Here is a 144,179-nt window from a genome sequence, read left to right on the forward strand (position 1 = left end):
GTTCCCCTCCCCAAGTGTAGGGTAGCCAACTGGGCATCGCCTGGTTAACCTCCCTGCCTTTCCGTCCTTTTCTCTCTCTCTCTCTCTCTCATTCGCCTGAAATATTGCGCGAATCAAAGAGAAGCCAATTTCTGCGACGAAGCTTTGTTCACACAGGTGTATCACACGAAATGGCCGCGGTCAAATGCATCGTGTCTTCCGTTTTAAAAGCTGCTTGCTGTATGTGTCTTTAACTTTAGCACATGTAAGAAGTGAAAGCGGGCTAGTTGGTGGTTGACAATGGAGTGCATATAGCAACCGCGCAAAACGTCCCTCGTCGTTTTGCGCGGTTGCAATATGCACTCCATTATTTAACTTTAGCGTCTGCACTCTCTCCAACGCCCATTGTGATGCCATAATTCGCAACTTTCACGGATTACTGAGGCAACACTGGGAATCCAGTAAAGCTGCCCTAGAGATGAAGTTTGCGGGGATACGGTGGCCACAGCTGGCAAAGGACAGGGTTAATTGGAGAGACAACGGAGAGGCCTTTGCCCTGAAGTAAGCGTAGTCAGGCTGGTGGCGGTGGTGATGATGATGATGATGATGATGATGATGATGATGAGACATGATCCGTCACCCCCGTGTGATTCCAGGGTACCAAGTCGAAGGGGATTGACCTCGACGTCAGGAGAATCGGTTGGCGCCATTCACTGGAGGGCTTCCTTTTAGGTGCATCTGCCATTTTTTTTCTTGAACAGTACCCAACTATAAATCTGCTATTTTTGTGTAACTTCGTCCTAAGTGCGATTAACCGCGCTCTTACAAATTTTCATTAATAGTAACTTACTAGTTCCCACAAAGCTTTCAATCAACTTGAGAATCAACTCCTCCTTAGAGTCTATAGAGAGAACGCATGCAGGTGTATCTCGCCCGTGACCGCACAGGCGAAGCACTGCGGTAGACAGAAAATGCGATGTTTTAGCGGAAGAAGAAATTCAGTTCTAGAAAACCGCCGGAGAGATTTGATACGATCCTATAACATGAATTGTCAGGCAGTTGTGACACTAAAAAAGACGGGAAGCCCCCAAAATTCTTCAACCCAACGGTATGCCATCAGTTTATGCCAAAACGATACGTTTAATACATGCCTCCAGACACTCAGCTCATAATAACCCAAAACGGTCGTTTCTTCACGCAAAAAATGACGCAATATCAGCGTGAAGACGTCGTTTACGACATTAAGCACAGGCGCAGTTTTCCTGAGTGGAACAGCAGACGCAGCCGTCGTAACTTCGGCATTGAAAGTTGACCTCGCTTCAGCGGGACGCATTTACCTCCCCGAAGCGTTTATGTTGCTGCATTTCTGTGTTTCTTTGAGCACACGGCCCCGATAAACAATCAACTGGGCCGTCATCCGTTGAGGCGGTGAGGGCTACTCCAGATTTCATCAGTTTCACCTTGCCAGGCGAAAAGTTACCGCGGTTACTGGGTCTTCATATCCGAAGCAATGTAGGCCGTTCACTGCGAGGCGTACAACCAGTTCTTGGTTTTGGAAACGAAAGCAGGCGTCCCTGTTACACGACCGGGTGCCCGCGGTCGCGTCTGATTTCCGAAGGAAAAGAGGCAAGTGTGCGGTAATCACGTTTCGCTATGCAAGGTCTTGCGTAATAAGACGGAAGTCCGGAGAAAACCTTCACGCCAGCGATACGATCACTCTGCGTTGGCAAAGACTAACTTGCTTTTGCTGCGAACAACGTTAAAGCCTCACGCGTTTTGACCATCTTCACTACTGACCCGGTCCGACAGAGGACGTCTCGTTCAATTTGCGTTGCCAAGAATGCATTCTATGATTAAGATGTAATCATAATAGAAATTCTCTCTAAATCGGTGCTGAATGCAGGTTAAAAGAGCCTTAACTGAAGCTATTTAGTTTGGCAAAGACGCTATGTAGTGTTGAGGGCAAAAAGTTTCCAGGATGCATTAGTGGCGACCAAGGATGATATCTCTGTTCTTACCAGGCGGCTAGAGACTACAGCCGCGGATTCGAAAGTCATATTCACGTACTATTGTGTCTGTTATTAAAGTCAGGTGATTGTTGAAAAATATGAAAAAATGTCCGACATGGAATATATCTTTTCGCGCCTCCTCGAAGCCTTTGTCCAAATTATGCGTGCGCGTCATGCGCAGACTAAATAAATATGGACAGATCAGAAAACGTAACCCCAGCCAGTGGTCCACTAGGATATCATGAGAAGGAAGTCGTAATGGAGTGATAAGATTAATAATTCAGGATATTTGGTCGGCTAACGTAGTTGTAAGGTTAAAACAAAATGGGTCAATTGAAGATAATTGGAAGAGGCTTTTTACCTATAGTGGAGATAATTAGCCTGATGTAAATGATACCGTGTATAGACAGAAAGGCTGCAGTGGTAGTGAATGTCGAGGGCGAAGGTTTTTTCCGGGTAAGGGCCCTGTTCACGAGACACTCGTGATAACGCCAGTTCACTGCACCAAAGTGTCACTGTTATGAGACAGGAGCTGCTGTTTCACGAGTCACGAATACAGGAGCTGGAAATTGCCTGCGAACGGTATTTCGGCCTGCATGAGATGCTCCTGTTTGATTAAGGAGATTTACAAACTGCTTCTAACTAATCGTTTTCCTCATTACATCTATTTATTTGTTCTTACAGAGGTATTGCAGAGTTGCAAGGAACGAGACACAAAATCGGTACTAAACACTTTGTACGAATTTAAATTAAGTTTTCCGACCAAAACACATGCCAGAATGTTCTGTGGTATTTATGTCGCGCGACAAAACTTTCTGCCGTGATACAAGAGTTCTCGTCGTGTGTTATGTAGTGCGACAGAGCCTCGCGAATTCACTCGTGTGGTTGAGGATTCGGGGCAGTTATGTCGTGTGGTGGCAAGATTTCTGCCCTGAATTCCTCATTTGTATAAGCTGCAGCCCTCAGAAGCCTGCGGCTAAAATAGAAAGATGCAAGAAGAAACATCCTATTATAAGAAAAATTAAAGTGAAATATGAAAAAGAGCACAACGTAGTTCACTGTGCGGAAAATAAACGAAAGAAACATTAAAAAACCCAATCCAATATTGATACATTGACGCGTGCTCCTGCAAAATGGATTTAGAGCTATAGTAGTATACAAGCCAAGAATGCAGCGGCAAATGCCCCTCAAAGAAGGTCCTCCAGCCAACCATAGAGCTCGCAGGACAAAAAAGGCAGCGGAGGCATTCACCTTAGAGATGGACAAAAGTTCTGTTCTTTATCCCCTTCCTGCGTATCGGGTAGCCAACCGTGCATAGCCTGGTTAACCTGCCTGCCTTTATTTTCTTGTGTCTGGAGCCGGTATCGTTGCTTGTCCTAACCATACTGTCTATTTTCATTTGCTGAGCATTGAGAAGGTTATCCAGGTAGCCGTTGACCCTAACGGCTACGCGTCCTGCGTTGAAGTGGCTGCTCTCTCGAGAAAGAGCTAGAAGTATTCACGTGACTCAGTGAGCTTGGGCGAGGGAGTTAGCTATATAACGTTTCGGGGAACGATGCCAGATCTGACAGCAATTTTATTTTTTTACTTTTATTTGCCCAAGGAGCATGCGTAATCAAAACACACGCAGGTACACATTAAAGGACTGAGGCATATACAAGTATCCTCCAGACAATGGATTCGGAAAAAATTAAAGACAGTTAAACTTCACTGTTTCCTCGTAGAAGGCTATGTATAGTGCAGTGGGCTCCAAAGCGACACCTACTCTGCAAGCATACGCGGCTTAAGGCTTTCCTTCTGCGCCAAATAAAGATAAACAGCTAGGATCATAAATCCACAAGGAGATGGAAAAATATAGGAATAATGTTAAGAGATAGGAAGAGAGAAGAGTTGGTTAAGGAACAAACGTTAGTTGTTGGTACTCTAGCTGAAGTTGAGAAGAGGAAATAGACCCCGGCAGGACAAGCAGTGCGAAGGGAAGATAAGCGGTGGTTTATTAGGGTAACGGAGTAGATTCCAAGCGAAGTCAAGCGTAGCAGGGGATATCAGAGAGTCATATCGGCGAATGAGATTAGGAAGGTTGCAAAGATATGGTGGCCGAATCAGACACAGAACAGGGTTTAATTGGAAAAATATGGGAGGGGCCGTTCTATCGCAAGAGGCGTAGTTTAACTGGTTTCTTTGCGATTAAGATGATAACTTGTGGTGGACGTCGACGAGTGATGCATGCTGAAACTGAGATTTAGGGGGTGGTCATTGTAGGGTATTAAATATTCGTCCCAAGCCGTGTTGGTCAGAGAGGAAGAAGCCACTGTAGCAAACCCTTTATTAAAGAGCACGAAACTTTGCGGGCACGTGTACGACAGCTGGAACTCAATGGAATGTTGACGTTGGTGAGTGATTAATATGTACTGCAATTGTATTCTGCTTTTAAATAAAACACAAGCAAAGTAAAGAAAAATACACTTAGAGTAGGACATCAGAAAAATGATAAACCGGAAATATCTGACCTAGTATTTGTGCAGGAGGCAAAGAAGAACAGCAAATGGATGCAAACCTAACCCGCAGAAAAACTTCGCAGTTGTTACCATTTATAGATACGAACTGAGAGCCTAATATGCTTCGTGGGTTCCAGTTAAGTCTTAACACGTTCCTCCTCCTTAACTTCGTGTCGAGTAGGAAGTTCTTATCCCGTACCCTGGGAGCATTGCCGTTAGGGGTGCCCCACTTTCAACTGCTGAACTACAGTACCAGCAAAAGGAAAATGTCGACCTGACGCAGACCATCAAAATAGCAAACAAGTTCACTACTTTAATCAGCTTTTTTTTTTCAGTCGGTTCACTGATTTCCTCAGTTAATCGCCATCCTTCTAAGAAATAAAAAGAAACAATTGCTGGGCAATTCAGTACAACGTATTGCAATAGTAAACCGTAGTTTTCGCCGCTGGGGACTACAACCAACACGACAAAGGCAGCAGATGCTTTCACTACTTCGTTCAGTCTAATCTTTTTTTTTATTATTTCTAACTAGCCTGCGCCCCAAAGACTCGCGCCACGAGGCAAGGAAGGAAGCGGAGAGGCTCGTGAACAGGCGTTCGAAGGAAGCAGCTTAACGATTTTGTTTCGGCGCTTCCTCCAAAACAAGAAGACGGAAAGCCTGTGGGTTGGAGCGCTATACTCGAAGCCGGGGAATGGAATAGCGGCCGCGGTTGGGCCGACAGTGGAAAGGCGTCGGCCACTGCTCTCGTTCCCTCTCGCTCACTGGTTCGGCGTCCGTCAGCGCGTGCTCCGGTCACCCGGTTGACCGAGCGCAGTCGGCCGCGAACCACCGACAGACTCGGCAAGGTCGCTGACCTGACGATGTGGAGCGTACGACTCGTCTGGATGGGGTTCTTTCAGGCCGTCGCCATTTTGGAGCGTCTATGCAGCGCCAGGGTGGCGGGATTGGTTCTTCCTACTTTTTTGTTTTAATTGTACCGTCGGTGCAGGTTTGTTTTTGATGTCTTAAAGCTATTTGTGACGCTTCTGCGAGATGCCGGTCAGACGACGTGCCCGATAAGAGGTTTGCCGCACTCAAACAGCTGTACTCGAACCTTCCTTCCTAATCCTGAAAAAAATGTCTTCACTTTACTTGTTTATGGAAACAATCGGATATTTACTCTTTTAAGTCTTTTTAACTGTTTTTTACGAACGTTGTCTCCATAACTGTCATTTATATAAATTTCTCAGCTATCATGAGACGCACATATGGTTTGCTCATACAGAACAGCACGTGTGTCTCGTGCAAACTGATTGAATTTGTAACGCCTTTACCTGCCGGTTGAATGTATTGCTGATGTTAGGTAATACTTACGCACTCAGAGGTAATACTTACGCACTTCGTAAATATGGAGGATTTTAGTGCGAAAGCGCTACTCCGTGATAGCCTTAGTCGCTTTGGGACGTTAAACCCCGTGAGCCAAACCAAACTACTTCATGAGGTCGAACAGGCTGCCCCAGTTTATCTGAAGCTTGACCTTGAAGTTGACCTTGGCGAAACCAAGCACAGCAAAAGCTCATGTAGAAATAGAATAAATATTGCTGCGACTGGGTTTCGAACCCGTGGCGGTGCGAACAGATCAGCTTGGCTGGCCAATGCCCGAGAGCACTCTGCTATCGCCGCAGTCGATCCCGCCTCGTGTAAAACTGCAACACACTCTCGCGCTGTGAAGTGCACTTCGCCGTCTTCATCAACTTCCACCTGCGGCGCGAACAGGTCAGATCCGCTTAACCTCGATCAGAGCTTGACCTGAGTCTAATATCGTCGCCAGAAGTGCCGACGACCCATCGAAGCAAAACAACGAGATAATAAGGCTATATAAACACATGCTTTAGCATGTCTAGTTCGTTTAGATATTTAAAACCCTAGCATTTTTTTTTTCACACCGAAGAGCTACGCGTACTCCTGACGTCTCATAAAGCTTTCTCATTTGTGCAATAAGATGGAAAGTTGGAAAGTGTCCCGTCTCTTCTTTTTATTTCTGCCTCGTCTGTCTCTCTCTGTCTGCTGTGGTTTTTGGGAAACATCTCGAAGCCGCACATTGACTAACGTAGACGCCATAGTGGAGGGCTCCGGATGAATTCCCATCACAACTCGTACTATCATATCCAGCAATTCTGGACAAAAGCATTTATCAGCGGTAAACCCTTTATGAAGGGAATTTCTTACTACAACGTGAGATATCACTACAACAATCAATGTATACGCAGATCACCCGACAGCAGGCTTGCATTTTATTTTCCTATTAACGTTCTTGCTATCATCAAAAGCGTTCCCCATTGGTTTTCTATGGCAGTCTTAACTGCTCGATGCGATCGATGGAAACACTTTAAAAGAAAGATTTGGCTACATGTCACAAGAATCGACAATTACCTTCAATGTTTCCATGAAAGTATCTGACAATTTTTCAATTTTCAAGATTTTTTCCCCAGAACGTTGGACATGTTAGAGTGCGCTGATATTGCACAGCAAAGGTATACGTGTTCGCACTTGGCCTTCATCCTAACTGCTAAAGAGAAGTGATCCTCTACATGTTCGTTGTGATCCTATTGGACACGCGCGTGACTGACGCACAGGCGTGAGCAAAAGTGGAGATACCAGGGGAAGGACTTTGCACGTGGGTTCTCGATGTTCTGAGCGAACAATCCGACTCGTCGCATTTGGTGAACAGTCAGTGTGACGACCAATTTCACGCGGTGTAATGTTTTTCAAGCTGAGCTCAACGATTCGTTGTCTTTTTTGTGACGAATTTTCCAGGAGACACTGATATAGGCATAGGAAGCTGGACAGTATAGACTGTTTCACATTTGTCTTTTTGAACGCAGCCATATTACAACTGGACTGTGCCAGCAATGTCCTGAATGGCGGATTTCATACAGACATGCACTGTGCATGGCCAGCACAGTCCAACCCGCACGCATGCTCAATCAAGCTGTGAACAGTGATGTCTATACCTTTCACCCTGTAGCTTGGTCGCGTGGGGATTACCACCGTCCAGTGAAAGTCGTGCGTTGCTTTAGGTAGCACGCAGAACGTGCCCGCTAAATTGTGCCGCGATAAGGCTGCGGTCAAGAATGGCCGATGAAACGTTAGCGCACCCTAACTCGCTCATTCAGACAGCCTGGCACAGCGGATGCGTCGATCAAGTCCTTGCGGCTTTCCTGTTGAAAAAGCCATGTCCGGTGAAAATATGCGTGCAAACCGGCCAACACATGAGAAAATGCCCACTGCGCCTATCTCGACAGCAGGTGCATGGGCTCCGCCAGATAGCGCTGACAAGCAGCTCTGACCCCCGTTCACTTGGTTTCTCCACTTAAGCTCTTGCCTGGTCATATTATGTAAACAACTTCAATGGACACCGTGTACCAACCGGAACTGAAGTTTTGAACTAGAATTGAACCATTGCATGAGCACCCTCAATTTCATCACATGTCTGCGCATATGTTTGTGTATTTGCGATCCTTGTAGATATCTGCAGATAGTATAATTCCTCTCCGGTATTGTTTGTTATAACTACTCCAGTACTTATTTCGCTCTGTTTGTAGCCCTCGCTATCCATTTTAATTCCTACTCTTGTAGATGAGGTGCCCATGAAGCAAGGTGCAATTTCCGTGACCGGTAAGGATGTTTTCTGTTTCCTCATTTTGGTTATTATGTATACTTACTAAACAACTATGGACCGGAGTGGTGGCCAGCTGGGTTGAGCATCCGCCTCGTATGTGGGAGCTGTGGGGTTCGACACCCAGTGCCACCGGGTACCCACCGGGTTTCCAATGGGTAAATACTTTCTCCTGGCCTGGTGGTGATCTAATCAGGGTGTACGTTTGGAAAACGTATCTTTGACACCACCTTGAGTATACAAAACACCCTGTTTCATGACCCTCTTCGGTCGGAGTTACTCTTGCGGCATACAAATTTATCGTCGTCAATGAACCCCTATGACGACCACCGACACTGAACGCCATGACTGCTAAGCTGGCCAGCGGTCAGTAGTTTTGGTTTGTACGTCTACCTGCGCGCACGCGCCGTTTACCTGTTCCTCATCTCACTTCCTCTCCGTACTGACACGTGTCGTCGTCTACCATGCACACGAGCTTCGTTTCGCCTGGAATGGTGCCACAGGCTATTTTCTGCCCGGCCATATTTTGCCTCGCCGTTCACCCGCTGTGTACCTCTTGCGGCATGTGTGCCATTTTCTTTCCCATCGTCTGCCACTTTCGTCTGAGCTCGTTTCGGCAGTCTGTTGTCCCTCCTGTTCCCGCGGTTATCGCTGTGTCGATGTCCCGTGCAATCTTAGGTTGTCTCTTCTTGTTGTTGACCTCAAGTTGGGCTGCTTGCTGTAATCACATGCACATGCCCTCGTGTGCGGTTCGTACGGGAACGTTGCGTCAGCCCGGTGCGCCAAGGAAGCCGTGCTCCAAACAACTCTGCTTTCCTCCGTTCCCAAGGGGTGAATGCCTCCCCTGTGAGCGTTCCGGCGCAGACTTCCGTGACCGGAGTAATCAAGTGAAGGGAAAGTCTGGGTTAGTGGGTGGTTACCTTCCAAACGATCAGCAGTAATAACATATACATAAAAAGAATCTGGAACGCATGATATGCGCAATGCATAATGAGTTTGTATTCGTTTCTCCGCTTCCTTGCGTGCCGTTCCTCTCTTCGTTGCAGTTGATCTTTCCGGTGCAAGCGCTTTTTGCGTGTTATGGAACTGAAGCCTGTAGAGGATGTGGTTCGTGCCTACGGATTTTTCCTTCTGGACACTTATAAAAACGTATGGTCTGACGCAGTAGTCCATAGAGGGGCTGGTAACTCAAAAACAGGACATCGCTCTAAGTGGGAACCTGTCGTCCGTGTTCCTCGCCCCCTGGGCGCTTGCGATGTAGAATCATGAATAAGAATTAACTGGCCCACCTTTTACGTAAACTGTGCGCTCATAAACTGAACGACTGCTGTTGCTGTGAGCGGGTGTGCACTAACGGGTCACAGCTGACTTCTTCAGCTGAATTTCTGAAGCCTCCAGATACATCGCGATGCAGGCCGTTTTCGTAGAAAATATATGGGTCATACGACTTCAATCGTGGGTGTAGTTTCTCGTCGGATCGCCGTTGTGAGTGACTAAAAGGGACACCACAAAACGAAATGGGTGAAGCAACATTGATCTCTGTACCAAACAATACTCACGTGTAGAGTCTCTGCACAACAAGAGGCACAGTACGGCATACTGCCCTCCTCAGTGTGCAAGCATATCACTTTCCAACAAGGGTGTCTACGGGTATTGCTCAAACAGCAAAACTCGCCGCTTTCTCACTACTTCATCTTCAGATATAAGCAGACTGTCTGAGAAGGACTGTGTACTAAGCGAGTTTTAAGGGGATATCTCATACAGGTGTCAGCGCGTGATTCTCGGTTGTCATACATTAGAAGCGGGTTTAAGAACCACACTGAAACCTTTTCCGAAGAATAACATTGGAAAGGACGCACTCCGCATGTGGGTAGAAGCCTTTGTCTGAAATTCAGGCCTTCGTTCTATTAATGCGTTCTGTTTCTCTAAATATTCTAGAATATGTTTGTCTATTATCAGCTCTATTTCTGCAGCAGAAATACACAAAGTAAAGACGGTTGTAGTTACTGGAATTATATTTAGCAGAACATTTATGAATAATTCTTACTCGATAAATTTTTGTTCATTAGGAAAAAAAATCATAGTGAAACCAAAATACAAAAACCTAGTGCCTTAAGTGCTAAGAAAGAAAGTTAGGTGGGCGGATGAGATTAAGAAGTTTGCGGTGATAGGGTGGCCGCAACTGGAAAAGGACAGAGTTAATTGGAGAGACATGGGAGAGGCCTTCACTCGCAGTGGGCGTAGTCAAGTTTAACCATAAACTTGGAATTAATTCTTCGCCGTATCTTAATCTATAGAACACCAGACAAACCCGACACTCCCATCCCGTTTCTCTGACCCCGTACTTTGCAAAGACTAACTTATTTCAGCACTCTTTCTTTCCGCAAACCATCAGTGACTGGAACAGCTTACCAGCTTCGTGTGTACGGTCTCTTGACCTGATAAGTGACCATTGTTAGTTTGTTCTTAGTTTGTTTTGTTAGTTTCTTTTTCTTTTCCATGTTATTCCGCGCTGCTCGTTTTCTGTTTGCACTTTGCTATTATTGCTCAATTTGTGTTCTGTTCTGTATCCACTCCTGCTTGGGCCTCACGGCCTGCAGTATGCCATAAATAAATAAAATAAAATAAATAAATAAAAATCTTAATGTTGATGATGAACCACGAGACGTGGCTTCACACAATATATTGCGTCCCATTTTTGTCGTTCTCTGGCCGCCGTATGCAACGGGCGCCAACAGGTGCACGTCCTGAAGGGTAACGAATAAGACACAAACAGGGTCACACCTGTCTCAAAGCTTGGCGTGCAAATAGAGCAGCTCCGAGACCGCGCTCAACTCTTCCTCCGCACCGCCAGCGTCGCGCTCATTCGCCCTCCCCAGTGTAACCTGTATGCGGAAGCGTTTGTTTTGGAGGCCCTTCTATCGGAGTGGCGAGCTATCCAGGTCAACCTCACAAAGCCTGGTCGTCTCGTGCGAGTCCCTCCAGCCGCCAGTTACCCTTTCTTCCACCTTTCTTTTAGGCTTCGCTCTCTCTCTCTCTTGTCTTCCTTTTGGTTTCAGTACCGGCATCTGGGCTCTGACGACAAAAACGCCAACGCAGGCAGCGTCGCCATGAAGCAAGACGCGTGCGTTCAAGCGTGCACGTATTTATACCTCCGCAATCAGCGAAGCTTGACGACACTACCGGGAGTAGTCGTCTGCGTTGGCTTTGGGTGGAGAGTGGCGTGCTTGTCGCACCCAGTGTGTCTGCTTTAAAATCTAGAGCTAACCTACCCAGCCTTGAAACGCGACGAAAAATTTCTCGATTGTGCCTTTTTCATACGTTTTATCATTCATCTTTAGGAGAATCGGTCATTTCACCTGCTTATCGCCTCTCAAGCCGTATTAACCACCATAAGGCCGTTTACGCCCCTACCGCAAGAACTACCGCTCATTCCCGATCTTTTTTCGTCACGTCATCCCGGGACTGGAATGATCTACCACAGGACGCCGTGCCTCACATCAACGCCATTCATTTCAAGAACGCTATCAAGACCATAGTTGTTTAACTGTCATGCCCATCCCTCATGTAATGCCCATACCAGGGGCCATTGAGGTATCAAATAAAAAAAAAAGATAATGAAGCGTTGTAGTGTTGCAAAGATGTGTTATAGTGTTGAAGACTTAATAAAGGATTGTTTATTGGTTTATTAGGGTTTTACGTCCCAAAGCAACCCAGGCTATGAGGGACGCCGTATTGAAGGGCTCCGGAAATTTCGACCACCTAGTGCTCTTCAACGTGCACTGACATCGCACAGTACACGGGCCTCTAGAATTTCGCCTCCATCGAAATTCGGCCGCGGCGGCCAGGACCGAGCCCGCGTCTTTCGGGCCAGCAGCCGAGCGTCGTAACCACTGAGCCACCGCGGTGAGGCCTTAATAAAAGAAGTACTAAAGTGTTACAAAGATGTTTGCATGTGCCGGCGTCCATTGTTAATGAAGAAGAGCGCACTAAAACACACGGGTATGAAAGGCTTCTTCATCAGCAAACTGGATAACTTGTTCTCCACATGGCTTGATACTTTAGCTTTCAGACATTACAGACGTGAAACAGGTAAGAAACTCGTATATACTTCTTACCCCTCTGATGGGCTGTGAACCGGTAATAACAACCTGCTCTCCACAAAGCTTCATACTTTAGTTTTTAGACATTACAGACATGAAACAGGCAAGAAACTTTCATACTTGCTACCCTTCTGAGGGGCTAGAGCCGATAGTAATAAACTGCTATCCGCATGGCTCAAACTTTAGGTCTGAGACGTTAGAGACGTGAAGCAGGCAAGAAACTCTCATATTTGTTACCCTTTTGAAGGGTGGAGAGCCGACAATGATATATCTGTGCCACGCTGCTTTCAATAACGCTCATTCTAACACATAAGTGGGTCGTGCCTGCTACGGCCCCGTTAACACAGTGCGCGCTTTCTCGATAACGCCCGTTCCACATCCTAACTAGATAACGCGTTCCACGTCCTAACTAAATAACACTCAAACTAGACAGCAGGTGGACACGATAGTTCCCGGTTACGCCGTATACGACGGTGGGGACAATCTTTACCTCGTAGAACGTCCCCGATACAGTGGTCGCTGTGATAACGAGAGAGAGAGAGAGAGAGAGAGAGAGAGAGAGAGAGAGAGAGAGGAGGTATGGCCTAAAGTGGTAAGAAAAGATAACATAAAAATCAATCGTTCACAATGCGGTGTCTACGTTTCGTACTCACTCTACAGCTGTCCCACTGAAGTCTCTTCAGAGGAGTCGTTCTATGCCGAGCTTGCCTCGACGTTCTCGGCACGGCGCTTCAACTGGAGGAGGTCGTAGGCTGGAAACGAAGGGGGGAAAATGGGCCAGGCCGTAATTCACAGTCGTCGTATTTCCGCAGCTGGCAGGGCTGCGAGTGACTGGGCTTTGTTCCACATTTATAGCGTGGGCATATGTGCGATGTAATATAATAGCTCGAGGTGAATGTACAGGTTGGCTTTGCGGAGCTGCGGTCTGTCGAGTTTTCAGGTGCGCTACGACTGTTCCAGCTTCTCAAAAATTGTAGGTTTTTGCGTCGCCTGCTCTCTAGGCGCAGTTATTTTGGTCCAATCAATGCGGAAGCGGAAATTCCTAGGGCCAGATGCTGTTTTACTGATGTTGTTTTCGTGTCTGTGAGGGTTTTCTTGTTTTTCTTTTTCCTTACCCTTTGCTATAATTCCCAAACAAGCTGTGCAGGAAGTTGTGTTAAGTACAAAAATAAAAGAAAATAACTATACGAAGAACGTGGAAGTAAACAGGGATCGGGGTATTCAAATGCTGTCCAGTGAAGACCTCGGAGGAAAGCTCAGGAAGAAGTGTTAAGCGGAGATTAGAAGCATCAAAACAGGTACAGTGAAATACCACTTCAAAGATCTTAAGGATACCTTGAGGAAGTTGAGTTAAATGAGAATTTCACTTGAGCTAAATGAAAGTTCTCTGAGTTCAATTTAGCCTGTTACCCATTCGATTTGATGAAGTACATTTCAAGCATTCCAATGGTTCGTAAAGAAGTTTATTTTACAACGCTGGAAACCCCATGCATGTATTGCGCATTTGGCAGTTTCACTAAACACAGTAATCTTCTGCTAAAATTTCTTATTAACCTTACTCAACAAAAGAGCCCAAATCCTTCAACCATGATAGCCAGCACGTCACTGTACTGCTTAAGCCAGAAACTACCTGTCGAGTCATGCGAAACTAATATAGACATCGAATTCCGAAATTTATTTAGCAAGCTGTGCAGCTTTGGAAGTGTAGTGTACGATGTTGTCCCGACGAAAATATTTGCATGTCTGCCGAAATGATACATTGCGACCGAAAAGAAATACTGCAGGCAGCAAAAATTAAATGAACTACGGCAGTGACTTTAAGATTTTATTGCGCTATAGCTTTAACACTGCAGTTAGAAAATAGCAACCGCAACAAGCGCGGTCTACCGTGCCTGGATCTACCAACAGAGTAAACCTTTACTCCTAAGCCAAATTCACATAAACAACATTTTTATTTCACTTCCGTGATCTGTTTTTCAATTCCTTCAACTACAGTCTGATACAACTCAAGAACGCAGCGGCTGTTCCCCATCAAAGGACCCCTTGCAGCCAATGGAGTCAAGCGATTCTCATCACTCTGCTAGCGTGACAATGCAGGGAGTGGCATCACAATGGAGAGGGGTCTTCCCCTACCATAGAAGGAAGGGATTATCCCCTTTCAACTACCACTCTCCGCTTTATCATCCTAGCAGGGTCGTAAGAATAGCCCGATGCCATTAGCTGGAAGGGGGTCCTTTGACCGGGAACAGCCGCTGTGTCCTTATGTTGTATCCGACTATAGTACGTTTATGTTTCCGAAAATATTCATTCAACCGAACGCTGAAGTGCATATATAGGGCTTCGGTGGATGACTTCGCAAAAGTGTCTCTTCATGAAAAGTTCGGTAAAGCGTTACTTCGCTGTAATCGCCTGCGGAGAACTGAGGTGTTGGTGACATGAATATTTGATGTTGATGGCGATGAATTTTTATGTCGCAAGGGCATCTGCGGCCAAAGAGCGCCAAGGCACAACGTATTTTCGTTTGCTCAAGGTGATGTCAAAGACCCATTTCCCGAGGATTTCACCCTGAATAAGCCGAGCACCAGGCCAGGGGCAGCTTGTACCCATTGTATCACCAGTGGATACCGGGCGGCACTGGGGATCGAACCCCACACCTTCCTCATGCGAGGCGGATGCTCAACAACTAGGCCACCGCTGCAGTGACATAAAAATTTGGTAGTCACAAAGACAGATGGCATTAGGAAAAAAAGAAAAGAACACGGCGATCAATTAAGAGCTTAAGACAAGGTTCGCATCACCTATCGCTTCTACCTGCCTGCCGCGGGCCGAGTTCGAAAAAGGCAGCGTTTTGCTCCGTGCTCGCGATACTAATCGTACACCTCCCCTGGAGGCTGCAGACATTGAACCATGGAGCGGACCCCCAAAAGCGAGTAGCTGTAACGAGGAAAACTGCGTTTCCTAAAGGCCGCGTGTTCCTTCAGTGACCAAGAAACCATTTCTGGCTTTCCGCTCGTATTGTTCCGCCGTCTTTTGCGGCGCACTGATCCTCGAGCAGACGGCCGCGCGGTTTAATTTTCCGCATAGTCTCCGCTTTTGCTGATCCGCTTCGCGATTGGGCGCCCGCGCAGCCACAATTATGTGTGATCACCGACATTGCTGCTGCTGCCGCTGCTATGGTATTGTTCTTTGAGCAGGACAGAACAATGACCCCCGGAAATTAGCGAGTTAACCAACAGCAGAAGCAAAAGTATTCTCACTGCAGGACAAAGGACTCAGCCATTAATCCCCAGTTATCCCCGTCTTGCACCACTCCCGCTGCAGAGCAGCTCTCTAATCTCATCCGCCAAACTGACACGCTACCGTCCCCTGCTGCGCTGCCTACTAACAGAACCAACTCCATTACCCTAAAGGGCCATCCGCTACCCGTTGTCAGGAGCAGAGAATTTTACGTAGGACAATCAAGCGGAATCCGAAGAAAGTCCAAGAAATACATGGTTCAAATGAACTCCTCCCTCCGCTCTGCGTTTTTTTTACCGCACTTTTAAAGAGCGATCCACAAATCGGCCCTTGTCTCTTCGAAAGATTGCATGCAACAGTATAAATACGTTTCCTCACCTTTATCCAGGGCATTAACCTAACTCGAGTTTCCGCGAATTACGGTGTATACGGTGTAAAACATCCTTGTCAGGTCTCTTTTGTATACAACAGCTGTATCTTACCGGTACTCACCTATGGGGCAGAAACGTGGAGGCTAACAAATAACGGTTCAGCTTAAGTTAAGGACAACGCAGCGAGCTATGGAAAGAAAAATGATAGGTATAATGTTAAGAGATAAGAAGCGCGAACAAACGCGGATTAATGATATCCTAGTCGAAATCAAGAGGAAGAAATGGACTTTGGGCAGGGCATGTAATGCGAAGGCAAGATAACCGTTGGAAGGGTGACGGAGTGGATTCCAAGAGAAGGCAAGCGTAGCAGGGGGTGGCAGAAAGCTGGGTGGGCGGATGAGATTAGGAGGTTTGCGGGGATACGGTGGCCGAAGCTGGCGAAGGACAGGGTTAATTGCAGAGAAATGGGAGAGGCCTTTGCCCTGCAGTGGGCGTAGTCAGGCTGATGATGATGACGAAGCAAATAGCCTCTAAGAAAATGATTTCAAACGGCCGGAAGATTTCCACTCCTCCCCTCGTTCTTTCCTTGGATGCAGCATTATTTCGAACATTAAATCAATGGAACAAGTTTGGAACGGTGATCGCTACAACTCAGTTATTTTCAGTAGCAAGCAAGAAATAATACTTGGTCGTCTCACGAAAGCGTAGCAGTAACGTCATTCTAGGAGCTGCTCGTATACCATTCAAGTGGCTGCATACTTTCTCACTAGTTCCCGGGAATGTATACGAAACCTTGTGATCGTCTCACGTAAGCATGCTAGCATTGTGGCATGCGATGCATGATGTGTACAGTCATGGACAAAAATAAGCCCCCCCCCCCCCCCCCCCCCCTCTTTCGTGTTCTGAAACTTGCCGCTCTGCATGCGGGTGCCACCTGACGAAACCCTCATACTGTCGCGACTCGCTGTCGGTAACAACTGCAGTTTTCTCTCTCCTTTGAAGCCCTCGTTCAACCCTTTCTTCAAGAATTTGTGCAGGTGTGTAACCTGAGCGGAACAGTTCCTGCGCCTTCCTTTCTTAAAAGCATTGTTCAGGTGCGGCACATAAGTGAGACCGTTCCTACGCATTCTCTTTCTTCATAACTATCCACGCACACAACAATAGCATTGGTCCGCCGACATATCTGTGGTATAACAGGTGAAACAAATTATGAAGCATCAAGTGGTCTCAGTTCCGGCTACGCTATCGCTGTTAACACGCGAAGAGAGTAGTAACGTAGGCTTGAGCATCCACTCAACTGGTTATAGGAATATTTTCCGCATTTACAGAGATTTCTGGTGGGAGAGGAATTTCACTTTAGGCTGTGGAACTCAAGTCTCCTGGAGGAAGTAGATGTTTCATCTTCGACATCGTCACCTGCTCGACAGAAGCATTGATATCATATCACAAAAACTCACCTTTTACGCGATGTTGCTGGATGTTGACAGATTCGATGAACGTAGCGTAGCTATCCCTAAGAAAAGCCAGACACTCCTTCAGAATAACAAATTCCTCCTCGCACTAAATCCTGGTGTTGACGTGCAATCCGAATTAAGCATTTTGAAGAGGAGAAATCCGGTTGTTGACGTGCAATCCGAATTAAGCATTTTGAAGAGGAGAAATCCGGTTGTTGACGTGCAATCCGAATTAAGCATTTTGAAGAGGAGAAATCCGGTTGTTGACGTGCAATCCGAATTAAGCATTTTGAAGAGGAGAAATCCGGTTGTTGACGTGCAATCCGAATTAAGCATTTTGAAGAGGAGAAATCCGGTTGTTGACGTGCAATCCGAATTAAGCATTTTGAAGAGGAGAAATCCGGTTGTTGACGTGCAATCCGAATTAAGTATTCTGAAGAGGAGATTTACATTCACCACTCACTAAATTCAATCAGTTCTCTAGAAATGAAACGAATTTTTGCCTTGGTTTGCAGAGAAGGTTAGGCCGCAAATTCTACATCGGTTATGAGAGGGAAGCTGTCTTTCGAAACCCTGAGGGAACCACGCCACGTGTCTCAGTATTTCATGTCTATACAAAGAACAGAGGTTTGAGCTGAGTCGCATAAATGGCCTTGGGACACAAAAATTGACACAAAGGCCTTGATTGCGCAATTCATGCAATGGAATTATTTTGTTCATAGTCGGCGTTGTGAAGGAAAGGCGATACTGTTTGGATAAAGAAAAGAAAGTTTTTTTGAGAAGCACAAAATAAGCCCTATTGAACGCCTTGTGGAAACGTCCATTAGTTTCTGTCAAGCTCGCTGTGTTTTCCGTTCAATTGAGCGTGATGCAGGAAGTGTAGCACACGCGGGAAGTATCTCCCTCTCGAACATTTAGAGAACACCGAGAGAAAGGGTCGCATCTCGTCGCGAATAGCTAACACAACAAAGCTATAAGCCCATAAAGAAGAAAAAAGCTATAGGAAAGTGGTTTAAATTTAACTCATTTTATTTCGGACATACGAGTACGCGATACAGGTTACACCCACGACATGTGACAAAAGGAGACGAGGCCAATACCTTGGACTTACAAGTGAGACAGGAAGGACAAGAACGCTTAATAAATGTACAGTCAAACTATCCAATAAAACGCAATCTAGTACACTGCAATGAAAATGATCCACTATAATGCGCGATCTCTTGTGTGCGCGCGAGTTCCTCACAGTACTTAGAGGTCACGAACAGACCCCATGAAGAGAACCAGATCTGGATCATGACACCTAATCAAAAACATAAAGGGATGATCCACCACAAACTCATGAGTCTCCAAAGGCATTATGTAGCAATCTGTCGTCATTATGGCCGTCGCTGCCGCTGCCTCTGTGCCTTCCTCGGTGACTTCGACGAAAGCTTTGTGTAACACAGCGGTCACAGTCAGCTTTCCAGTCTCGCAGACTCCCGAAAGATCGCTGTTCGCGGAAAACATATCCTTGATTCCAAGACACTGCAAGGTGTCGTTCAGAGTTATCGATTGCTCTAGCTTGAACTTCGGCAGGTAAAGCTTTACATTAATCGGATGACCCAAGTCACGAATCAAAGCGGACAAACTGTCCGCCGTCAGGTTCTCTTCTAAGAAAGACAGCCCGTCAACGTCGTCCGGTAGCAGTACGACCATGGATGTCTTCTGACCTTTGTAAGGGATCTCGAGGGCCGTTACTTTGAGTTCTTCGCTTTTAGCCAAGCAATAGTCGTTCTCCTGGAACATCATCTGAACAGTCTTCTTGTTCTTCGAGTCCACGTAGAAGTCGTGCGAGCGGGTTGAAAAGGTATTGAATGGGTCCTTCCATAGGCCCTTGAAGTAGATGGCATTGACGAGCACCAGGAGAGTCTCGGAACTCAAGATTCCAGATGGAAGTAAATCTTTGATCTTGGATGCCGTCACCTGCTCGACCCAAGCGTTGATCTCGAGGCGCACCTTCTCCGCGTCGTTCCTGAAGTCCACGGATTCGATGGACGTGGCGTAGCTCTTCTCAAGTAAATCCAGGAACTCCTTCAGGACCGTAAACTCCCTCTCGCAGTACATCCGGTTGGCGACGTGCAATGTGACGTCAGGAGCGTAAGCTGGAAGCTGTTCTGTGAGGAACTTAGACAATTGTCGACGGTGGGACTGCTCTTCCTTCACGTGGAGGGCGTCGCCCAGTTGCTTGGCTGTTTGACGGCGGGCTCCGGCGAGTACCATTGAGAGCGCCGCCGCGATGCTGAACGGGGAAAAGAAGACATTCTCGCCGCTCTCGACTGCACTGATTCGCAGCTGCTTGCAAAGGTCCACGGAGAATTTGATGAGCGAGGTGCCAAAATCCTCCCCCATGGTAGGGTACGTCTGAAAAGAAGAAGCAGAGAAAAGATTTTTGAAACTGCGTGCAACACTGCATATCACTTGCTCTGTGCCCTGTGAAAAGAGGAGTATTCTCTCTCCACTTTGTATTTATATTAGAGAGATTTAGCATAGCGCGATCCGCTTTCACGCGCCGGCAGTGCCCACACGCCGATTGGTCTAGACGCGGCAGACAGGGACGCAGCAGGGGGGCACCTGGCGCCATCTGGTACCCTCAGGGTGATTTGCGCATGCGCAGTGGCTCCTCGAGGGAACTGCCGCATATCGCGATGTGCTAAATCTCTCTATTCAGTAGCGCAAACGACTGAGAAACAGCGCTGCCGAGCACACCGCAGAACGCGGCGAAGGTCTGGAATACCTCGTCTTACTTGCTCACGATTGGGAGCCATGATATTGATCTGATCGATCTGTGCTTGCTAGCAGATGGCGGTGTCTTATGCAGTCCTGAAACAAAGCAGGAAAGGGTGGATAAAATGGAGAATATTGAGAAGCTTGAAATGAAGAAACCTGATAATGTTGTTAGTGTGAAGTCTGCACTGACGCTCCGCTCATATTCAAGACCACCGAACAGAATTCCTCCGTGACAAAAAGAAGACCACTGTTGGAGATTTTCATTCCATCTAAACAAGAAGAAAATCACATACGAAGCTATAAACTCTAGCATTTTGATGTAGTATAACATTAAAAGCTGATTTTGTATACTGCTGTGATTGGTAAGTGGAATACAGGATGTCGCGGACCGTAACCAGTGTTATCAAGTGCTATTTTTTAGAGCGCAGCTCTTTGGCGTCCGTTCCTGGGTTGCGCGTCGTCGTCGGCCTCGTAACCAGCTCCGCCCCCAATGTCACGCTTTTCAATTGGTCGAAATGCTCGTGACGTCACAGTGCGCGAATTTCAAATGGGGCCAAATGTACTTTGGCTATAGTAACCATGCAACCAATCAAAGGGATCGTATAGTGATGCTGCAACTAAGTTGGACTGAGTTTAGTTAATCGCTTAATTAATCAATTAGCCTAATTAATATAGAGGAGAATGAAGAGGTCAGAAGAAAAGAAAGACGCGCGCCGCAGCGACAACAGCGTCCGCGGAAGAAAACGCTGCTGAAAAAAAAACAGATAAGTACGAAGCCGCGTTCCCTCCACCACCAAGCACTTCCCCACTCAGTAAGACGTTGCTCGTTTCATATACGTTGTGTCGAACATCCTAGACAGTTCCAACAATTGACAGGTTAATGACAGAACACGATAGAAAGAAATTCAAGAATATAAATATGAAATAGCCTAATTAACCTTTCTAGTTAGACCGCATAAATCAATAAAACCGAGAACGAAATTGGTCGAGTTGGGGAATCGAACCAGGGTCTCCGGAGTGCGATACGAGCACGCTAGCCACTCCGTAATGCCAGCTGAATGGTTTGGAATGAACAAAGGCGCGTCTAGCTAATACGGCGTCTTCGTTCACTCCCATCTTCCCCCTTTCCCTTACGGCGAGGTGCAGGTGTCCACCCAGATATGCGAGAGAGATACATTTCCTTTCCTCAAAAAATAAATTTACCGTCCAGCAAGGCGTACAGCCGAATTGGCGATGGCGTTCTGTGGACTCCCTGGCAGCGTTGCAAGACGCTGTCGCGTTCCACTCTTACAGGCGAAGCTTAACATGTTAACCACACATCAGTAACACACGCAGACAGCCAATGGACGCGTCATTCGCTGGCAGCACTTGATTCATCATTCACAACCACATTCTTAACGTACGCTCCCTTGCCGCACATGCCAAGGACGTACACCACGATCACATTCTGCGCCATTCCTCTGTACTTTGCTTTGCTGAAACCTGGATGGATCCCGAAGAGCCTCTCGAAATCATAGATTTCCTATACTGCTGTGGTGCTCGCAGAGACCACAACAGAGCGGCGGGAGTCGCTATCTACTTGCGCACAGGTCTCTCTGCAATACCAGTCGAAATGTTTGGCACGTCACATGAAGTTGGCGAACTGTGCGCCGCAAAGTTGCCCAACGGCTTGCTGGTAGTAGCTGCCTACTTCGCCCCTACCGCACTCACGAAAGACGTCGTGCACTTCCTGCAACTCGCATTAACCGTCCATCGATCCACACCGATGTTAGTAGTGGGGGACTTTAATGTTGACATAAAAACAAACAGCAATTTCCTAACACTTATGCGGGAGAACATCCCGTTCCTCTCGCTCGTAACGCGTCCCACGGCTGTGACAACCTCGCGAGGCACTTGTATAGATCTCGTCTTTGAGAATCAAGCATTGGTGTACCAAGTCGAACATATATCAGTCTATTTCTCCGACCACAAAGCTTCCCTCATGACTGTCAAGAACTGTTAGTGGAGTCTTTGTTAAAAGAATACGTGTGAAAAATAAAAAAAAAATTCTGTGATAGCGCATACATGTGTTGCTCGATTTATTTGCCTCAATCTATCGAAAAGGTGAAACAGCTTATTTGCTGCGCTCAAATTTCGCATTAGGAAGTAACGTAATCGTCGGGGATTTTTTTTTTTAAGTGGCTTTCTACTATATTTTATATATTACAGCTTGCAGTAGATAGGGTTGTGGACATACCAGGTGTGAAAATAAACAGTGACTGCGAAGCCTCGTAGGAGGTACGCATGGTTGTTGAAACCATTCAAACGACGCCATCAGCCAAACCGCCCAGCAAACCACCTCCCAGTGTGGTCTTGACCAGTGTGGTGACGTTGTACCTACACCAGTCTTGGGCTATGCATAGATGTTATTCAGCGACTTCCAAGGAAAGTGAGACCTCCCATATCTGCTCATCTTTTTATGAATCATATTTTGAGGACACAGATCTTAGGGTATGATCGACTTTTTAACTAAATGGGTTCGACCCCGCTGATTTATGCCCAGATTTTTTTCCTGAGCTTGCTTAGTGTTCCAGACAAACCAGCTTTTGGGAGTAGCAATTCAGACAAAGAAATTAATAATTGTAGTTGACTGCTGGTCACAGCTCAGATATGTTCAGTTGGGCCAAGAATAGGCCCACTTTGCACCACTGTAAGGTACGTATGCACACACTTAAAGGAAGGTTCAAACAGCCTGCACAACAGCGCCATTGTTATAGTTAAATGAAAACTGGAACCCCGAACTGCGAAAACAGAGTACAGAGCAGGTGGTTGTTGAGTTGTATTTGAAATTTGCTTTATTAAACAACATGCCAAGGTTTTCCGAACATCACCAACTAGCGCCATTTGTTGGCCACTAGTAGCGAACACCGCGTGACTCAATGGGGATATTTTAAACTTGTAATTTCGAGAAAAATAGAGAGAAATCCTGCGCTAGCATTGTGATTATCGTGGTCGACTCTTCCCATGGCTTATAAATTGGCTTATAAATATGGCTTATAAATTGCTTCTTGCGCTCACGCAACTATTTACCGCGGCCATACAAAACCAGTGGGATGTGCCGGACACTCCAAACTCCCGACGTGATTCTGAGCGTTCAGGCGTTCAGAGCTACGAGATATGTGGTCAGAGCAGCGCAAACCGTTTACGTTTTACTTGCTTTTGTTTATGTGCACCGATTTTGTTTTTTTTTAGCATTTGAATCCGTGGTTAGTTCATATTTCATCTCAGACACTAGCAGGACCGCTTCTAAAGGGGTTGCAGGTGCCATGTAAAGAGGGTCGGCACCTAGTCAAGCTTGCCTCAGAGCAGCCTTTTGCCCCCGCTCACTATATTTTTATCACAGCAAAAGTGCAAATTAAACACTGGATTCAACTGAATTGAACTCATTCAGTGCTGTTCTAGCGGCTGGTACATTATCTTACCAACAGCGCGTCAGGCCGCCGTGATTGAATAATATAAAGATCCTGGCGGTGACGTAAGTTACCGTTGTGCGTCTAGAGCTAATAATGCTTTTTGTACTTTTCAACGGAGTGTTGCTTTATTAGCGCAGACAGTTCGAGGCTAACTGTCACTTTCTGTAGGTAATATTGCAGAAAAGTCTACCTTCCTTCACGCACAAAGCCCACTCTTGCATCTGTGGCGTATACTCTCCCGGGATTCTGTTTTATGGCGAGTAGTTTGCAATCGATCTCTCTTTTCGCAGCCAAAAGTTGGCGCGCTGTGTTTCGAAACGAATACAGGCGACGGAAAAGTGGCGCCACCTGTCGACGACTTCCGCTACTAAGTTTCCACAATGTCGTCGGCAAGTGAGTAGACGAAGTAAGGATGCAAGGACGTCGCCTAGCTGCCCACGTTCTCAACCATGACGTGTGTCGCGCATCGCTGGCTTGACGCAGCCTCGCGTCGACAGTCTAACAATTAAGGTGCTGTGCTCCTAGCCTGAAAAGACAGGTCCATATTCATGCCACGTGGTATTTTTTTGGCATGCCGGCAAGACCATTCTTGTGGTAGCAGTTAGTAACGCTTACTGTCAGCGCCAAATGAGGTCGGGCTTGCACCTACGTCAGACAGCCGCCATGTTGGCGAGAACATGTGCTTCTCGTTAACCTGCTTATAGCCATCTGCAACGGCTTGTGACGTGAAAGACACGCGCGGTTCAGCTTTAGCTAAGGCGCCCGTAACGTGGCCTAGAAGTCATTGTGTAGGGTTGCCATCGTAAAGCTTAACTCGACAGGGTCATGGATTTAGCGAGGCGTATCCAGGTAATACCGAACTTAAAAAAATGTTATAAAATTGTTTTGGAAATTGCTGTAACGTTCCATGCTACATTGAAGCGTTGCATTAGCGTTAAAAATAACCAAATAACGTAATATGAAATAACGTAATAGAGAAATCACATGTCATCATGTATGCAGACGACACCGCTATGGTAGTTACTGCCAAATCTATAGAGGATGGTATAACCATGCGTAATAAAGAGCTTCAATGCATTAAAACCTGGTTCCAATCTAACCGTCTATCCCTGAACACTGAAAAAACGAAATATATTACTTTCAAATCACCGCATAAGTCTGCGTGCATGTCACCCTGCAGCTTGCATATTGGAGCTGATGAGTTGCAGCAAGTTGACGCAATCACATACTTGGGAGTGATTGTGGATAAAGATTTCAACTGGCACCAGCACATTGATGCCCTGTGTAAAAAGCTGTCTGTCGTACTCTTGTTATACATTAGCGAAAGCATCTAAATATTTTCAGACTAATAAGCTAAAAACATTATATTTCAGTTTGTTTCAGTCGCAGCTAACATACTGTATTGAGGCCTGGGGCCTTACGTATCCATCGTATATTGAACCCGTGGTAAGGCTGCAAAAAAGGGCTCTTAGAATGATCAATTTTGTTGCACCTAGAACTCCATCACTGCCTTTATTTAAACAAAATAACATTATGCCACTAACTAACCTAAGAAACTATCGTTTAGCAATTTTTGTAAAAAATGTTATCTGCAACCCTAGCACCTTTCCTTTAGTTTCATACAAGGCTCCACCGTCCAGTTCTCGCTCAGCCGCTCATGGAAAGTTCTTGCTTCAATATCTAACAATAATTATGGTCATCGATGTCTCCGTTTTTCTGGTGTCAAAATTTGGAATGCTATCCCATGCTCAGTCATATCTTCACCTAATACATTTAGAGCACTGAAGAATTTTTTCCTTCAAACAGAAGCGTCTCAGTGAAGCGACACTATATGCGTCTGTGGCGTGGCATAATACCACTAATCTATTGAACGTGGCAATCTGAATGTAGAATGACATTTATTTTTTATTTGGTTATATGAATTTCATACGATAGTGTTTCAGTCTGTATTTTGTATTGTATTTTGCATTGCAATTGTTTCATTCTACACCGACAAATGTGTATGTTTTTTTTTCCTCCTGAATCGTCAGTCTTATTTGTATTCATTTTGGGATCCACGACTAGCCTCTGGCTAAGGATCCTTGAGTGTCTTCATGTAATTACATGTGTACTTTGAAATAAGAAGAAAGAAAGAAAGAAAGAAAGGAAGGAAGAAAGAAAGGAAGAAAGAAAGAAAGAAAGAAAGAAAGAAAGAAAGAAAGAAAGAAAGAAAGAAAGAAAGAAAGGAAGAAAGAAAGAAAGAAAGAAAGAAAGAAAGAAAGAAAGAAAGAAAGAAAGAAAGAAAGAGTCATGATCAGTTGAATGGCACGACAGGACCTACGGTCAAATATTGCGTCCAACACACGGTTAAATGAGGAATGGTTCGTCGTGCATGTTTTTGAATTTCGCCATTCTATGCGGCACACAGGCGTCAAACATTGTTAGAAGTGATTAGTACGGTGATGCCAATCAGGGGACCAAAGTGTGACTCAGACGTACTCTACCTGCCTTGGACACGAGACAAAAGACCTGTGAGGTCGTTTACCGCGACAACAACGCAATCTCGCCCTTTGCGCATACGCTTTCAACGATCCACTTAGATAAGCTGATTACGGACGCAGCCGAAGGGGGCTGTCGCGGGCTGGGAAAGCGGATCGAGGGAATGAAATGCCTGTTGCAACTGTCGAGGTTCAGTTCCCGACCCATTTACACTTCAGAGCCCCGGAAACAGCCCTGCTTTGCTGTCACGTAGACCATGCCAACCTTCTTGGCTGTTAACGCGATAATGTTGACGTTGTGAGCGAAAAATTGGTGGGGGTTTAACGTAGTTAAAACGGCAACGCGTGCGAAAGCAGGTGTTCGTTCGTCAACTGGAGGGGGTAATTAAGCTCCGCCTTAAGAGCACGACGCGATACCAGTAGAAGGTGAATGCACATGTACACAGAATTTTTCACTCTCTATTTAACATTCATAGATGGCGCCGAGTCCTCATATACCACTACCAGCGCAGTGGTGACGCGGTTAAGAGATGTTCCACTGCACTGGCAGGTGGCTGTTTCTATCACAGTCACCCGTAGGCTTTGTGCGACCCATGTTGCTCTTCCCGAGAAACCTCTCGCGCGGCTGGCACGACGCTCTTCCGAACTTACCCGAGCAAACCCGAAGCGGTTGCTAGGCAACGGTGACTCAAGGTCGTTTGGTAGCCGCACCGCCGCGAGCATACGCGGCGAGCCGAGGTGGGCTCCAGTAGTGTTGCTTTCGCAACAAAATCACGAGCATGACTCTGGCAGATGGGGCCCAGAGAGCAACCTATAGGAGGCAGGTGGGTTACCTTGGTCACGTGATCTGGCTGTGTCGTCACAACCTCCCCACCGGATAGTGAGCAAACTGCCCATCGTGGATAGTGGCAGTTAAATTAATGATTGGTCGCTCAGGGCAAATTTTGGAGGTGAGGGGCCAGATTAGGTGGCCACTATCGCTTTGGGCCCGCTGAAATATGGGGGCCTTTTTTTTCCTTTCCTGATTGTTTTCTGCTTATTTTTTCTATGCTTCCTTGGTCACATACAAGATACAATTTTGCTAGGTGTCTTAACCTCCGGTAGCGTGCTTTCAATCTAAAATGGCAAAGAATTTTTGCCTAAATTTATTAAACGAGCGAAAGCAGGATTGCATGGATGATAATTCGACGACGAGGAATTCTCTCTGTGTATTCGCGCCCTATATGGAAGTTGATAGAGACGACGATGCACACTAAAATCCACAGAGCGAGAGTGTTGCAGCTTAACACGAGGCATGATCGGCTGCGGCGATAGCCTAGTGCTTTCGTGAACTGGCCAGCGAAGCTGACCTGTTCGCGCCGGCGCGGGTTCGAATCCCATTCGCGGCAATATTTGTTCGATTTATTTCACTCGGTACAAACCACAAACATCGCTGGGTACTTGGCCCAAAGCCACAAACTTGTCAAGGTCTTGTACTGGGTTTACTCATCGGAACAGTGTTTTCGCACTAAATGTTCCATACCATCACAATGATTCCTTTCTGGCGTGGTCCAATCACGGTGCGGCAGAAAGTTAAGGGGCGGCAGAAAGTGAGGTGGGCGGATGAGATTAAGAAGTCTGCGGGGATATGTGGCTGAAGCCGGTACAGGAAAGGGTTAATTAGAGAGATAATGAAGATGCCTTTGCCCTGCAGTGAGCGTAGTCAGGATCATGATGATGATGATGAATGAAAGCGCTGCGCAGGTGGGTCGGCACAAACGTCGCCTTTACCGCGCAAGCCTTTGTATAATGTCTCAAGGCGCTGGGGCGGTAGGTGAAAATTTCCAAATCCGCCGAATATTAACGCGAAGCAAAGCGTTTGGTAAAATATTTATGGCGCAAGATGACGCCTTTATTCATTTTTGCACCGGCAGGCTTCAAAACAACTAACGCCTGCGGTTTTCTGTTTGTTATATTTTTATCCAACTAAAGCTTCTGCTCCCAGCAAAGCAACTCACCCTGCAGTGTTCAGTGAAGGAGCGCCTACTAAAAATTTTAAACCATGTGCGAAAGCGATAGCAGTGGCTATCACTGCGCAGTTCAAGCTGTGAAATGATGAGGAAATGCGACACAATTTCGTTTTTTATTGAAACCATTGGTATACTTTTAATACAACTCAACTTAATCTTTAGTGTCTTCGGTAGTGCCCGCCACCCATAGCCAGCGCCGTCGCCGGCTATATTTTCCCATAGAGACCCGTGGAAGTTACACTGAACCAGACAGGACTCTAACATTGTGGTGCCATTATGTAGGAATATGCATACATTGTCACTATGCTGGCGTTATAAAAACGAAACACAAGGAAGCATTACTTTACACAGAGTCGTGTGCACTATAAACAAACAATTATAGCTCCTATACAACACCAAAAAGGCTGGCATATGAAACACTTAAAGCACCTATACAAGAGCAAAAAGGTTAGCATATAAGAAAGCCACATGTCACATTCTTTTATTTGGGGAATCTGCACGCTCACCTGTATATAAGTACATTCATGCACCTTGTCACTAAACTGCACCTAATTTTGTGTGGGCCAATACTGGAAGCCATCATGCAGCATCCCGTTACTGACCATGCCACTCAGGTGCTCACAGATGACGAACAGACCCCATGAAAAGAACGACGTCCGGATCAAGACTGCGAATGAGGAACATGAAAGGCCGATCGACCACAAATCGAGTGTCCGGAAAGCGTGCGCACATTAACATCATTGCAATGCCAGTTGCGGCGGCAGCTTCAGTGCCTTCTTCGTTGACTTCCACGAAGGCCTTATGGATCACTTCCGAAGCCACCAGATTCCCCTTATCGCTGATTCCCGTAAGGTCAGCAGCCGGCGTGAAGAAGTCCTTGATGCCCATGGCTTTCAGTGTCTCCTTCAGGTCAATCGCCTGCTCTAGCTTGAACTTTGGAAGGTAAAGCTTCACGTCAGAGCTATCCCGAAGGCTTTTCAGCAACTCGGAAACGTTCGAAGCGGTCAAAGAGTCCTCAAGCTTGGACAGCCCCTCGATGCCGTCTGGAAGAAGAACGACCATAGATGTTTTGCCACCCCGGTACGGTATCTCCAAAGCAGTGACCGCGAGCTCATCACTGCGACTCATCTTGTAGTCGTTGTTTTGGTACATCATGTCGACTTCCTTCTTGGTCTTCGAGTCCAGGTGAAAATCAGAACGGTGCGTTGAATTGGGGTTGAACTGGGAACTCCAGAGGCCTTTGAAGTAGATGGCATTGACGAGGATCAGTGTAGTCAAGGAATCCACGCTTCCCGGAGGGAGAAGGTTCTTGATCTTTGACTGGGTGGCCTCCTCTACCCAGGCGTTGACCTCGTGTCGGACTTTCTCGTAGTTATTCTGGAAGTCAACAGACTCAATCGTGGCGCCGTAGGAGTCTCTGAGAAGGGAGAGGTAGGTGTCCAGAACTGGGAATGTCTGCTCAGCATACATTCGATTGGCCACGTGAAGCTTCACGTCAGGGTCAAACCCTGACAGCTTTGAAAGAAATCCCGAGAAGTGTTTGTGGATGTCGTTACTCTTCACGTGCAGGACGTCGGTGAGCTGCTTGGCAGTGGTGTTTCGTGAACCTGCTAGAGCCATTGAAAGTGCTGCAGAAATGCTGAACGGGGAATAGAAGACATTTCCACTGCGGCCGCTTTTTGAGATGAGCTGCTTGTACAGGTCGATGGAGAAGTTGAGGAGGGAATCCCCGAGAGGGTTGGCTGCCATGGCTTCCGACATCTGCATTAAGATTGAAATGACCGTGTGAGAGCGGCAATATATGTAAGATTAAGAGCCATCGACGCCTCTAGACAGGCGCCAGCGAACGGCTTGCTAAAGCAAGTTTTCTTTCGAACTGTGTAGCTGCGTTGGCGAACTGCAGAAGCAAAGGCTATTAGAACGCAACCGAACACGAACCTTGATTATTATCGACGAACAACGTTCGTATCAGAAGGGTTCAGGACACGTTCTTTTCGATTTAAACCCACCGCTTTCATCACCTAGATGCAGATGAAAGTTCTTGCATGTTTCTTGCCGTTTTTGCTAACTCTGAGCGGCCAACGGCAAATGTTCTTTTTACGCCCCAAACTCTTGCATGGCTACACTCTGTGAGGTGATCTACTTAGTCTCATATATATTCGCGTGCAGCATACGTAACTGTTGGCTGAAATTGTCGATGATTAACGAGTGCTCTGCTGAAAGGTTGTAGCTTTACTTACTCCGAGCGCTTAAACTTATTTCAGAATTACTTGTCCCTGTTCTCTGATGAATATAAAATGGTATTTCAGATGCCGTTTACATGCGTATACGTTATCATTTGTTTGTTTTTTTTTGTCGGATAAAGCTAAGGCCCGCTCGTTTGCGTAGTGATTGTTACACTGTGTTGCATCGTAATCGTTCCGAGTTTTTTCTGTGTCTGTTTTCTTCATTTGCTGGATTCGTTAACACCAGGCGTTCATTGCCTTCGTGGAAAATGGATATTTTTTTGCGCTCATTGCTTTTTTAAAGATGCGAGTGGCAGCGTCGCCAACTAATCTGTATCACATATAGGAAGAAATCATCATACTCGCGGATTATTTTCCATGGCCCTGCAGCATAGGCCAGGCAGGAAAGGAAAGGAGACAGACCTTTGTCCTCATGCCGTAGGGAGTGGATTCTGCCTTGTTGCGACTAGAGGTGCGAAGGAGGGAAGTTGGAAGGACAGAGTGAAGTCGCGAATGTTGAGGTTTTCCACTCCCCACGGCACGAGGTCAAAGGCCTGTCTCCATCCCTTTCCTGTCTAGCCTCTGGTGCAGTGCCAAAGAAGGTTGACGGCCGGTATAGTACTGACAACGTAAAGCTCAACAAAACACAACTGCAATACATGCAATAGACAATAAACAACGTAGACATGACAGTTTACACGTCAGAAATGATAAAATTAATGACAGAGAGTATTCTACCAATTTTAAGAAATAACAAAATAAACTAGCGTGGCACAATAAGCAGGGACACAAGATCGTAATATAAGCAAGCACGCAAGAGCGCATGCGCTTAGCAAGAACGTAAGAGCTCAAATATAAACAATGACATACGGACATATTTGCAGATAAAGTGAAACTAAAACAGGTTTGTCAGGCAACCATAACACTCATGAACTGCTAATATCAACAAGAAAGCGAGCACTGAACACAGTGGGTATAGTCACGAGACACCGATGAAAAGAGTTACTTTAGCATCTGGTAAATCATTTCAAGGAGTAGGTAGTAATATTCAAGGATGCCGCTGTTTTCAAGGAATGATTGCAGCTCACACTTTGGCCAGGAGCCTAATAGCTACTGAAGACTAAAAACCTTTTTATCAAGCCCCTCCTCAATCGAGTCCATTAATTGTCATGCTCTGGAGACTCCAATACAAGGTAAGCTATATTCTCATCGTCATGGTCACATAAACATTACTGGCGAATTCTATGTATGAAGTGTTTCATCCAGGCAGTTCCTAATCGCAAGTTATCAATGAGTTTGCAAGCCACTAAACAGTTGCGTTGTTTTTGTACGTGGTGTGCTAGTACTCAGACCTTAGAGTTGCTTCTGGGCACGATAAATAACGGGGAAGGTGAGAAACTACGCAAAAGGACGAAGACTGGAGGTAAAGAAACGAACACGCTACCACAGACGCAGACCCGAACTTCAATACCTTCTCTATTCTTTCGGTGCGGCCTCAGGATGGTACCAGATGACCGGAGAGAGCTTGAATTTGTGGAGGGACTATCCTGCGTTTCAGGTAGTGCGCAAGAACAGGGGACTGACAGGTGCTTACAGCGGTAAGGTTCACACATGAAACTGCTGCATCTTGCTTGAGTTGCGTATACAAAATAGACCCAAGTTTTGGTTTGGCTCATGCGGGTTTAACGTCCGAAAGCAACTAAGGCTATGATGGACGCCGTAGTGAAGGGCTCCGGAAACTTCAACCCCCTGAGTCTCCTAACTTGGACTGACATCGCACAGTACACGGACCTCTAGAATTTTGCCTAAATCGAAATTCGACCGCTGCGGTCGGGTTGGAACTCGCGTCTTTCGGTTCAGTAGCCGGGCGCCATAACCATTTATCCAACGCGGGGGCCAAAATCAAGCGAAGTTTAGAAGAAATATGCTTAGTAGGACTTTCCTGCGGGCTAGTTGATTCATTATCGAGGAAGTTTGGAAACTGCGCAAAAGGACGAATGAGGAGGTAAAGAAACAAACACGCCACCATAGGCGCAGGCTCACACTTCAATCCAAGACTTCAATCCAAAGAAAAAATTGGAGGGAACGTGTAAGGTCCTCCTTAGGGGTGTGGCGTGGGCCCATTGTAAGGCGCAGCTTTTCAATTTCTCAAGTTGGCGCAGTGCCACTGAGCTCACGTTAAAGCGAACTTGTTTAAACTGCATCGAACTCTCCAAACTCCGTTGAACCTGTAAAGTCTGAACTAAATCACGAACCACCTTTGCAGGCTGATGGTGTTCGACACTGGTTTTGCCCCCGAAAGGACACAACGGGGTTTGCGGAGCCTCTTCCAAGCGCACACCCCTGAAGAAGCCGGGCGCCGGGCCAGGGGTGGCTTGTACCCATTTTTACCGGTGGGTGTCCGGCGGTGGGTTTCGAACCAACCACCTCCCGCAGCCGAGGCGGACGACCAAGCCTCTAGGCCACGTGGTATTGGGTTAATTTCCATATATGCATGAGGTCCTTCTCTTGATTACATTCACAGATTCCTGGGAGCCCTCATACCCCTTTTGGCGCAGTGTTGCAGCGTTAAGCCATGCGCCACTGCCCTGCGATGGCAGGTGCTCCCAGAAGTGACCCGTGTGCTACCCAGGTTTCTCTTCCCGATCAACCAAACATTAATTTAGGTGCCACCTGCCACGGTGCGCAGATTGCTTACTATCCGGTGGGCAGGTTGTGATGACGCCACAAGGTCACGTGACCCAGACGGCCCACCTGCCTCCTACAGGTTGCTCTCTATGCACCACCTGCCAGAGTCATGCTCCTGATTTTTCGCTCATAACGCCGACGCCGGATTTTGTGGACAAAGGGGCATTTAACGCTCTGTGATTAAAAGAAGAGTACGGTAATGACTGTCACCACGGTTAACAAGAATGTGGAGAGAGTGTACGTGAGAGTGCGGCCGCCTGTTTCGCTTCACAGTATGTTTAACTCTGTGGAGCTTGTACAGTGACCATGAGGCCACATTTCAGCTGAGATCGATAACCTGCGACATGAAGGCCTAGAATGTGTGGGCGATTCCTCTGCGCGGGGAAGCACAGGCAGTGACTCGAGGCAGGTCTTTGTATGAAAAGGTTTAATCTCACATCAGGGGGGCCGGTCGTCGTCGTGGCAGCTGGGTCAGGTGGTCCTTTGGCAGGGCTGGTCCAAGAGCGAGAGCGCGCGGGCCTTCCCGGTCGTGCCTTATGAAGGCTTTCTCCTAGCCTCGCTCCCCCCGCCCCACCACTCGGGAAGAAGGGGTCCGAGGCTACCCGCGGTGAGCGGCGCGAGATTTGACCTGCCCGCGAGCAGACCCTACAATGTAAGTTTCGCATTTGCCTCGGGTACTGGTTTTAGCAGAAAATGTGGATTCTGTTTTTTTTTTACGTGGAAACTGAATGTCGATGGTTTCGTAACAGCAAAATCCATCGGATATCAAAAAATTTATTTTCGTGAAATATGTCAAAATTGTAAAAGTAGCACTATTTCAGCCTCCGCACAGAGCAAGCAATGGTTCTCGTGCTGATATCATATTAAGAAATCTTGGGAGTGAACACCTTTTGTGTGTTTCTGATTGCAGGAATTGGATGTTTTGCTTTTCAATCAGTTTTGTTTCACATATATTAGAGCCTTTATCACAGAGCAACTATTAATCAGGAGCCGAATTATCGCTTTCGGCCAGACACTAGCCAATCCAGATCCGTGCGTGACATTACCAGGCATTCCCATGATGGCTGAAGTGCTCCTTTCACACGTATGAAATCCTGAACATCCAACGCCTTATTCGTGGCCGTCGCCATTGCGTGCGCTAAATAAAGCAGCCGCTTTCTAACGGCGAGCTCTTTCTGTTACGGCTACGTAGTGTTTCGCGCTCGTTGTGCCGTCAATGACAAAAATGGCGTGCCTTAACCTTTCCAAAAATTCTGGCGTTGGTCTTGCTATTGAGGTTTCTGAGTGAAGGAGACAATATGTGTTTTATTGTTACATTCGTTATGGCCATGAGATCTTCTCATTGCTTATTAAGTTTGCGCGCTCTACATGCTGTTTGCTTCTCGGATGCTCACTTAAGAAACAGCTGCAGAAGAGTGAAGAATTGTAACTTCTTGCGGGAAAATTTTAATACACACAAATTTTGTTACCTCTCCTCTTGCAGTTCAGAACTTCATAGCATTCAAAAAACAGACATTCAAAAACACCCACGCGCCATTAAGGTTACCGCAGCATACTTTTTAGGTCACGTCAACAGATCATTCTACCATTTCAGAGGATAAAACTTAAAGCGTCCATACAAGAGCAAAAAGGTGAGCATATAAGAATGCCACATGTCATATTCTTTTATTTGGGGAATCTGCACGCTCACCTGTATATAAGTACATTCATGCACCTTGTCACTAAACTGCACCTAATTTCATGGGTCAATGCTGGAAGAAATCATGTAGCATCCCGTTACTGACCATGCCACTCAGGTGCTCACAGATGACGAACAGACCCCATGAAAAGAAAGACGTCTGGATCAAGGCTGCGAATGAGGAACATGAAAGGCCGATCGACAACAAATCGAGTGTCTGGAAAGCGTGCGCACTTTAACATCATTGCAATGCCAGTTGCGGCGGCAGCTTCAGTGCCTTCTTCGTTGACTTCCACGAAGGCCTTGTGGATCACTTCCGAAGCCACCAGATTCCCCTTATCGCTGATTCCCGTAAGGTCAGCAACCGGCGTGAAGAAGTCCGTGATGCCCATGGCTTTCAGCGTCTCCTTGAGGTCAATCGCTTGCTCCAGCTTGAACTTTGGAAGGTAAAGCTGCACGTCAGAGCTATCCGAAAGGTTTTTCAGGAGCTCAGAAACGTTCAAAGCGGTCAAAGAGTCCTCAAGCTTGGACAGCCCCTCGATGCCGTCTGGAAGAAGAACGACCATAGATGTTTTGCCACCCCGGTACGGTATCTCCAAAGCAGTGACCGCGAGCTCATCACTGCGACTCATCTTGTAGTCGTTGTTTTGGTACATCATGTCGACTTCCTTCTTGGTGTTCGAGTCGAGGTGAAAATCAGAACGGTGCGTTGAATTGGGGTTGAACTGGGAACTCCAGAGGCCTTTGAAGTAGATGGCATTGACGAGGATCAGTGTAGTCAAGGAATCGACGCTTCCCGGAGGGAGAAGGTTCTTGATCTTTGACTGGGTGGCCTGCTCCACCCAGGCGTTGACCTCACGTCGGACTTACTCGTAGTTATTCTGGAAGTCAACAGACTCAATCGTGGCGTCGTAGGAGTCCCTGAGAAGGGAGAGGTAGGTGTCCAGAACTGAGAATGTCTGCTCAGCATACATTCGATTGGCCACGTGAAGCTTCACGTCAGGGTCAAACCCGGATAGCTTGGATAGAAATCCCGAGAAGTGTTTGTGGATGTTATCGCTGTTGACGTGCAGGACATCGGTGAGCTGCTTGGCAGTGGTGTTTCGTGCACCTGCTAGAGCCATTGAAAGTGCTGCAGCAATGCTGAACGGGGAATAGAAGACATTCCCACTGCGGCCGCTTTTTGAGATGAGCTGCTTGTACAGGTCGATGGAGAAGCTGAGGAGGGAATCCCCGAGAGGGTTGGCTGCCATGGCTTCCGACATCTGCAATAAGATTGAAATGACCGTGTGAGAGCGGCAATATATGTAAGATTAAGAGCCATCGACGCCTCTAGACAGGCTATTTGGACGCAACAGAAAACGAACTTTGATTATTATCGACGAACAATGATCGTATCAGAAGGGTTGGGGACGCGTTCTTTTCGATTTACAACCACCGCTTCCATCACCTAGATGCAGATGAAAGTTCTTGCATGTTGCTTGCCGTTTTTACCAGCTCTGCGAAGCCAACAGCAGATATTCTTCTTGCTTCACAAACTCTTCCATGGCTACATTCTGCGACTTGATCTACTTAGTCATATTAATATTCGCGTGCAGTATACGTAACTGTTGCTAAAATTGTCGACTCTTAACAAATGCTCCACTGAAAGGTTGTAGCTTTCATATACTACTTGCTCCGACCGCTTAAACATATTTCAGAATTACTTGTTCTTGTTGCTTGATAAATATAAAATAGTGGTATTTCATCTGCCGTTTACATGTGTGCACACTTTCATTCATTTTTCGTTCATTTCGGCTAAAGCTAACGTCCGCTCATTTGTCTGGTGACTGTTACAATGTGTTGCATCGTAATAGTTCCGGGTTTGTTCTGAGTCTGTTTTCTTCATTTACTGGAATCGTTGACACGAGGCGTTCTTTACCTTCGTGAAAACTGGATGTTTTGTCACGCTCATTGCTTTTTTAGAGATGCGCTAGGCAGCGGCGCCAACTACTCCTTTTCACATATAGGAAGAAATCATCATACTCGCGGATTACTTTCTATGCCACTGCAGAAGAGGCTAGGCAGGAAAGGAAAGGAGACAGACCTTTGTCCTCATGCCGTAGGGAGTGGATTCTGCCTTGTTGCGACTAGAGGTGCGAAGGAGGGAAGTTGGAAGGGCAGAGTGAAGTCGCGAATGTTGAGGTTTCCCACTCCCCACGGCACGAGGTCAAAGGCCTGTCTCCATCCCTTTCCTGTCTAGCCTCTGGTGCAGTGCCAAAGAAGGTTGACGGCCGGTATAGTACTGACAACGTAAAGCTCAACAAAACACAACTGCAATACATGCAATAGACAATAAACAACGTAGACATGAGAGTTTACACGTCAGAAACGATAAAATTAATGACAGAGATTATTCTACCAAATTTTAAGAAATAAACAAAATAAATTAGCGTTGCACAATAAGCAGGGACACAAGAGCGTAATATAAGCAAGCACAAAAGAGCGCATGCGCTTAGTAAGAACTTAAGAGGTCAAAAATAAACAATGACATACAGACATATTTGCAGACATATAAAGTGAATCTAAAACTGGTTGTCAGGCAACCATAACACTCACGAACTGCTAATATCAACAAGAAAGCGAACACTGAACACAGTGTTTATAGTCACGAGACACCGATTGAAAGAGTTACTTTAGCATCTGGTAAATCACTTCAAGGAGCAGGTAGTAATATTCAAGGATGCCGCTGTTTTCAAGGAATGATTGCAGCGCACACTTTGGCCAAGAGCCTAATAGCTATTGAGGACTAAAAAGCCGTTTATCAAGCCCCTCCTCAATCGAGTCCAGTAATTGTCATGCTCTGAAGACTCCAATACAAGGTAAGCTACATTCTGATCGTCACGGTCACATACACATTGCTGGCCAATTCTATGTATGAAGTGTTTTGTGCAGGCAGTTCCTAATCCCAAGTGATCAATGAGTTTGCAAGCCGCTAAACAGATGCGTTATTTTTGTACGAGGTGTGCCAGTACGCTGACCTCGGAGTTGCTTCTGGGCACGATACATAACGGGGAAGGTTAGAAACTACGCAAAAGGACGAAGACTGGAGGTAAAGGAACGAACACGCCACCACAGACGCAGACTCGAACTTCAATACCTTCTCTATTCTTCTGACGCGGCCCCAGGATGGTACCAGATGACCGGAGAGAGCTTGAATTTGTGGAGGGACTATCCTGCGTTTCAGGCAGTACGCAAGAACAGGGGACTGACAGGTGCTTACAGCGGTAAGGTTCACACATGAAACTGCTGCATCTTGCTTGAGTTGCGTATACAAAATAGACCCAAGTTTTGGTTTGGCTCATGCGGGTTTAACGTCCGAAAGCAACTAAGGCTATGATGGACGCCGTAGTGAAGGGCTCCGGAAACTTCAACCACCTGAGTCTCGTAACGTGGACTGACATCGCACAGTACACGGACCTCTAGAATTTTGCCTCCATCGAAATTCGACCCGCGTCTTTCGGTTCAGTAGCCGGGCGCCATAACCATTTATCCAACGCGGGGGCCAAAATAAAGCGAAGTTTAGAAGAAATATGCTTAGTAGGACTTTCCTGCGGGCTAGTTGATTCATTATCGAGGAAGTTTGGAAACTGCGCAAAAGGACGAATGCAGGAGGTAAAGAAACAAACACGCCACCATAGGCGCAGGCTCACACTTCAATCCAAGACTTCAATCCAAAGAAAAAATTGGAGGGAACGTGTAAGGTCCTCCTTAAGGGTGTGGCGTGGGCCCATTGTAAGGCGCAGCTTTTCAATTTCTCAAGTTGGCGCAGTGCCACTGAGCTCACGTTAAAGCGAACTCGTTTAAACTGCATCGAACTCTTCAAACTCCTTTGAACCTGTAAAGTCTGAACTAAATCACGAACCACCTTTGCAGGCTGATGGTGTTCGAAACTGGTTTTGGCCCCGAAAGGACACAGCGGGGTTTGCGGAGCCTCTTCCAAGCGCACACCCCTGAAGAAGCCGGGCGCCGGGTCGGGGGTGGCTTGTGCCCATTTTTACCGGTGGGTGTCCGGCGGTGGGTTTCGAACCAACCACCTCCCGCAGCCGAGGCGGACGACCAAGCCTGTAGGCCACGTGGTATTGGGTTAACTTCCGTATATGCATGAGGTCCTTCTCTAGATTACATTCACAGATTCCTGGGAGCCCTCATACCCCTTTTGGCGCAGTGTTGCAGCGTTAAGCGATGCGCCACTGCCCTGCGATGGCAGGTGCTCCCAGAAGTGACCCGTGTGCTACCCAGGTTTCTCTTCCCGATCAACCAATCATTAATTTAGGTGCCACCTGCCACTGTGCGCAGATTGCTTACTATCCGGTGGGCAGGTTGTGATGACGCCACAAGGTCACGTGACCCAGACGACCCACCTGCCTCCTACAGGTTGCTCTCTATGCACCACCTGCCAGAGTCATGCTCCTGATTTTTCGCTCATAACGCCGACGCCGGATTTTCTGGACAAAGGGGCATTTAACGCTCTGTGATTAAAAGAAGAGTACGGTAATGACTGTCACCACGGTTAATAAGAATGTGGAGAGAGTGTACGTGAGCGTGCGGCCGCCTGTTTCGCTTCACAGTATGTTTAACTCTGTGGAGCTTGTACAGTGACCATGAGGCTACCTTTCAGCTGAGATCGATAACCTGCGACATGAAGGCCTAGAATGTGTGGGCGATTCCGCTGCGCGGGGACGCACAGGCAGTGACTCGAGGCAGGTCTTTGTATGAAAAGGTTTAATCTCACATAAGGGGGGCCGGTCGTCGTCGTGGCAGCTGGGTCAGGTGGTCCTTTGGCAGGGCTGGTCCAAGAGCGAGAGCGCGCGGGCCTTCCCGGTCGTGCCTTATGAAGGCTTTCTCCTAGCCTCGCTTCCCCCGCCCCACCACTCGGGAAGAAGGGGTCCGAGGCTACCCGCGGTGAGCGGCGCGAGATTTGACCTGCCCGCGAGCAGACCCTACAATGTAAGTTTCGCATTTGCCTCGGGTACTGGTTTTAGCAGAGAATGTGGATTCTGTTTTTTTTTTTACGTGGAAACTGAATGTCGATGGTTTCGTAACAGCAAAATCCATCGGATATCAAAAAATTTATTTTCGTGAAATATGTCAAAATTGTAAAAGTAGCACTATTTCAGCCTCCGCACAGAGCAAGCAATGCTTCTCGTGCTGCTATCATATTAAGAAATCTTGGGAGTGAACACCTTTTGTGTGTTTCTGATTGCAGGAATTGGATGTTTTGCTTTTCAATCAGTTTTGTTTCACATATATTAGAACCTTTATCACAGAGCAACTATTAATCAGGAGCCGAATTATCGCTTTCGGCCAGACACTAGCCAATCCAGATCCGTGCGTGACATTACCAGGCATTCCCATGATGGCTGAAGTGCTCCTTTCACACGTATGAAATCCTGAACATCCAACGCCTCATTCGTGGCCGTCGCCATTGCGTGCGCTGGATAAAGCAGCCGCTTTCTAACGGCGAGCTCTTTCTGTTACGGCGGCGTAGTGTTTCGCGCTCGTTGTGCCGTCAATGACAAAAATGGCGTGCCTTAACCTTTCCAAAAATTCTGGCGTTGGTCTTGCTATTGAGGTTTCTGAGTGAAGGAGACAATATGTGTTTTATTGTTACATTCGTTATGGCCATGAGATCTTCTCATTGCTTATTAAGTTTGCGCGCTCTACATGCTGTTTGCTTCTCGGATGCTCACTTAAGAAACAGCTGCAGAAGAGTGAAGAATTGTAACTTCTTGCGGGAAAATTTTAATACACACAAATTTTGTTACCTCTCCTCTTGCAGTTCAGAACTTCGTAGCATTCAAAAAACAGACATTCAAAAACACCCACGCGCCATTAAGATTACCGCAGCATACTTTTTAGGTCACGTCAACAGATCATTCTACCATTTCAGAGGATAAAACTTAAAGCGTCCATACAAGAGCAAAAAGGTGAGCATATAAGAATGCCATATGTCATATTCATTTATTTGGGGAATCTGCACGCTCACCTGTATATAAGTACATTCATGCACCTTGTCACTAAACTGCACCTAATTTCATGGGTCAATGCTGGAAGCAATCATGTAGCATCCCGTTACTGACCATGCCACTCAGGTGCTCACAGATGACGAACAGACCCCATGAAAAGAAAGACGTCTGGATCAAGGCTGCGAATGAGGAACATGAAAGGCCGATCGACAACAAATCGAGTGTCTGGAAAGCGTGCACACTTTAACATCATTGCAATGCCAGTTGCGGCGGCAGCTTCAGTGCCTTCTTCGTTGACTTCCACGAAGGCCTTGTGGATCACTTCCGAAGCCACCAGATTCCCCTTATCGCTGATTCCCGTAAGGTCAGCAGCCGGCGTGAAGAAGTCCGTGATGCCCATGGCTTTCAGCGTCTCCTTGAGGTCAATCGCTTGCTCCAGCTTGAACTTTGGAAGGTAAAGCTGCACGTCAGAGCTATCCGAAAGGTTTTTCAGGAGCTCAGAAACGTTCAAAGCGGTCAAAGAGTCCTCAAGCTTGGACAGCCCCTCGATGCCGTCTGGAAGAAGAACGACCATAGATGTTTTGCCACCCCGGTACGGTATCTCCAAAGCAGTGACCGCGAGCTCATCACTGCGACTCATCTTGTAGTCGTTGTTTTGGTACATCATGTCGACTTCCTTCTTGGTGTTCGAGTCGAGGTGAAAATCAGAACGGTGCGTTGAATTGGGGTTGAACTGGGAACTCCAGAGGCCTTTGAAGTAGATGGCATTGACGAGGATCAGTGTAGTCAAGGAATCGACGCTTCCCGGAGGAAGAAGGTTCTTGATCTTTGACTGGGTGGCCTCCTCTACCCAGGCGTTGACCTCCCCTCGGACTTTCTCGTAGTTATTCTGGAAGTCAACAGACTCAATCGTGGCGCCGTAGGAGTCCCTGAGAAGGGAGAGGTAGGTGTCCAGAACTGAGAATGTCTGCTCAGCATACATTCGATTGGCCACGTGAAGCTTCACGTCAGGGTCAAACCCGGACAGCTTTGAAAGAAATCCCGAGAAGTGTTTGTGGATGTCATTACTGTTCACGTGCAGGACATCGGTGAGCTGCTTGGCAGTGGTGTTTCGTGCACCTGCTAGAGCCATCGAAAGTGCTGCAGAAATGCTGAACGGGGAATAGAAGACATTCCCACTGCGGCCGCTTTTTGAGACGAGCTGCTTATACAGGTCGATGGAGAAGTTGAGGAGGGAATCCCCGAGAGGGTTGACTGCCATGGCTTCCGACATCTGCAATAAGATTGAAATGACCGTGTGAGAGCGGCAATATATGTAAGATTAAGAGCCATCGACGCCTCTAGACAGGCGCCAGCGAACGGCTTGCTAAAGCAAGCTTCCTTTCGAACTGTGTAGCTGCGTTGGCAAACTGCAGAAGCAAAGGCTATTTGGACGCAACCGAACACGAACCTTGATTATTATCGACGAACAACGATCGTATCAGAAGGGTTCAGGACACGTTCTTTTCGATTTACAACCACCGCTTCCATCACCTAGATGCAGATGAAAGTTCTTGCATGTTGCTTGCGTTTTTACCAACTCTGCTCAGCCAGCGGCAGGTGTTCTTTTTGCTTCACAAACTCTTCCATGGCTACATTCTGCGACTTGATCTACTTAGTCATATTAATATTCGCGTGCAGTATACGTAACTGTTGCTAAAATTGTCGACTCTTAACAAATGCTCCGCTGAAAGGTTGTAGCTTTCATATACTACTTGCTCCGACCGCTTAAACATATTTCAGAATTACTTGTTCTTGTTGCTTGATAAATATAAAATAGTGGTATTTCATCTGCCGTTTACATGTGTGCACACTTTCATTCATTTTTCGTTCATTTCGGCTAAAGCTAACGTCCGCTCATTTGTCTGGTGACTGTTACACTGTGTTGCATCGTAATAGTTCCGGGTTTGTTCTGAGTCTCTTTTCTTCATTTACTGGAATCGTTGACACGAGGCGTTCTTTACCTTCGTGAAAACTGGATGTTTTGTCACGCTCATTGCTTTTTTAGAGCTGCGAGTGCCAGCGGCGCCAACTACTCCTTTTCACATATAGGAAGAAATCTTCATACTCGCGGATTACTTTCTATGCCACTGCTGAAGAGGCTAGGCAGGAAGGGAAAGGAGACAGGCCTTTGTCCTCATGCCGTAGGGAGTGGATTCTGCCTTGTTGCGACTAGAGGTGCGTAGGAGGGAAGTTGGAAGGGCAGAGTGAAGTCGCGAATGTTGAGGTTTCCCACTCCCCACGGCACGAGGTCAAAGGCCTGTCTCCATCCCTTTCCTGTCTAGCCTCTGGTGCAGTGCCAAAGAAGGTTGACGGCCGGTATAGTACTGACAACGTAGAGCTCAACAAAACACAACTGCAATACATGCAATAGACAATAAACAACGTAGACATGACAGTTTACACGTCAGAAATGATAAAATTAATGACAGAGAGTATTCTACCAATTTTAAGAAATAACAAAATAAACTAGCGTGGCACAATAAGCAGGGACACAAGATCGTAATATAAGCAAGCACGCAAGAGCGCATGCGCTTAGCAAGAACGTAGGAGCTCAAATATAAACAATGACATACGGACATATTTGCAGATAAAGTGAAACTAAAACAGGTTGTCAGGCAACCATAACACTCATGAACTGCTAATATCAACAAGAAAGCGAGCACTGAACACAGTGGGTATAGTCACGAGACACTGATGAAAAGAGTTACTTTAGCATCTGGTAAATCATTTCAAGGAGCAGGTAGTAATATTCAAGGATGCCGCTGTTTTCAAGGAATGATTGCAGCGCACACTTTGGCCAAGAGCCTAAAAGCTATTGAAGACTAAAAAAGCCTTTTATCAAGCCCCTCCTCAATCGAGTCTAGTAATTGTCATGCGGCGGAGACTCCAATACAAGGTAAGCTATACCCTCATCGTCATGATCACATACACATTGCTGGCCAATTCTATGTATGAAGTGTTTCGTGCAGGCAGTTCTTAATCGCAAGTGGTGGATAAGTTTGTAAGCCATTAAACAGCTGCGTTGTTTTTCTACGTGGTGTGCCAGTACTCTGACCTTGGAGTTGCGATAAATATCGGGGAAGGTTGAAAACTACGTAAAAGGACGAAGACAGGAGGTAAAAAAACGAACACGCCACCACAGACGCAGACTCGGACTTCAATACCTTCGCTATTCTTCTGACGCGGCCCCAGGATGATACCAGATGACCGAAGGTAGCTTGAATTTGTGGAAGGACTATCCTGCGTTTCAGGCAGTACGCCAGAACACGGGACTGACAGGTGCTCACAGCGAAGAGGTTCACACATGAAACTGTTGCATCTTGCTTGGGTTGCGTATACAAAATAGACCCAAGTTTTGGTTTGGTTTATGGGGGTTTAACGTCCGAAAGCAACTAAGGCTATGATGGACGCTGTAGTGAAGGGCTCTGGAAACTTCAACCACCTGAGATCTTTTAACGTGCACTGACATGGCACCGTACACGGACCTCAAGAATTTTGCCTCCATCGAAATTCGACTGCCGCGGGCGGGATCGAACCCCCGTCTTTCGGGTCAGCAGCCGAGCGTCATAACCACTGAGCCACCGCGGCGGCCAAAATAAAGCGTAGAATAAATACGCTTAGTAGAACTTTCTTGCGCGCTATTTGATTCATCATCGAGGAAGGTTAGAAACTGCGCAAAAGGGCGAAGGCAGGAGGTAAAGAAGCAAATACGACGTCAGAGGCGCAGGCTCGCACTTCAATCCGAGACTTAAATCACAAGAAAAAATTGGAGGGTGAACTTGTGGTCAGCCTTAAAGGTATGGCGCAATAGCGTATTGGGTTAATTCTCGTATATGCATAAGGTCATTCTCTACATTACATTCACAAATCCCTGGGAGTCCTCATACTCATGTTGGTGCTGTGGTGCAGCGGTTAAGCGATGCGCCACTGCCCCGCGATGACAGGTGCTGCAACCGGTGGGGCTTGTGCGACTCAGGTTGCTCTTCCCGATCGACCAGTCATTAATTTATGTGCCCCCTGCCACGGTGGGCAAATTGCTCACTATCCATTGGCCAGATTGTGATGACGCTGCAAGGTCACGTGATCTGGGTGGTCCACCTGCCTCTTATACGTTGCTCTCTCTGCACCACCTGCCAGAGTCATGCTCGCGATTTTTCGCTCACAACGCCCGACACCGGATTTTCTGAACAATGGGGTATCTAAAGCTATCGCGTTAAAGAATATGCAGGGAGTCTACGTGAGAGTGCGACCGCCTGTTTCGCTTCACAGTCTGTTTAACTCCGTGGAGCTTGTACAGTGACCTTGTACGGTGTACAGTGAACTTTCAGCTAAGATCGTTCACCTGCCACATGAAGGCCTGGAATGTAACTTTCAAAGTTTCCTCGTGTACTGGTTTTAGCAGAAAATATGGATTCTGTTTATTTTTTACGTGGAAATTGAATGCCAATGGTTTCGTAACACCAAAATCCATCTGATATCAAAGAATATATTTTCGTGAAATATTTCAAAATTGAAAAAGCAGCATTTCCTGCAATTGTTCTCGGGCTTAGGCAAAGTCACAGCCTGCACGAAAGGCTGTGACTTTGCCTAAGCCTTTCCGCCTTGTACTTTTTCTCATCTCTGCCTTTCCTCCCTCACCTTTACATCCCTCATCCCTTTCCCCCAGGGCAGGGTAGCAAACTGGTTTCATCTACCGGTTAACCTCCCCGCCTTTCCTCCTCAACTTCCTCCTCCTCGAAATGAACACATATGTGTGTTTCTGGTTGCAGGAATGGGATTTTTTTGCGTTTGGATCATTATTGTTTCGCCTACATTAGAACCTTGATCCCAGAACAACTATTAACCGGAAGCCGAATCAGCGCTTTCGGCCAGACACTAGCCAATCCAGACACGAACTTGACATTGCCTGGTATTCCCATGATGGCTGAGCGCTCGTTTCACACGTACGGAATCTTGAACATCTAACGCTTCATCCCTAGCCGTCGCCATTGCGTACGCTGACAAAGCAGCCGCTCTCTAACTGCGAGCTTTGTTTATTACGCCTGGGCAGTGCCTCGCTCACGTTGTTCAGTATATGACAGAAATGCTGTGCCTGAAGTTTTCTAAAAATTATGGTGGCGCCTCGCCTTCCTATTCAGAAAGAACGAGACAATATGTCTTTTATTGTTACATTGTTTATGGTCACGAAATATTCTCTTTGCCTATTAAGATTGCACGCTCTACATAGTGTTTGCTTCTCGGATGCTCATTTAAGAAACATTTGTAGAAAAGGGGAGAATCGTAACTTGCACGAAAATTTTATTACAAACAAATTTTATTACCTCTTATCTTGAAGTTCAGAACATTGTACCATTCAACAGACAGCAATTCGAAAAGATCTACGCGCCACTGATGTTGCAGTAGCAAACTTGCTAGGTCACATCAACAGATTATTCTACCATTTCAGAGGTTAAAACAATAGATGAATTGGTTTGCTTTGGTCTCGTTGGATTAATCATTTGCTCGAAACTGACACTTGTAAAGCCGACTTGCCCTAAAATAAGTGCCTCACAAACTCCGCAAGCACTGGCTCTTAGCTTTCGGACTAATTTCAACGTCGATATTGGATAAAGTTTCTACGAAGCAATCGGCGTAAAGTTGGAGACTATGCTATCAACGCACGCTGAAAGTTCGCATTGCCTACATGACATCCCAAAAGAACTTTATCACACCCAGATTTCCGTATTTAAATATGTTACTAAACAAAGAGACTTCAATTATACATGATCCCTATACGTTGTATTCACTTCCTAGGAGGCATGGACCCGTCATATTCGATGCAAACAGTCCTTATGGGCGTCTAACTGATCCGGCGAACAGAATGACGTCTGTGTCATAACAGCGGATAAGGAACATAAACGGTCGATCCACCACAAATTCTGCATCTTCACAGGCGCAATCGAAACAAACTGAGGCCTCGGTAGCTGCCGCAGCTTCCGTGCCTTTCTCGTCCACTTCGATGAAAGCCTTGTGGACAACTTTAGAAACCCACAACTCCGTCTTCGGGCTGATGCCACTGAGGTCCGCAGCGGGCGTGAACAGGTCTGTGAGACCCAGAGCCTTCAGCGATTCCTCGAGGTCCATCGACTGTTCCACTTTGAACTTGGGCAGGGAGAGTTCTATTTCTGTGGAGACCGAAAGGTTCTGCAGAAGCTCTGCCAGCGCGTCGGCTGACAAGTGTTCCTCAAGGTAAGACAACCCTTCGATGTCATCGGGTAGAAGGATCACCATGGACGTCTTGTGGTCCTGGTAGGGCATCTCAAGAGCCCGGACCTTAAGCTTCTCACTACGACTCATTATGTAATCGCCTTCCTGATGCATCATATCCACCTGAGTTGTAGTCTTGAGGTCGACTCTGAAGTCGCGCTGCTCAGTCAACTCAGTGAGAAACGGTGTCTCCCACCGCCCTTTGAAATAGACAGCGTTAACGAGGGCCAGAACTGTCAAGCCATCAACGCTTCCCTCGGCGAGCAAGTCCTTTATTTTGAATGCAGTGACTTGTTCAATCCAAGAGTTGATCTCTAGTCGAATCTTCTCGTGCTGATTCTTGAAGTCCACCGATTTCAACTCGGTGCCGTAATGACTCTTGAGGAAGTTCAAGTAGCTGTCGAGAACGGGAAACGACGTATCCGTGTAAACACGACTGGCGACGTGAAGCTCAACTTGGGAGCCGCAGTCGCGAATCCTGGCGAGGGCAGCGCGAAACAGGTCGTGCAAGCGGTCTTCTGTCACATCGACATGCAACGCGGTGGACAGTTGCTTGGCTGTATAGTTGCGAGCCCCAGCGAGAACCATTGAAAGAGCGGCAGCTATGCTTAGCGGAGAGTAGATAACATTATCACGTTGACCATCTTTCACAAGAAGTTTCTTGTACAGGTCGAGAGAGAAGTTGAGCAGAGTGTCTTGAAGCGAGTTGTCGGCCATGGCTGAGTAGTATCTGCAACAAAAATACATTTCACCGGATATTGGCAGCTGTTCTTTCAGAAAAAAAAAACTGAGGGGCTCCAATGCCATTTTAGTCGCAATGAACGAAGCAGTGACTCTATGAGGGCCACTAGAGCTATTATCGAAGTAAGCGGGTGCTTCGAAACTTAAACAACCACGCTCAGTGTTGAGTGCATCCCTTGACTGTGTTCTTGTTAGAAAGAAATGCATATTCGAATTTACCTCTGTTTGCCTCTCACTTAAGTGCTGCTCAGTCTAGGATAGTCCACTTAAATATTGGCCATTGTTACTTATGCGGTGGGATACCTCTATGGAGGTAACCATTACCATTCCTGACTTCCGTCGTCAACTACTGAACATCAAATAATGCTTATCTGCATTGCAAATTCTGAAATACTTGAGGTCGTGCAATAAACTAAAACGCCTCACAATTTTGATCTACGACTACTAGAACATCTGTATTACAAGATAGAGTAAGGAGCTCGTTCTGCTGAAAACCCGGCGTCACCCGCCGTCTGACACCAGACGACGGGTGAAAATGGAATATTCAAAAAGGAAATTGCCGGTTTGGGGTTTGAACTCAGGTCCCCTGCGTGCCAGGTGGACACGCAAGGCATAGGCCACAAAGGGTCGTTGGTTCAAGCGTGTTAGAGGGCACCTAGAGAACGCGTTGTGGTGCGTATGAATTAGTAACGTGTGTTTGGAATGTGCACTCATGTGATAGTAATTAAAAAACATATAAATATACTAATTAGGCGCCAGAAATGGGAGGGACTGGAAAGGCAGTGTTATGGCACTTCACTGTACTGAAACAAATGGTGTGTATGGGCATGTAGTGGCGCAGTATGTCGGGCAGTGTAACCTAGATAGTGACTTGTAATCCTGATTGTAATCAATGATCGTAATCGGTAATGTTATTGTGGATTAGTAGTCGGCGAGAAATGCGAAAGAAAAGAAAAAATGAGAGGAAAAAATACAAGGCGCTGTCGCGTCTACTCTAAAGGCGAAGCTTAAGCGTTCTCCTAATTTTCACTCTACATGTGGACCTTAGTATGACCTCTTAAGATCTCTTCTTTAATTTCTGCTGCATTTCAGAACAAAGCGGAGTTTTATTATCATAAGCGTTTTTTTACACCCTCTTTACTGCACGCGTCACTGTTGCACTGATCTCGCGGAAATAGAAATTTCAAACTATGAAACGCGAACTGAAGTTCTTAAAACAGCTCTTATGCCAGATGTCTGTAATCTGTTCCGTAACCTGCTGCACCGAGAGAGGAGAGGACCCAGACAAGCGGCCATTTTAACAAACTTTCATCTCCCTCGAAGGTGAGAATTGTGTGTGGCTGAAATAAATGACCAAAACCGAAACTCTACTTAAAATGTTTGGTTTGGTTTATGGGGTTTAACGTCCCAAAGCGACTAAGGCTATGAGAGACGCCGTAGTGGAGGGCTCCGGAAATTTCGACCACCTGGGGTTCTTTAACGTGCACTGACATCGCACAGTACACGGGCCTCTAGAATTTCTCCTCCAAAGAAATTCCAGCCGCCGCGGCCGGGATCGAACCCGCGTCTTTTGGGTCAGCAGCCGAGCACCATAGCCGCTGAGCCACCGCGGCGGCGCTCTACTTAAAATGTAGTAAAGAACAACGTAGAGGACAGTCATTTTACCAGGGCACGCTAGAACATTTGCAATGTCCGCTCGATGACCTCAAATTGGTGAGCCATCGGGCCTGTTCAATGCGAATTCGTGAAGAGAATTATACGAAGAGGGAAAGAAAGAGGTTGTAATGGATACACCGAACTTGAAAGTGCCAGACCTCAAATGCTATGATGAGGTCGGAATGTACGCAGTCGAATGCATTTGTTTTGAAGCGTCCGCATGAGTCGAAAAATTAGCACGGAAGTCTTTTCGCAACACACCAGGTCTTATGGCACAACTGCGGCATAGAAAGTTATATTTGCGGCCAAGAGAAGGCATCAGGTGCCACTTGTAACGAACCGTGTAGTTTCGCGTCGTGCTTCGTCGTATACGTCCTAGACCACCGCTTGCTTGTGCTCATGAGGGACCAGTCGCAAAAGAGACTCTCGGATCTATAGCTCAGTAGTTGCAAGTATGATTTTTGCCTCGATGTCGCAAAGAACTCTGCTTAAAAATTTTATGAATGGCTGACTGATAAAGCGAATTTTATTTGGAATGGCTCTATGGCTTGTTCATATGACGGGGTGTGGTTTGAGATAACATCGCGTTACACCGTCCACATTGATCTTGCAAAGAACCTTCTCTCGCGCTAGCCAAAGACGCTAGCCAGCGTTCTTTGGCGTCCCTTTATGAGGTGGATCCAGTCACGAAGACAGCGTACGCCTGTCGGTCTGTGTCTAAGGCATGCGTCAGGTTTGGCGGGGAAGTTCTATAAGATGTAGGTGACAGTGGGTCAGTCCGAACTGCAGGTTTTTCAAAGCAGCTTTTGGGGTTTTGGGTGGATAAGAGGGATTTACGTTTTTTGCTGCAGCTCCACTTTGGGAAAAGGACGCCGCGGTGGCTCAGTGGTCATGGCGCTCGACTGCTGACCGGAAAGACGAGGGTTAATCCCGGCCGCGGCGGTCGAATTTCGATGGAGGCGAAATTTTCGAGGCTTGTGTACTGTGCGTTGTCAGTGCACGTTAATGAACCCCAGGTGGTCGAAATTTCCGGAGCCCTTCACTACGGCGTCCCTCATAGCCTGAGTCGCTTTGGGACGTTAAATACCCATAAACGCAAACTTTGTGAAAAGGTCGTCTGCGAATGCAAACTCAGGTTGTACCTTAGTGAGGAGAGCTTTGGCTGTTCCTGGGAGTTAGGTTGTTTTAGGATCTGTCAGTACATGTAGTGTGGAATGGAGCACCCCTTTGCCGACACGCAACTTGTAGCGCCCGACAAACAAGGCAGGAACGAATTGGACAAAATAAGCGCTAACTATTTTAAAAGCAATCGCATGTGTTGTCCACACTGCTGCGTCCTTGTGTGTCGAGCGCTACCAGTTACGTCATGACCAACCAACTCTCCCAGACAGCTGCTCTGACACTCTTGAGTTCTTGCTTGAGGCAAAGGAGGTTGTCTTTTGGGGTGGACCTCTACGAGTAGGAGAGCATGCCCCGTGGGCTCAGAGAATATTTGATGTGATTGTAATTTTCATATGCTGTGTCCGCACGGGTGCTTTGCAAAGATACTTTCGTGAATAAAACGACATTGACGGAGTTCTCATGATACAGTTTAATTCTGCGTGATGCATGTTTCCAGTATCCAATACCTAGACATGCCCCTAGACGGGATTCTCTGCTGCGGAATACGCAGTCAAGAAAGGAAGGAATCACACCATATGCATCGCCAAATAATTACATATGTATTATTATTACAAGGCATTACAAGCGCCTCTATATATCCACCATTCAGTGTACCACAAATAAGCGCCTATATTCAATTAGAGCGCAAGACACCTCGGCAACCTTAAGCTAGAGAACTACGAAAAAATATCTCAATTTCGCTTTGTTTAGACTACGGAGATTATAAATCTATTTGCAGGCAGAATACACGTACACGTCTTCGCTTTGTGAAAGTCATTATACATTACTAGACGGACTTTGCAGCAAACATCGACGTGAGACTATGTTACTCTTCATTTCATACAGCTGCTCAAAGCTGACGAACGGACCCCATGAAAAGCACGAGCTCAGGATCGAAACAGCGAATGAGGAACATGAAGGGGCGATCGACAACAAATCGAGTGGCCATCGAAAGAGAGTAACACATCATCAGAACGGCAGTGGCGGCTGCGGCTTCGGTGCCTTCCTCGTTGACTTCCACGAAGGCCTTATGGACAACTTCCGAAGCCACCAGATTCCCCTTGTCGCTGACTCCCCTGAGGTCCGCAGCCGGCGTGAAGAAGTCCTTAATCCCCATGGCTTTTAACGTCTCCTTCAGGTCAATCGCCTGCTCCAGCTTGAACTTTGGAAGGTGCAGCTCGACCTCAGAGTCATCGCACAAGCTGTTCAGGAGGTCCGAAAGGTTCGAAGCGGTCAAACTCTCCTCAAGTTTGGACAAACCTTCGACACTGTCAGGAAGAAGAACAACCATGGAGGTTTTTCCACCTCGGTACGGTATCTCCAAAGCCGTGACCTCGAGCTCATTACTGCGACTCATCTTGTAGTCGTTCTTTTGGTACATCATGTCGACTTCTTTCTTGTTCTTCGAGTCCAGATGAAAATGAGAACGATGGGTCGACTTGGGATCAAACTGAGAGCTCCAGAGGCCCTTGAAGTAGATGGCATTCACAAGGATTAGCATGGTTGAGGCGTCTACGGTTCCCTCAGGAAGAAGATTTTTGATCTTTGATTCGGTGACCTTCTCTACCCAGGCATTGACCTCGTGTCGAACTTTCTCGCAGTTATTCTGGAAGTCAACAGACTCAATCGTGGCGCCGTAGGAGTCCCGCAGAAGGGAGATGTAGGTGTCCAGAACTGGGAATGTCTCCTCAGCATACATACGATTGGCGATGTGGAGCTTCACGTCAGGGGCGAATCCGGACAGCTGGGAGATGAAGCTGGAGAAGTGCTTGTGGATGTCATCGCTGTTGACGTGCAGGACGTCGGTGAGCTGCTTGGCAGTGGTGTTCCGTGCACCTGCTAGAGCCATCGAGAGCGCAGCAGAGATGCTGAACGGGGAGTAGAAGACATTCCCACTGCGGCCGCTTTTTGAGATGAGCTGCTTGTACAAGTCGATGGAGAAGTTGAGGAGCGACTCTCCGAGAGGGTTGGTGGCCATGGTTTCCGTTATCTGCGAGAAAAATTAAACGACCTCATCAAAGAGGAGAGGGTACAGTATGAATTACGAAGTACGGATATTTAACTAGACATATTCTGTAGGTTTTCCTTGAAAATAAAAAAAAACACCTCAAAATTGTCACCGTAAACTCGTGACGCCAGCACGAAGAAGGATCGGTTGCCGTTGTTCTGAAATGAATGGAGGTGTCACATAGCCTCTGGAATCCGCGCAATACATTCATTGTCGACGCACCGGCCGATGCGAAAAACATTCAGGGGGGGGGGGGGGGCACTTTGGTGACCTAAAGTGCGGTGAGGCGAAAGCCTTAAGAGCGGTATTGCTGCTTGTGTCACTGATGCGTAGTTAAGATGTTAAGTACACAACTGTTTGTGAATCTTAAATGCTACAGACAGTGGAGGGCGTTTGGGAGGCATGCGTCTGATTCGACGCCTTTCTGCAAACGCTCTCCAGCGTCCTAGACAAGAAGAACTACATATGCGTTGGCAGCAAGTAGCGTAGCCATTAGCACGCTCGGCGGCGGAACGGAAGGATGGTAGTTCGAATCCCATCCTGGACAAAAATTTTTTTTCTGGTTTGACTAGAAAAAGCGTAACACCTCTGCTGACAACCTTCTGCCGACAACGATGAGGTATTAAATGCTTTCGCCTTAATAGGCCGATGATGCAACTATGTTTTGTTTTCTAGTCTTCCTTAGCGTATTATCGTCACAAGGTCGGGATTGCGAAATGTCATACCAACGCCTGTTGTCAGTCTCACCTCCCCCAGACTTCCGTCGAGTGGAACCTCATTCCCCCTAATATTGCAGCTATTCAAGATAACCAACGTTTTCGCGAGGCACTAGGTAACTGAGTATATTCAGGAGGAAGTTAAATTGGTGTTCCAATAACATTTTACTCTATTGTATTCATTGTTTTGTTTTATCTTATGCAATCCACTCTCCTCGGTAATGGCTTTGGTCCTGAGGGTACAATAAAGAAATAAATAAATAAAAGAACCGTTCTTGATAACAGTAGTCTCTTTGCCGTTTGAATGCGGTAATCAATCGATTCAGGCCAAGCTCTATGTTTGTATCCCTTTATAAACGAAAGTCTTGTTATGCAGTTTGACGAACGGTCTATTACAGTAACAAAAAGTACCTTGATGGATAGAACTGCCCGCCTGGAGCTCTTTGCAAGAGCATACTAAAACAACGACGCCTATTAACCAGAAAAGTTTCTATGCTGGCCTTACCGCAGATGCATTGTACGCAAAAACTTTGGCAAGCGAAAGAGGATGTGTAGAGGAAACCGTATTAGTGTATTCACCTTTGAACGACTTTGTATTCGTTGGCCTCGTGAAGCGCGAGAAGCGGATGACTGACACGCATTTTGTGTCCGTGCCGTAGGAACGTACCGTTTTTGCCAACCGCAGGCGTTAAGCACATTTGAGCTGTTTTACGATGTTTCGCGGCCAAATATCGGACCACTCTCTTTGCGATAACAGTATTCCGTCCTCAACAGTGCATAATTGTAATAATAAGGTTCCTGTGCTGATGAAGATTACAGTCAAAGTAATTAAAATAAAGACAACGCCTCAGAGTTATAACACATGCAACAGCTGCTCTAAAATGTAGATCGTTGGATAGATGACTTCAAGATCAACAACGCTTGACAGTAACAATGGGCTAGCTGTCAAGCCTACAGACACGGTGCGCGCCAACTACAATTCCAGCGAACACTATTCAAAAGTAACAGGGTGTCGAACACATTCCCGGGCGTTCTTATACGAAGCCTTCACAACGGTTTCTTCACCTATAATCTTCAAGAAACTTTATTAGCAGCAGACAGCTCGCTTAAAATTGCTGCAATTGCTCTCGACTTGAGTGAACCGCCTGGATAGTCAGCCGTCTCGACTATACAAGAAGAAGAAGATGAAAGATATCCTGTAACGAAGTCAAAGTGGCTATCATTTTTTATAGCACAGTTTTCATTTTAGTGAGCGACTTTCTTTCCTATCCACCAAAAAGTTAAAGAAAAAATTGAACGGAATTAGTGAACAGAGCATAAGTTAAGAAAGCGTACAGCGGAATGGAATAAAGTTTCATTGAACTTTTCCAGTTCTATACCCGAGGCCCGTCTGTGTATCAATACTCGTCGCGCTCCCTTTACACTCTACACCGCTCCTCGATGTTTCCATCAATGTTGCCGGTTGTGCAAGTTCATTCATGTGACCAAACGAGCCAAGCATACTGCTCCCGTCGTCACCGTTAACGAAGGCATCACTCACCGACGGATTCGGCATCGTTCTTAGTGATAGCTAGTGGCTCCCAGAATTCGTTCATAATCAGATGAATACTTGTGACTTCCCCAACGGCAAGTGACACACAGGCATACCACGCTCTAACCGCACGCGTCTCACGATGAAGCTGGGTGACAATGCCAACTGAACTGTGCCATGCGTCCTGTTTTACGCGCATTCCGGCAGGGATCACAAGGGTGCGCGCTGAAATAGAATAAATACTGAGTTTTTTTTTTGGTCTACTGCCTCACACCTAAAAATTCGGTGGAGTATTTTGTTACTGATATTAGGAAGACAACGGCATATATGGAAACCCGACCCAGTTTAAACTCCAACACCATCATGAGTGCCAACCGAAAGTAGAAAGTATAAGGATTCGACCTGTTACCTACATCCGTACCGGAGGTTCCAATACAGTCGCTGACTAGGAGACCGGTTTCCGCGGAATACGCTGCACACAGCCATTAAACATGTGAATAAAGAGTAATTATTATTGCTTCGAGCTTTATTCTCTTTCCACAAACATACTATTGTATCAGAAAAAAAATACTGCACCGAAGTCGTCAGGGCAGTCCAAGGGCGTCCGCAGAATTTTTTGCAGGGGGGGGGGCCCATTGGTTGTTGGCGCCGGAGGGGGGGGGGGGGGGGTATATTCGTAGCGAAAAGGCACTATTCGCGGAGTAAATTTATTTATTTATATATAAATAAAAAATAAGTAAAATACACACATGAAAGAAAATTACAAGCAGCAAATTAAAGCGCGGATTGTAGAGATACATTGGAGTTTATCAACAAAGAAACAATTAAAATTAATAAAAATGCAAAAAGATACTATCAATACTCGAAGTGCTCAGTCTTACTGCATACGGGTTCTCGACTCACCCGAATTGATGACCAGCACACAGCGCAATATGTTCACAAACACGCAACTACAGTCACTCAGTCAGTCTTCCTTGAACAGCAACTGTAGGCGCCTCGGATTTTTCTGGGCGAATTGCGTAGTTACACGGGTGATAAATTCATTTCTGTGCTTCATTACACGCTCTCAGTGCACAGTCATCATATATATTGATTGGAAAAATGGTTGAACGAGTACGTTGAAAACAAAAGATGACTATATATACAACGAAAACTTATTTACAAGATAAATGCACGCTCGCAGCTTCATACACCTCGCTCCATCTTGCTCGCGCATCCGCACAGTCGAGCAACCGCACACACACTGCTCGCCGCTCGTCGTTTTCTCGTCCGCTGTCTTGGTTGTTCGTTGTTCTCACCTTCGTTGACAACCCGCCACTAAAAACACCGAAGCACAAACACAGAGGCGCGCACACGTGCAAGGGCTTACTTGCCACAATATCCACGAATGCGCACTTTTGGGGTGTAAGGAACGCCGCGCGACTTCCGAGGGGAAGGGACACCCGCAACTAATTCGGTCGGAAAATTTGTTTTTGTGCTTTTATGGGGTTCAGAGCCCCAAAACGACTCAGGCTATGAGGGACGGAGTAGTACAGAGTTTCGGATAATGTCGACCACCTGGGTCTCTTTACCATGCACTGACACGCACAGTACATGGGCGCTGTTGTGATTTGAGGCCCAGCCAGAGGTGACAGGCGAGCCAGGCAGGCGCCATCGGGCTGCGTTGACCAAAGGCGCTGGTTTTCGGAGAAGACACAAGGAACGCTGGTGTGGGGGCGCCTCTGGAGACTGCGTCGCCGTGAACAAAAGCAGCTAATCCCCTTTGCCGAAGGTTCTGAAAGCGGCGCTTCTACCGCACTGAGCTCTCCCGTGGATCGGAGGAGACAGCGAGCGGCGGCGGCGCCAACTCGTCGCCCGCTTGCCCCTGAGCAGCCCGACAAAGCGGGGGTGGACACGGCTGATTTGTCCTTCCCCCCTCAAGAATTCATCGGTGGCCGGCGTACGAACGTATCCTGATTCTAGCGAGCGACCTGTGCCCTGTGCACTGTCTGCCTCCGTGTCGCTATCTCTCTAGAGATCAAAGAAACAGACACCCATCTCGAAACACATGCTCGCCGGTGCCGCTGCATGTCTGCAACAGGTCGTCCTTCAGCAGAGCTGGCGGTGGCGTGGTTTGAAAACGGCGGAACGACGCGCGCCCGGACGCGGCATTTCGCAGATGTGGCCAAGAGTCGAAGCGGGGCTGCTTTTACCCTTTTGGCTGAGCGCACCACCGCCCCTGGCGTGCGGCCATCACTCACGGTTCGAGTGAGTGATTTTCCAGGGGGGTGCAGCCGCCCCCCCTTGCCCCCCCCCTCCGGACGCCCATGGGGCAGTCACATACAGAAAAAGTAAGACACATAAGCTATCCAATGCATAAAAATCAGCCTCGGTTCGTTTACAATTCGCGAACTGAGCCCATAAAAAGTACGACTTCCGGATCGTGACTGAGAATGAGAAAAATGAATGGCCGATCGACAACAAATTTGTAGGTGACCTGCGGCGCACGCGTCATGCAGCCGTCTACCACAGTCACAGCAGTCGCAGCGGCAGCTTTTATGCCCTCCTCATCGACTTCAACAAAAGCCTTGTGAATCATGTCAGAAGCAGCAACGTTCTTCCTGCCTGTGATGGCAGAGAAGTCAGCTTTCGAAGTGAATAGATCCTTAACCCCCATGGCTTGCAAAGTTCCGCTGAGGCTGATAGCCTGTTCCAGCTTAAACTTGGGCAAATACAGCTCGACGTCAATGCTGCTTCGAAGACTTTTCAATAGATTCGCAAGCTCTGGAGCTGACAAAAGATCCTCAAACTTAGATAGCCCCTCCACGTCGTTGGGTAGAAGCACGACCATGGATACACTGTTGCCGCGGTAAGGGACCTCGACAGCCGCGATTCGAAGTTCTTCGTCGCAGCACATCCTGTAGGCTTGCTTCCGGTACATCATGTCGACTTCTTTCTTGTTCTTCGAGTCTAAGTGGAAATGTGAACGATGCGTCTCACTGGGGTCAAAGGGCGACTTCCAATAGCCTTTCATGTAGATGGCATTCACAAGGAGCATAGTAGTGATGTCGCTTAAGCTTCCCCTGGGCAGAAGGTCCGCTATCTTTGACTCTGTGACCTCCTCAACCCAGGCGTTGATTTTGCGCCGAGTATTCTCGTAGTCGCTTCTAAAGTCGACGGCCTCAATTGAAGTTCCATAGCTGCCTTGAATAAGGGACTGGTAACTGTCCAGGACTGGGATCGTTTCTTCGGCGTAGATCCGGTTTGCAATGCGAAGGTACACGTTATCACTTGAAGCATGAAGCTTTGAAAGAACATTCGAAAACTGGTTGTGTATTTCGTCACTGTTGACGTGCAGAACAGCGGACAATTCCTTGGCGGTGTTGCTGCGGGCTCCGGCCAGGGTCATTGAAAGGGCTGCGGAAATGCTGAACGGTGAGTAAAAGATGTTTCCACAGTGTCCATTTTGCGAGACCAGCTGCTTGTAAAGGTCTAGAGAGAAGCTGAAGACCATGTCTCCGAGTGGGTTGGTGGCCATAGTTTCATTCGGTACCTGTAAAAAAGGAAATTCGTTAAAGATTTTTTCTTCTTTTCAAATTCCTTGTGGAAACTTGGCTCTGATGATTTCGCTGTAGAATTAAAAAAAGGAATCAGTATACGCAGTCATCAGTTACACGCTGAGTTGCGTGCTGGCATTCTTATAATATAAAACCCCGTCCGAGACAACTGAGTTGCGTGCTGGCATTCTTAAAATATAAAACCCCGTCCGAGACAACTGGCTTGCGGTCTTGCTCTGATAGTACATGTAATTAGTCTTTATTATGTCAATCAAGAGGAACATCCTTGGTTATAGTACACAAAAACCGACGAATCAGATATATAAGGAAAGACAATGCATAAAACGAAGATAAAACATCTTCATCCTAGAGACCGTTATGGTCAGCTTATATATCGCACAACAGCGCGCATGTTACAGGGTTGGTACAACAAAGAGTTTTCACACACAAAAAAAATTCTGGTGCCGGAGCCTTACAAGGTGAAACTCACTGTGACAGCATGTTGAAAAGAAGTCATGGGGAGAGAGGGGAAACATCGGCTGCCATGAGAAGGTGCGGGGCTAGCCTTTCGGATGGATGACTCTTCAGGCGCAGAGAATTTGGGTAACGATTTGTCAGTACACAAATTTTCCCAAATTGGCTCTTTTAAGTCGACGGAACTATAAGCACAAGGGCTTTGTGTTGCGCGCGGGCCTTGGTATATGCGGACAAATCTTGTAGGACTCAAGTCTTTCTATAGGAAAAGTTAATGACACATACATATGGTGACATGTATTGCCTCACGCTCAAGGCCACCTCGAACACATTATTGTTTGCTGCAAGAATAAAAATGGAGTTTTCGTACAAGAGAACACTGCGAAGCAGTTTTCAGGAAAGAGAGCGCCCTACACGGCTACCGCAGTGAAGACAAGTTAGAAACAAAAGCGGTGTTGCGGAGTTATATATCATAGTAGATAACATTCACAAACGTTATGATGGTGAAGTCGCTTATGCCTTCCCTGGAAAGAAAACTAATTATCTTTGATTCATTGACTTGTTCTAACCAGGCGTTGATTCGCTGCCGGGCATTCTTGAAGTCGTTCCTGAAGTCGGCGGATTCGCTCGTAGTTCCGTGCCTGCCTCGAAGCAGGGACAGGTAGCTGTCCAGTACTGGGATCATCTCATCAGGATAGATGCGGTTAGGGATGCGAAGTTTTTCGTTATCGGTGGAAGAACAAAGCTTCAATAGGAGAGCGGAAAAGTGGCAGCGTATTTCGTTCTAGTTTACGTGCAGAACCACAGGCAATTAAATGGCGGTGTTCCCTTAACCTCTGCCAGGGCTGTCGAACTATCCGGGGGAAATCTAGACGGCGAGTAGATGTTTTCACTGTGACTATTTTGGCCATGAGTTGCTTTTGTTTCTGCCATGAGTTTTGTGCCATGAGAAATCGGCATAGGTAGTCTTTGGTTCCACCCTCGCTTTCTCAGCTGTTATGTCGAGAAATAAAGCCAAGATTGTTAATATTGCCTTGAGTTCGCGATAGCTGTGAGAATACTAAGATGTGCGGTGGAAATAAAATAAGGCGTCATAAGAGCATAATGAATCGCGGCTAAGGGTAGGCAGGGTTTATGTATATGGCTATATATGTATAGGCACTGGTGCGGACTCGATTTCTTCAACTGAGGATTTCTTGCTATAGTGATCCTTGGTAGCTGTTTTTCATTACAAAAACCATTCGGCACAAGTACATATCTGTCCAGAGACATTTCCGTATAAGAAGAATTCGGTATCCGGGTTTTGGAAAATACGGATGATGCCATCTGCCTGACTGCACGCCTATGGCACATGGCTCTGCAGACACGGCAGAAAGGGAGCATGGAACTTTACTAGTGGCCTTCAGTATTAGCAACTTCCGCCGAAGCTGTCAACAAATGGTGCAGGCCCACGACGCGATAACTGGCAGGCGGACACGCAACTTTATGCAGAACACACAGCTGTTTTCCAGCGATACCTGTTAGGGCACACGTCGAAGCACGGACATACAGGTTCTTCCGATGTTGTAGCCAGCGTGTCCACTGCGGAGCTAGGACGCACTGTACGTCCCAAGGCTCTATGTACTGACCCTGAGAGCGCGTACCTCGGCTTATCCAATGTCATTTCACTTGCACCGAAGCCCAAGCGAGAAGAGCTGGCAGCTTCGAGTGAGCGTAATGATGACGAAGAAGCTATGGATAATGCTTTTGAAGCAGGCGGGGCATAGGAGCTGCGGCTTAGCCGTAAAGCTTTTCAGTGTAAAATGGTTGACGCAATAAGAAAAGTTAGGGGAAAGATAGGAAATAATTCGAAGCAGAGGAAAATTACAGGTTGTAAGAAGGGATAGCAAGACAAACGTAGAGTCATCTGGGCAGCTACAAGTTAAGAGAGAGAGAGCTGTGAAGAAAAAGTCGGAGAGGCGAGTTGTAGGAACGTGCGTCTGCTAATGCAAATTTTGTATGAAGAGAAAAAGGCGGGAAGCGAAACCTCCAGACTTTCTTCCCTCTTCAGGTACAATGAAGTAATGGTAGATTCACTGCCAGCCTCCTCCGTAGTCTTGCATCTACCATTCGTCATTCAATGGAAATGGAAACTGTAAAGTCGACCGGTCGTCACCGTGTAGCGGACGCTGTCGAGATGCCCCACCTCTCCGGCCAAACAGAATAACATTCGCCTTAGCCATAGGTTAACCAATGGTTTCCAGTTATTACACACTATGATGCCGAAGGTCATGGAGACGCCATTTATGCCGGGGAAAGTGTTGGCCGTAGCCATCACTGTTTAGGACAAAAGGATAAAGATTATAGATGACGGCGCCTTATATTTTGTAACGTGAGAGTTCATCTAAATTTCTTCATAGTATAATCATTCAACGACACCCGGCGTAGAGGTAGTTGCAGTGGTATCGTGGGAGCGCCCATAGTCTTGGAAAGGAAGAGTTCGCACGGTGGCCAACTCCGGCAGTCTGAGGTGATGGTTTAGAGGGTTTAGCGTCCGAAGGCGACCAAAGGCTATGAGCGACGCTATATTGGAGGGCTACGCATAGTTTAGACTACTTGAGGTCCTTTAACGCGCACTGACATCGAACAGTACACTGGACCTTGACATTTCGCCTCCATCGAAATGCGACCGCCGAGGCAGGGATCGAATCTACGTCTTTCGGGTCAGCAGCCGAGCCCCACAACCGCTGAGCCACCACGGCGGCGGCAGTCCCAGGAGCTCAGGCGAGCACGAGGTGCTAACCCCTTCGTCAGCGCTGCGCTGACGGCGGGAAAAGGCGACCTTTCCTGTCTCTTTCTGAAGATGCCTTTGCGAGAAGTACGGGAAAAACCGGATCACACCCATTGTTCCGCTACGCCTGCCCTTCCAGCACGCATCGAGTGCCTTGGAATCCAGTCATCCGCTCCTTAGACGCTCGTTAGTAGCGGGTCCAAGGCGCTAATGTTTCGCTGACGTGGCTTGGGATTAAAGTACTGACGAGCGCCCGGCGAGTGCCGACGAGCCATCTCTGAGCACGAGTCCCAACTAAAGTGACGGCCTGTTAGAACGTGGGTGACCCCAGCGGTCCCTGCGTATATGTTCAGCGGGCGCATGACACTTGATTTGTTAATATTTGCATCATGCTGTACATATTCACCTGCTATGCAAATACATATATGCAAGCGAAGTCTTTCGTCGTCATTGCTACGAAATTGCCCACGCAGAGATGATATGATCGAAAATGCATCTAATTTTATTACAGGCTCAACCACAAGAGACGGTCACAGCCTTTTATGACAGTGTGCAAAATTCAGAAATGAGCAAATGTGGCTGAAGTGATTATTGAAGAAGTAGGAACAGTCAGACGAACAGCCATGTGCAATGGTTCAGACGTAAAAGTCAGAAAGCACGCGGTGATTGGAGAATCAAGACCCGAAGACAACCGAGTGCATGATAAGTGGCAGCTTCACGCGGCCTACTAACGAACACCTTTCGTGGCGGTGTTTTTTCCAGACAACTGCGGAATGTGCAGTTCTTCGGTTCAAGCTTTATTATAGCGCCACCAATAATTTTACAATGCAGTGAAAAGGTGTATCAGCAGATATTGATAAAGAAAGCATACATACCGCGAAAAACATCCTCATTACGGCATTACAAGACTATTGGAGAAATTCACAGTTCGCGAACGGAGCCCATGAAGAGCACGACTTCCGGTTCGTGACTACGAATTAGGAACATGAAGGGCCGGTCCACAACAAATTTGTAAGTCACGGGCACAGAGGTAGACATGCAGCAGGCCACCATCACCATAGCGGTAGCTGCGGCAGCTTCTGTACCCTTCTCGTCGACTTCTACAAAGGCCTTGTGGATCACATCGGAAGCGTTCAGATTTTTCTTCCCGGTAATGGCAGAAAGGTCAGCTTCTGAACTGAAGAAGTCTTTGATTCCCAAAGCTTTCAAGGTATCCTTGAGGCCAATCGTCTGTTCCAGTTTGAATTTGGGAAGATAAAGTTCCACGTCGACGCCGCTGCGAAGGTTCTTCATCAGGTCTGCCAGTTTAGGGGCTGTCAAGAGGTCCTCAAGTTTGGACAGCCCTTCGATATCGTTTGGCAGCAGCACGACCATAGAAGTCTTGCCACCTCGATAAGGGATCTCGACGGCAGCTACATCCAGTTCGTCATTGGTGCACATCCTGTAAGCTTTTTTCTTGTACATCATGTCGACTTCTTTCTTGTTCTTCGAGTCGAGATGGAAATCAGAACGATGTGTCGCGTATTCATCGAAGGGTGATGTCCAGGAGCCTTTGAAGTAGATCGCATTTACCAGGATAAGTGACGTAAAGACGTCAACGCTCCCTCCAGGCAAGAGGTCCTTGATCTTTGATTCAGTTTCTTTCTCGACCCAGGCGTTGATTTGCTGTCTAACGTTCTCGCAGTCGTTTCTGAAGTCTACGGACTCGATCGTGGCTCGGTAGTTCTCTCGAAGAAGGGACAGGTAGCTCTCCAGGACAGGGAAGGTCTTTTCAGAGTACATCCGGTTGGCGACGTGGAGCTTGACGTGGTCCGCGTAGGAGGCAAGCTTGGAGAAAAAGTCGGAGTATTGACTATGTATCTTGCCAGCGTCTGCCCGCAGAACAGTAGACAGCTCCGTGGCTGTATTGGCACGTGCACCGGCGAGTGCCATTGAAAGTGCAGCGGATATGCTGAACGGAGAATAGAAGACGTTTCCTTTGTGGCCATTTTGCGAGACAAGCTGCTTGTACAGGTCTATGGAGAAACCCAGGACAGATTCTCCGAGCGGGTTGGCTGCCATGGTTGTAGTGAAGTGTTGTTACTTTTGTCTTCCAGGCGTGTAGTGGCCACCTGCAGCGGAGGAAGACATCTTCAGAATCGTCGTTCTCTTCGGATCATGCATGCAGCAGCTGAGCGCAGTGGCCTCTAGTATACTAACGAATGGAAATGATTACGTCATGCAAGGATTATTCAATAAATGAAATATAACTCGCGAATTTGTCTTGCGTCCTGGTATGTGGGGAAGAACAGATGCTATCTTAAGGCAGTCTTCTGTTGTTCCCCTTTTTACCATGGTTATGGAGTGTTCACGAACGCAAGCAGATAGGTGGCTTTGGGGCGGCAAAGAACTTTGCCTCGAGCGGGATGTAGGGGCCATACGTGATACCCTATGGACAGGCGGCAAGTGTGGGATCTGTAATGATCGCAGTGTCGCCTTTGGCAAGCATGCAGAAATGCTGATCGGCTACCCGTAATCTATAACGAACTCACAGGTATGAGGGTAGCTGCGCGGTGCGCTATGACGTTTGATCCTTTCAGGCGGTGTTGGCACAATTGTGTACATTGCCAGTTTAAGTATTTATTGGAGTACGAGAACTTGCGGCGATTTATTTGTGTCAGATGAAAATCGCACTCTTAACATCACGTCCGGGATGGTTGTTCATGTTCGCTAGCGAATGCAGGAAATAAGATTTATCGATAGAGTGAGCTTGGTAGCACGCTGTTCAACATACACGCGTAGAAAGATTTTATTTCCAGTAGTGTAATTTTTTTAACGTTTCTGGTGTCATGTAAACCATAGAAAATAAAGCATGGTGCTGGGTTCCCTCGAGTTTTACTGCCGCAGTTTTACCGCCACAAATTATAGTCTGCACAGAGCACGTAAGTCCAACTTTCAATCAGACAAGTTTGGTAACAAGCCACCGACTAACGACGGAGATATTCACTGAGTTTGCCTCCCATGAGCCCCGTGGAATTTTATGCGAAATAGTAGGTGAAGCAGCCTTGGGGTTTTCCAAATATTTCACGTCAATCCAGGTCCGCAGTGACTTGATCTGTGAAGCCTTCTGACCAAGAATGTATAACCTTGCTTCGCTTTTCTACCTTACTTAAACATTCCATATGAGCCGCTCGTAAGGAATTATTGGAACATGGAATCAATAAGATATAAAAAATATATGGAAATCCATATCTTGTTGATACGGAGTCCATAGGATATCGACACAACTTTTAAACGATTGTTATAGAATGTAAATTATGTCTATATAGATTCCGTAAGTTTCCATAAGTGTTTCCATATTGTCGATATCGACTCCATATGCTCCACACTAACTCCATAAAATTTCTTATCAAATCGTATGGAAATATGAAACTTGTCATATGGAAACTTTCAGTAGGGACTCCTCTATGTCAGAAACATGAGTATGCAGATACTGGTGACACTGAACATAGCGAAGGTTGCCTCTTTTTGCGTCGCTAAAAATTGTACGGAGATTACACAAATCGTAGTGCTGAAAAATCAAAGCCAGCCGGCATGCGATAACTATTACAAAACAGGAAAATGGTTAGTTCGTACGTTTAAGGGGTTTAACGTCCAAAGCGACTCAGGCTATGGCGACGTCGTTCTGAAGGGCTTCGGAAATTTTGACTACCTGGGGTTCGCTAAAATGCACTGACATTACACAGCAGGCGGGCCTTGAGCATTTCGCCTCCATCGAAATGCGACGGCCATTGCCAGGATCGAACCCGCGACTTTTGGGTCAGCACCTGAGCACAATAACCATTAAGTAGTTGCGGCAGCCGACCAAAAGTAAGCTGGTGCAGTAAAATGAAACGGCGATGAAATGACTCTGCCAAAATCCTAATGTGATAAATGCTTATGCAATTACGCTACTAGCGACGAAACTACTGCGGCCTCCTAGCACCTAATAGCTCGCGCACCTTGCTTACACGCAGAATCTTTCACTCCGTCTTCGCCCCAGCGTTGGTCATACATGCAACTGGCCAGAAGTCTCCGCCACGAGCGCCTCGCCGAGACTAGTACTGGGTGCCACGTCAGCGTTCGCCGCTTCTATCGCTTGTGCTCCGCGGCGCCCTCTACAATCCCGCTCGCTCCCTTGCCTGCCTCTCACGTTTCGCTCACACTCTTAACTGAAAAAATAAAATAAAATAAAATAAAAGCTGGCGCCACGTGCGTTAGTACTCCAGCTATCACCGTAGCGTAGCGTGTTTTCGCGCTATTAGAATTTTCTCAGCATGCCCGGTTATCGTCTTCATTTCAACGCGTACTTATTCCCTTCCTGTCTGAGCAAACCTTCCGTTGAAAGTTGCTTGGAGGAGCAAGAGCAGGAAGGAGCAAGGAGAAGGAGTTGAAAGGAGCTTGCCTTGTATTTTAGTTTTGGTGTCCTGATTTTCTTGAGCTACGATGTATATACCGAAACTAGAGTGGACTGAAGGGAAGGACGAATAGTATGCCAAGACGGATATGAAGTCGACGACATTCGTTAGGATGTGCAATAAAAAAGTACATAAAAAAAGCCATCCTCGGTGGACCGTTTGAAAGCGTTAGCAGCCTAACGTGCTCTTATATGCGAGGTTGACGCACTAAAGTCGGTTATATTTGAGGTGGAACACTTAGGTTCTTTATAAGCGAGGTCAACGCGCTAAGTTCGCAATATGCGAAGTGAAGACGCGAATGTTCGTTATATCCGATGTAACACACGAAATTCCTTTATATCCGAGTTGTCACGCGTCACGGACGGCGGTCGCCATTTCCGCTTGCAAAGACCCTTCTAATGACAACACATTAATTAACAAAGTGAGGCCAGTTGAGTTAGGGCCACTCGCTATCGGGGTGGGTCAAATGCCTGCAAATGCGCTACAAGTGATTGCTCACATTTTAAAGAATGTCGCGTTTGCCGCTTTCCCTTGAGTGCTTGTGCACAAGTATGATTGCACAGCAGCGACTATTTCGCCTTGTACAATAGTAAGCCATGGAGTTGCTAGGTTCCAGTTTGGTTTTGAAGCTTTTTTACCGCGTTTCTGTATTAAGGCGAAAGCCTTTAATGCCTTATACTGTCGTTAGCAGACGCGTCGGCAGCAGTCTCGGCAGATTTGTCCGCCTTTCGGCGTCACTGCTTAAAAAGAAACTGCGCCGAGGGTGGGAATCGAACCAGGGCCTTTGGCATTTGAATCGGAGACGCTACCAGTCCGCCACGAAGGCTCAAGGTTCGAGCATGAATAAAGGCTCATCTAGTGAATGCATGGGCTTCATAAATAAAATAAAAGGAATAAAGTCAAGGAAAGAAAAAATAAAAATAAAAACAAGGAAATAAACATAAATAAAAACAAAATAAAGATAAGATATGGAAATAAAAATAAAAACAAGAAAAGGAGCAAAAATAAAAAATATGAAAAATAAACAAAGTAAATAAAAACAAACAGTGCGCCAGGAAACGCTTTCGGCTTGCAGCACTTTAGACAGCCAAAGTGCCCCCTGAATTTTTACTCATCTCTTTGTACCACACACAATCGGAGAAAGCTGGCGAGGCCAAACAAAGAGGAAGTAGCTTCTTCCGCACTGCTAATATACCGTGCGTACACGCACGCACACTCGTGACCGTATTGAGGCCTCCAGAAAAGGGAGCGGAAGCGTGACCGAGATGCGCGTGACTAAAATAGCGTGCCAAGGCTGGCGCGCGACCTTGTACGGCGTCTGGCGCGACAATGCAATGAGTCAGAGGAGCAGTCTCGTCTCGACTGCGTAGTGGCGCGCGTGCTCTGAGGCGTGGGCAAAACAACAGGTAGCAATAGGGGTGACGCGTCGTCGCGTTCGTTGGATGAAACGATGAGAGAATGAACGAGAGAGAATGAGAGCATTAATACAAGTGACAGAGAAGGAGAAAAGCAGGTACCGCAGTACTTGCTCTTCGCACCCAACGTCCGGTTGACTAATCAGTATATCAAATCAGGATATCAAACGTGGCGCCCTTACATATGGCTTTATGCATATGGTTTATACATATGGGTTCATACATGGGTTTATACAATGGGTTTACACAGTTGGTTTATACATATGGCTCTTCTACATTTTGGCGTGGACCTTAAATTACAGACCCAAGCTGCTCGCATGGTGTACTGGCAAATGAATTCATATAATAAATACTACGGCCGGCATTTTCGAAATTTACAAACAAGAATTAGGTTAATACAGGAAATTTATAAGTGTTTTTCTACAAAATTGGGAGTGAGCATACAAAAACAAGAAAAAAACACATTGAGAAATGGAACAAAGTTACACGGGAAGACAGCAGTTGAGAAAAACGAAGAAACAGGAAGGGAAAAAAATATATGCACCCTGGCCAATCTCCCGCCGTGGGTATGTGCCATTAAGATTGAAGACATAATCATCATCATCATATAGTCCTGTCATGGCTCCGGACGAGCTTATGGTGGAGACACTGATGATTGTTAAGCCATTTTCTTCAAACGAACGAAAAAGCCACGACAAATGCGGTGGAGTGATTGTGTGGTTTGTTAAGTTAAATGACAGCAAAAGTGACAGATATACAACAGCTCAGCAGTACCAGGAAGAGGTTGTTTATGTATTTTCCTTTACAATGGAAGTGCATATTTAGGTCAAACGGGCAGATGCATAAACACTCATCTGAGAGAACGCCATTCATCACTGATGGGCAGAGCGCGTTCACAACAGGCCATGTATTCTGACACGTGCGACTGGAAACCATTCTTTGAGCGAACCGAGATAGTTTTCTTTAATCACTGTCAGACAAGCTCTAGCGATGGTTGAGACATTCACATAAAAAAAGAAAGAGTGAAAACGATGGTGTCAGCCATCCTCCTGGGTAGTTTGCACAGTTCATAAATAAGATTGTTGGCAAAGGTTCCGTAACTTTCTTTTCTTTTTTTTGCATGTAAGCAGTTGGTTTGTTGTTCTGACCTGTTGCGTGCGTGCTGTCGGGAGCATAAGTAACGTATACCAGGTGAGCTTCAGTTAGCCTGCATTGTCAGCCATTCTCTTCGTTTTAAGCTAATAATTGAATTAGTTGAAAGTTGACGATCATCCTGCAATTCTTCTTCTCTTGTGGTTCATCTACTGCACGAACAACAGAGCAACAGTAACAATTATTCCTGAAGACCTACACAGCCAACGGTGTGCGGCCTGGCACCCACCACAGTACATGATGAATGGTTCCAGTCGGTGATCATTAAATAGACAGGCAAGCACCCAAGGGGTGTCGTCATCCATTGAGTCCCCTTTGCCTTCCAATCGATATTTTCGGCCTCACTTGTATTTGAGTGCGTCGAATCGCCTGCCAGGCTGATGGCCCTGCCAGTATTGCATTTTGCTATCGATATTTTCCCGATCCATTATTTCTGCCTGTTAACATTGACCACTGCAGCCTGTGACGTCAGGAGTGAGCGCCAGTCTGAGCTCTGTAATCATACAAGGTACCAAAATAGCTTTTAAAGCAGGCTATTCACTTCGCTAAGCTTGACAGATGGTGGCGCCATCTATGAGCTGGGAAGCTAGCCAAAGGTCGTGCCCCGCAAACTTTATTTATCAGCTATATCCCTGCTCTAAACAGCGCTGAGCAGTTCGTCTGAAATCGATTTGTGAGGTAGCTTGACAGTACATGCCACCGAATCTCCGAAGCAGTTCGTCTGAAATCGTCTGTGAGGTGGCGTGACAGTACACGCCACTGAATCTCCGACTTATGGCCCGGTCAGGGTGCCCAATTTTAATACACTGGTTACAGGGCAAGGAGTACGAAATGAGTGCAGTTACAGTGTACAATAAATGAGGACAGTGAAAAAAAAGGTGCGGACATCGCGTGGGGCAATTTATGTAAAATGTCGCCAGGTGGCGCCGCGATTAATTACCGAGCGACGCGAAAGGTGTGTCGCGTATCATATGGTATCACAGGCTGCGATCATACCACCGAAAATGATGCGAAAAAGTGAATCGCGTGACTAACATCAATCTTCAAACTTCCCTTAACGAAATAGCTATAAGCAGTCGAACGTAATCACCGGAGCCCATTCGTCGATAACTATATGAACATGGATAGTCATTGGCTCTTGCGGCGGCCCATGCCGGTGATACGAGAACTAAAGCACCGGTCATTCAATAACCGGTCGTATACGTACGATTACAAAGGCCTGTGCGAAGGATTCTGCTCCAGCTTTGTTCTTATACTCTCCACACCTCCGCTATCAATATCGATTCGGCCAATCCACTTGGGGTACGAATGGAAAACAACAGGAAGAGAATCATATTATATTGGTCCCGACGTTTAACGATGAGTAAGCCGCAGTTCTTGCTGAGTAGATAAAAACCCTTGTTGACACAGACTTAATTACGGAGATGAAACAAGAATTACAATTACGATCTTGCACTCAAATTGATGCTTGCCGCCACCCTTTCTAATGCCCTTCAAAGAACAAGCTTTTGGAGCAAATATGGCGAGAAACTTTATGCAGACATTTACGTTCTTCTCGCGCGCAGGAAGACGAATAGGGCTGGCATTTATTTCATCTTGGTTTTCTGATGGCAAGAATTTTTTTATTTTTGCTTTCTGTCAGTAACGTCTTTTCACTTCAATCTTGATGTTTTGTCCTTGCCGTAAAAGAACTTGGCAGGTGTTCCTCGTATACTTTTTCTTTATTTGACCAATACGAGTGAGACAACAATGGTTAAAATGACTCATTGCTTGTTTCTCAGTGAGGCGTGGATTTATTTAGACCTTGTGAGAGCACTATTGCAGTTCTCAGAGCAATACACATGAGAATTCGTCTAGCTGCGCATTTGAAGAAGTGGTTCCTTATGACTCAGAGTTGAACAGTGGGCTAAGGAAATGAAAGTAAAACGCAGTTTCATCGGTGACGGAGAACTTTTGGTTTGGGTTGAAGATTTCTTACGTCAAAGTTCACAATTCGTTTTGTGTCATCAAGTCTAATCCAAAACGGCACCAGTCACATCCGGAGTTGCTCAGGGTTCTGCCCTAGGGAAGCACTGAGAACTCCCCTTCTTCTTTCCTAGTTGTTTCCCTGAGTTGATGTTGCCGCTGTTGCATCTTATTTTATTAATGACGTAACCACCGATACTCACTATAACAAGAACCTTATCCTGACGACTGTACAATTTACACACTAATCAGCAGCCATTAAGATCACGCCATAATTAACGTAGTACAAAAACTTGCTGATTGGTGTAATAACGGGCAGATGCAGACTGGCATGAAGAAACTGTTCCAGTCGCAGTAACCAGAAAAGTCAACTCCACTGCCCGTTTGTTAATGAACACAAGCACTTATGTGGTTGAAGAAAACATACATTCGCCATAGAATTTAAAACACGACGTTTCGGGACCTTAAACGCCATGTTTAGGACCCGAAGGGTGATGTATTAAAACCTTTTTCTGGCGAGTATGTTTTCTTCGACTCCCACTCTGGACCGGTTCATGTCGAACCCTTGACTACAAATACAGTGGTGCTACGCTAAGTAACGATCTTAATCCGGCAAACTCATCAACATCTTTTCGCGTGGATTACGGAAACCGTTTTTTTAATGTATCTTCGTCTTGCCCTTTCTGAATCTAAACCTTCAGCTTATAAAACGTTTATGAAACCTGTACTAGAAAATGCTACCACAGCTTGGTTTCCTGAGTTTGTAACTAATATTTTACGACTTAAAAGAATATAACGTAAAACACTCAGGTTCATTCAAAACAGATACAGACTCGCCAACAGAACTAGCTTTAACCTCCTGGCTCGGAACACTATCAACAAAGGCAGAGCGCCCGCGACTAAATTCTATGTCATCTCCTTCATAACAGGTTTAGGGTCAAATCATCAAAGCAACTTTCACTGTCACGGAAGAGGGCATTAACGAACCAGCACACATATCTGCTAACCATCCACATCAACACTTTCAAGCACTCTTTCTCCCCGCTAGTAACGAAAGAATGGATCTGCCTGGAAGCAGCCGTTACTAATTGTGATTCATTTTCATTTTTTGTTCCGAATTAGACGCCGGGGTTTGAATACCAGTGGCGTGGATACAAACGTTTCTCCAATTCTTCTATTTCATGGAGTAGGCAGTCCGCTGTGCCCATGTTTCCGTTTTTGAACTTTATGCGTCTTTTTGAAAGTTACTTGCGCAAATTTGTCAACTCCTTTTCTGTTGCCTTTGCAATATGAATTGTCTAGGTTACTGTCTTTTGCGATGCTGTTATAACAATTATCTTTTGCTAAATGTGATGCATGTACGCGCACCTGCTAAAATCTCAACCAAAGACTGGCAGTATTCCAAATAAATAAATAAAGTAAATTCCATATTGACGATTTAGTTCAGTTATGAGTAAGCAGCAGCATTCAGGTTTAAGCTGCTCGGACAGATTCAGTCGCAATCGGAGGGCAAAAAAAACAACAATTAGGTAGAAGCGGGATTTAGTCTATATTTTACGTTGTTCCGTACACAATGAAAACAAATGAAAAAACTTCTAAGCGTTAGTAATCCAGAAACTAAATTTTCTTGAAAAGAATGTACAAATAAACTACATTACCCCTGAAGAAAAGGAACCTGGAGACAGTATTTTTTAAGTACTTGTACAATCGTAATTCGTACGAAATACTACATTCATGCCGCGTTCAAGTACCAAGTTCCCTTTATTTTTAAATCTGTATGGAACATGAATCATTAAGGGCCCAAGACTGACAATAACACTACCAAAAAAATTATGCTTTACTTTCATGCTTTCAGATAATCGATGGCTGTATGCTAATAATTTGTTACGCCTTCAATACTTCTTCAACGTGCATTTCCAAAATCCACGAAGCAACTGTCACCGGACGCCTGTCCTTTTACGAACAAACCCCGTTATGCCTACGTGACGATCACCCATTTCCACGGAGAAACTAGGGGATCGTGAACGCCTAGACATAAAGTGAGCCAACGCAGAATACGCACCTGACGAGTCTAGGTATCCAGCGGCGATGTCAGTTCTTTTACGTCCGCGATCGCCCCGCACTTGAAACCGGGCGAGTTGTTGCTCTTGGCGTGGTCGTCGCAAGTGCCGGCTGGCTGTACGTGCGTTTCCGATGGGAGCAGGCGCTCTTCTAAACGTACAGTACACGCTGCCCGATTGAGGAACGGAGCCGCCCAGTTCCCGTTTCCGTTGCACCGCTGGAGTGAAACGAGGGCTACGTGCGTTATCGATTACTTCTATTGTGCCGGCGTCTATCACTTCACAGTTGTGCCGAAAGAACGCTGCGAAACACTGCACAACAATGACAGACAGGCGCGGAGGCCGGAACGTTACTCTCGCTTGCGACACGCCAGAAGCAGACAGCACCGCGTCTGGGGTGACGCCCCCTAGGGAACGCAGGTACCCATGTCTGGTCCGCGAGACTCCCCGACGCCGGAGTTCCCTAGCGGGAGTATTGATTCCCCGCCTGTCGTTAGTTCGCCGGGATTTCCCTAGCGGCTCTAGATTTAGTCGGTCGCGTTGGTTTTGAAGAGTGCTTGCATCGGTTGAGTCGGTGCTCGGTGCTCAAGTCTTTCGAACGTGTATCGGCGGAGGTTAGACTGCTTTTACCACGAAATATGCGGTAAAGTTTGAGAAATACGCCGAATGCGGCGTGCAAGAGTATTCGGAGTACGTGGGTCATGCTTTTGTATGACGCAGGCTTCCGTTATTTCCGCTTATATATCCGATGTTTTACGGCATGCGATCGCCAACTGAATGGAGCCTCTTGTTCGTGGCAGCATGTAAAACGATGTGCGCCAACGAACTTAACCAGCAAAGGGTTCGTTTCAGAAACCTACACACTGTTTCCGCGGGTGTCTACAGCCCGGGATATATTCTTTTTTTTTTACTGTCCCCAAGACATTGCTTTGGCACTAGCAGCAGAAGCATTATACAAAGAAGGGGGGAAAAAAAACCACTAAATGTGAATACGATACGCAGTCGTAACTTTTTGTCACATATATGTACGAGGAGTATCAGCGAAGGTGAACCAAAATTTTTGGAAATAGGCTTTTTTAAGTATGAAGGTGGCTTTTAGGGCACAATAATGCCTGCGCTGAAGGACATCAGAACGCAGTAAAACATTGTTAACTAGTTATCCGCTTAACAAATTTCTGATAATTACCTTTTCAACTATAACTGTTACGCTAGTGGTTGCAGTTAGGGTTTTGTAGCCGGTCGTTAGTAATAGCCATCAGTTTTTGAATTTCGAAACCCTCGGCGCTGTGGCTCGACAAAATTTGGCTACTTTGACTAGTTACGTGCACTTGGCGCGTTGTTTTGCGTACATGCTTCGCGAAAACACATGTATTTCGGCACGATGTCAGCAAACTAGAAGGGGCCACACCGCCAAGGGTCAGCGGATTTTAGAAATTCTAAAAAAATTATATGGCTATTACTAACGACCGGCTACAAATTTCTAATGACAACCGGTTGCCCAACTCACAGTTAAAATGTAAATTATCAGAAATTAGTTTAGCAGCTAACTTATTGACTTTATTCACCTGCTTTTTAATGTCTGCCAAAGCATGTATTAAGTGGCGCACAACACGCCTTCATACCTCGGAAAAGTTATTGAAAAAAAATTCTGGTTAACCCTCGCTGGAACACCGCGTACATAACAAGGAACAAAAATTGAGCGAACAAATCCAGCTCAACGACCGCCTTCGCTAGACAAAAGAAGACATTCCAGTTCTTTTAAGAAGTCGTTGGACCCAAAAAACGACTGGCGACAATTCGTTTCCAGGTACTTCCGCTATTTGCAGCTTTGGAATCTGATTTTTTTTCGCGCAAGACTAGAAGGAGTGTCGAGCATTTTATATTTGCCAAATATTCTTTGCAAAGGTTCCGGTTTTGGAGTATCCGTTTTTGAGGAAGAGTACCACCGTAGAGACGCACATTCCAACTTGGACTTCACAACAGCATTATATCAGGTTTCTTTTTTAATTTTACAGATTTTTATTTGGAAGGCTGTGGTAGATACATCGATTCGGTCTGTGCATTCGGATTGTACCACAAGGCGGACGTCGTGTACGTGATAGAGCTGAACATTATATGACTGATTAAATTAACTGACTGCTAAACTCTTATCCTTCAGTTTAGGGGGAAGATATTATTGTGAAATTGAAGGCCGTCAACATCGAAGGTAAGCCCAGTTTTCAAGTATTTTTATCGGCAATGTGATACAAGTATCGAATATCAAAAATGAGCATTTGAAAGCGCGTTTAGTTGGCTTTCCCGCGTTGCACATTCATGACGTGGTGTTACTTGATTTCTTGTGCAGCAAATACAGACGCGTATTTTATGATGTAGAAACCGTTAACGTGACGACAGCAACGCTACTACGTGCAGCGACAGAATTTTTTTAAACATGCAGCGTGAGAAAGCCACCTGAGCGAGTTTTGCATTGTGCAACTTTGACGTTCGATATTTTTTGAACCACATTGCTGCTTAAAAAAATTTGAAAGACGGACTCTGTTTCCATGTTGACGGCCTTCGAGTATGCAATATAACACCACAACAGTATAACGCCAATGCCTCGCTGATGCACTGCTGCGAATTCCAGAGCATCTGTCCTGGATTCCCGGAAACCAAAACTCTGCGCGCTTAATCTATTACTCTAGCTCGGTACCCCGAGCTTCCTCCCTCCGAGTTTCCTTTTGTTCCCGAGTTTCTTTACGGACTACAGACTCACGAGCTGTCACTCTAACTCGCCGGCAAAGGATCGGGCTTAAACAGAGCGGCAACGGCTGATAAGTTGCCAAAGTTCCTCCCGCGTAGCAGCGAGAGTTAAGCTTTATGACAAAAAAAAAACGCGTCTCTGGTTTCAGCCATCCTCTGGTGCCAAAAACTGTCGCCAGATGTCCCATAGGACATATTGTAACCATCCTCTGGTGCCAAAAAGTGTCGCCAGATGTCACATAGGAAATATATAAGAAAATCAGGCTTCGCCCACACCATGAAAGTGTCGCGGGTATAATCACAATTTTAATATATTAAGTGAGGCCCTTGGAAAATTGGGATTTTGCCACCCGAAGGTGAAAAGAAGTGAGAGCGGGAATACCTACTACAGCGACCCACAGCCGGAGGAGCGGGCCTGGGGATACTTCTCTGACCTCCCCTGGGAGGCCGCGGGTAGGGATGGGATTTCGGAATGGGATATAGGGATGGGGTTGTGGGAATTCGGAGGGAATGCGGTCAGCGGGAATTTTTTTTCAAATTTCTGATTCCTTCGAGCTCTTTTACCTGGCATCCGTAGAGGGAGAACGCTCAAATTTCAACCGATAGTTCGGCCCTCAGCCTCCAAGCCTACTTCCATGCGCAGAGAACGTTGCCAGAAGCTCAGACCCTCCAATACAGGCTAACTTAACAGGAGATCGACCGAGATCCCCTCCCCCAAGCCAGGTTCTGCCACCCCGACCGTCCAACAGTCTAAGATCGCAGAGTTTTCTCATTACCCGTTCGGTGCTTCGGCTCTTACTCCAAGGTACTAACTCGCAGCGGGAACCCTTTCACGGTTTCCGCGGCTTCACAATACCGGTGTTTGTCACTGATATAGGTTGTGAGACTCCTACCTCCAGACTCCAATGGCCTGGAGGACATTCAATACCGGTAGTACCGAAAAATTGCGCCGCGCGGGCTTTTTCTTTTGTTTCATGCAAAAAAAGGCAATCCTCCCAGTTCCGCATGCGATATCAGCGCGACGCGAGGCTCCAACACTCAAAATTCAAAACTACTACATCATTCCGTTCACAGATCGCGAACTGACCCCATACACAGTAAGACGTCTGTTCCAGAAAAACGAACGAGAAACATGAAAGGCCGGTCTACGATAAATTGACAACTAAAGTTCAGCAGCGTGGCTTGCTGGAGCACCAGGACCATAGCGTAAGCAGGATCTACTTCTTTGCCCTCTTCGTCAACTTCCAGAACGGCTTTGTGGAACAAGCCCCTTGCAAAAAGATTCGCCACCTCGCTGATGCCAGAAAGGTCAGCCTCCGGGTTGAACAAGTCCTTGATTCCTATACGCTGCAAGGTCACCTTGAAATCAACAGCCTGCTCCAATTTGAACTTGGGTAGATACAGGAAGACGGCGCCTCGATAGCAGAGGTCGTTCAATAGACGACCGAGTTTGGGAGTCGTTAAACGCTCTTCAAGCGTGGAGAGTCCGTCGCTTTCATTCGGTAGAATCACAACCATCGAAATGGAGCTACCCACGTATGGTATCTCCACAGCCCTGACGTTGAGGTCATCGCAGCTGGCAGTTTTATACTCGCCCATCTGGGTCATCATGAAGACTTGCTTAATGCCCCTCGATCCGAAGAAACAGGAACGAATCGTCTTTGTCGGCTTGAACTGTGACTCCCAGAAGCTTTTAATGTGGACGGCATTGACGAGGATCATTGTGGTCAAGGCATCTACGCTACCCCGAGATAGAAAACCTTGTATCTTCGATTCGGTCACTTCCTGGATCCAGAAATTGATTCGCCGACGAACATTCTCGAAGTCTTCGGTGAAGTCGACGGCCTCGACAGCGGCTCTGTGCGTGTCCCAGATGAAGGAGCTGTAAGAGTCCAGAACAGGAAACGCCTGCTCACAGTAAATCTGGTTCACGGAAAGCACCTTATGTTCGTCGGTGACATTGGGGGACTTGCAGAAAAAATCGTCGAAGTGACGGTAGAAACGGCAACTGTCCTGCGACCGCAAAACTGCGGAAAGCTCCGTTGCAGTCTTTCCTCGCGCTCCGGCAAGCGCCATCGAGAGCGCAGAGTAGATGCTGAGCGGTGAGTAGATGATGTTTCCACAGCGGTTGCTTTGCGAGACGAGCTCCTTGTACAGGTTTACAGAGAAGTCCAGGAATGGGTTATCAAGGTGGGCTGCGGCCATAGCTGCTGTTTATACCTGCAGTGAAGGAGAAAACATTTGGACATTTGCTTCAGTTGAATATTGACTAAAATTTTGTTATTTCTCTTTTCCCATAGGTATTTCGCCGGAGAAAGGTCACAGGAATAATAGCACTAGTCAGCAGCAATTCATTGCACATTCATCACCCGCACCAGTGGTTAAGAACACGACAACCAGTGATTAACGCTTAGCTTTTTTGGGGGGAAGTAATTGCATGAACTAAGAACGAAAACCACGCAAAGGACGATACACAGGGAAGAAGTAGACAGGACGAGCGCGGACTTGCAACTGTTTATTGAAACATCTTCCTTCGATCACCAACCTTACGCATGCGCAACAAGCAAACTATCTTATCGAGTTCAGGAACTTCAGTTCCTTCTTGTACAGATGAACCGAAGCCTCGCTTACACACTTATCAGGCCCATATCTATCAATCTGCCAGGCTTCGATGACCTGGCTTCGAGGCTTCGGCACAGGCAGCATAAAAGAGGGGCGCAGGCACCCATGATTAAGCCAACTCGCTTGAAAGTCAGTCCACGTGGACTACATTTATCGTTCTCTGCGCCTTTTATATGTTCAGCTCCAGGCCCCTTAATAGCGATGACCGGGGCAATTCGATACTGCATAATGTCGTACATAGCATGGTATACCTTTATTGTCCGTGCCCCCTGAGGACCCAAGTAGCGCACGTAATCGAGCCAACATTAGGAATGTATTGGCAAAGCTGGTCGTATACAAAGGACTAGGGTGAAACCATCCCTCTTCAATATTGGTCCGATTACGTGTGCTACTTGGGGAGACTACTATAGGTATCAAATGAACTGTGAAAAGCTGACCGCATCGACAAAAGTTAGTTTACGCCATCAGCCTGCCTTCATCAGAGACAGGCGCGCTGATCAAGATTGCTGTAGATTTGCTTCTGTTTTCTTTGACGTTCCTTTTCTCGCTTCCCCCCTGGATTGCCGCATTCATGTACTTTCGGCCGATCGCAGCTTGTATAGCGCGGCTTTGCTGGCGGCCGCGGCTATAGCCCGCGCGGTGAAAGGGGTTAGATAGCAGAACTGTTATCGCCGTACCGCCTGCAGTGATGTGGCGCTCCAGTGGAAAAACGATAAAATGAGCTTCAAAGAAAAAAATCTAAACAGTGGCAACCGGAAGAGCGCGCCTTTGACTGATGGCGACAAGCAGACAGCATAAAACGGACCTTTGGCGACGCGTTCTGCTGTTCGTGTTTCATTTGACGGTATAGTACTTTAGCTCAACACAAAGAAAACGAAGCTAAGTTGCTGTTCTGTCTTCTACACTTGTAGCAAGTGATCGCCATGTGCGTCTGTGTCCTTATTTTGGCACTCATCTAACTGCGATTCGCAAGCGCGCGAAACGTAAAACGCACCGCGCGAGATGTGAACAAATTGCTTCACGGAGCGCCCTAGCACGTAAAGAGCATGCAGACAGCGAGGGTCTGGGAGACCCATCGTATACAGATTTGATGCTCGCCTTAACATCGACCGGTGAGGGCAATTAAAGACCGCGTAAAGCGCGTAAGACCGGTTGATAGCGGACAGCATGGAAATTAAAGCGCTGTCCGTACACGTATTTGCCCAAAGAGCGTCTTTAGATGCCTTTACACGCTGCCTCTCTTTACGTGTTGTTTCATGTTCTTTACTGAAAGTGCAGCAATCGGCCCAAGTACCTACCATCGTCAGATAACGCTTCATACAGCACTGTCGATGTAAGAACTAACAAAACTACCATCGTCAGATAAAGCTTCATACAGCACTGTCGATGTAAGAACTAGCAAAACGGCAAATCAAAAGAAACCTACCGGAACGGGTCTCCCAGTGCGATGAGAGGATGTCTTTTCCTCAGAGAGCCAGAAGCCTGAGCAGGGCCTGTTACCGTTGCAGCCGCCTTCGGATGTGTATCCGGTCTGGACGTACTCACACCCAACGCTTCTAGTTAGAGTAGCAACCGCGCGACCATGCAGTCGTGAAACCACGCGGCTTCGATTTCCGTCAGTCGTTGCTGCACCGGCGAGGGACACAGCCGACGAATGTATGCGTAACTTCTGAGATGGCGTTAGTGCTTCAGTAATGCGTCCAAAGTTTACAGAACGATTGATTGCTCGAAAACTAAGGCACCCTTCCAAAAGCATTTTTTACGCGTACGTTGCCACGTCACTGGCGCTGGTCATGTGATTTCCGGCGGGTTGGCGTACATACAGTCATTCGCTGTATTTCCGAATATTGATACTGCACACTAAAATTGGTATCAAGCTGTCACGGGAGCGTGAACCTATGGGCTATAGTTTGTGCGGCGAATCTGAACAACACACTTGACAGCAATGAGAACACAAGATTTGTCATGCGCGGTGATGGTCTGCTTTTCCAAATCTACTAGCTTATCTATTCCCGTTCATATCATCCTCTTTGGATCGCAGCGCTTCAAGGTGATGCTATTTTGCTGTATTTTATCAAGTTATTCAGCAGTTCATTGTGCGTGCTCGAAGATTTCCAGCCTTCTGCGACCCCCAGGCAATGCTTATTTAACAAAAAGATAGGTCCGCAAACCATCAGGAGCACTCATTTAATCCACATAAGTTTCATACTAGATGGAATCAATGAGTCAGCAAACAAAAGTGAGGACAATATTTGATGAGTCCAAAAAATGTTTTCATGCTTGGCGTAAGTAGACAAGCCATCTTTCCTTAGCGCCACACGAGATGCAGCGGACGGCGTGGGCAAACAACCCTTTGGACAGGCCCTAAAACGGACGAGCGCTCCCCAGTAACATCGTTTCGGTAAAGCGATCACCGGGCGATTGCTCCGTTCGTTTCCCTGCCCAGAACCTGAAGTCCGGCGGCAGAGGGGGACGAATCTTCACGTGTACCTGCCGCAAGCGACGAGGAGACCGTGCGGGAGCTAATTCATGGCTGAGTATTTGACAAATTAACAAAATTAGATAGCATCCTAAGGCGCAGTGCAAAAGGCAAAGTGCAACAATTCATAAATAGATACGCATAACGTGTTACAATATATGAAAGAAGCCAACAGCCACAGTAACCAAGGGGCACAGGGGATTTTTTTTAAATATTTATTTATTTTGTGGTGTTGATCAATTAGAATATTACTGAATATGTTATCGCTTAAAGCTAATTGATTCGAAAAGCAGAAGAAAAAACAACCACATGCCGCCGGTGGCATCCGAACCCACGACCTCCGAATTACGCGTCCGGTGCTCTACCTCTGAGCTACGGCGACGGCTGTCAAATCTTCTGCTTTCGGGGGTATTTATGTTTACAAGTAACCGAACCTAGGCAGTGTTCATCAGCGCCACCCACGTTCATAAGCGGCGGACGTAGAACGTCCTGAGTTACCGCAGGTGTGACGTAGAACGTCATCGAACGGAGAGGGTGGAAGCTGCGTGAGAACCCTCTTATGCTTCCTATGGCGTCAAGGCTGCCAGAACCGAGGCCCTCGCTAAGCAATTAAGCAAACAAGGGAAGGGGAATGAGGGGCTCGTTATAAATATGAAAGAAGCCAACAGCCACAGTAACCAAGGGGCACAGGGGATTTTCTTTTTAAATATTTATTTATTTTGTGGTGTTGATCAATTAGAATATTACTGAATATGTTATCGCTTAAAGCTAATTGATTAGAAAAGCAGAAGAAAAAACAACCACATGCCGCCGGTGGGATCCGAACCCACGACCTCCGAATTACGCATCCGGTGCTCTACCTCTGAGCTACGGCGACGGCTGTCAAATCTTCTGCTTTCGGGGGTATTTATGTCTACAAGTAACCGAACCTAGAGAGTGTTCATCAGCGCCACCCACGTTCATAAGCGGCGGACGTAGAACGTCCTGAGTTACCGCAGGTGTGACGTAGAACGTCATCGAACGGAGAGGGTGGAAGCTGCGTGAGAACCCTCTTATGCTTCCTATGGCGTCAAGGCTGCCAGAACCGAGGCCCTCGCTAAGCAATTAAGCAAACAAGGGAAGGGGAATGAGGGGCTCGTTATAAATATGAAAGAAGCCAACAGCCACAGTAACCAAGGGGCACAGGGGATTTTCTTTTTAAATATTTATTTATTTTGTGGTGTTGATCAATTAGAATATTACTGAATATGTTATCGCTTAAAGCTAATTGATTAGAAAAGCAGAAGAAAAAACAACCACATGCCGCCGGTGGGATCCGAACCCACGACCTCCGAATTACGCATCCGGTGCTCTACCTCTGAGCTACGGCGACGGCTGTCAAATCTTCTGCTTTCGGGGGTATTTATGTCTACAAGTAACCGAACCTAGAGAGTGTTCATCAGCGCCACCCACGTTCATAAGCGGCGGACGTAGAACGTCCTGAGTTACCGCAGGTGTGACGTAGAACGTCATCGAACGGAGAGGGTGGAAGCTGCGTGAGAACCCTCTTATGCTTCCCATGGCGTCAAGGCTGCCAGAACCGAGGCCCTCGCTAAGCAATTAAGCAAACAAGGGAAGGGGAATGAGGGGCTCGTTATAAATATGAAAGAAGCCAACAGCCACAGTAACCAAGGGGCACAGGGGATTTTCTTTTTAAATATTTATTTATTTTGTGGTGTTGATCAATTAGAATATTACTGAATATGTTATCGCTTAAAGCTAATTGATTAGAAAAGCAGAAGAAAAAACAACCACATGCCGCCGGTGGGATCCGAACCCATGACCTCCGAATTACGCATCCGGTGCTCTACCTCTGAGCTACGGCGACGGCTGTCAAATCTTCTGCTTTCGGGGGTATTTATGTCTACAAGTAACCGAACCTAGAGAGTGTTCATCAGCGCCACCCACGTTCATAAGCGGCGGACGTAGAACGTCCTGGTTCGTTTTCATAGCATCGCTCAGAGTGGTTCGGGCCACCACTGGAATTAAGACAGCTGACCAGACATTTTTTATTCATAACCACTTCCGCTCTCTCGGCTTTTCACACCAAGCTAACCAAGGAATGCCATAAAAAGACCAGCCTCTGGATCCGGCCTTTGATAAGGCCCATCACCCCGTGATCAACAGAAAAGTTTGGTTTGGTTTATGGGGTTTAAAGTCCCAAAGCGACTCAGACTATGAGAGAAGCCGTAGTGAAGGGCTCCGGAAATTTCGACCACCTGGGGTTCTTGAACGTGCACTGACATCGCACAGTACACGGGCGTCTAGAATTTCTCCTCCAAAGAAATTCTGCCGCCGCGGCCGGGATATCGAACGCGCGTCTTTTGGGTCAGCAGCCGAGCACCATAACCACTGAGCCACCGCGGCAGCAAAAGTTGATACAGCATAAAAGAGCTGTCGCACTCACTTCATGCCAAACTAAACGAATCGGAAACAGGGATTTCTGCGATAATTAGCGTTTTATTGAGATTTTCATTGCTGACACGTTGAATATAACTATAACATACCGCACGCGTTTATCCATTGTGCGTTCCAAACACTATAGGGAGGCAGCACTCCAATCACACTCCATGTTCACCAAAATATATCCTGCGCACAAAATCTGTTTACAGTACGCGGACAGAGCCCATGAAAAGTACGACATCCGGATCATGGCTACAAATGAGAAACATAAATGGATGGTCGACTAGAAATTTACGATGAATCACCGGCGCAGGGGCTGAACCAAACATCACAACAGTAGCAGTAGCGGCGGCCGCTTCGGTGCCTTCTTCATTCACTTCCACAAAAGCCTTGTGCACTACATCGGTAGGCACCAGATTTCCTACTTCACTGATGCCCGAAAGGTCAGCGTTTGGTGCGAAGAACTCGTTGATTCCCATGGCTTGCAATGCCGACCTGAGGAAGACTGTCTGTTCAAATCTGAACTTGGGTAGGTACAGCTCTACGTTGGATAGACTGTGGAGGTATCCTAAGATGCTTTTAAGTCGAGGGGCTGTTAGTCGTTCTTCAAGCTTGGACAGTCCTTCAACATCGTTGGGCAAAAGTACAACCATGGAAGTCTTGCCGCCTTGGTACGGTATCTCCAGGGCAGTTACGTCGAGTTCAAATGATCCGCTCATCTTGTAAGTGCCCTTCTGGTACATCATTTCGACTTGTGTTTTGTTCTTCGCGTCAAGATGGAAATCAGAACGACGTGTCAACCTGGCGTTGAATTGTGATTTCCAGAGGCCTTTGAAGTAGATCGCATTTACGAGTATCAAAGTGGTCAGGTCGTCTATGCACCCTTTAGGCATAAGGTCTGAGATCTTTGATTGGGTGGCTTTCTCGACCCAGGCGTTTACCTGCTTTCGAACACTTTCGTAGTTGTTCCTGAAGTCGACAGACACGATCGTTGCTTCGTAATTGTCGTTAAGAAGCGACAAGTAGCTGTCTAGGACCGGATAAGTCTGTTCGCAGTACATGCGGTTTGCGATGTGGAGCCTCACGTCTTGAGCGTAGCCGGGAAGTTTTGAGAAAAAACCGGAAAAATGGTTGTGCACGGTGTTGCTGTCCATCCGAAGAACTGCGGACAGTTCCTCGGCAGTTGTGCCACGCGCTCCGCTCAAGGCCATTGATAAAGCAGCTGATATGCTGAATGGCGAATAGAAAATGTTCCCATGCCGGTTGCTTTGTGATAGAAGATGCTTGTACAGGTCTACGGAGAAGCTCAGGATGGAGTCAGCGAGTGGGTTGCCAGCCATCCTTGCAGTTTCTGTAAAAAAAATGCCGTCATTGTTGTTAATGAGGTGGTTCTGGTAGCAAGCAAAGTTCTCTGATTTCTTTGACAACTTTGTGAAATGAAACGATTTATTTATTTATTTATTTATTACAATACCTTCAGGGCCCCAGTGGGGCGTTACAGAAGGGAGTGGATAAAAAAGTAAAAACAATGCAGCAAATGAAAACAAAAAGTAAATGGAAAATATAATGTAATACAGCAAGGAATGAAAAAACGTAAGCTTGAACAAAATACAAATCAGATTACGTAAGAAAACAGCCTAGAACATCGGGAGAACCTAGATAACGTAGCAAAGCGGTCTAGTTGTTATTGATCCACGGGATAAATCACCGTAGCAAAAATATTGGTGGAGGTTTAACATTGCTAAGCACGAAATATTCTGCGAAAAGTGTTTTTTTTTTTGCTGGAGGACACCACCGCCACGTATCTGAAAGCACGATTGAGGTGTCCACTGAGCCAGGGAGTATGCGTTTTTGCATTCATCAAAATCAGCGGTCTTCAACGCTGTCAACGTCTACGGCAACGCCAATGAACCCAGCGAACGCAGGCGGCCTATTGCTGTAGCGGCGAGTTTCTGCCAAAACGTTGTCAACGCAAATGCAAGCAACGCACCTCACTCTTTCACTACGTCTACGTAGCTCAAAGCGCGATTGAGGTGTCCACTGACCCTTGGAGCAAGTTATGAGCGTTTCCATTCCTTACGTGACTTTTGCGCAGAAATAGAAGTTTATGAGGATGACGACATGCAATGCACAGTGGCAGTTTAACACCAGGAGTGATTGGTTACGGCAATGGCATAGTACTCTCATGCAGTGGCCAGCGAGGCTTATCTCTTCGCGCCGTCGTGTGTTCGAAACAATGCCACGGCAATATTTTTATTTCTGCAGACATCTGAGAGAGCCACCGCGGTGGCTAATGGTTATGGTGCTGGCCCGGAAGAGGCGGGTTCGATCGGAGGCGAAATGCTAGAGGCCGGTGTGCTGTGCGTTGTCAGTGCACATTAAAGAACCCCAGGCAGTCGAAATTACCCGGAGCCCTCCACTACGGTGTCTCTCATAGCCTGAGTCGCTTTTGGGACGTTAAAACCCATAAACCCCAAATATCAACCAGTTATCTGAGAGGCTTCAGACAAACATCGCTTCCTTCAGGATTTCTAGTGAAGCAGCGCTTTGGCACTGAAACAAGTAACGCGGGCCTATTGATGAGAACGCCGCGCTATGTGTCATCGTCTTCATTTAGTGTCTGTTTCAATGCGATAATATTGGAAGCTTTATGGGAAGAAAATGGGTCCACGGTTATAAAATAGCCAATTGGCTGGATGAAAGTGACATCACCAGACCGAATAATTCCCATTGGCTGGGGCGAGGTGACGTCTCCAGACCGAATAATTCTTATTGGCTGAAGGCAAGTGACGTCAACTGACGGGAAATGACATCACTTATGGCAAATGCAGTAATAGATTCTAACCCTGTCGTACTGCCAACACATAATCAAAGCAGGTGTCCCTGTGAGTTTTTTTTGTCTGCTCCCTGCAGTGCACAATACCACGATCAATTTAATAGACACGATATGGGCTTTTATGCTTCGCATTTGGTGACGCTAGTTGAGGGACATACGCCGCTAGCCCCCCGGAGAAAGACGTACGAAAAATTTTACATAATATTAATGTTGATAATGATAATAATGAGAAGGTCCGAGCATTGGCTGCGACAGGTTCTAAAATACTGAGGCGCGAACTTGCACTGTTACAAATTCGCGTTTCAAAAGTTCATCATTTATATTTGCGAGGAACAACGCACTGCCTCTTCCGTCCCGACGCCTCAGAAACGAATATTTCAGATAACAAACACTTTGCCTTGCTTCTTAGGACTGCGACATCTGTGTTTAGGAGCTAAAAGTTTAAGGCGGATGGACTTGGTAGCAGCTTCTTAAAAGCGAACGTAACCTATAAGTTTATAGGTGTAGGTGATGAGCACTGCGCTCTCACATGTGATTATACTCCGTTGACTCTTTCTCCTTGGTACTAAACAAGTACACGTACAGTCTTTATCAAAAGTGTACAGCCCAAGGAGTCTGCTTCTGAGCCCTGCAGCGCGGCTCCTCTTGCATACTCGGGGGTCCAAATCTCACGAGGGCGGGAGGAACTTAAGTCCTTAACGCTCCCAAGCTTGCGACTGCCAGATGTGTAAGAGCCCAGTTACAGGGCTTGGAAGCAAACCCTTTGGGCTGTATATTTCTGACAAAGACTGTACATTATTGATGCGCATTCACAAACGTGTTTGTAGACTCCCTATGTTCTTAGCAGCTTGTGCTACTGCTGCCTGAAATGTTAGTACTAGACAGTGAGACGAATGCATCCTTAATTCCAATACAAAAGTGTGACGACGAGAAGCGTGCAGTATTTCAGAATTGCTCTGCTGTTCTTCCCAAAACTACTTGGTCTATGTTCGAAATATCTTTTCAAACTGCGCACGCAAACGTGGAAGGAACTGTTCGTTAGTAAGGCGCAAGCTTGGAAGTGTTGCGAATTCGTCCAGCTGTTTTATCATGTCGTCGTGCTTACATACGTTATCTGGTAATTAGTAGCAATGTGATTCGAGTTTTGAGCAGTGGTGCGTTTACAAGACAAAATACAAAAATACAAGACGCTGCATATGAGGCATGCTGTAGATTCCGGCAGAGAAAGTATCTTCCTTCTATGATAATGGCGTAATTAAGTTAGCTTCCATGGTAAAACAGCGCGGAAAAAACACAAGGACGGAACAAACACGACAACACGAGCGAGTTTGTTCCGTCCTTGTGTTTTTTCCGCGCTGTTTTACCATGGATAGTAATAACCAACTTGCCCACCTTTCTGTACTTCTAAAAGTTAGCTTCAACTCGAGCAATCGGTTATGGATCCTGCTCAGACTACTCATCGGTGACAGTCACTGTAGTCCTCCGTCTTCGCAGTGCTTCAGATCCTGACTGTGAGCGCCGAAATATTTAGTCGTGAAACTACAGCCCATTGACATGCTTATACAAATAAAAACGATTGTCTAATATGTATACTTTCATGCATATTTTCGTCAGCATTCCTTTTTATGTTTACAATCGTATAAACCTCTTCCGTAATCACTACCTAGTGCTACAAGGCAGCAAAGAGGGAAAAAATGATATACATCGCAATTCATTCCCTCTTATTGCAAGCAGATCTTGCTTGTAGTCAATTAAAAAATTTGGAGTAGCAATGATCGGCTTCAGAGAAGGGCACTAGCAGTTTGTTTTCATAACTGATGTATGTGGTCACCAAAATGCGCGAATTATACGGGACGAAGGAAGATCGAAGAGCGCGAATAAAGTCGCAGTAGCTGTCAAACCGCACGTTTCTTTGATTAGAATGTGAAAAATCAACTTTACCGGAATACACGATAAAGTAAAGCTCAGAACGACGCAGGTGAAGAAAAACATATACAAGCCTGAAAGAGGTCACCACGACGATGGCGAGATATCCTGCTGTACGACCAGCGTCACGAAATCAAAACCAGACTGGGCGCTATCTGCCAACCTGACCGTTCTTGAACGCTTCGAAAACAAGCGAGCGTAGGCATCACCCCGCTTTCCCAGCCAGCAGCAACGCCAGGCAAGGCAGCTCCGTCATCCGTCGCACGTGTTGAGATACCATGTGCAAGCAGGGGTTTTATGCGCATGACGTCAGGCCACAAACAGCGTCTTCGTTATTCCGGCCGAGGTGAAAAAAAAAGCGACAACTGCTGTCAAAACAACGCCCGACGCAGACGGCGCGGCTCGAGCCTACGTTGTCGGCGTTGCCTTCGCTTGCGTCACTCGAGCGGCAAGAACAACGGCACTAGCGACGCCTATCAGAGGCCGCCAGAACCAACTACCGTGACCCGACACACCCACACCGACGCTCTCCAGCAGGAAACCGGATTCCCGCTTGCCATTGAGTCGTGAAGGTTCCCTAGGGGTTTCAATACGCGCTGTTTTTGAATCGAATTGTACTGAAGACGACCTCATTGTTTGACTTCGGTGAATACCATCAACTACTTTGTGGGTTACCGGTAGGGCCACTAAGATGCTTGTGTGTAAGGGCTGAGGAACAGAGTTTGTTTAGCCTTTCTTTAATGCCCTGCAACAGGTTATTTGGAATTCGGATAACGCCCACTATCGTGAGATGTGTGCTTTCAGGCTCCTGAAACTGGCTACAGTTGCGCCAAAGAGCGTTTCATAACTGAAAGTATTCGGAATGAGACTGAGATTGGACAACGTAAGTATAACACGTACGCTATGGCATAAGGGGTTTAACATGCTAAAGATGCACTTGAGCTATGAGGGACTCCGTGGTGGGGGGATCTAAATCAATTTCAGCCACTGTATGTTTCTTTAACGTGCACAAACATTGCACGGGCAGTTTTGAAAAGTGCAGGTGCTGCGGCTGAGATGCGATCCCTCGTCCTTGGGCTCAGCAGTCAAGCGCCAATGCCGCTTTGGAGGATGATTGGACGTCCTGTCTTAATTAAGGGTGTTATCTGGGAAGGAGAAGTAAATGTCGTTCGTGGTAGTCTGTGCGTTTGTCGTCCCAGCCTACTGGACATTAAAACTCCCACGGACGTCCTGCGGATGTCCTGAACGCCCGCACTACGACCATAGGAGTTCCAGTGCCCATTGGGAGGCTATAAGGTGGAATAGATGTTCGGTCTAGGTGATTACAATCCGAAGGATAGCATTCATTCGATACTCTTTACACTTGTTCGAAAGCGCAGACCTTTACAGACCACGGAACAGAAACAAAACAATATTTGAAATTGATCCAGTGCCGCTCCTCTCCGCACCACCCAATGTAGCTTTGCCCAGAAGCATATCTGTACCAGGGGGCTTGTGTGGAACAAAATGGCACCCAAAGGGCTTTAAGAGTCACTTAATTGTGATGTAATGAAACCACCTCATTGATTTCAACGAAACTGTGAAGGTTACAACTTTTGTCACACCAAGGGCTTAGGCCGAAGTTGAAGGAGAATCGTTCAAAAATGTAAAAGTCAACTAATACTGCACTAGTACAAACACCGTCTACGGCTTCTCACAGCTCAGAATTACACGCGAACATTACATCACACATCACATTAGATCAAAATTACATCACACACGTCAGCATGCCACAGGAATTTTATGTGTTGTCATTCAGAATTGATTACGACGCTTGTATAAACATATGACGCTTCTTTGTGAAGTAACCAGTGATGCGATGGACACAAGCGTTCCTCTGGCCTGGTGTTTGCTTTTTTGGGCGAAATTCTTGGGAAATGGGCTTTTACTCTACCTTAAGCAGACGAAAACACCTTGCGTCATGGAGCTCTTTGGCCATAGATCCCCGTGCACCATAAAAATGCAACATCATCATCCCCGTAATTTTAAATTCAACCACTGCCACTTCTACCCGCACCACTCAACACAGCTTCGTCCTCAGGCACATCTGCTGAAGAGAACCTGTTTCCTTTTATTTGTACAGCAAAATGATACCTCCAAGGATTAAGAGTGATGTAACATTGACAAAAAGAAATCCCTTTGCTGATATCCAAGAAATTGCGAAAAAAAAACCTTATGTCCGACCAAAAGCTTGGGTAGGCGTTAAAGTATAACCACTTAGAAATCTGCGAATACTGCAGTAATGCAAGCACCGCCTCTGGCTTCTCACAGCTTAGAGCTGCATGCAAAAAAAGAGCAGAAAAGAACGGCACCTGGATCATATCTGCGCATGAGGTGCATAAAAGGGTGATCAACGATTAATTCGGTACTGAAGCAGCAACTGGAAAAAGCGCGTTACGTGGGCATCTTCAATATCATCATCGTCATCAGCCTGACTATGACCACTGCAGGACAAAGCTCTCTCCCATATCTCTTTAAATAACCCTACCCTGTGCGGGCTGCGGGCCCCCTATCTCAGCAAACTTGTTAATCACATCCACCCACCCAGCCTTCTGCCGCCCCCTGCTACGCTTGCCTTCTCTTAGAATCCACTCCGTCGCCATGAAGGACCAGCGGTTATCTTGCCTTCAAATTACATGCCCTGGACACGCCCAATTCTTTCGCTTGATTTCCATTAGGATGTCATTAACCAGTGTTTGATCCCTAACCCGTCGTCTGCCTGTCTCTTAAAGTTACCTCTATCATTGTTTTTCATAGCTGTCCCTCATTTTTATTCCATAACTTCAGTAATTACTCAACACAAACGCACAATGAATTCAGTTGTAACACAGCCATCCTTTGTTCTAGATTTAATTCCTTACACCATGAATGTCTTTAGCCCAACGGTCATTACAGTCATGCTGGTCTTCAAAACACGGAGGAAAGTACGCCAACTATAATTCATGCTCTACAAGGAATCAGTCTTCAGAATCAGTCTTTATTTGCTTATACATTTTGTAAGGACAGCATATCATGCAGGAGGAGGTCCCGAAGTCAAAGACTGTATTGGGACTTTAATTCATGCTCTACGAAGAATTTTATGTTTGCTGCTTTCGTTTACAGTTCGCGGATGGAGCCCATGAAAAGTACGACTTCCGGGTCATGGCTGCGGATGAGAAACATGAACGGATGGTCGACTACAAATTTATGAGTCATCATCGGCATAACTGCGCAGCGACACATCATAACAACAGCAGTAGCGGCCGCCGCTTCTGTGCCTTCTTCGTTTACTTCTACAAAAGCCTTATGCACAACATCGGTCGCCACCAGATTTCCTGCCTCGCTGATTGCTGAGAGGTCAGCTTTGTGGGAGAAGAAGTCCTTGATTCCCATGGCTTGCAAGGTCTTCTTAAGACCGATTGCATGTTCCAGTTTAAACTTTGGAAGATACAGCTCGACATCAGACTGACTACGGAGCATGTTGAAAAGGTTTTTAAGCTTCAGGTCTGTCAGTCGCTCTTCCAGCTTCGCCAATCCTTCTATGTCGTTGGGCAGAAGCACGACCATTGAGGTCTTGCCACCTTGGTAAGGTATTTCCAGAGCAGTGATATCGAGGTCATCGCAGCTGGCCATCTTAAAACTGCTCTTCTGGTACATCGTATCAACTTGTTTCTTGTTCTTCGTGTCGAGGTGGAAATCTGAATTACGTGTTGCCCTGGTGTTGAACTGTGATTTCCAAAGTCCTTTGAAGTAAATTGCATTTACGAGGATCAAGGTGGTGAGGGCGTCTACACTCCCGCTTGGCAAGAGGTTTTTGATCTTTGATTCGGTGGTTTTCTCGACCCAGGCGTTTACCTGCTCTCGAACACTCTCAGAGTTGTTCCTGAAGTCAACGGACTCGATCGTGGCTTCGTAACTGTCCTTAAGCAGCGACAAGTAACTCTCAAGGACCGGATAAGTCTGCTCGCAGTACATGCGGTTGGCGACGTGTAGCTTCACGTCTTCAGCGTAGCCAGGAAGCTTTGAGAAGAAGCCGGAAAATTGGGTGTGTATGGCGTCGCTGTCCACCTGAAGAATCTCGGACAGTTCCTTGGCGGTGTTACTTCGCGCGCCGCCCAGGGCCATTGACAGAGCAGCCGATATGCTGAACGGCGAACAGAAGATGTTCCCATGCTGGCTGTTTTCTGATACAAGCTGCTGGTACAAGTCTACGGAGAAGCCGAGGACGGAGTCGCCGAGCGGGTTGGCGGCCATTTTAGCAGTCTGTAAAGAAGTGAAATTGTAACATATGTTAGTGAATAACGCACTGCTGTTTTAAAGTGAATCCGAGCACTCGTTGGAGTGGCCCACCACTAAAGAATTGCACCTGATAATCGAGCTTTTGTCAAGGCATTTGGACGAGGCTCATAATGTAGCTTTGAAATGAAAAGCGGATGAAAAATAACTGATAAACCAAGAGACGGAGTGTCCACGTGATAATACGCGACGTGATAATACAAGAGTTGTACCGAAGTGCAAAGACAGCTAGACTTCTACTGCTGGATGTGGAACATCAGGCAGGAAAGTTCATGCCGCAAACATTAACTAAGTGTGCTCTCGTAGACCCGTCTGCTGCCAAGAAATTTTGCCGGTTGAACTTAGTGGCGGCTTTGAGAAAGGCCTTGAATATTTAAAGGCGTCTTTTCGATTTACAGGCGCGAGGCGACTGGCCCTGCGTTGCCATATGCAACTGAACAGGGCTGAAGATTTGAGTAAGAGCCGAATGGATGCAACTCTTAAAGACAGACATCAATGTACCGATCGTGCGCGATTTGATTTCTTCTTTGCTGATTACATTGCTGCTATTTGACCTATTCGCAGTCCTAAATGCACGTAAAACAGAAAAGCTAATGAAATTGCTTGGAGTAGTCTGCACCCTCTCGGCTAACTGTTTCTTCTATTCGTGCGGAACGCGTTATGGTGCATTTCAGTCGGCGATCCGGAGCAGTTTTCCAAATCCGAGAAATAGCACGACGCCGACTGACCATACTGTTCCGGTTCAATCAGGTCTCATGATCTGAATCTAATTATCCGATTGAAGCATGTGCTTTGGTTTCGACGAAAAAAGAAACTTGCTCCAGATCGCCAGTTGTAGTGAACGTGGCATAAAAACGGAATTGGCGTGAGGAAAACTTATACGTGCGTGAAATGCAAGATTCAAGGCGTGAATTCGGGAGTGCCGAAGTATACATCACCACTAGAGTACTATTCAAGACACCCCAGAGGAATGTGACCGTGTTTGCTCCAGCACTGGTGCTTGACCAACCTATATATGCAGTGTCGAAAGAATTCAACAGATGGAGTTTGAGTTAACAGCCGGTGAATTGTCAAAGAGTGGCGTCTATGTACCAGAAAATATAAGTTGTGGTATGGCTCATCCCTTGGGAACGACCAGAAATTCTCGCTGACAACAACCCGAGAGAAGCGGAACTCACATGTACGACATCTATACTGCATGGACGATGTACATTCCTTATGAACGGGATGGAATCTTAAGGGAACCAACGGACTACCTTGAGGAAATCCGGCCACAAAGAAATGAAGTGAAATTATGCATCCCCTGTCTTGAAAATAATCTGCCATTGCGTTGATGCCACCTGATGCTTATGAGACATCGCAATGAGTTTGATGATTACTTGGGCAGTCATAAAAATTGACATAATTTTCTTTGTTTTCACAGAAGGACATGGATTATCTTACACCTTGAGCTTGGCGCATGATAGCTTTAGATGCTTATGCGCCACTAAATCAACACAACATAATTGTAGAAGAATTTACTCTCTTCTCTTTCCCCGGTGTACACTCCTTTTGATACAGGTAGCTTTGGTGGAACTTCGGTAGAGATGTTGAGAATGGCGGGTGATGAATAGATCTACGAGCTGAGGCGCGTTTGAAATGTTTCAGAAAACTCCTGTGCGTATATAGCCTCAAAATTTAAATGTAACATAGTTAAAACTTTAACCAAATTTAGGATATGAATGATGGTGCGAAATGAATGCGGAGTGCATGGATTGGTTCCTGCGCGCAGAAATTGATTTTTTGTAATATTAGATCATACTGCTAGGTTTTAAGCGACACCTTTTTCTCAATATACATGTTATTAATGAGCAAATAAACATAGGAGTACGTGCTATGTTTTTTATGTAAAACCTGCTTTCTGAGCTCAGTTTACTCTAAGCTGAAAAAGGCTGTACAGGAAGCCGCGGTCCTTCCATTTGGCTAATATTTGTACGAAACAGGAACTTTTGGTTGAATAAAGCCTATGCCATGAAAGTGTACGGATAGTGTTCGTTTGTGAGAAGGAAAACTACAAAAACATGAGGTAATGTTGGACATGCGGGTGCCACCTATTCGCGAGGTACTCACTGTTCGAGCCAGCTTATATTACGGCTGCATATTCAGGCAGCTCCAGTATGAAAGGAAACAATCGGCTCGAATAAAATCACAAATTTTGTGGTTATTTCATCACTAAGGGAGAAAATCACTTTTGGATATTATGCGTCAAGAAGGAAGCATATATATAAAAAAAGCAAATTGTCTATTTGTCACTTTGGTTGAATGCACACAATGCGTTGCCTTTCTTACTAGAGGTACCTGTACCATGCATATCATTCCAATGCACACGATAGGCAGTTCGCGATAAATTGTACCGGCGCCGTCCGGACATGGCAGCACTTTGGGCCGGAAATAAGGACACGTGCGACACTGAGCCTGTTTAGGCGCAATGCAAATAATCTCCGTTCCTTCACGCAGCTGCGCACACCGAATCGTCACCGGACGGTATGACGGGCGCAGCTATAACCTATTCCGTTACGCGTGACTGAACATAGAGCCCAGAGTATAGCTCATGTGAACAATATGCGTGGTACATGTAGTGAATCACTGTACCGCCATCCATGCACGTTTTGAAAGCGTGTCATGCGAAGGATAGCTTTTGTTTACCACCCAATGGGCACTAAAACACCACTGGACATCATCAGGACGTTTGGGACGTCCTGTGGACGTCGAGTGAAGTGGCACTGACAGAACATGCTTCCAGGAATTTGTTACAGCAACTTCGGAGAGACATCCCAGCTACCCGATCTTTACATCATACGTTATGCATCTATAGTCAACACGGGTTTTGTGAAGTGTGTGGCACTCACTATGAACCCCACAAAGAGCCGCTATTGTCTACTGCCCTGTTTAGTCCCATCCTGATTCTACCATTGCCTGTACGTCGTCACACCAAGATACTGGAACGCGGCTGCATCAGTTTCTGCGTTCCAAACAGAGCACGAACTGAAGATCCAGATTATTAAAAAACATCAGCGCTTCGAGCTACTGTCGGACGTTCGGTTTTCCAGAAAATTTGAAAGACAGAAAGGAAATAGTTGACTCTTTCGGTTCCCCCGCCGGAATCGGTCTCAGGACTTTCACAACTCCCCGTACATTTCAGCCTCATTCTAATGTTACCAGGAGAGGCTAGCAAAGCGGATAAGTGAGAGCACCCGAGATAAGTGAGAAGTCGTGCAGATTTCGAGAATGGCAAAAATTAAGCCTCCGAGTTAAGTCTAGCTACCCGACACAGATACCGCCGAATTAAAATAAAGCGCGAGGAACACTTGTCGGACGTATAGGCAGTGGTCATAAACGACGATCGGGGTGCAAGCCAGCCGCTTTTTTCGAGGAGATACACCACATACGATGAACACTCATGTTGGGAATGGGTTACCAGAAGGAACGGGGTACTATGAGATTAGCAGAAGAAAAAAAAAGAGATAGGCGCAGTCCAGTACGCGGCTGACGAGTCTGTTCACCGAATATAGCATCTTTCACGAAGCTCCCGTTGAAGAAAGTTCCTGCGTTTTGTCCCCCCTGACGGGTACTTGCACGCGCTATTTCAAGAACTGAAGCCGATAAACAAAAGTGAGTTTCGCGTTTACATGGGGTCGCCGGCCGCGATGAAGAACACACCGGACAAACATTGCTCAAGTCATCCTCTCTGCTTTTTCTTAGCAACTAAATCCTCCCTTCTATTCATAACAAACATGCAAGGCATGCGAACCCCACAGTGTCGCTTCATCTTAAGCTGCGTCTTAACTACTAGGGAAAATCATCAAAAGCAACGTACCTCTCGGCAGTGGATTCTAAAACGCCGGCAAAAGATGTCCCGTACGAGCAGCGCCCAGTCGGAGCTAGTGATGTTGAGGGCGGTGAAAGTCGGTCGATGACAAGTGACAGCGGACTCCTACGCACACGTGTCAAAAAGGAGGGGTCTCTTTCCTTTTATCAAGTACGTCCACCCTTGATCGATCTAGGACATTATATTAGTCGGCTTCGACTTCCGCTGCGAAGAATACGTGACCGCCGAGTGCTGATATGATTCTCGGCTGCAACAGTTATCTTTTCAAGTCAGTTGCACTCGCAGATTGTTTCACTGTCGCGTGGAAATTCACAATGGAGCCGTGGAAAACAACGGCACACAGCGCAGTAGAGGAACAGCGTTTACGTACAGAGTTTATAGACAGACGGCTAGGGAACGACAACGCCCCCTAGGGACAAGGTGTACCTAACGTGTTTTTCAGTTTTAAGGCTGCTTGACGCACGCGTTCCCTAGGAGTTGTCTTGTTTCTAAGCGCGTGTTTTGTCAGCTCCGAAAGATCCCTGTTGGCGATTTTCACTGATGCCGTCGTTGCTTAGCGCCGGTTGTACTACACTGTATCTATTTTACTGAAATAGCGCGTACAAATGTATTCTCTGCGCATTAGCTTTCTTTTTAGTTTACGTTTCGGCGCCATTTATTAGTGTTATTTTGAAGCAACTCCCCCAGAAGTATGTGCTCAGTGCCTGTGCCATTCGGTCGGTGACAGCGAGGTTGCGGGATCGTATCCCGACAACGGCGGGTGCATCAAGGTAGTGGTAAATCCCGAAAGCGCCCATCTGCTGCACAACGCCAGTTCGCGTGAAAGAGCCTCAGATGGTCAAAATTTGTCTCGAGCCCTCATCTACAGCCGTTCTTTCTCTTTTCCAAATTTCACTCCCTTTTTCCTCTCTTTTCACACATGGCGCGATTGAGGTGTCCACCCTGAATGACAAGGTTATAGCGCCTTTACTTTTTCATGTGCATTCCACCAACCCCTATTTTCACAAACACAGTGGCGCCATCACGTGGCAGTGCAGCGAGCCAGTGGAAAAAATAATCGGTGGCAGCGGAACCTCGTCGTCTGCTTCGTAGCGCGCATCGCTCGCAAGTATTTGCGGAAGTTATCATCATTTTCTGGGCATAACAAAGTTCACAAGCGCTGGTGCGCGTACGTTTGGACGATAATGGGGCAGTAAGTCATCATTCTTGAGATAACAGTAATTGTAAGCGATGCGTTTTTACTCCGCGCGTTTCTTTGTGTTTTCTAGTTTATATATATGCTGCTCACTCGCACTGTTAATGTCTCTGTATTCTTTTTCCATTGTGTCGCAGAATCATGAATAGCTGCAGCATGTTACAAACACAACCAATGAAACAAATAAAGATGAAATAGAAAATTGTTAGAAACAATTTTGGGCACACTTCGACTCTAGCGACGCAAACAGACGGCAACTTTGGGAACACCAGGTTGAGAGGACAGATAAAGAGGAATGGTCGCAGGATGCCCATCGAAACAAGCGGCATTCCATAGATTGTCTCGCCCATAGATTGCGCTATCTGGAAACTCATTTTTCGTGTGGCGTTTGCTGTCGCTATAAGGGTCATTCTGGGTGCACTAAATAAACTGATGGAAAATGAAGGCTAATATGTTTCTAATCTGTGTGTATCAGTGTCATACTGGGTAGAGTTGCCAATTTCAGCCGCGCATTACTTTTAGCGGGCAAGAGTGCGCTAGCAAAGGAGTCAAATTTAGGGCTAGGAATGGAACATCACGCCATTGTATTTTCTTGAGAAGACAGAGGTCAGATAATCAATTTTCTGACTACTTCTCAAGTTCCTTATCGCCCCCATTAGGAAGTGTTTTTTTTTTGTTCTACGAACAGGTATGAAGCGAAAGAATCAGCTTTAACGAAGTAATAAGGAATGACTGAAGGTGGCTTACGTTTTCGTAGGGAACGAATGCTGATATTACTTTGAGGAAAAGGACCTCCTATTAACAACCTTGGTACTCTGGTAGACCCTAGAGAGTTTCTCTGATCACCAGTGACTGTCTGTGATTTGTTCAGACTGAACAAGAACTTCCAACTGATGTGAGATTCTGTGAGAGCCTGAGTGATAAGCATTTCGCACTGAATGTCCCCAGCCTGTCTGCCTCCTTTAGTCTTTTCTGTCCTTCTAGCGGTCATGAATTATTTGACGTTGCATTACGGACTAAATGAAAGCCGGTGAAACCACGTGAAAGGAAGGTTAAAACTGGCGAATACACTACTCAGTATCAACAGCAATAGCAGCTGGCAGTCGTAACTATACCGCAGTCGCAATTAGCAATTATACTTGTACATTATACCCCTCGAGTTCAAATTCATACTTTGACAGCAAGAAGAGGGGCGTTAGAAATCGCGCCAAAAAGAATACATTTAAACTGCCATTTTTTTCTTGCACTCATCAGCCATTGCAGTAATCAGGTGAGCCACAGTATGCCGACAATCGGAGCTAAATGCAGCTCACGGTTAATAATTAAGTATGTGGTCAATAGCCCCTCCATTTAAACGCTAATTCTAAACTTGAAGAAAACGAATATGTGAGGCCGTTTTTGTGTTTAGTTCATACTGTTCATCTGGATGCGTTGGCTTGATGCCGGAACACATTTTTTTTCGTTTTTGTTCACACCTGCTTAGCGGGAAGCGGCTGTGCAGTATATATATACAGGGTGCCCCAGCTAAATGTAACCACGCTTTTAAAAAAGACGAAGTGCCCTAGCCCAGTGAGGCCAACTGAGGGTTGTTGCCAGTCGCGTGTCCTAGTCTGCGGTATTTTTTTATTATGCAAACGTGATTAATTAGCAGAGACTAATTAGCTAACTTTTGAATTATTGCCTTCAGGAAGAAAGTGTCAATGCAGGAGTTCTAGATCCCATAAAAAAATAACCGATTGCCGCGTTTGCAGCCAAGTTCCACTGATACAGCTTCTTTTATTTGACTTAAAAGAAAGCCCGCGAAATACAAAAAGAACCACGTGATAGGGAAGCAGTTTCACAGCTCCCAAACGACCGGCCAAGCAACGACATTCGCTTATCTTTGCAACGCTGTCCCGAACGGAGTTCGGCGTTTTGCGATGGTTGCATGGATGGGTGGGTGGGTGGGTGGATGGACGGACGGACGGAGCCTTTTCAAGTATTGATATAGTCCTACACTATGCTTCTTTTCCACCCAATTAATCAAATTTTTACCTTCCGCGTCCTGTCTGTCCTGTGTGACATCGGGCTGCACTTCTTGGCACTACAGCATAGCTGAAGCTCTGGACACGTTTTTTTTGTTCTCTTAAATCTGAATTGTCGCTGGTACATGGGAGAATCTTTCACAAAAGCACGGCTGTTGTTGCTCTGTTGAAGCCCATCTCTCTGGCGCCGAGGAGTGACAGCTTGTGTGTCGGTACTGCGTGGGAAACTCAGAACCAAAGGGTCGCATTACGTTGTAGGGCTGGAATAGCAGATTACGCGCACATATTTAGTAGCGAGAGCTACACTACGCCAGCTCTTCAAACCTTCAGCGTGGCACCCCTTGAGCTCCGTGGCGGCGCCGTGGCCTTGAGCCGGTTGGTCACGTGGTGCGGAGCGGCTGCTGCTGCCGGCGGCGCGGCGCGCCGGCGAAACCGAGCTGCAACAGCTGTGCGCATGCGCCGTGTTGAGTGTGTGTAGGGGGACGGAGTGGAGAGGGTGAGGGGGAGAGGAGTCGCAGCTGTGTAAGTAGGCGGCTTGGCGGACGCTATTCTAGTTCACTATAGCGGACGCCGTCGCTTCGGCGGATGCGGTTGTTGTGACACGCGTCTTTTCTTTCGTTAATTCTTTCCTCACATAATTCAGCTCTCTTCTGTCTGCACGTGGCAGCGAGTGCGGCTCAGCCCGAGCCATTGGGAAGGCCCGTGCACTTTCCCTTTCATCCTTCCTACAGTCGCAACAACAGCTGTCGCGTCACTTTAGGTTTAACCAGAGCTAGACCACAGCCATTTTTTTCGTTCTCCTGAATCCCGGGTGGTTGTTATGAGTTCGAAGCAGTGCATCAGCATGGGGCTGGTGTTATATTGAGGTGTTGCTATAGAGCGAAATTGAAAGCCGTCAAAATTGAATGGGAGCCTAACTGTTTTTACCGAAGTTGTTATTCAAGACATTGAACGTAAAAATATTGCATTCCAAACTCGTTGAATTGGGTTTAGAAAGTGGCATGTTTGTAAAATGTTGTCGCTACGTGTGGTATCCTCGCCGAAATCGCAGTAGCCACTTCTACGTCATAAAATACACAAGCCAGTAATTGTTGCACAAGAAATTAAGTAAAAACACGGGACAGCCAACTCAATGGGTCTTCAAATGTGTTTTTTTGACGTTCAGTATTTCGGATCAAGCTGCCGATAAAGAATGTTCGAAAACTGGCCTCACATTCCATGTTGAAGGCCTGCAATTTTGCAATATAGTCATGCTGCATAAAATCATAGAGTTCACTACTGAGCTAATCATCTATTTTTGAGCTCTGTGAAGTACGCATTGTCTGCCTTGTTGCACAATCTACCTGCGAAGAGTAAACCACCGTGTCCCTGAAAGCTTTTTAAATAAAAATCCACAAAGGATAAAAAATAAATTTTTTTTGTGAGGTCTAAGTTGGAATATGCGTCGGTATGGTGGTAGCCTATCTGAAACGAGGATACTAAAAATTGGAGCTTTTCAAAGAAACCTGCAAGATTTATGTATGGGAAAGATAAAGGACTTTTGTCTCCTTTGTTTCTGCAATAAAATTGTATTCCAAAGTTGGAAATACGTCTCAAAATAAGTTTACTTGTAAGCTTCATAATTGTGTCAAAGGAATGATCTCACAAAACCACCCAAACCACACAAGTGATACTGCATGATATACCTCGGTTCGGTTTAAAGAAAAAAGTGCTATAAAAAAATGTTTTCCCTGAAAACTTTTATGAAATGAGTTGCCACCAATCGTTTTTAGGTGCAACGACTTCTTAAAAGAACTGGAATGAGTTTTTGACTGGCGAAGGAGGTGGCCATCGAGGTGCATTTTTTATTTAGTGCCTCAATTTTCGTTCTTTGCTTAAAAAATTAAGGGTGCACATCCTCTTCGTATTTAAAGTGTATTTTTTCTTGTTGCTGCAATGCTCCTTTTGCTAGGGCCAAAGCAATGTTTCAAGGAAGGCAAAATAAATAATAAATATGCATAATAGCCTTACCGGTGCTCTGTAGGCACCCCGGCAAAAGAGTGTGTAGGATTAAAAAACAGGCCCTTTGCTGATTAATTTAGTTGACGCGCATTTTTTGCTTGCTGCTACGAAAAAGCGGCCCCATCCACTCCATGATCACGTATCGTAAAACATTCGAAAGCCTTGAGCCCTTAGCAAATTGCCCGACTAAACCTCGATTAGAACTGCGTTGCAAACACTCTTCAAAACCGGCGTCCCGGCGAAATCTGAAGCCGCTAGGGAAATACTGGGAAGAATAAGGACACGCGAGGAATCAATACTTTCGCTGAGGAATTCCAGTGTTAGGGAGTCTTGGGGACCGGTCATGGGTACGTGCGCTCTCTAGGGGTCGTCGCCCCAGACGTTGTTGTTGCCTGCTGCTGGCGTGTCGCAAGAGGGCGCAACAATCGTTCAGGCCACTGCGCCTAGCCGTCATCGTTGTGCGGTTGGAGTGTCCATTCATTCTTTCGCCGCAATCGTATAGCGATCGACGTACGTTATCTGTGAAAAAGTACGTAACCCGCGTTTTCACTCTACGGTGCAAAGGAGGTGGAAACTAGGCGGCTGGGTTCTTCCACTGGATGAAGTGCGCTGTGAGAATAGCGCCTGCTTCTCCCGTAGACGTGCGGTAAACAGTATAGGTGGCGCTTGGAACGGAAACACCAAGAACAACCCGCCCGGTTTCAACTGTGGTGGACGTGAAAACTGACATCGCCGCTGGATACCAAGATTTTTCAGGTTTGTATTCTGCGTCAGCTCGCATTATTTCTAGGCGTTCATGACCACACGCTTCTCCGTGGGAACGGGTGATCATCACGTGGGCATAACGGGTCTTGTTCACCTGCGCCACTGAGCTGGTGCGTGGTGAGAGTTCCTTCCTCGATTTTGGAAATGCATGTTGATGAAGGGTGAAAGGGCCAACACATTATTAGCATACATTCGCTGCATAATCTGCAAGCATGAGGGCGAAACATAATATTTTTAGTAATGTTTTGTTCGACGCTCGGTTACTTTAATGTTTTGCCGTGCCTGATAGACGAGTAAAAAAGGATTTGCTAAGTAACCGTGGAATGTGTGTAGCCTTTTGTATTGCTTACACTTGTACAAGGTACGAACTGAAACACTTTCTTCAGAAATCTTCAGATTTTTTTCTTATACGGAAATGTAATTTATTATCTGCGTTATTTATAAGCAAATTCATTTTGTGGCTTATGAAGACATAGATGTTCTGTGTATATTATTATGAGTCCGTGCGGAACAACAGGGAATCTAGACTAAATTCCACTTCTGTGTACTGTATTTTGCCTGCAGATTGCGATTCAATCGCATCTGAGCAATAGAAATATAAATACCGCTACCTAGGATCTTAATTTAATAAATCGTAAATGTTATGTAACTCGAGCTCCACTTCTGAAGCCTGGAAAGGAAACACTTTTAAACTGTTATGTACTGATGCTTATTTTCGTGAAACTGTGAGCAGATTGGATGCAGTGCATTGGATGTCCGCGAAAAATGTATTGTTTGCGTTGTCGCGCAATACATCGATGTCAACACCGGCTCTCTGGTGCGAACTTGAACGTTTTCTCTTCAGATCGCTGTCTGACCATCAACATTCTCTCGAGCTGTCTGACAGTGACGAGAAAAACAATCAGTTGCCAGTCAGCTCCCGGGTCGTCTATTCATTCTCCTAATTAGTTTTAGTTGCGCTAAATCAGCAAGATGAATGTTAACCACCTAGCCCAATACACCGTACTGCAGAAACACAATCTCGGCTCGGGAAAGCAATGGTGCAGAGTCAGACATGTCACAATGAGTGACCATGTGTGAACGCGCTATGCTCTTCAGTGATGGTGCTCTCTCGAGATAGTGTGTATTTATCTTCTCGTTTGTCCTACATATGCAGTTTCACGGTAAAAGAAGATATAAACGATCCGTTATTAGCACTACTGAGCTATTGTATTTCTCCCTTTTGCGGTCTTTTAATTTAAGCAATCACCCAGTCAGTTTGCTTAGTTTCTCGTGGTTTTTCGTGCGTTTGAACAAAAAAAGCTTAACATTCATCAGTGTCTACACCGTGAGCTCGTCTGTAGCCATTACATACACAGTGCATTCTTTTTTTGCCTCCTGTTTCTTCGTTTTCCTCAAATTGCTTCTTCCGGCATATTTTCATAACATTTATCGATTTATGTTTTCTCAATTGTTTTAAGCTCACTGCCAGAGTATTTGCCACGTAGCTATCGATTGCCTGTATTGTGCCATTTCTTGCTCGTAAACCTGGCAAATGGAGGGCCGCTATATTTATTAAATGAACTGGTTTAGAAGTACAGCACCATGCGAGCAGCGTGGGCCTGTAATATAAGGTCCACGTCAAAATGTAGAACAGCCATATGCATACACCCATTCTGTAATGGCGTCACGTTCCGCAAATATATGCTAGGTTTCACATCCTGATTAGTTGGCCAATCATTAGCGGACGTCGGGTGCGCAGACAGAGCAAGTACAGCGGTACCCACTGCTCTCCTGCTCCTGTTACGTGTATTAATGCTGTTGTTCTCTCTCGTTCATTCTCTTATGGTTTCATCCATCGAACTCTACGACGAGTCACCCCTATTGCTACCTGTTGTTGTGCCCAAGCCTCACAGAACGCGCACCACTACGCGTCTGCAAGAGATTGCGCCACTGAAGAACGTGCTATCAAGTTCTCTGTGTCATGAAATGCTATTTACCACTTTTTCCCAGCGAACATGAACAAGCACCCCAGATTTGAGGTGCAGAGTGCGAAACTCATCTGTAGTCGAGGGTTTGACGGCATACCGTATGGTCAGGAATCGTGGTGATGAGGATTGCTGGTCACTGGCCAAAGTCAGTAAAGATGGAAATACGTTTCGGGAGCGCTACGGCTCCCTTGTTCACTATCACTGTTCACTATCTGATAGTGAACAAGGGAGCCGTAGCACTCCCGAAACGTCTTTCCATCTTTATTGACTTTGGCCAGTGACCAGCAATCCTAATCGAAACTCATCTGATAGAAAAAAATCACTGCCATTTTTGGCAAACTCATATAAAAACCTAAATTCGCGATGTGCACAACTGTTAAACGTAATAGCATAGCGGAGCTGCCCTCGTACTTGTCAAAGTGTGTTACAGGTCAAGGGCTAGCCAATCATCATTGCTGAAATCCATGACAAAGGCGACGCTGGAAGCAGCGCAGACTCGACACATGTCGCCTGCCCGTACCATATAACATATGATATCTAGAACGCCGCTCGGAGGATCTTTCCTTGACACCTCGAAGCCACCATATGTTTGCCTGCGTGAGCACTGCATAATAATGGCAGAACAAGGGACTACAGAAGGCTGCCTTCAACTATCCTTTGTTCTAATCCACATACAAGCCTGCAAGCCAGATGCACGAGTTGTATTCCATTCATTCAATAATTCTTGCAATACGAGCTAAGAGAGAGAGAGAGAGGATGGAAAAGGAAGAGTGAAGGTAGGGAGGTTAAATAGAAGGGTGATCCGGTTGGCAACCCTGCAGTGGGGATGAGCGACGAGGGATGTAAAAGAGCACAATCAGCCTGTCACACAAGCATGTGGCTCCAGGGTAACGAAACACTGCTTCGTACATCTTGAGGGGCGTCAAATGATGCGGCCGAATTCCGAGGATCGTACTCTCCGTGAGATGGCAAGGATCGAGGCGGCCCAGAGCACAGCACAGCGTATGCCTTTCGGTGCCAAAAAAGGGGCACTCACACAGTAGGCGTTCCATTGTATCCTCACATCCACATCTCAAAGGCGGTCTAATTATACGTGTCGGCATTACCCTCTAAGTTCGCATGTAAAACTGCGCGAGTAGAGAATTAATTTTTGCGCGGAACTTAGTGGCTATACTGATCCTCCATTTACTTCAAAACGGTGCCAGCCAGTCCTTCTAAGTGCTGACGTCACGACTTTGAAACTACGTGCGGAAATTTTAGAATTATAGTTTCCTTGCCATGAATGTCTTTTTTTGCGTCCGGACGAACATTACATTGCTATAAAGAGCCATATAATAGTTTTTTTACCAACAACTTTAATTACATAAAGTTTACCTGAATGTTCCTTAGGTTCGACTAGATCGGAGAATGGATGCTGGTTAGATTGCACAATCCACATTCATTTTGATCATGTGAGCTTAAGGATAACGTGAGACACAATCGCGGCCAGTTAACTACAGGATAACGTGGTGGTGACAACGGCGTCATGAATGAACTAGCAGGGGATAGGGACGGTGAAAACTAATTTCTTATTGGGATAACTTGCGCCCATAAACAACTGCACAACTCGGCGGCGGCGATCGCCACAAACGTCTTCTGCGGTCGACGAAGAAGAGAATCACCGCGGCTCTCCATCGCGCGCTCTTTAAAGCTAGCTATGAATCTTCGAGTTCAAATTGCGGCAGAGGCTTCCGCCGCAAGCGGGCCCACTTGCAGCTCCACATCCAACAAGCACCGTCTGTTCCAACCCCAGACGTGATTGCTTTGCAAGAAGCTAGCGGCAGGGCTACACTGCCAGGCTATAAAGCATATCTGCCACCTCATTATGATACTAGTAACGCAGCCGGCTCCTTCACAGCCACTCTGGTGCATAGAAATATCACCGCAATTCAACATTTTATAAATGATTCGGAAGAAGATTACACCCTACTTGAAATAGTACCAAGGCAAAAAGGAGACTCAAATCTCTTCATCCTTAATGTATACAACCCGCCCAGAAACAAAGGCAATGGACTCCCACACTTGTTGATAAACACAGTAAAGCTGGCTGCTGGGGCTCAACTAATAATTGTGGGAGACTTCAACGCTCAACACCCAGCATGGGGATATACCAAAGCAACTCCGAAAGGGAACCTGCTCTGGCAAATCATACAGTCACTAGGGCTCACAACGCTAAACAACCCGAGCGACCACACACGAATGGGTAACAGTGTATGTGTAGACACATCTCCAGACTTATCCCTCTCTAAAAACGTCAAGGACGCAAAGTGGGTCAACACCGGGCAAAACCTTGGTAGTGATCACTTCATCCTTAGCATCACCTTCCCCACGACAAAACTCAAAAACAAAGCAAAAGAAATACGAACCACGGATTGGGACAAGTTCAGGCAACTTCGCGACAAAACAGCTCCAAAGGAGATCTCTAACCTTAGCGACTGGGTTATCTCCCTGAATGAGGATGTCCGCTCCACTAGCGTTGTGGTGCCAGTTGAGAAGGAGGAGCAGATTGCAGACTCAAAGCTGTTACACCTGTGGCAGGCACAAAAAGGCCTCCAAAAACGCTGGAAGAAGCAAAAACACAACAAGCGACTACGCAAAAAGATCGCTGAAATCGAGAGGCGAATCGAGGAACATACACTTACTCTCCAAACACAACAATGGAACCAAATATGTGAAAGCGTCAATGGACAGCACGGAAATAAGAAGACATGGCATCTTCTAAGACACCTGCTCGACCCAGAACAAACACGTCCCGTGCAACAAAGTCAACTGTACAGACTCATACATAAATATGAGGGTACAACTGAAGACCTAATCAAAGAGCTAGCAGAACGTTATCTAAACACGGATGATGGTACCACACAACCAGACTACCGGGGGACTCCTAATCCAAATTTAGACGCAGACATCACAGACGCAGAGGTCTGGTACGCAATTGGAAAACTGCGGACAACATCTGCGGCAGGACCAGACAAAGTAACAAATAAGACTCTCAGGAACTTAGACACAACGTCGATCGCGGCGGTTACAGACCTTATGAACAAATACTGGCATGCAGGCAACATACCACCAGAGTGGAAAAACGCGAAAATCACTTTTATTCCTAAAGCGGGTAAGAAACTCAGCACTGAGAATCTACGCCCAATTTCATTAACATCATGCCTAGGCAAACTCATGGAGCATGTCATCCTCAATAGGCTCCACAACTATGCGGAGGACATGAACCTCCTACCTGAAACAATGTTAGGATTCAGGGCCCAACTATCTACCCAGGACATACTCTTGCAGCTTAACAAGGACATAATTGAAGCTGACGAGGGAACAGGAACGAAAGCAATATTGGGTTTAGACCTTGTTAAAGCTTTCGACAACATCACCCACAAAGCCATTTTGACAAGCTTGTCAGAAATCAACCCCGGAGAAAGGACGTACAACTACATCCGATCCTTCCTCACTAACAGAACAGCAGTGATAACGGTCGGAACAATAGAGTCTGCCCCAATCACACTAGGAAGTAAAGGAACGCCACAGGGCTCCGTCCTGTCCCCTTTCCTTTTTAACCTCTCCCTCATCAAAATTCCCCCCAAACTGGCACAAATACCAGACCTACATCACACGTTCTATGCAGATGACATCACACTTTGGGTAACCAAAGGATGCGAAGGCTACATAGAAGACACACTCCAAGCAGCAGTGGACATCATTGAGGCATGCGCATGGGAATCCGGCCTCACTTGTTCTGAGCAAAAATCTGAACTCTTCGTGATCCGTCGTAAACAAAGAGGTAGGCGTACCACGACATCCCCCCCGCAAATAAACGTCTATGTTAATGGACGATCTGTCAAAGAGGTACAGACCATGAGAATACTGGGGTTGTATTTACAAACAAATGGAAAGAATACTGACACACTCACTAAGCTAAAACGCACGGTAGAAGCGACGGCGCGATTAATCCGCCGCATAGCTAACCGCAGACAAGGGGTGAGGGAAAGAGATTTATGCCGCCTAGTGCAGGCCTTTGCGCTAAGCAGGATACTCTATGCCACCCCTTATCTCAAATTTTCGAAAGCAGAAAAGGACAAATTGGATAGCATGATACGGCAGGCCTATAAGGCTGCGTTAGGACTCCCACTAAATGCCTCAACCGAAAGGCTTATGAGGTTAGGAATACATAACACCTATAACACCTACAATGAACTGAAAGAAGCCCATTTAATGGCTCAAACAGCGCGATTAGCCAATTCCAGAACTGGCAGGAGTATTCTTACCAGGCTCGGAATTAACTTTCAACCTACGAATAACGATGCTAAAGTAGACTTACCCCGCGACTATAGGACGGCCCTACTAATCAAACCACTCCCCAAAAACATGCACCCCTTACACCATGAGGGTAGAAGACAAGCACGAGCCAAAGCCTTACATAAGAAATACAGACAGTGCGCTGCAACACTTTATGTAGATGCGGCAGAATACAAAAATACCAATGCCTTTGCAATTGTGGTTGTGAACGAGAATGGTGACCACATCGTCTCGGCGACAATCAAAACGAAATCCTCTGAAACGGCAGAAGAGGCGGCTATAGCCCTCGCCCTAGCACATACCCAAGGGAGCATCATCCTCAGCGATTCCAAAATGGGTATCAATAATTTCGCTAAAGGGCGAATTACAAACACCTCCCTTAGAATCCTTAACGCAACCAAATTCTCACCAAATTATTCCGAATTGATATGGGTCCCAGCCCATTCGGGGAATCCGGGGAACGAGGCAGCCCACAATAAAGCCCGAGGTTTCGTCGACCGGGCAGTGGATGAGTCTGGCTCCCTGAATTTCACGAAGGACTCAATGATCACATATCATGATCTCACCAATCATTTTAAATTAGAGAGGAGAATTTTCCCCCCTCCAGACAAAAGACTTACTAAAGAACAAGAGGTTACGTGGCGTCGTCTACAGACGAGATCGATACGCACCCCATCACTCCTCGCGCACATTTATCCAGATCTTTACAACCCAAACTGCAAACACTGTGGCCAACGTGCTACCTACGATCACATCCTGTGGGACTGCAAAATAGAGCCACCTCCGGGTGATCTAGTTACAGCTCCTTCTCTTGAGCGGTGGGAGACAGTGCTGGCTAGCTCTGACCCCAGAACGCAAGTTTTGGCGGTGGAGTGGGCTGACAAAGTCGTCGAGGGCTATGTACTCTCGACCACTTAACGCGCCCTCTTGCCAAGCTCTTCCCGGCGAATAAAATGTTTTACAATCAAATTCAAATTCAAAAAGCGGGTAGAAAATTCTCGAACAGCATAGAGGATGTGGCGTGTGGCGACAATTATTTGAGGCAGAACAGGTCGGATGTAGTGCCACAATGTGATGCCGCCTCATACCAGCGCCTGTCAAAGTGAACAAACCGTACAAATCATCGCTGCAATACGTTGAAAATCTGGGGCTTCTTTTGATTTTCAACTAAAACCTACACAGTACACAGAGTAACATATTTGTACTTTTAAATTCATATTGCATCCTCTTCAGTTTCATAAAGTCTTCGAAATTTTCCTGCAGATGACGGAAACCATGGCCGCCAACCTTCTTGGGGAGTCCCTCCTCAACTTCTCCATCGACCTGTACAGGCAGCTCATCTCAGAAAGCGGCCGCAGGGGGAATATCGTCTACTCCCCGTTCAGCATCTCTGCTGCGCTCTCGATGGCTTTAGCAGGTGCACGGAACACCACTGCGAAGGAGCTCACCGACGTCCTGCACGTCGACGGCGATGAAATCCACAAGCACTTCTCAAGCTTCATCGCCCAACTTTCCGGGTTCACCTCTGACGTGAAGCTCCACGTCGCCAATCGGATGTACGCTGAGCAGACATTCCCAATCTTGGACACCTACCTCTCCCTTCTACGGGACTCCTACGGCGCCACGATTGATTCTGTTGACTTCCAGAATAACTGCGAGAAAGTCCGAAACGAGATCAATGCCTGGGTAGAGCAGGTCACCGAATCAAAGATCAAAAATCTTCTTCCCGAGGGAACCGTAGACACCTCAACCATCTTAATCCTTGTGAATGCCATCTACTTCAAGGGCCTCTGGAGCTCCAAGTTTGACCCCAAGTCGACGCATCGTTCTTACTTTCACCTGGACTCAAAGAACAAGAAGAAAGTCGACATGATGTACCAACAGAACAGCTACAAGATGAGTCGCAGTAGTGAGCTCGCGGTCAAGGCTTTGGAGATACCGTACCGAGGCGGCAAAACCTCCATGGTCATCCTTCTACCCGACAGCGTCGAGGGGTTGTCCAAACTTGAGGAGAGTTTGACAACTTCGAGTCTTTCCGACCTTCTGAAGAACTTATGGACTTTCTCGGACGTCAAGCTCTACCTTCCTAGGTTCAAGTTGGAACAGGCGATTAACCTGAAGAAGATGCTGAATGCTATGGGGATTAAAGACTTCTTTACACCTGCTGCGGACCTCAGGGGAATGAGCGAAACGGGGAAGCTCGTGGCTTCCGAGGTTGTCCATAAGGCCTTCGTGGAAGTAAACGAAGAAGGCACGGAAGCTGCTGCCGCCGCCACTGGCATTGTGATGGTGTATCAATGCTCTTCAGGTCGTCCAGTGGAAATTCGATTTGTTGTCGATCGCCCGTTCATGTTCCTCATCCGCAGTCTCGATCCAAAGCTCGTGCTTTTCATGGGGTCTATTCGTCAGCTTGAACAGCCGTATGAAATGGACATTAAGAGAGGTTCACATCGCAGCTTGCGGGAAAGTCCGTGCAGTACTCTATAATGGCGTCACTAAGCGAAGACTTGTACGTGTATTGCTTCGTGTAAACAGATTTATAATCTCCGTAGTCTGCGCAAACAAATTCGTGTGGCCTATTTTGCGTACTTCTCGGCTTTGCGTGCACGAGGAGCTCAGCGCTAAACTTTGAATTTAGGCGTTTAGGCCTGGCGCTTTGATGTGCGGGTTAATGATGATGCTTCGTGTATTGATAATACACACGTGAATTCCGATGGATGCCTTGTGATTTCTTTCCTGCTTGACTGCGACTACAATGAAAGAAAATGCATTCTAGTGGCATCGCTGAGTATTATATGACATATGCAACCGAATACAACGTTATCATAAGAACCGCCTCTGTGCTTCCGTGTATTATTGCGATAGAGTTAAGACTGCCGTTGTGGAAAAAATTTGGCATGGTCGGCGTTGTGAGCGAAAAATGGGCCGGGGTTCGGTACCCCACGTAGCATCCTAGGTGGCAGGGGGCTAGCTAGGTCGCGTGACCGTGTGACGTCCTCAAAACCGGCCTACAAGATTGTGAGCAAAGGAGCAGAGTCCACTGTGGCGGGTGGCAGTTTATTGCTCGGAAAGAACAATGTGGGTCTCACAGGCCCCATCGGTGACAGCACCCGCATCGCAGGGCAATGGCGCATCGCTTAACCGGTTTCTCTCGGTCTCATCCTTCCTAAAGTCGCAACAAGAGCTGTCGCGTCACACCAGGTTTAACCACAGTTAGACCACAGCCAATTTTTATTGCGAAAGCAATACCACTCCCAAGAACGGACTTTCGCGTAGCGGCGGCCACTTGGCACGTTTGACCTTTAGAGTGACCCCTGACGTCATACCATGCCTAGTGACCAGCCTGACGTCATATCAGGAGTGAGAAATGGGCTACCAACTCGGCTCGTCGCGTAATGGGGGCCGCTTGGCGCGGCACGCCGCGGTCCTCTCGCTAGAGGCGCCAGTGACGTTATAGCCTGACGTCATACCAGGAGCGAGAGACGGGCTACCAACTCGGCTCGGCGGGTAACGGCGGCCGCTTGGCACGGCGCACCGCGCTCTTCCCTCTAGAGGCGCTGCACATGCAGTATAAAACACCTGCTTTCGCAACCTACCAGGCTTAAACAAAGCTGAGCCCCCGCCAATTTTTTTTTGTTCTCTTGAATCCTGGGCGGTTGTTGTGAGTTCGGAGCAATGCATCAGCATGGTGCTGGTGTTATATTGATGTGTTGCTATATTGGGAAATTGAAAGCCGTCAAAATTGAATGGGAGTCTAGTCTCAATTTTTTTACCGAAAATGTTATTCGAGACATTGAACGTAAAAATATTGCATTTCAAACTCGTTGAACTGGCTTTACAACGTTGCATGTTTGCAAAATGGTGTCGCTGCTCGTGGTATCCTTGTCGAAATCACAGTAACCACTTCTACATCATAAAATACACAAGTCAGTGTGTGTTGCAAAGAAATCGAGTAAAAACACGGGACAGACAACTCAATGAGCTTTCAAATGTGTTTTTTTGACGTTCAGTATTTCTAATCAAGGTGCCGATAAAGAATGTTCGAAAAGCGGTCTCACATTCCATGTTGAAGGCCTGCAATTTTGCAATACAGTCATGCGGCATAAAATCATAGAGTTCACTGCTGAGCTAATCATCTAATTTTTGAGCTGTCAGAAGTACGCATTTTCTGCCTTGTTGCACAATCCACCTGCGAAGAGTGAACCGCCGTGCCCCTGAAACCTTTTTAAATAAAAATCCGCAAACGACAAAAAACCAAAAATTCTTGCGAGGTACAAGTTGAAATATGCGTCGGTATGATGGTAGTCTATCTGAAACAAGGATACTAAAAATTGGAGGTTTTCAAAGAAACCTGCGAGATTTTAGTATGGTAAATATAAAGAACTACTGTCTCCTTCTTTGTTTCTGCAATAAAATCGTATTCCAAAGTTGCAAATACGTCGCAAAATAAGTTTACTTGTAAGCTTCATAACTGTGTGAAAGGAATGATCTCACAAAACCACCCAAACTGTATCCCGCTGGCTACTGCAAGCCACACAAGTGATACTGCATGATATACCTCGGTTCGGTTTAAAGGAAAAAGTGCTATAAAAATAATTGTTTCACTGAAAACTCAATAAAATTAGTTGCCACCAATCGTCTTTAGGTGCAACGACTTCTTAAAAGAATTGGAATGAGTTTTTGACTGCCGAAGGAGGTGGCCGTCGAGTTGCATTTCTTATTTAGTGCCTCAATTTTCGTTCTTTGCTTAAAAATTAAGACTGCATATCCTCTTCGGATTTAAGTGTATTTTTTCTTGTTGCTGCAATGCTCCTTTAGTTAGGGCCAAAGCAATGTTTCAGGAACGGCAAAATAAATAATAAGTATGCATAAATAGCCTTAGCGGTGCTCTGTAGGCACCCCGGCAAAAGAGTGTGTAGGATTAAAAAACGGGCCCTTTGCTGATTATTAGTTGACGCACATTTTTTGCTTGCTGCTACGAAAAAGCGGCCCCATCAACTCCATGTTCACGTGTCGTAAAACATTCGAAAGCCTTGAGCATTTAGCAAATTGCCCGACTCAACCTCGATTAGAACTGCACTGCAAACATTCTTCAAAACCGGCACGCCGGCGAAATCTGAAGCTGCTCGGGAAATACTGGAAATAATAAGGACACGCGAGAAATCAATACTTTCGCTAGGGAATTCCAGTGTTAGGGAGTCTTCAGGACCGGACATGGGTACGTCCGCTCTCTAGGGGGCGTCGACCCAGACGTTGTTGCCTGCTGCTGGCGTGTCGCAAGAGGGAGCAACGAACGTCCTTGCCGCTGCGCCTAACCGTCATCGTTGTGCGGTTGGAGTGCCCATTCATTCTTTCGCCGCAATCGTAAAGCGATCGACGTACGTTATCTGTGAAAAGTACGTAACCCGCGTTTTCACTCTACGCTGCAACGGAAGTGGAAACTAGGCGGTCAGGTTCCTCCACTGGGTGAAGTGCGCGGTAAGAAGAGCGCCTGCTTCTCCCGTAGACGTACAGTAAACAATATAGGTGGCGCTAGGAACGGCAACAAAGAACAACCCGCCCGGTTTCAACTGTGGTGGACGTGAAAACTGACATCGCCGCTGGATACCTAGATTTTTCAGGTTTGTATTCTGCGTCAGCTCGCATTATTTCTAGGCGTTCATGACCACACGCTTCTCCGTGGGAACGGGTGATCATTACGTGGGCATAACGGGTCTTGTTCACCTGCGCCACTAAGCTGGTGCGTGGTGAGAGTTCCTTCCTCGATTTTAGAAATGAATGTTGATGAAGGGTGAAAGGGAAAACACATTATTAGCATACATTCGCTGCATAATCTGCAAGCATGAGGGCGAAACATAATATTTTTAGTAATGTTTTGTTCGACGCTCGGTTACTTTAATGTTTTGCCGTGCCTGATAGACGAGTAAAAAAGGATTTGCTAAGTAACCGTGGAATGTGTGTAGCCTTTTGTATTGCTTACACTTGTACAAGGTACGAACTGAAACACTTTCTCCAGAAATCTTCAGATTTTTTTCTTATACGGAAATGTAATTTATTATCTGCGTTATTTATAAGCAAATTCATTTTGTGGCTTATTAAGACATAGATGTTCTGTGTATATTATTATGAGTCCGTGCGGAACAACAGGGAATCTAGACTAAATTCCACTTCTGTGTACTGTATTTTGCCTGCAGATTGCGATTCAATCGCATCTGAGCAATAGAAATATAAATACCGCTACCTAGGATCTTAATTTAATAAATCGTAAATGTTATGTAACTCGAGCTCCACTTCTGAAGCCTGGAAAGGAAACACTTTTAAACTATTATGTACTGATGCTTATTTTCGTGAAACTGTGAGCAGATTGGATGCAGTGCATTGGATGTCCGCGAAAAATGTATTGTTTGCGTTGTCGCGCAATACATCGATGTCAACACCGGCTCTCTGGTGCGAACTTGAACGTTTTCTCTTCAGATCGCTGTCTGACCATCAACATTCTCTCGAGCTGTCTGACAGTGACGAGAAAAACAATATGTTGCCAGTCAGCTCCCGGGTCGTCTATTCATTCTCCTAATTAGTTTTAGTTGCGCTAAATCAGCAAGATGAATGTTAACCACCTAGCCCAATACACCGTACTGCAGAAACACAATCTCGGCTCGGGAAAGCAATGGTGCAGAGTCACACAAGTCACAATGAGTGACCATGTGTGAACGCGCTATGCTCTTCAGTGATGGTGCTCTCTCGAGATAGTGTGTATTTATCTTCTCGTTTGTCCTACATATGCAGTTTCACGGTAAAAGAAGATATAAACGATCCGTTATTAGCACTACTGAGCTACTGTATTTCTCCCTTTTGCGGTCATTTAATTTAAGCAATCACCCAATCAGTTTGCTTAGTTTCTCGTGGTTTTTCGTGCGTTTGAAAAAAAAAGCTTAACATTCATCAGTGTCTACACCGTGAGCTCGTCTGTAGCCATTACATACTCAGTGCATTCTTTTTTTGCCTCCTATCTCTTCGTTTTCCTCAAATTGCTTCTTCCGGCATATTTTCATAACATTTATCGATTTATGTTTTCTCAATTGTTTTAAGCTCACTGCCAGAGTATTTGCCACGTAGCTATCGATTGCCTGTATTGTGCCATTTCTTGCTCGTAAACCTGGCAAATGGAGGGCCGCTATATTTATTAAATGAACTGGTTTAGAAGTACAGCACCATGCGAGCAGCGTGGGCCTGTAATATAAGGTCCACGTCAAAATGTAGAACAGCCATATGTATACACCCATTCTGTAATGGCGTCACGTTCCGCAAATATATGCTAGGTTTCACATCCTGATTAGTTGGCCAATCATTAGCGGACGTCGGGTGCGCAGACAGAGCAAGTACAGCGGTACCCACTGCTCTCCTGCTCCTGTTACGTGTATTAATGCTGTTGTTCTCTCTCGTTCATTCTCTTATCGTTTCATCCATCGAACTCTACGACGCGTCACCCCTATTGCTACCTGTTGTTGTGCCCACGCCTCACAGAACGCGCACCACTACGCGTCTGCAAGAGACTGCGCCACTGAAGAACGTGCTATCAAGTTCTCTGTGTCATGAAATGCTATTTACCACTTTTTCCCAGCGAGCATGAACAAGCACCCTAGACTTGAGGTGCAGAGTGCGAAACTCATCTGTAGTCGAGGGTTTGACGGCATACCGTATGGTCAGGAATCGTGGTGATGAGGATTGCTGGTCACTGGCCAAAGTCAGTAAAGATGGAAATACGTTTCGGGAGCGCTACGGCTCCCTTGTTCACTATCACTGTTCACTATCTGATAGTGAACAAGGGAGCCGTAGCACTCCCGAAACGTCTTTCCATCTTTATTGACTTTGGCCAGTGACCAGCAATCCTCATCGAAACTCATCTGATAGAAAAAAATCACTGCCAGTTTTGGCATACTCATATAAAAACCTAAATTCGCGATGTGCACAACTGTTAAACGTAATAGCATAGCGGAGCTGCCCTCGTACTTGTCAAAGTGTGTTACAGATCAAGGGCTAGCCAATCATCATTGCTGAAATCCATGACAAAGGCGACGCTGGAAGCAGTGCAGACTCGACACATGTCGCCTGCCCGTACCATATAACATATGATCCCTAGAACGCCGCTCGGAGGATCTTTCCTTGACACCTCGAAGCCACCATCTGTTTGCCTGCGTGAGCACTGCATAATAATGGCAGAACAAGGGACAACAGAAGGCTGCCTTCAACTATCCTTTGTTCTAATCCACATACAAGCCTGCAAGCCAGATTCACGAGTTGTATTCCATTCATTCAATAATTCTTGCAATACGAGCTAAGAGAGAGAGAGAGAGAGGATGGAAAAGGAAGAGTGAAGGTAGGGAGGTTAAATAGAAGGGTGATCCGGTTGGCAACCCTGCAGTGGGGATGAGCGACGAGGGATGTAAAAGAGCACAATCAGCCTGTCACACAAGCATGTGGCTCCAGGGTAACGAAACACTGCTTCGTACATCTTGAGGGGCGTCAAATGATGCGGCCGAATTCCGAGGATCGTACTCTCCGTGAGATGGCAAGGATCGAGGCGGCCCAGACCACAGCACAGCGTATGCCTTTCGGTGCCAAAAAAGGGGCACTCACACAGTAGGCGTTCCATTGTATCCTCACATCCACATCTCAAAGGCTGTCTAATTATACGTGTCGGCATTACCCTCTAAGCTCGCATGTAAAACTGCGCGAGTAGAGAATTAATTTTTGCGCGGAACTTAGTGGCTATACTGACCCTCCATTTACTTCAAAACGGTGCCAGCCAGTCCTTCTAAGTGCTGACGTCACGACTTTGAAACTACGTGCGGAAATTTTAGAATTATAGTTTCCTTGCCATGAATGTCTTTTTTTTTGCGTCCGGACGAACATTACATTGCTATAAAGAGCCATATAATAGTTCTTTTACCAACAACTTTAATTACATGAAGTTGACCTGAATGTTCCTTAGGTTCGACTAGATCGGAGAATGGATGCTGGTTAGATGGCACAATCCACATTCATTTTGATCATGTGAGCTTAAGGATAACGCGAGACACAATCGCGGCCAGTTAACTACAGAATAACGTGGTGGTGACAACGGCGTCATGAATGGACTAGCAGGGGATAGGGACGGTGAAAACTAATTTCTTATTGGGATAACTTGCGCCCATAAACAACTGCACAACTCGGCGGCGGCGATCGCCACAAATGTCCTCTGCGGTCGACGAAGAAGAGAATCACCGCGGCTCTCCATCGCGCGCTCTTTAAAGCTAGCAAAGAATCTTCGAGTTCAAATTCAAAAAGCGGGTAGAAAATTCTCGAACAGCATAGAGGATGTGGCGTGTGGCGACACTTATTTGAGGCAAAACAGGTCGGATGTAGTGTCACAATGTGATGCCGCCTCATATCAGCGCCTGTCAAAGTGAACAAACCGTACAAATGATCGCTGCAATACGTTGAAAATATGGGGCTTCTTTTGATTTTCAACTAAAACCTACACAGTACACAGAGTAACATATTTGTACTTCTAAATTCATATTGCATCCTCTTCAGTTTCATAAAGTCTTCGAAATTTTCCTGCAGATGACGGAAACCATGGCCGCCAACCTTCTTGGGGAGTCCCTCCTTAACTTCTCCATCGACCTGTACAGGCAGCTCATCTCAGAAAGCGGCCGCAGGGGGAATATCGTCTACTCCCCGTTCAGCATCTCTGCTGCGCTCTCGATGGCTTTAGCAGGTGCACGGAACACCACTGCGAAGGAGCTCACCGACGTCCTGCACGTCGACGGCGATGACATCCACAAGCACTTCTCAAGCTTCATCGCCCAACTTTCCGGGTTCACCCCTGACGTGAAGCTCCACGTCGCCAATCGGATGTACGCTGAGCAGACATTCCCAGTCTTGGACACCTACCTCTCCCTTCTGCGGGACTCCTACGGTGCCACGATTGATTCTGTTGACTTCCAGAATAACTGCGAGAAAGTCCGAAACGAGATCAATGCCTGGGTAGAGCAGGTCACCGAATCAAAGATCAAAAATCTTCTTCCCGAGGGAACCGTAGACACCTCAACCATCTTAATCCTTGTGAATGCCATCTACTTCAAGGGCCTCTGGAGCTCCAAGTTTGACCCCAAGTCGACGCATCGTTCTTACTTTCACCTGGACTCAAAGAATAAGAAGAAAGTCGACATGATGTACCAACAGAACAGCTACAAGATGAGTCGCAGTAGTGAGCTCGCGGTCAAGGCTTTGGAGATACCGTACCGAGGCGGCAAAACCTCCATGGTCATCCTTCTACCCGACAGCGTCGAGGGGTTGTCCAAACTAGAGGAGAGTTTGACAACTTCGAGTCTTTCCGACCTTCTGAAGAACTTATGGACTTTCTCGGACGTCAAGCTCTACCTTCCTAGGTTCAAGTTGGAACAGGCGATTAACCTCAAGAAGATGCTGAATGCTATGGGGATTAAAGACTTCTTTACACCTGCTGCGGACCTCAGTGGAATCAGCGAAACGGGGAAGCTCGTGGCTTCCGAGGTTGTCCATAAGGCCTTCGTGGAAATAAACGAAGAAGGCACGGAAGCTGCTGCCGCCGCCACTGGCATTGTGATGGTGTATCAATGCTCTTCAGGTCGTCCAGTGGAAATTCAATTTGTTGTCGATCGCCCGTTCATGTTCCTCATCCGCAGTCTCGATCCAAAGCTCGTGCTTTTCATGGGGTCTGTTCGTCAGCTTGAACAGCCGTATGAAATGAACAGTAAAAGAGGTTCACATCGCGGCTTGCGGGAAAGTCCGTGCAGTACTCTATAATGGCGTCACAAAGCGAAGACTTGTTCGTGTATTGCTTCGTGTAAACGGATTTATAATCTCCGTAGTCTGCGCAAACAAATTCGTGTGGCATAATTTGCGTACTTCTCGGCTTTGCGTGCACGAGGAGCTCAGCGCTAAACTTTGAATTTAGGCGTTTAGGCCTGGCGCTTTGATGTGCGGGTTAATGATGATGCTTCGTGTATTGATAATACACACGTGATTTCCGATGGATGCCTTGTGATTTCTTTCCTGCTTGACTGCAACTACAATGAATGAAAATGCATTGTAGTGGCATCGCTGAGTATTACATGACATATGCAACCGAATACAACGTTATCATGAGAACCGCCTCTGTGCTTCCGTGTATTATTGCGATAGAGTTAAGACTGCCGTTGTGGAAAAAATTTGGCATGGTCGGCGTTGTGAGCGAAAAATGGGCCGGGGTTCGGTACCCCACGTGGCATCCTAGGTGGCAGGGGGCCAGCTAGGTCGCGTGACCGTGTGACGTCCTCACAACCGGCCTACAGGATTGTGAGCAAAGGAGCAGAGTCCACTGTGGCGGGTGGCAGTTTATTGCTCGGAAAGAACAATGTGAGTCTCACAGGCCCCATCGGTGACAGCACCCGCATCGCAGGGCAATGGCGCATCGCTTAACCGGTCTCTCTCGGTCTCATCCTTCCTACAGTCGCAACAAGAGCTGTCGCGTCACACCAGGTTTAACCACAATTAGACCACAGCCAATTTTTATTGCGAAAGCAATATCACTCCCAAGAACGGCCTTTCGCGTAGCGGCGGCGGCCACTTGGCACGTTTGACCTTTAGAGTGACCCCTGACGTCATATCATGCCTAGTGACCAGCCTGACGTCATACCAGGAGCGAGAGATGGGCTACCAACTCGGCTCGTCGGGTAACGGCGGCCGCTTGCCCCGGCGCGCCGCGCTCTTCCCTCTGGAGGCGCTGCATATGCAGTATAAAACACCTGCTTTCGCAACCTACCAGGCTTAGCCAAAGCTGAGCCCCCGCCAATTTTTTTTTGTTCTCTTGAGTCCCGGGCGGTTGTTGTGAGTTCGGAGCAGTGCATCAGCATGGTGCTGGTGTTAGATTGAGGTGTTGCTATAGAGTGAAATTGGAAGCCGTCAAAATTAAATGGGAGTCGTGTCTCAATTTTTTTTTACCGAAAATGTTATTCGAGACATTGAACGTAAAAATATTGCATTTCAAACTCGTTGAACTGGCTTTACAACGTTGCATGTTTGCAAAATGGTGTCGCTGCTCGTGGTATCCTTGTCGAAATTACAGTAACCACTTCTACGTCATAAAATACTCAAGTCAGTATTTGTTGCACAAAAAGTCTAGTAAAAACACGGGACAGACAACTCAATGAGCTTTCAAATGTGTTTTTTTGACGTTCAGTATTTCTAATCAAGGTGCCGATAAAGAATGTTCGAAAAGTGGTCTCACATTACATGTTGAAGGCCTGCAATTTTGCAATACAGTCATGCGGCATAAAATCATAGAGTTCACTGCTGAGCTAATCATCTAATTTTTGAGCTCTGTGAAGTACACATTTTCTGCCTTGTTGCACAATCCACCTGCGAAGAGTGAACCGCCGTGCCCCTGAAAGCTTTTTAAATAAAAATCCGCAAACGAGAAAAAACCAAAAATTCTTGCGAGGTACAAGTTGAAATATGCGTCGATATGATGGTAGTCTATCTGAAACAAGGATACTAAAAATTGGAGGTTTTCAAAGAAACCTGCGAGATTTTAGTATGGTAAATATAAAGAACTACTGTCTCCTTCTTTGTTTCTGCAAGAAAATCGTATTCCAAAGTTGCAAATACGTCGCAAAATAAGTCTACTTGCAAGCTTCATAATTGTGTCAAAGGAATGATCTCACAAAGCCACACAAACTGTATCCAGCTGGCTACTGCAAGCCACACAAGTTATTATACTACACGATATACCTCGGTTCTGATTTTATAAAAAAAACTGCTATAAAAATAATGTTTTCCCTGAAAACTCAATGAAACGAGTTGCCACCAATCGTTTTTAGTTGCAACGACTTCTTAAAACAACTGGAATGAGTTTTCGACTGGCGAAGGAGGTGGCTGTCGAGTTGCATTTCTTATTTAGTGCCCCAATTTTCGTTATTTGCTTAAAAAATTAAGACAGCGTATCCTCTTCGGATTTAATGTAAATTGTTTCTTGTTCCTGCAATGCTCCTTTTGCTAGGGCCAAAGCAATGTTTCAGAGACGGCAAAATAAATAATAAGTACGCATAAACAGTCTTACCGGTGCCCTTTAGGCACCCCGGAAAAAGAGTGTAGGATTACAAATCGAGCCCTTTGATGACTGATATAGTTGACGCACATTTTAAGCATGAAATGCTTTTAGCTCCCGTTGTCGGCAGTGTGGTGACGTCACGCCGAGACCGAGAGCCAACATCCGGGCACTGAATTCCACTGATCCGGGCAGTGAAACGAGAACATCCGGGCACCGTACGAGATTTAACGAGATTCAACGAGACTCTCTAAGCCCTCCTACGGGACCGGCATACAAGCGCCGGTTGCTTTCCAAACGAGTCACAAAAAATAACTGCTGCCAGTGTCTTCTCAATGTTCATCAAGATATCACTCGAGCTGTGCATTTGATAATGCACGGAATTATAATTTCCTATTTCTAATAACACGTGCAAAAAGCACATACATGCCACAATACACTTCGTTGTCATACGTGATCTGTTAGGGGCTTTGAGAGAAGGCCGCTTAGAGAAAGAGGGGAGCTCCAGGGCGAGAAGGGTTTTCGGCTGAAAAACTGAACTGCTTTCGCGCCCTCCCCAAGGATGGCGCTGCGGTTCTACACTCACGCATGTAAAAGGCCGGCCGCAGGGCCTTCGGCTCATGCCCTTTCCCTCTTTGACAGGCAGATGTATACACGCTCGCGGAGTATTCGAACGCGCTGCATATACATTCTTGTCAGGCCTGCGTCTCGTCAACATTTCATGCTTACTCTACTCTCGGTTACGGGAGAGGCAGAGATTTTTTTACTTGCTGCTACGAAAAAGCGGCCCCATCCACTTCATGATCACGTGTCGTAAAACATAACATTCGAAAGCCTTGAGCACTCAGCAAATCGCCCTACTCAACCTCGGTCAGAGCTGCGTAGCAAACACTCTTCAAAACCGGCGCGTCGACGAAATCTGAAGTCGCTAGGGAAATCTCGGAACAATGAGGACACGCGAGGAATCAATACTTTCGCTAGAGAATTCCAGCGTTAGGGAGTCTTGAGGATCGTACGCGGGTACGTCCGCTCTCTAGGGGGCGTCGACCCAGACGTTGTTGCCTGCTGCTGGCGTGTGGCAAGAGGGAGCAACGAACGTCCTTGCCGCCGCGCCTAGACGTCATCGTTGTGGGGTGCTTAGCAGTGCCCATTCATTCTTTCGCCGCAATCGTAAGCGATCGACACAGATAGGAATCTGCGATAACGCACGTAGCCATCGCTTTCACTCTACGGTGCAAAGGAAGTGGAAACTAGGCGGTTAGGTTCCTCCACTAGGTGAAGTGTGCGGTAAGTAGAGAGAGCATCTTCTTCTCCCGTAGACATACGGTAAACACTATAGGGGACGCTTGGAACGGAAACACCAAGAACAGCCCGCACGGTTTCAACTGTGGTGGACTTCACGTGAAAGACCTGATATCGAACCTGGATACCTAGATTTGGAAGGTATGTATTCTGCGTTAGCTCGCTTTATTTGTATGCGTTCATGACCACTCGCTTCTCTGTCGGAATAGGCGATCATCGCGTAGGCATTACGGGTCTTGTTCGTCTTCGCCACTGAGCTGGTGCGTGGTGAGAGTTCCTTACTCGATTGTGGAAATGCATGTTGATGAAGGATGAAAGGGCCAACACATTATTAGCATACATTCACTGAATAATCTGCAAGCATGAGGACGAAGCATAATATTTTTTAGTAATATTTTTGTTAGACGCTTGGTAGCTTTAATATTTTGCCGTGTCTGATAGACGAGTGAAAAGGATTTGGTACGTAAACGTGGAATGCATGTAGCCTTTTGTATTGCTTGCACTTGTGCAAGGTACGAACTTGAACACTTTCTGCAGAATTCTTCAGATTTTTTTATATGGAAATGTAATTTATTATCTTCGTTATTTATTAGCAAACTCATTCTGTGGATAACTAAGACAGAGAAGTTTGTGTATATTATTTTGAGTACATGCAAAACTACATGGAATCTGGACTAAATTCTACTTCTGTGTACTGTTACTTGTCTGCAGATTGCGACTTAATCGCACCTCAGCGATAGAAATCTAAATACCGCAGCCTAAGATCTTAATTTAACTAAATCATAAATGTGATGCAACTCGTGCTCCGCTTCTGAGGCCTGGAAAGGGAATGTATTAAAGCTCTTATGCACTGATTCTTATTTTAGTGCAACTATGAACAGATTGCATGCAGTGCATTGGCTGTCTGCGAAAAATGTATTATTTACATTCTGGCGAAATACATCGATGTCACCACCAGCTCTCTGGCGCGATCTTGAACATTTGTTCGTTGTTACCGGTCAGACCGCTGTCTGACCATCAACAGTGTCTCGAGCTGTCTTACAGTGACGAGAAAAACAATCAGTTGTCAGTCAGCTCCCGGGTCGTTAATTCATTCTCGTACTTAGTTTTTGTTGCGCTAAATTAGCAAATGTTAACCATCAAGCCCTGTACGATGTACTGTAGAAACACAATCTCGGTTCGGTCAAACTATTTTTTAAATTTACACCTCACAACACATGGCCAGGTGCGAACGTGCTAGTAACGCCGTGAATCTTTTACTATTTGTTTATTCGCGCCCAAAGCCGCCGGCATGCGACTTTATTTTGTGGCGCGAGTTGCGGCCAGATTTGTAAGGATTGATCGCGACCGCGCCTAACTGCGTCTCTTCCTCCAGCCTGTTGTATTTCCTTTGGCGCCTTATCAGGACGGTTCTTTGCCAGGTTTGAACTGGGCATGGCCTAGAGCGATTGGCATTCCGTTCGACGACCACCGAGCACGCTATGCCACAACGCCACCGCCGAGTCATTCAGTTTCTTGTGAGCGCGGGTCAGCCGATTAAAGAGTATTATTGGGCAACCCTTTTCGCCGCAACCCTGCTCGCCGAACTCTCGTCACCACAGCGTGAAAACATTAACCCTTTCAAGAGCGGCTCGTACTTTGTCTTGATAAAATATTTCTTCTTCTTCTTCTTCTTCTTCACCTCTTTATAATGGCACATACCCACGTGTGGGGATTGGCCAAGGTGTAGTGGTATACATAAGAAAATTTTCCTAGGATTAAACGTGAATTTTGAAAAATGTATTCATGAAAAACGACAGAAGAATATTTGAAGTGAAATAACAAAGAACATTTTGGCGAGAATAATAATAATTAAAAAAAAAAGAACTCCGAGACTTTTAAAGGAGTTAGCAAATCAACCTACCAGTTGCAATTATGTAATCATGTAGATTCTCACAAATTGAACTCAAAGCAAATCCTTTGGCGCTCGCTCCGAACGATAACAGCACTGGCATAGATAACGGGAGCCCTAACCTGGAGAGAGGGACCTCCAGGTAAATCTTTCTCTGAAGTGCGAACTTTGGACAGCAGAGGAGGAAATGGTCCACAGATTCAACGACCCCGCATGAATCACATAGGTTTGTTGGAGACCACCCACATCTGCATAGGTATAAATTTAAACTGGGAATCCTGCACCGCAGTCGCGTCATTGATACCTCACACTGCCTGGTTTTACACGAACGGGTGTTCCATTTATACGCTAAGTGCTGATAATCAGCAGTATTTAGTAGGGGATCGCGTAACCTGGCTGATATGTGTTGGAACCGCTGAAACCTGGAGATCGCCAGCAGACTGAAATTCGGGACGGGATGCGTTACTGGCCCGTCAAGAGCTGACCTTGCTAAATAATCAGCCACCTCGTTGGAATGAATGCCTGCATGACCAGGAACCCAGACAAAACGGACCTCCTTTAAAGTGGACGGGACAAAAAATCGCAGGAAGCGGCACAAAAAATATTTTTGGGAAGTTTCAAGGGAGACTAAAACTGACAAACAATCAGCCAGGATGATAACGTGAGATACATGACACGGAATTTTGTGCAGGGCCATTCCAAGAGCCAAAAATTCCGCAAAGAATATGGGGATATAATCTGGGATGCGGACAGAATAGCTCCATGCCAAATCCTGCGAAAAGATGCCAACTGCAGCTTTTTGGCCGCTGACGGAGGCATCAGTAGAAAGCACCACATGATGGGGGAATTCCGCTATATGACCAGAAAGAATGCCGTTTAAAATGTTTGTGGGCATGTGTTTCGCATGAGATGGGAAGATGTGGTCAAAATGGAATTCCACTGCTGCCGGCGTGTCGTCAACCCACTGCAAGGAACTGAGATCAACACCAATCGGGGTTAAAAGTTTCTGCGTTAAGGTAATTTGTGGCATTTTATACCGTGGCCAATGATGGTAAAAAAATAAGGCCTGCTGAGACACAAAAATAGGAGTACTGACATTAGTCATCGGGTCCAACGACCTGAGGAAAGTTCGCACCGTGATTATTTGAAAGCGGGAAATTAAATCGGGCATACTGGCTTCGAGATAAAGCAGGGCGTTTGAAACTGATTTTGGGAGACCAAGGCAGAGACGTAGAGCGCGCCTTTCCAGTAAGATTAGGGGTTGGACCTTGTAGTTTGCGCTACCAGAGAACAAAACGCAACCAAATTCAAGTATAGGTCTTACATAAGCTTTGTAAAGTAACAATAATGTGTCGCGGCGCATCCCAAACCTTTTATTGGCGATTCGTGTCAGCCGGCCTAGAGCGCGTTCTCCTTTCCGCACGTTGTTCATGATATGAAGGCTCCAATCTAAGGTTGGATGGTAAGTAACACCTAGATATGTAACAGATTCCACTTGTGGAATCAGATTAGAGTGATGGGCTAATGAAATGTACAAAGGCGTGTCTGGAGGAAATACCAGTGTGCCACATTTGTCAACATTCAGGGATAAATTAATACGGTGCAACCAAACTCCAAGAGCATCCAAATATCCCTGCATAATCTGGTAAAGCGAATGGATATCCGTGGCCGAGGCGAAAAAAGCTATGTCGTCTGCATACACAAAAACTGTTATATCAGGACGGATGGGGATGTCACTGACCAAAATATTAAAAAGCAGCGGTGATAGTACCGAGCCTTGCGGCACTCCTCTTGATTGATGGTAAGTATTAGAACGTAGGGTACCCTCTGCGCAGTAAAAGTATCTGTCCTTTAGAAATTCAGATATCCATGCATAAATGTAGGTTGGAGGATGTAACTGCGCAAGTCTGTCAAGTAAAATAGTATGTTCTACACTATCATAGGCCTTTGCTACATCAAGAGTCACCAAGGCTGAAACTTCTCTTCTGCGTATCGAGAGCCGGATTCTACTCTCAAGATCCACATGCGCGGTCCATATAGAGCATCCGCGACGAAAGCCAATCTGTGCTGGGCTAAGGCCATTAACATCCTGAACATATTTTGTGAGACGGCTGTGCACTACCCTTTCAATTAATTTGACTAAATTTGAAGTTAGTGTGATTGGCCGAATATTATCTAAAACGTACCCTTTACCAGCATCTTTCCTTAATAAAATAATTTTAGCTATCTTCCAAATGCTTGGAATCCATGCATTGTTCAATGAAGTATTGACAATATCTAAGAGGTTGCTTGTGAAATCCTTGGCTAAAATTTTAATCATACCAACAGTGACACCATCTTGCCCGGGAGCTGCAGGGTGCAGCATTGCTAGGACTGAGAGGAGCTCTGACGCATCAACCTCGGTGTAATCTGAAGAGGGTGTGATTGCGCGCAAAGGGACATTTCTTTGAGTCTGGAAACGTACCGCTAGTCCCTGAGCAATACTATCCAGGGTTTCCTGAGCCTGTTGGGGGGATAACACTGTTGAAGAATTAAGGTGAGGGACTGGAGAACTCTTGTTACGTTGCATAAATCTATACAGGGCCTTCCGATTACGAGGAGTTGAAAGATAAGTGTTCAAATTTTGGTTATAGTCCTCCTTGGCTTTTGCAATTGTTCTTTTGAAAGATGCAGAGAAAAATTTGTAATTTAACCAATTTGCTGGACTCTGGTTGCAGGATAGCCTCTTCCAGGCCGCTTTTCTGCAACGATAGGCCTTCTCACATTCTTGTGTCCACCAGGGAGACGGCTGTTTATTAGAGACTGCTGCGGGCACAGTGAATATTGCATGGTCTACTGCACTTTGCAAAAATGAAACCGCCTGCTGAGCTCTGTCATCCCGGCTAGTACTGACTATAGAGGCAAGTGAGGCGGACATCAAACTTTTATAAATATTGTGGTTGACAAATTTATGGTTTACACAACTATTTTTGTGCGGAGATAACCGGATAGTGAAAGTTATAGGAAAGTGGTCACTAGAAGTACCCGAATCTTCTGTCAACCAGTCAGTCACCTCAAGCCTACCTGCCGATAATGTTAAGTCAATGGCTGAGCGAGCACCACCTCGCATAAATGTTATATCTCTTGAATTACAGCAGCGTACAGCATTTGCAGACAGCCACGACCAGAGAAGCTGGCCGCAGGAATCAGTGCGACTTCCCCATTCACTGTGGTGGGAATTAAAATCTCCCGCAATAACTACACTACTTGCGCCAGCCACCAAGCTGTCTAAGCAGTCTGTCCTCTGTACACCTAAAGGAAAGTAGGTATTAGCAATTGTAATATCAGCACACTGCGGAAATGAAATTTTGAGCGCTAAAAGCTCACAGTCAGGGAGAAGAATTTTGTTAGAGATAGATGCCTGATGACATATGTGTTTAGAAAGCATGATTACCAATCCGCCTCCCCTACCAGCATTTCGATCTAATCTGAAAACTCGAAAGTTTTTCATTGAAAATGATTTATAAGGTGATAACAACGTTTCTTGTAAAAGCACGATATCAGGGTTGTGTTTCCGAATAAGTAGTTCTAGATCTGGAAGAGAAGAGAATACCGAGCGGCAATTCCATTGTAACACTTTGATGCCTGCCATGATTACTGACCAATTGAAGAGGCAGACACCGCCTCTTTGAGGATATCAGCATTGGGAAGAAGTTTTGGTGGTCCTTTTCTAGCTTTCATCTGATGAGAACTAGATTTAGATGGAGACGAGGAAGCACGACGCTTCTGCGTAGAACACGACATTTCAACATCTGTTGTGCAGATATCGGAGCAACATGCATTGCTAGGTAGAGAGATGTTAGGTGGGACCTGGGAAGCATCAGGAGGTGATGCTGAGCTGCTAGCAGTAGCGGCAGAAGCTGAAACAGACGCAGGCTTCGCTGCCAGAACGGATGGAGATGGTGACACAGATTGAACTGCAATAAACTGAGCTAACGCCTCAGAAAATGTGTTTAGCATACGATCAACAACATTGTTAAGGGCTTTTTCTACAGTGGAGACAATGGAGGCAGTCAAGTTGGACTCAATATCCCCAACAGAAGCGCGCACACGACTAGCGTATGAATCCTTCTTCCTGTTAAGAAGAGCGTAAGCATCGGCTCTTGAGCACCGCTTCTCTGTGATAATATCTAACAATCTGCGCTCCTCACTGCGTTTTGCGCAGTCGGCATCATCTGCTGGGTGGTTATTGCTGCAGAGGCAACAATGAGGCTGTTCTGAGGTGCAGTTATCCGCAGCATGACCTTCGCCACACAAACGGCAGCGGGTCTCTGACTTGCATGCTTTGCCGCTATGCCCGAACCGCCAACAGTTGGTGCATTGAAGTGGGCGCGGTTGCAGAGTGTCTACACGGTATACAATAGGCCAGATTTTTAGTTCAGTAGGGCAGGAAGTGCCAGCAAAAGTTGTTATCACCGATTCAGTAGCAACACGCGAGCCGTTTATTTCTCTACTGCACCGATATACCGAAAGGACTCCAACACCTGCATCCTGAAATTCTTCTAGAATTTCTTGCGGGGAAGATGCTGGGTCCACACCGCGTACAATGCCCTTGACGCATGCAAGCTGCTCGGGAATGAATGCTTTTACCGGTAGTGAACTGAAAATTTTGCACTGCAGCAAGTCAGCCACACAAGCGATATCGGACGATTTGCAGACAATGCCTCTACGGCCAAATGGGCGCACTTCAGAGATCTGAAGATAGTTGGCTGTCAATGATCGTAGTTCCTGTTGAATAACTTTGGGTGTTTTCATTTTGATCGCCCCCTCACCGATTGAGACGAGAGCCACAGGAATTGCCTCAATGCCATTTTTCTGGAAGCACTCAAGCGGCAGGCTTTGGGCTGGCAAGCTGGCAAACCAAGCTGCCGACCCTCCACCTGGGGAGGTCAAAGACATCTCACAGCGAAAAGCCCCCTCAGGTTCACATTAACCTAACCTTAGCCTAAGCCTTGGCCAAAAACCCCCCAACGTAGAACGGCCTCACCAGTGAAGAGCAATCCGGAACCACCAGAAGAAGCAGAGTCCAGCAGCACAGTCCAGAAGCAGCAGCGTTCGAGCCACGTCGCCCACGTCGCCCAGCTAGGGTGATTTTCCACCTAAACATTTTCTTTCTCGTGGTCGTCTGATTTCAGGGATGTTGGAAACCGCCACAAAACCAGGATACATTAAGCACACTTTGGGCAATGCCAACAATTAAAACTTCTTGAACGCGGCCAGGTCGTCAAGTAACCCGATCCAGTCACAGCGATTTGGCTCCACGCGGAACAGGTCACTATATGCACGGCGCTTTCAATGACCTTTGCCACACAGGAAAATATGTTTTGCAGGGCTGAAGAATGCCAAGTAACTTTTCAACACAAAACATAAATGGTTATTTCAAACGCGTGCACCCAATTTTGTACATTGTGTCAAAATTGCTGACAAGTGGGACACTGAAACACGAGGATATCTCCCAGGAGCACTTGACGGAACACAGAGCTATGCTTCCTTTTCTAAGGTCCACATGACGCCAGAAACAATACAAAAAATCATTTTAAGGATAACAAAATCTCCCTGCACGGATATGTTGAAGAACGTGCTACCAGGTGATCTGTTTCATGAAATGTTATTTACTACTTTCTCCAGCGAACATGAACAAGCACCTAAGATGGGAGGTGAAGAGTGCGAAGCTCATCTGACAGAAAGAAATCACTTCTAGTTCTGGCATACTCAAATAAAAACCTAAATTTCCGATGTACACAATTGTGCACACACCGCCTGAAATGGTTAAACGTGATAGCATAGCGTAGCTGTCCTCAGACCATGACTGGAAAGTTGGTAAGGTGATTCCACTCTATAAATCAGGCGACAAGCATTGTCCTCTCAATTACCGACCTATATCTCTAACCAGTATCCCGTGCAAAATATTAGAACATATCCTATATTCATATATTGCCAACTTTCTCGAATCTAACTCATTTTTCTCGAACTCACAGCACGGCTTTCGTAAAACGTATTCCTGCGAAACTCAACTCGCCTCTTTCACACACAAGCTAAACATTATTCTTGATAATCGTTCAATGGCAGATTGTATTTTTCTTGACTATTCTAAGGCTTTCGACAAAGTGTGTCATAAACTCTTACTTTACAAATTACAGCTAATGAACATGGACCTCAAACTTCTTACTTGGATTGAATATTTTCTCACTAACCGTTCGCAGTACGTATCAGCCAATAATCAGAACTCTCAGTCAAATCCCGTTCACTCCGGCGTCCCGCAAGGCTCCGTCCTTGGTCCTCTTCTTTTTCTAATTTACATTAACGACTTGCCTCCTTCTGTTTCCTCACATATCCATTTATTTGCTGACGATTGTGTAATCTTCCGGGAAATAACATGCAGTGACGACATAACTACCCTTCAATCAGACTTAAACGCTGTTTCTTCGTGGTGTAAAACATGGCTAATGGAACTTAACATCAATAAGTGTAAATCTCTTCGCGTATCCAGGACTGACAGAAGTATCCCCACTTATTTCCTGAATCATATTCCCTTAGAATCAGTACACTCATACAAGTACCTTGGTGTGCACATCACTTCCACTCTCACTTGGTCTCTACATATCACATACATAGTTAACAACGCCAATCGTATGCTGGGTTACATCCGCCGCAACTTCGCCAGAGCTCCTTCATCCCTCAAACTGCTATTGTACAAGACTTTAATACGTCCAAAACTAGAATATGCCGCATCCATCTGGGACCCTCATCATGAAAACCTTATTCATTCACTCGAAATGGTCCAACATAACGCAGCCCACTTCATTCTCTCCAACTACAATAGGACCGCTAGCATATCTTCAATGAAATCAAGCCTTAATCTGCCATACTTAGCTTCACGTCGCAAAATGTTTCGTATCTGCCTATTCCATAAGATCTTTCATCATCCACACCTGCGCAGTGTATTACTCTCTTCCCCGCATCACCTATCATCAAGATTAGATCATGCCTACAAAGTCGGTGTCCCATTTTGCAGAACTAACGCTTTCTTTCAGTCATTTTTACCTCGAACAGCAGCAGAGTGGAATCACCTTCCCGCACCAACAGCAACCATCAAAGATTACCAGCTTTTCAAGAACGGCTTAGCTAACATTGTATGATTAGACACATCTGTAACTTTTTTGATAATAGCCCCATATCGTTTATTGTATTGTTATGTTTTTCTTCCACCTGTAACCACTCCCCTCTCTAATGCCAATGGCCCTGAGGGTATATGAAATAAATAAATAAATAAATAAATAAATAAATAAAATACCTGTCACAGTGTGTTACATATCAAGGGCTAGCCAATCATCATTGCTGAAATGCGTGCCAAAGGCGACGCTGCAAGCAGTGCAGACCCGACACATTCCGCCTGCCCGTACCATATAACATATGATCCATAGAACGCCGCTCGAAGGATCTTTCCTTAAGACCTCCAAGCCACCCATCTCTTTGCCTGTGTGAGCACTGCATAATAATGGCAGAACAAGGGACAACAGAAGGCTGCCTTCAGGTATCCTTTGTTCTAATCCACATACTATCCTGCAAGCCAAATTCACGAGTTGTATTCCATTTATTCAGTAATTCTTGCATTACGAGCTAAGAGAGAGAGAGAGGACGGAATAGGAACAGGGAAGGTAGAGATGTTAAATAAAAGAGTGTTCCGGTTGGCAACTCTGCAGTGGGGATGAGCGATTAGGGATGTAAAAGAACACAATCAGCCTCTCACACAAGCATAACGAAACAGGGTAACGAAACAGGGTAACGAAACATTGCTTCGTACATCTTGAGGGGCGTCGAATGCTGCGGCCAAATTCCGAGGATCTAACTCTCCGTGAGATGGCAAGGATCGAGGCGGCCCAGAGCACAGCACCGTGTATGCCTTTCGGTGCTGAAAAACGGGGCACTCTCACAGTAGGCGTTCCATTGTATCCTCACATCCACATCTCAAAGGCTGTCTAATTATACGTGCCGGCATTACCCTCTAAGTTTGCATGTAAACTGCGCGAGTAGAGAATGAATTTTGGCGCGGAACTTAGTGGCTATACTGATCCTCCATTTACTTCAAAACGGTGCCAACCAGTCCTTCTCAGTGCTGACGTCACGACTTTGAAACTACGTGCGGAAATGTTCGAATTATATTTCCCTTCCCATGAATGTTTTTTTTTGCGTCCGGACGAACATTACATTGCCAGAAAGAGCCATAGAATAGTTTTTTTACCAACAACTTTAATTACATGAAGTTGACCTGAACATTCCTTAGGTTCGACTAGATCGGAGAATGGATGCTGGTTAGATGGCACAATCAGCACTTATTTTGATCATGTGAGCTTAAAGGGTCAGTCTACTCACCGAGATGAGTGTATAAATAATGGCATATTCTGGTAGTTGGCCCCCTATAACATCAATAACGAGGGATCTGCGCCCAGTTTAGGCAGGAATTTATATTTTATTTCGGCGTTAAAAGTCGCGTAAAATGCATGGTGACGACCCCAAACGTTCATTTTGTTCAAGAAAGTGGTAGTCTTTTTTTGTAGAAGCATAAGTGAATATACTACGTACCGTTTGTATGCCACAATGTCAGAGAAACGCACGTTTTGTTCTAGTAAACTGTAGAAGGCGTACCGCTCGCTTTTTCTTTAAATCACATGAATATTTATAGTTACACGTACGCAAAACGCAGGCACATTCCCACTTTTAGTTCAGCGTATGCTAGCAGAGACGCAAAAATAAACTCAGCCTACAGTGGCGCCATCTGGTCGTCAGGACGGGAACCATTGCTGTAAACAAACCGACTCTCCACTTAAGCCTAGGAACGGCAGAATCGTCACTCTAATTATTAAAATAAAGCAAATTTATCCCTTATATGTTTTCTTATAGTCGAGATGAGACGAAGCGAAAGACAGGCGCCCCATTTATGGCCAGTGAACGCACTGAAAAAGGCAGCAACAACGAGAATTCAGTCCGAAGCGAGAGGTCCGGCTTCGACGGGCGCCGCCATGTTTGTCGCCGCGCGGCGGAAATCCAGATGGTTGCCAGATGAGACTACCATCTCATACAGATGTGTTCCCACATTAATAAATTCTATTTTAAAATGTTCTACCGCACTCCTTGGCACCACAGCTGGCTAAACGGTAATTTGAGTAGAGAGCTATCGGTTGCCGCAAAGAAAATATGGTCGATAAAATTCAGTAGACTGACCCTTTAAGGATAACGCGAGACACAATCGCAGCCAGTTACCTACAGGATAACGTGGTGGTGAGAACGGCGTCATGAATGGACTAGCAGAGGATAGGGACGGTGAAAACTAATTTCTTATTGGGATAACTTGCGCCCATAAACAACTGCACAACTCGGCGGTGGCGATCGCCACAAACGTCTTCTGCGGTCGACGAAGAACAGAATCAACGCGGCTCTCCACCGCGCGCTATTTAAGGCTCAAAAAGCAGCTAGAAAATTCTTGAACAGCGTACAGGATGTGGCGTGTGGCTCCAATTATTTCAGACGAAACGGGTCGGATCTCGCGTCACAATGGGAGGCCTCCTCATACCAGCACTTGTCAACTTGAACAAAAAGTAGAAATCTTCGCGGCACTCAGGTGATAATCTAGGGACTTTTTGTCTTCAGCAAAACGTACACAGTACACAGAGTAATATATTTGTACTTCTAAATTCACATTTCACCTTCTTCAGTTCCATAGTCTTCGAAATTTTCACGCAGATGACGGAAACCGTGGGCGCCAACCTTCTGGGGGAGTCCCTCCTCAACTTCTCCATCGACCTGTACAAGCAGCTGATATCAGATAGCGGCCGCAGTGGGAACGTCGTCTACTCCCCGTTCAGCATCTCTGCTGCGCTCTCGATGGCTTTAGCAGGTGCACGGAACACCACTGCGAAGGAGCTCACCGACGTCCTGCACGTCGACGGCGATGACATCCACAAGCACTTCTCAAGCTTCATCTCCCAGCTGTCCGGATTCACCCCTGACGTGAAGCTCCACGTCGCCAATAGGATGTATGCTGAGCAGACATTCCCAGTTCTGGACACCTACCTCTCCCTTCTGCGGGAGTCCTACGGTGCCACGCTTGATTCTGTTGACTTCCAGAAAAACTTCGAGAAAGTCCGAAACGAGATCAATGCCTGGGTAGAGCAGGTCACCGAATCAAAGATAAAAAATCTTCTTCCCGTGGGAGCCGTAGACACCTCAACCATCTTAATCCTTGTGAATGCCATCTACTTTAAGGGCCTCTGGGGCTCCAAGTTTGACCCCAAGTCGACGCATCGTTCTTACTTTCACCTGGACTCGAAGAATAAGAAGAAAGTCGACATGATGTACCAACAGAACAGGTACAAGATGAGTCGCAGTAGTGAGCTCGCGGTCACGGCTTTGGAGATACCGTACCGAGGCGGCAAAACCTCCATGGTCATTCTTCGACCCGACAGCGTCGAGGGGTTGTCCAAACTAGAGGAGAGTTTGACAGCTTCGAATCTTGCCGCCCTTCTGAAGAACTTATGGACTCGTCCGAGCGTCAAGCTCTACCTTCCTAGGTTCAAGTTGGAACAGGCGATTAACCTCAAGAAGATGCTGAATGCCATGGGGATTAAAGACTTGTTTACACCTGCTGCGGACCTCAGGGGAATGAGCGAAACGGGGAAGCTCGTGGCTTCCGAGGTTGTACATAAGGCCTTCGTGGAAGTAAACGAAGAAGGCACTGAAGCTGCCGCCGCCACTGGCATTGTGGCGCGTTATTATTGCTCTCCAGGTCGTCCAGTGGAAAATCGATTTATTGTCGATCGCCCGTTCATGTTCCTCATCCGCAGCCTCGATCCAGAGCTCGTGCTTTTCATGGGGTCTGTTCGTCAGCTTGAACAGCCGTATGAAATGAACAGTAAGATAGGTTCACATCGCGGCCTGCGGGAAAGTCCGTGCAGTACTCTATAATGGCGTCACAAAGCGAAGACTTGTACGTGTATTGCTGCCTGTAAACAGATTTATAATTTCCGTAGTCTGCGCAAACAAATTCGTGTGGCATATTTTGCGTACTTATAGGCTTCGCGTGTACCAGGAGCCCAGCGCTTAACTTCGAATTTAGGCGTTTAGGCCTGGCGCTTTGAGCTGCCGGTTAATGATAATGCTTCGTTTATTGATAATACACACGTGATTGCCGATGGATGCCTTGTGATTGTTTTCCTGCTTGACTGCAACTACAATGAAAGAAAATGCATTCTAGTGGCATCGCTGAGTATTAAATGACATATGCAACCGAATACAATATTATCATAAGAACCACCTCTGTGCTTCCGTGCATTATTTCGATAGAGTTAAGACTGCCGGTGTGGAAAAAATTTGGCATGGTCGGCGTTGTGAGCGAGAAATGGGCCGGGGTTGAGTGCCCCACGTGGCATCCTAGGTGGCAGGGGGCCAGCTAAGTCACCTGACCGTGTGACGTCCTCACAATCGGCCTACAGGATTGTGAGCAGAGGAGGAAAGAGTCCACCATGGCGGGGGGCAGTTAATTGCTCGGAAAGAACAATGTGGGTCTCACAAGCCCCATCGGTGACAGCACCCGCATCGCAGGGCAGTGGCGCATCGCTTAACAGTGTACGTACGGCCGCGCCAGAAGTAGTATCAGGACTCTCAGCGATCTATGAATGTAAAGTAACGAACGAGCAATTCCTCTTATATGGTCACTAACCCAGCAACGTTATCACGTCAAAGCTTTAAGGCGGAGCATAAGTGAGTGGGCCCCCCCCCCCCCCCCCCCCTACCCAGTTTTTTCGCTCATAATAACATCTTGGTAAAGCAGTCCTGCAGGCACGAGATGAGAATTACAATCAAATCACGGGAAGCTCTCTTCTGGCAGCCATCGGAATACCAGCCCTTCGACGTGTACGATCCCAGCTCCGAAAATACCTGCCTTTCCCGCAAGCAAAACGCACGAGGGTGTTCCATTTCACGCTAACTCCACTCACATAAGTATACAGTACCCTACCTCCCGACAAAGCCCAAATTATCCTCACGATCATTGTACGCTTTTGCAGATGACCTTTTCACAAAGAGAAGCTACTATAAAGAACACAAATCCACCCACCAACGACCATTGGTCCGCTTTTCAAGGTTTGTAAAGTTTACAAATTGGTATGAGCCACTACCGCACAAAGAGAACGGATTTTTACTGTCTCGTGATGCGCTGTTTCGACGCGGGCCGTCAAACTTACTGCCTCCGCAAATGAATCCACCCAAAAGGCACGCAAAAGAAAGCCTGCTGGCACTATGGTCCTACGCGAAAGAAGCACAGGTTGTTAACAAGTTTAATGTCGCCGGCGTAAAGGCGACGATGACATCCAAGCCAACAAGCTGCTGTAGCAAGAGGCCATATAGCCATGCGACACAAAAAACGTTTTATCAGTTAACTGTTCATTACATACATGAGACCCGTTGCTTTAAGGGCCGTTCTTTGCGTGTTCAAGGCAAAAAACTTATATGAAATTATACCGTTAAGGAACGGGTATCTTTTTTTTTTCTATCTGGCTCAGCATGAGCAAGCGGCGTTTTCGGTCGGATGACATGAACAAGCGTGAGCTGATGCTTTCTTTCTGCCGCAGCAGGCTTGGAGGTTGCCTGAAGACCTCCCCACTAATTTTTTCATCACTACTGACACATCAAGACAAATGTACTCATATACGTACCATCAAACCTCAGTATGGAACTTCAAGTTTGAGCGCTTTGAAGTATGGCGTCTTCACTGTTACCTGCGCTGCAGGATGCCTACTGTGGTCCTATGCATGGCTTCATTGAAGGGTTGTCTTATCTTGAGGTAAACGTGTCAGCCCACGCGCTAGGAGAGCTTCTGCAGAACCTTTCGGTCCCCTCAGAAATACCTCTCGCTGCCTAAGTACAAGCCAGAACAGTCGATATGCCTCGAAGAATCTCTGCAGGCTCTGCGCGTCAAAGACCCTGTTCACGTCGGCCGCGGACTGTACAGGCACAATCAGCCCAGAGACGGAGTTGAGGGTTTTGAAAGTTGTCCACAAGGTTTTCACAAGAAAGGCAGAAGAGCTGTAGCCGCTGAGGCCTTGTTTCGTTGCACGTGCGCTTGTGAAGATGCATAATTTGTGGGGGATCGATCGGTATTTTCTTTGTCCGCTGCCATGACTTTTGTTCTCTTCGCGTGATCGCTTAAACGGCCACAGGGACTGTCACATTACTAATGACGGATCCATACTTTGTGAAAGAGAAGACACTGTAGTACAGAACCTAAAGTATAACTGAAATTTCTTTGTTTAGCTGCACATTAAAGTGCAGCAATCTGTGTTTAAATTACGTTTTTATCGGAATGACATTTGTGTGATGTGAGCTTTCAGCGTTAATTTGATGATGACAATGAATTGTCTGTGGCCAAGTATTTTTTTTTTCAGGTGGTTATCCTGTGGCACTGGGGATCGAATCCTGAACTTCCTGCATGCGAGGACGATGCTCAAACGACTAGGCCATCGCTGCGGGCCTTCAAGCGTCAATTTCCAGGGTTGTCTGTCGAACTTTGCGTCAAATACTTTGTAAACACTTGGTTAAAACTCGACTTAGAAACTTGTCTCAAAGCTTTTAGCCAGTTTTTGCGAGTTTGTGAGGCACTTTGGGCAGGGCGAGTCAGCTTTACAAGGTGCATGGAATTGCCGAATCCAACCTCAGTAAAGCAAACTCATATCATCATCATCAGAATCATGACTACACGCACTCTTACTTCTTTTCTCTGAAATGATAAAATAATCTATTGAAATAGCCTAGAACCTTGCTGCTGTAATCGAAGTGAAACGTAGGTGTTTGCGAATTGCTGTGTGTTAGGGGCTATGAAGTTCTGAACTACAACAGAAGGCCAGGTAACAAAATCTAGGCATAATAAACATTTTCGGCGCGTTAAAAAAAACAGCAAACAGAGCGTGCAAACTTAATCGGCAAAAAGATGGTCTCATGACCGTAATGAAAGTATACAATGAAGGACTATTGTCGTCACTCAAAAACCTCAGTGTGAAGACAAGGCGCCGCGATTTCCGAAAACTTCAGGCAGGGCGTTTTCGCTATTGGCGGAACAAAGTGCACAAAACACTACGAAGGCGCACTAAACAGCGCTAGCCGGCCGACAGCGGTTGCGCTATGAAGCGTGTGGCATGGCGACCACTGGGAAGCAACCGTAAGTTGTGCAGGATCCGATACGGTGGAAAAGAGAGGATCAGCCGTCATGAGAATTCCGGGCAACGTCAAGTTGGTATCTGGCTTGGCTGATGTTTGGCCAGAACGGTAATTCTCCAGCGGAATAATAGTTACTCCGCGAGCATTGCCCTAATATGGGCGAAACAGTACTCACTAAAACGGAAATAAAATCAATTTCCTTCAATCAGAAGCACTAGAAGGTATTCATTCCGAAGGTTTTTGAATGCCACAGCAACACGAGAACCATCGCCTGCTTCGTGCAGAGACTGAAATGATACGTTTTCATATTTGATATACTTCCCGAAAATGAATTGTATCATACTGGGTGGCTTTAGAAGTTACTGTACCGTTTACAGGAGGTATTCCGGGGCCTGAAATGGGAACAGTTGGGGATAAGAGTTAATGGAGAATACCTAAGTAATTTGCGATTCGCTGATGACATTGCCTTGCTAAGTCACTCAGGACATGAACTGCAAAGCACGGTAAATAAGTTGGACAGGCAGAGCATAACGGTGGGGTTAAAAATTAACATCCAGAAAACCAAAGTACATGCAAGTAACATGCAGAAAACCAAAGTGCAAAACAGTCGATAAAAGCTGAGTGTTCTGAAAGAAAATCGAGACCGAGAGTGAGCTCATGAGTCCATGGATTAAAAAGAGTAAAGCGCACTGGGAGGACACGGCCGACAACACTAACGGGAGTGGTGCAGATTCCATCAACAGCAAATGTTCCACTGTCCGCGACACGCATCCGAGACGGAGCAGGGGTGACGGAGGCGACGGCGAAGGTCTGTACTCATTAAGGATACATGTGCTTCGGTGTAAATGAGAAGCACGCACGGGAACACCATCGACGGAAATGTCTAGTTGGTTCAGCCTGGAGGACTGTAGAAGTTTTGTGGGCCGGGTCACGGATGCAGTGCCCCCTCTGGGGAGCTGCATCAACTATTTTTCCAAATCAGAAAGGATGGAAGGGGCAGCAGCCGAGAGAGGAGGTGGCTTCGGGGATCGACAACGACTGGCTGGAGGAGAAGGGGAGCAGGAAAAAAGACGAGGTGAGGAACTTGCGGAGCCAGACTTGTCAGGCTGAGATCGGGGTAGGAAACGAGGAGGCATGTCGGGACGGTAACTCTAGCGACAGTCGTTGCGAGGACTCGGAAAAGGCCATCCGCTGCGGCAGTGCCGGAAAATGTGGCCGACGCGGGAGCAGTTGAAGCAGATAGATAGGTCGGTCATCAGACGTCCGCCACTCTGCTGGATTTCGGTAGCGCGGAGAAGAATTCGTAGCACGGGTACGAAAAACGTCGGCGCCAGGGGGCCGGACGCTTGGGCTTACGATGGAATATGCGGACGTTTATAGGTCCATGTTATTAAGTCCTTCGCGCGCGATGCCCTAAATAAGTGATAGAGAGGGCAAGTTGTGGTCGGAGATGGTGAGGCGGGGTGGCAAGAGTGCAAAAGCTTCCAGTTCACGACAAACGATCCGCGTGACGGTGTCGGCGACGTTAGGGGTTGTACCGGGAGTGTTACTAGATGGTAGGTTCTGCTGCTTACAAGCAGATATCGCGGCCGTATATGGACGCCGAAGAAGCTGCTTGAAAATACGCCGGCTATTGACCTCCTCAAAGCGACGAAACTCCCTGATGAGGGCATCCATATTTTTGCAGTCCTTACATAGGAGCAAGTGGAACGCGTCATCAGCAATTCGTTTCAATATGTGGTCTACTTCTTTCCGATTCCCACACGGTAGCATCGACTTGGTGGCAAAATGATAAGAGATCTTGTATGAATGCGATGTAGCCTTCTGTGGAAGACTGAGAACCCGACAAAAGTTGTTTTTTTTTTGCCAGGAGCTTAAAATCATAGTGTTGACCTAACAGAGCCTGAAGCTCTTCTTTGAAAACGTCCCAACTAGTTACGTATTCCTCTTGCGTGTCACACTATTGCCACGCCGTGCCGGTCCGATAGAAAATTAGCTGAGGTTTAGCTCCGGTTAAACCGGGCAAGTTGCGCAAGCAAGCACCCGAAGCGAACGCGCGTATTTATTCCCCGTTTCCCTTCCGCTTATTCTCTCCTCTCTGCGCATTCTGACAAATGTGTCGAGAGCTCGCGCGGCGCAGCGACGGTCCTGCCGCCTGGTGAAGCGCGGCTGAAACGGTTGCTATGGCAACGGCGCTCCATCTGTTTGACCTCGGCCACCGCCGGGAGCTACGCGACGGCTCGAAACCTGGCGTAGTATTGCTTACGCAATAAAATGACGTCCACCAGCATCACAGTGGGGACCCACCTGTTATGGGTGCTCACGCGTTTATACGTGGCTATCTAATTCTGGGCATTGTCGCCCGCGGCGCCGAAAAAGCTGTCGGGGTCACAGAGATGAGCCGCCACCATGAAAGTAGGGTGAGTGGTACTCGGTGACTCAAAGAGTTGGGTCATTTTGGCCGGCCCCGTGCAGCGACCATTGCGAAGCTCTTTGAGCAACGGGCCTGGGCACGGAGGGTAATGCCACCTCCATCTCCACCAAGATTTTATGTTGCAGAAGGCGGTCGCAGCACGTAGAACCGCACAACGCAAGACACAAGCACAAGACACAAAACTAACACAAAACGTTATTCACCACCTGCTGTGGGTTTGCCGGGCGCTGAAGCCGACAAGAATTCGGTACCTGTCGGCAGTGGGTCTCTCGGCAATAAATAATCGCTTGAACAAAAAAAAAAACACAAAGCAGAGGCCGCCGCGATAGATTCGGCCAGAAAGCACCACCATTATCATCTTCAGTTTGAATACGCCCACTGCAGGGCAAAAGCCGCTCCCATGTCTCTCCAATTAACCCTGTTCTTTTCCAGCCACGGCCACCATATACCCTCAAACTTTTTAATCTCGTCCGCCCACCTAGCTTTCTCAAGCCCCGTGCTAGGCTTGCCTTCTCTTAGAATCCACTCCGTTACCTTTAGAACCAGCGGTTATTTTCACTACGCCTTACATGCCGTGCCGAAGCCCATTTCTTCCCACTGATTTCGACTAGGATGTCATTAACCCGCGTTTTTTCCCTTACCCGCTCTGCCTCCTTTCGTACTCTTACCGTTACACCTATCATTTTTCTTTCCATAGCTCGCTGCGTTATCCTTAACTTAAGCTGAACCCTCTTCATTAGCCTCTAGGTTTCGGTCCCATAGGTGAACGAGTTCCTTGTACATAGAAGCTGAGGGGTTCGTTGTATTACGTATATAGGATTTCGTTATATTATGCGCATTTCTCTGTCCCCTGACTGACAACGGGAATATGGTGTACGAGTTGCCGCGTATCCTTTACGAAAGCCTGCCTGATCATTTGGTTGATTCAAGTCTAAGGCTGTCGTGACTCTATCAGCGATTACCTTATTAAATAACTTCCAGGTCGGTCTGTAACTATTCAAGTCCTTGACGTCTCTTTTCTTATGAACTAAGCTAATGTGAGCGTTCTTACAAGCTTCTGCTACGCTCGAAGTCATGGCGCATTACGTACACTAGGTGGCTAGTCTTTGTAGCACAGTCTATTCTCCTTCCTTCAACAGGTCTGCTGCTGCTTAGCCCCTCTTTTGTTACTGGCGGGATGTCCAATTGCTGTGCTCTACTGCCTCTGTCATTAACGTTCTGAGTACATTGGCTGCGGTATAGATTTGGGTAAAACTCTTCTGCTGCTTTAACTGTCTCATCCATATTGCTATGGACATTGCCACTGCCCTCCTTGTTTCTTAACGCAAACATCTGATTTTGTCCTATGCCTAGTTTCTACTTTCACGGGTTTAGGCCACCTCCGTTCTTTAGGGCATGCTTGATTCCCCCCCCCCCCTTCCGCCCCCCCGTCCGTCCCTGAAATGTGACCCTGGTGGAATTTGGAAGAAATATTATTTAGCCATAAGCAAGCATGTATTTAAGTTGGATGTCGGACGCTTTAAAGCTGGGTGTCTGCAATGTTTCTATCTTTTTGTATCTAAAGGCGTAGCTCTTTGTGACGCGCTGAATTAACAGTCGACTCTTAGAGCCGCGTTCCAGGTGGCTAAGCATTCAGGAAAAAGCAATTATGAGTCGCGGTTGGGAACCTACAATAGCCAGCCCATCCAGGCAGATTATAATTACGACTAGCCGGCTGCTAGACGGCAAAATTTCTCGCAAGATTCGCCATCGCTCGTAAAGCGCAGCGAACTCTTAGCCTGAAGTCTCCTAAGGTAGGTGCGTTTGCTCAATTGTGTCTGCCATCGCATGGATGATGGCAAATAAGGAGCGGAAACAAACTGTCAGCCGCGGTGAACAGGACTGCCCATAAAAACCCTCGTACTTACACAGTAACTAAAATAAACTAATGAGTGTTTAACTGGCAGAGTCTGGTGGTTAATGTCAGCGGTAAATTCGAGAGCATGGACAACATGATGCCGTATTCGTTTTCGAAGGGATGAGAAATGTGCTCAGTAAAGCTGTGCAGTGAGATAAAATCAGATGCTTTTTTTTTTTCGCGCAAAAGCCCAAACAGAGTGCATTAGGCGCGAATGAAGATGAGTTCAAAGGCAACGACCTTTGATGACGTGTTACGTCGACCAGGGCGCCAAATTTTGACGGCCAGCTACACTGTATCATGGCGTGCACTGCCTTTTGCTTCGTCGATATCAAAAATAACGACCAGGCTATTGGCGGCGAATATCATTTTCCTTTCGGCCAGCGCGGAAGGAGAAGGATGTGCATGACGTGGCATAACAGCCCATGCAGTTCGAATTGGCCGCTGTAGGCGCTGCAACACGTAATCGGCGGACGTTCCGTTTGCATCGGGATTCCTGCGCGTCTGATGCGCTCATTTCCGGTTTTGTGGGGAACAAGAATCAGATTTCTCTGCGCTGCACAGTTTTAGAGAAATGCTTTTTTTTTACTTTTCATAAACTGATGCAGTATGGTTTGATCTATAGTTTCGGACTCCGAACTGTATGGTTATTCAAACAACAGTTAGTGAAATTTAGTTAATAAGCTACCTAATTAGGATGAATATTACAGAAATTGACGTCCGCCGAGGCTTTCTATACCTCTTCCTTCCTATTCTACTTTCTATTACGAACTCCCCTTAAATAGAAATTTATGAAAATATTCGCCGAAACAGTCGGTATATTACGGCAAGCCTCAACAGCTACAAACGCAAAATTTCGAACGCATTCAAACAATGATTTGTGTGATAAGGATCAGGAGATGCCAGAAGGGCGCACACCTCAGTGATTGGCTCAAATATTTTTTTCCGGCAGCCCACATTCCTAAGCCAATACGTATTGAATAGGTTCCATGTGACCTACTAAGTTCGCAAAGTATGTTCTGCCACCCTCCAGGCCGCCCTCTCCCAATTCCTCAGTCACGATACCGCCATCTTCTTTTTTGCCGAGGGTGGAGCACCTTGGCGCTGCATGCATGCTCTAGCCCCTCCTTAAGCGGTAAACCTCCCCTTCCCCCCTCTTCCGATCCGGTCTACACCACGCAGAAGAGGTTGCGCTTCGGAGGATCCGGGTCGGGATTGCACACTCTGAAAAGTGGGTTCTTCATTTCCGAGGC

At 46.5% G+C, this 144,179-nt stretch overlaps 1 protein-coding gene and 14 pseudogenes across 15 annotated transcripts; 3 read left to right on the plus strand and 12 right to left on the minus strand.

Annotated features, from left to right (window-relative positions):
* Positions 1 to 18,321: 18,321 nt before the first annotated feature.
* Positions 18,322 to 72,663, minus strand: LOC149331845 (ipis-1 pseudogene; annotated as a pseudogene). The gene is made up of 2 exons (XR_016285110.1): positions 72,525 to 72,663; positions 18,322 to 19,710 (listed from the first exon to the last, which is right to left on the minus strand). The product of XR_016285110.1 is annotated as an ipis-1 pseudogene (transcript).
* Positions 27,973 to 72,628, minus strand: LOC149331846 (iris-like). Of its 2 annotated transcripts, none has more exons than XM_089556904.1 (2): positions 72,525 to 72,628; positions 27,973 to 29,775 (listed from the first exon to the last, which is right to left on the minus strand). In XM_089556904.1, exon 2 carries the CDS (start codon positions 29,773 to 29,775, stop codon positions 28,633 to 28,635), a length of 1,143 nt encoding a protein of 380 aa, XP_089413030.1. In that variant the 5' UTR covers positions 72,525 to 72,628; the 3' UTR covers positions 27,973 to 28,632. The 2 variants fall into 2 exon arrangements, with proteins under 2 accessions (XP_089413030.1, XP_089413029.1); XM_089556903.1 differs by lacking the exon at positions 72,525 to 72,628 and adding an exon at positions 34,712 to 34,829.
* LOC149331847 (iris pseudogene) lies at positions 34,358 to 35,264 on the minus strand (annotated as a pseudogene).
* On the minus strand, positions 35,472 to 35,858 carry LOC149331848 (ipis-1 pseudogene; annotated as a pseudogene).
* LOC149331849 (iris pseudogene) lies at positions 39,702 to 72,663 on the minus strand (annotated as a pseudogene). 2 transcript variants are annotated; one of them, XR_016285107.1, is made up of 2 exons: positions 72,525 to 72,663; positions 39,702 to 41,886 (listed from the first exon to the last, which is right to left on the minus strand). The product of XR_016285107.1 is annotated as an iris pseudogene, transcript variant X1 (transcript). The 2 variants fall into 2 exon arrangements; XR_016285108.1 differs by lacking the exon at positions 72,525 to 72,663 and adding an exon at positions 43,820 to 44,485.
* Positions 46,485 to 47,618, minus strand: LOC149331850 (iris pseudogene; annotated as a pseudogene).
* On the minus strand, positions 50,875 to 72,663 carry LOC149331851 (iris pseudogene; annotated as a pseudogene). Its single transcript, XR_016285112.1, has 2 exons — positions 72,525 to 72,663; positions 50,875 to 52,449 (listed from the first exon to the last, which is right to left on the minus strand). The product of XR_016285112.1 is annotated as an iris pseudogene (transcript).
* Positions 57,030 to 72,645, minus strand: LOC149331852 (iris pseudogene; annotated as a pseudogene). The gene is made up of 2 exons (XR_016285111.1): positions 72,525 to 72,645; positions 57,030 to 58,246 (listed from the first exon to the last, which is right to left on the minus strand). The product of XR_016285111.1 is annotated as an iris pseudogene (transcript).
* Positions 62,271 to 72,662, minus strand: LOC149331853 (iris pseudogene; annotated as a pseudogene). The gene is made up of 2 exons (XR_016285109.1): positions 72,525 to 72,662; positions 62,271 to 63,605 (listed from the first exon to the last, which is right to left on the minus strand). The product of XR_016285109.1 is annotated as an iris pseudogene (transcript).
* A 2,585-nt stretch (positions 72,664 to 75,248) lies between the features above and the next one.
* Positions 75,249 to 80,359, minus strand: LOC149331854 (iris pseudogene; annotated as a pseudogene). Its single transcript, XR_016285118.1, has 2 exons — positions 79,313 to 80,359; positions 75,249 to 77,484 (listed from the first exon to the last, which is right to left on the minus strand). The product of XR_016285118.1 is annotated as an iris pseudogene (transcript).
* A 2,485-nt stretch (positions 80,360 to 82,844) lies between these two features.
* Positions 82,845 to 95,878, minus strand: LOC149331855 (iris pseudogene; annotated as a pseudogene). 4 transcript variants are annotated; one of them, XR_016285116.1, is made up of 2 exons: positions 95,740 to 95,878; positions 82,845 to 84,158 (listed from the first exon to the last, which is right to left on the minus strand). The product of XR_016285116.1 is annotated as an iris pseudogene, transcript variant X4 (transcript). The 4 variants fall into 4 exon arrangements; XR_016285114.1 differs by lacking the exon at positions 95,740 to 95,878 and adding an exon at positions 87,640 to 87,953; XR_016285115.1 differs by lacking the exon at positions 95,740 to 95,878 and adding an exon at positions 87,585 to 87,953.
* Positions 90,566 to 95,880, minus strand: LOC149331856 (iris pseudogene; annotated as a pseudogene). Its single transcript, XR_016285117.1, has 2 exons — positions 95,740 to 95,880; positions 90,566 to 91,850 (listed from the first exon to the last, which is right to left on the minus strand). The product of XR_016285117.1 is annotated as an iris pseudogene (transcript).
* A 5,523-nt stretch (positions 95,881 to 101,403) lies between these two features.
* Positions 101,404 to 110,531, plus strand: LOC149331857 (iris pseudogene; annotated as a pseudogene). Its single transcript, XR_016285175.1, has 2 exons — positions 101,404 to 101,727; positions 109,308 to 110,531. The product of XR_016285175.1 is annotated as an iris pseudogene (transcript).
* Positions 110,532 to 117,650: 7,119 nt separating this feature from the next.
* On the plus strand, positions 117,651 to 119,462 carry LOC149331858 (iris pseudogene; annotated as a pseudogene).
* A 14,666-nt stretch (positions 119,463 to 134,128) lies between these two features.
* On the plus strand, positions 134,129 to 135,592 carry LOC149331859 (iris pseudogene; annotated as a pseudogene).
* The last annotated feature ends 8,587 nt before the right edge of the window (positions 135,593 to 144,179 follow it).

Source organism: Amblyomma mixtum, chromosome 8 (genome assembly GCF_055824585.1).
Source record: "Amblyomma mixtum isolate Tamu chromosome 8, ASM5582458v1, whole genome shotgun sequence".
Taxonomy (NCBI): domain Eukaryota; kingdom Metazoa; phylum Arthropoda; class Arachnida; order Ixodida; family Ixodidae; genus Amblyomma; species Amblyomma mixtum.